This window comes from Dipteris shenzhenensis, chromosome 14, assembly GCF_047967505.1.
Source record: "Dipteris shenzhenensis isolate YYH24624 ecotype China chromosome 14, Dip_SZ_1.0, whole genome shotgun sequence".
NCBI lineage: Eukaryota > Viridiplantae > Streptophyta > Polypodiopsida > Gleicheniales > Dipteridaceae > Dipteris > Dipteris shenzhenensis.
This window is the reverse complement of record NC_141609.1, coordinates 1,927,619-2,071,797: the sequence shown is the minus strand read 5'-3', so window position 1 is coordinate 2,071,797 and position 144,179 is coordinate 1,927,619. Positions and strand designations below refer to the sequence as shown.

The window sequence follows — 144,179 nt, the reverse complement described above, 5'->3', positions numbered from 1 at the left end:
TGCCTTACCCATCGCAGCAATGGCTTTTCCGGTGGTGTAACAATAGGTTGGTGACTTATACCTTCATCATCTAATATTTCCTCCTTCTTTATAGCTCGTGGGATAGGTCCATAGTGAATTACCTCTTCACTTGACGATAAAGTGGAAGAGCTCTTCTCTGCCTCCACTGCATGTGGCTAGTCCCTGAACACCACATCGCGGCTCGCTGTGATCTTCTTTGCCTCTCGGTCTTACAACTTATAGGCTTTCTTCTCATCACAATAGCCTAAGAAGATACATTTAATGCTTTTTGGTTGTAGCTTGTTTCTCTCTTTGTCCGGTACATGCGCATAGCATTCACACCCAAACATTCTAAAATGGGAGACAGATGGCTTCTTACCATGCTGTAAGCCTCATGTGGTGTTTTACCTTTGAGTGCCTTTGTATAGCTGCGATTAAGGATGTAAACTACAGTATTGACAGCCTCAGCCCAAAAGTGGTTTGTTAGTCCAGCATCTTTCAACATACACCTCCCCATCTCCACGATGGTCCGCATTGAATGTTCTACAACTGAATTTTGCTGAGGCATATGTGGTGTCATCGTTTGTGGCTTGATCCCTTTGCTCTTGCAAAAATCTCCAAACTTTATAGAAACAAACTCACCACCACCATCCGATCTAATTTTCTTCACTTTTCTCCCTGTTTCATTTTCAACTCCCAAGAATGCTATAAAGAGAATTGGATTCTCCTTTGTGAATTTCTACTTTAAAAACTTTATTGAGTTGGATCTTTCAATGGAGTTCATCCTACAAAGTTTTAACCTTCATGCTAAAATAGCCCAACCTAAAACAAGGTGAATGATAATAAATCATTCATAAGGCCTACCCAAAATCTAAAATACCCAAAAAAAAAGACGAATTGGATTTGTAGCATGGAAAAGAGGGTGGAGAGATGATGAATTGAAAGCAAGAGAGATAGAGGGGGGGGCGGGAGGGAGAGAGCGAGTGGCTAAAAATATGGAGTCCTGATTTGTAGAGAAGAAAATAGCAAGTGGATCTTAAAATAAATCATGATTTTTTAAAAATTGAAAATGGCCATTTTTGCTTCTTCAAGAATTGCCTTCACTTAGACCTACCTCACAACAAGCCAAAAAACATTTTGCTTTCTCCTTTACATCCAAAAACACCGACTATACTAGGAGGTAGTGCCCATGCATACTTGTGTGCACTCTTGTTTATGTGACTTGATGTTTTCTAAGTTTATTTTTTGTTATGGAGGCCTAGACACTACCATATTATTGATCTATACGATATTACAATGTGAACTACGATCACATGAACGTTGGTGTTATTATCCTTCATCTCGTATACTTCCCTTACCATTAAGAGCATGCATCCTTAGGTTCTCCAAACATAAATTTACCTAATTACAATAGAACATTTTTAAAAGCCCCCCAAATCCATGCACATACATGTGTCTAAGAACACGCATGCACGTACATACACGCATGCGCCTGTGTGTGTGTGCACGTGCATGCACTTACATACACACATGCACCTCTGTGTGTGTGCACATGTGCGTGCACGTACATATGTGCATGGACTTGTGTGTGTGTGTGCGTGTTTGTGCACGTGCATGCACATACATACACACAAGTGCATGTGCTTTTGTGTGTGTGTAAATAATTCAATATCCCATCATATAAATGAGCCATATATTTATTTCCAAGTAATATTACCAATAATTGAAAAAGGAATTTATTAATGGGATGATTAGAAAAGATACATACAAACATTATATCGATCCTTGCTGAAGTACCAAAAAAAAAATATTGATTTTGAAAGTTATAGATAGATAGTCCTTTTTTATCCAGGGAAAAAATTAAAATTGAAATGAAGTAACATTAGATGTTAATAAGATGAAGGGGTATGAAACTAATTAGGTGTTATTCAAATGCAAATATTGAATTGTGTATATGAAACAAGAAAATAGTTAAAGTTAGAATTAAATTACATGGGTGACAAACAAGGAAGCATTGCCCCATGTTTATTATTGTTGTCAAGTGTACAATTGTTCAAAGGAAATATCATAGAGAAGAGCTAATAAGTGCAAATCCACTATTATTTTAAATGTGTCTTGGCATTTCTAGCAAGTTAAGGTCTAGTCCTAATAATTCCACCACATTTCTCGAATTCTTTTCGGGCCTCCTCCATTTTTTGGTTGATGAGGGCAATTTTGACAGGGTCCCAGTTAACTGACATTCTAGTGGTCTTCTTATATGTCGGGGTGTTCGGTCCCAACTTTGTATGTAAATAATCATCAAGGGTTATAGGAGTAATTTTTATTTAAAAAAGAAAATTAATCTATATCAAAACTTTCAAAAACTAAGTTATGACATCCTTTCTATTTGAATAAATACGCTCATAGCTTAGGAAATTACGACTAGTATTACAAGAGCAGCCTACAGGGGAATAAAATGAACTAAGAAGCATACTAGCATGAAGTATACTTAGCATTTTTATAAAAATATATATTTATCAGTATGTGTGGACAAGGACTCATACTCTCTTTTAACATAATAAAAAAATCAAAAAGAAATTATAAGGTTTACAAAAGAGCCACTAATAAGTGGGGTAAATGGAGGGTTAATAATGATGAAAATCGGTTAGCATATGGTTATGAAGCTTATAAAGTAGGGCTATATTAAAGCAACGTGAAGGCAGGACACGTGGCACAAGCAAACCAAGCAAAGGAACAAGGGAAAAAACGCAGACGCCAACCTACGATGGTTTCACAGAGCTTCTACAAGGCGACGTCGCCACGCAAAACAACGACACTCCACAATAAAATAAGCAAGCTCTACCATGCATACCCCAACTCGTAGCTACTACGACAGTACGCGGAGAAGGGAACTAAGCAGCAGACAATTGCAATGGTTATACACAAAGTTCTATCATACTACGAGGCAGCAGACGAATGCGGAGAAGGGAGCCAAGCAGCAGACTAATGTAAGAGCAGTCAGATGGTAAGCGACTAATGCCAATCCTTCCTAAGCAGCAAGAAGCGATCCACATTCCCATGAATAGTGGTTATGTACGTAAAAGGCGTAGGTAAGCCAACCCGTAAGGCTGTGTTACAAATACTACGGCACAAACAACAACACAACCGAGCACCCGAGGAAAAATCAAAGGCAATGTGTTCACACATAGTTCCTGTCAGTAATCACGACTACACAGACAAGCTTGCAAGGGACGAGCCGTATCAGTGTAGGAGAAAGAACAAAGCGATACTGACAGCGGCGACGGGAGAGAGAGAGAGAGCACATGCTATGCACCTAAGTAGTCATCATTCTTGTAGAGAGGAGATACGTAATCGTAAGGTTTCGAGGGGGGTAGAATAGAGGCAGAGCTTAGGAAGAGAGGGCATAGAGGCAGAACATAGAGGCAGTAGTCGTGGCAGATGTAGCTGGAGAAGATAATTGGAAGTAGTAGGAGGAAGCTTAGGTAGTGGGAGCTAGGTAGGGTATAGGGGAGTACTAAATAAGTAGGTACGCCACTAATTATTCCCTTATCCAAACGTAACACACACATTTTTTATAAAAAATAAACATGTTTAGCATTTTAAATAAGGTTAGTGATAATATGTAAAGTTTACACACATTAATAAAAATAGAAATAAAGAATTTATAGGAACAATATAAGATATCTGAAGAACCAATAGTTATACTAACAAGATGACTAATTCCGTGTCGCAAAGTAATATTTGCATTATTATCAAGGTATGCCTCAAGGTAAATGTGACAATAATAATAAATTGAGGAAAAAAGGGGGGGTCTTGGTTGCTACCACATAGCATCAATAAACCGTAACATCTTCCGGATAATAGAGGGTACCAATAAATTCAAGAGTCATTGGAAAAGTCGCCCATTACATCAATGTTTGCATAGAGACCATTGTCAATACGATGTATTCTAGGTGAGGCACTGCATCAAACAAGGCAATGTATTAGTTTTGCAAAACATGAAGGGTCCTAGTGTGTGAGTGTGTATGTTAGGAGCAATTAATAGGTGCATGTGTGTGTGTGTGTGTGGAAGATTTTACAACACCCCTTTGCATAGTGAAAAGACAAAAGAGCGAAGTCAGATAATGAAATAGGACTAATTGCATTAACAGAAAAGTTTGTACAAGTCGGTGAATCTTGTTTATAAAGGAGACTAGTAGTGGGCCCTTTTGTAGAAATGACTTTGTGGAAACTGTATAGAAGTTAAGCTTGGATAGGTACTGGCAAGCATCACTTTTATTGAAGAGGAGAGTCTCCCTACCCACCCCCATTCAAGAAAGAACTAGTTTTAGCTTTAGTTGGGAAGATAGGTGTCATAAACCCTCCTCCCTTGTTATTGGGGTCACAATAAAAATTAACGCTTAGCCTGAGACTAAATCCAGTTATTGAAATATGTCAATGTAAGTTTTAAATTATCACGAGGAAAAAACGAGAGACAATACATAGAGGAGATAAGTGTGACCATTTAATTATTTAAAAAAGAGCACCTAAGAGGTAAATGATTAGAACTATTTTGAACCTGAGAAATTTCAAAAGGAAATCGGGTTAAAAGATTCTTAACTTTGCGAGGAAAAAATTAGGGTTTGGGGGGTTGGGTAATGTTTCTGTAATTTACAAGAATTTGAAAGAAAAGAATTAGGGAGGATAGAAGGGAAAATTTGAGGAAAGGTTAAGGGAAAGATAAGTAGATTGGGGAAAGGGAAAAATAACAAGAGAAGAGGGAGGCGAATAAAAGAGGTGAAGGGAGACTAGAGACATAAGGGGAAGATTGTAAAACAAGGGAAAGATTATTAAAGCTTATACATAATTAGAGAGGGGGGCTAGGGAGGGGAAATTATATAAATATAAATAGAGGGGGGGAAAAGGGGGGGGGGGAAGAATCACTCTTTAGAGGGGAAGCATTATTAAAGAGTATATAAATTAGAGAGGGGCGGGGAGGGAATAATTTAATTAGAGAGAAAGGGGGGGGGGGTTTGAGAATACATAAACTTAAGAGAGGGGCTAGGAGGGAATAATTAAAATAATTAGAGAGGGGGGGAGAAGGCGTAAATTACAAAAAAGTGAAGGTAAGTTGTGGACTCAAACGTATGAGTCCATGTCTATTGTGCGGAGCGGTACCTGAACGGTGGGGCATGCTAAAAGGACTTAAAATCCATGGACGTGCGAGTAGCAAGAGGCGACTCAGGCAAGAAGTTGGGCAGCACAGATATCGACAGTCAGGGATTGGAGCAGCACATGGACTACATACCGGATCTCGGGAGTCGGGGTAGACAACCCAGTATAGAGGGTGAGAGGCTGAGTATAAGACATGGCGCATGAGGTAGAGTACACATAGAATGGCGAGCGTGTAGGTAGGGGGAGCTGAGCAGAGCGGAAGTGAGTACACAATAGAGCTAGGGAGTTGTGAAGGGTAGAGGGCTAGGTGACTAAGGTAATTTATAGGCAAGGGAGCCTTTAAGTCGGGGAAGGGAGAGGTCGGGCATATAGTGAGTTGGGAGAATGGAGAGAGAGTCACAGGGGCAAGGGGGTTGGGTTGGTTTAGGAGGAGTTTGGGGAGGCTAGTGTAGTTGTGAGAGGTCAGGTTAGGGGTAAAAAAAGGGAAATTTTAAATAAGAGGGAAACGATTAGGGCAAAAAAAATTTGTGAATAAATTGAGAAATTAGGTAGAAGGAGGGCGAACTAGGGGGAGAGAGTTTAATGAGGGATAAGGAAATAAAAAAGGGGGAGTAAGGAGAAAATTAAGAGAGTAAGAAAAAATAGAAATAAAAATTTAAGGAAAATAATGAAAAAATAAATAGAGTAAGACAATAAAGGGGAAATGAATGGAGAGTGGGTGAAAAGAGGGAAATACTAGGGAGAGAAATTCAAAGAGGGGTTTTGGGGGGGGGGGTAGGTTGTCGAGGGGAGATTTAATTAGCAAGTGACCAAACCAATGGAGGAAGGGAAAGTAAGTGTGTGTGTGTGTGTACCCACCTTTGCCCCAATAGGATACAATACACTAGGTGAGACAGTAGGTCATCACCTAGTGTGATGACCTACTGTCCTACCCAAAAAGGACTAGTAATGTTTTAGAAGTGTCAAATAAGCAGTGGAAAAAGAGTAAGAGAATTGCTTGAGTAAGACATGCGATTTTGGAGCAATGAGAGCTATTGGTTTTACAAGTAACCAGGGAAAAAAAGGGTTTATATGATAGCCATAACAAGGATGGAGTGGGCTAATCTGGGAATTGTTTGGGGTGGAAGACTTATTAGAAAGATGAAAAAACCAAAAGAAATAGAAAATTTCTTGGCGAGCAATGAAGTGAGTCAAAAGGCAATGCCATGATGACTTAAATGTAATAAATGCAACCATCCAAAGATGCTTGGGATGAGGGAGAAGGAGATAGAAGAGGGTTGTCGAGAGCTTATGATTGGAGCGAAACATCCCATGAAAATTTTTGAAAGAAAAACATGACACAAGTTAGAGAAAGGAGTCAAGAAGCCAAAAAAGGCCTTCATGACTTAAGTGTACCATGTGCAACCATCCAGAGTTGCACAAGAAAGGACGTGTGTGGAAGAGAAGACAATAACCCCTTTTGAAAAGTGAAAAGACAAAAGAGTCAGGGTGAAGGATAGAAAGAGATCATTATAGAATTAAGGAAGAGTTTGAGTACGTAGGTAAAGCACCTACAAAATTGCATAGAAAGTATATAAAAGCATTGATAAGAAATGACAATAATGTTTTTGCAAAAAAAAAAAAGGGCTTGGTGAAGTCCTGATAAGCATCTCTTTTATTGAAGAGGAGAGTTTGCATACCTACCACCATCCAACAAGAAAACATGTTAAGAACCAACATAACTTTAATTGGGAAGACAAGTATCATAAACACCCCTCCCTTGTTATCAGGGTCACAATAAAATAGTAGCTTACACACAAACTTAAAAAGCTTGATGTGGAAAAAAAAGGGCCTAGAGAGAATTTGAAAAAAAGGAAAAATGATTTAAAAAGTTAGTTTTAAAACATTAATAAAAATAATTGGGGGTGAAATTAGGGAAAATTATGGGGAAGGAAGAGGGAAAAATAGGAAAAAAATTAGGAGAAAATTGGTCAAAGATGCGAGAGAGAGAGAGAGAGAGAGAGAGAGAGCTTCAAGAAAGAAAATGAAAAAAATTTAGGAGGAATCATGAAAAATTAGGGAGTGTTTGTGAGATAGAAGGAAAAGGAATTAGAAAAAAATAGAAAAAGGGAAATTTAAAAAATTAAATGGATGCAAAAGAAAAAGGAGAATAGTAAGTGTGTGTGTGTGTCTCATCTACCTATATAATTATCCATCTACAAGTTTGTATATCTATCTTGCTATCTATCTATTTGTCTATCTATCTATCTATCCATCTATCTCTCTGTCTACCTATCTATCTACCTGTCCATCTATCTATCTATCTTTCTATCTATCCATCCCATCCATCTATCTATCCAACCATGTTGTGCATGGATCAAGTATGTGATGTCAAGACATCAATTGTTTAGTCATTTGTAACAATGATATCACTTCAAAACAAGCTAGAAAATTATATTGTATCAATTGGGTGAGAGTAGGTAATTTCACTTGTGTTGCATGCATAAGATGGAGGTACACCTAATGCTACGTAATGATGACATGCAACAATTTGAAGATTACCCTTGTAGCCACCATGATGCATGATGTCTAGCATGTTAATGGCTTCAAATTACATGTGGTTACCTTGAATTTGAGACAATCCACCTCCACAACTGTAGTGTGCATTGCAAGAGTAGCTATCCATCCAACACTTGGCATAGGCTTGACTTGAGGCATCATTCTTTGTTTTTCATGAAATTGACCTCTATTAAGTATGAAAGAAACAAGTGAGAGAAGAAATCCAAAATAGAAATGCATCATGTTGAGCATGAAAATCCAATGGTGAAAAACCACTCACAAAGTCTAAACAGATTAAATGTGAGCCATGATGATAGCTAGCAATACCATCTCATGGCTATGATAATTTCAAAGTAGACGTAAAGTAAGATTGAAAGCAACCCTATTGGGAGATATGCTTATCATAGAGCCATTTCTCCTGGGAGCGGGAAGGGCTAAGAAAACTTTGTAGCCTTGCAAAATTGAAAGCGGGAACTGGAGGGTGCAAGCATTGAGTTCAAGAAGCACAGTAAGGTTTTTTAAAGCATTCTCTATTTGCAATATGGCTATGATAAATCTTCCTATGTTAACTCTTATTTACGCATCCGATTTAAAGAAAAAAAATTGGAGTCCCAAAAGGAAAATGCTGATCCGAATGCTCTTCCTATAAAACAAATGAAAGGTATATTTTCAATTACTATTGCAAAAGGGATGATTGAGGAAAAGAAGTTTAAAACCATCAAACGCAATGTTGTGCAACAGTTCGTGGAAAGCAACAAAGTTGATGTAAACTTAATTCAGGAGGCTCTCGTCGATACTAGTGGAGTTAGCAAGAAAGGTTATTCTTCTATTTTCAAAGCAGTGTCATCAACTTTTAAAGATCAAAGGATCAAATGTGTGCTTCTTCCAAATCCTGCAGAAGTCTGCAATTTAAGAGCTTTACTCAATCAACAAGTAGATGGCTTTATTGGACAATGGTTGCATATTGAGGATGTATTTGAAGGTACTAAGGGGAACACTGTGTATAATCCCTAGAATAATATTTTTGTGGATCTTGAACAATTACAAAAAAGAATGGTTGAACTTTAGGGAATCACATTGGAAGAGTGTTTAGGGGCGGTGTATATTTATCCTAAAGTTGGATGAATGTGAAATTGTTAAAGAGAAAAAGATTGAAAGAGTGACCATCACACTCATGAATAGGGCACTTGATACATCAATAACAAAAGCAAACTCAAAGCATTTCAATGTACAATCAAAGAAGCATATTTGTTGGTTGGGAGCATTTGAGGTAAGTGTGAACTTTCACTTAAAATCATTTTTCCTTTTTCAAATATGTTGCCGTTTGATTTCATTTATTCTATTTTGATGCTTCAATAGAGTTTCATTTCCCAATGGCAAGTAAAGACAGAGGACCACCAAACCTTATTTTGGGTGTTTCACCATACAAAAATACCAGATGTCATCAAAAATCAAGTTCAAGGAGGGCAACTTCACATTGAAGGCAAGGGCGATTTTTAAGTAGATTGGCATATGGCAGAGGACCTGAAGACCCTCAAATGCATGTTCAACATAAGAAAAAGAGGTAATTCAAAATCTCCATGCCTTTTACTGTGCAAGGAGCCAGTCCATGTTATGGATCCTAAATGTTGGAAAAGAGCTCATAATAGGGATAAGATTGATCTCAAATTCAAAGCAGTTCTTGATATTCCTTTGTGCAATGTACATATATGCACATTGCATGCTTTATGTAGAATCATCAAAAAGTTGGTTTTTTAATATATTGGATTTGCTTGGAAGCTTTGACTAGAAAAGCATAGGAAAAAATCAATTGCTGTGTTAGAAAAAGTATTATTGGACATGGGTCTCCACAGAGATGTTTATATCATAACAGACATCAAGAAGTCCTCAAATGGAAAGGATATTCCTATCAAGCCATCAATTGGTGGAGTCAAAGCAAAAAGTTTTTTATTAGAACCACAAAGAGAAGGGAATCTTGGTAGATGATCAAGATATGTTTCGACAGTGAGATACGGCCTTTGGAAGCATGTGCATAATGTAGTTAAAGATGATATGGCAGACGGTGTTAAACTAGATATATAGAAATCCTTAGACAAGCTTTTCTAGCTTTGTGACAAAAATACATGGACCAAGAGCCATCATTGTGCTTTAGAAGAGGAGCTTAAAACTTTTGGAAAATCAATGAAACAAGCTTGGACAAGCTGTAACATAACACACTACATGGTAAGTTGAACTAATTTGTTTTGTATGCATAGTTTGTACTTTCAAACATGGCCTAAAAAGTAGTGACTTAATATTTTCTATGATTACAGCATATTCTATATAACCACCTTCCATATTTTGTTAAAAAGTATGGATGCCTTGGAATATGGTCCGCACAAGGAATGGAAAAGTCTCATTACATGGCTAAAAATGTTTTTTTTCAACATACACAACATTTTGGAGGAGCACATCAAGCAAATAGTCTCAAAGAAGTATTTCAGTGGTTCTTTAGTGGTATACTTCAAAGGTTACAAATTCAAAAAAATGTTGCATTATCAAAAGTTAAACTTGCGTACAATAGGCCACAAAAGAAAAGAAGAAGGCAGATCCTTGACAATTCAACAAGTGCACAGAAACATGCAGAGTGGAGGCAATCAAAGGTCTTTGTGAATCACAAGTGGATTGATAGAATTGGGAACCTTATGGAGATTTATAATGATGAAGCAGAGACTTTGTAATATTTTCCAAAAATTTTAGTACAAAGTCTGAGCTGACTATCTTTTCTTGTAGGACTTTGTGTCCTTTGTAACTTTTGACAATACAATATATTTGAGTTTACTCTTGTACTTCTTTTACATTGAGCTACTCTCCTTTGATCAGTTTAGCCTCAGAATCTAGTAGAAGTGGCTCTCTAAACCTAATCAAATTATGCTTTCCATAACCACCTATATAGGATCTTTGATTCCAAGTGCTAAAGCATAAGCAATGTATGTCAAAAAGTACCCTGCCCTTGAGCACCTATTCGCTTGGGCAATACCCAAAAATGTCCGAAGCAAATAACTTCTCAATTAATATAACCTTGTCATTCCGCCAATTTACCTGGTACCCACCAAGAAACTTTGACAAACATTTAATAAAGTAGATAGCCGTCTCTCCGCTGTCATTACTTAATTGTCCATGGTAAATCAAAATCTTGGTAGAGGACATCTTTTCCATGTAGTGTGCAAGGGAAGACAACTGTCTCAGTCCCCTTTCTCAGTTCCCAGTGGACCTTCTCAGAAAATTGTCATCTTCAATATAGAGCTACAGTATCAAAAAAGAAGTATTGAGAAATATGTACACAGGTCATGATAAAAAAGATCTAGAAGAGAAAATAGTGATAGTGCACATTCATATTCTCATCGTCCTCCAAAATTTTATTGGTCCAAAGATCAATGCTTCTTTCCAAGCTACTTTGTGTTTTCCTTTGCTCCTTCACCTTTGGTTGAATATTCTTATGCTCCTCCACCTTTTGCATTTTGACCTTATTATTGAAGGTCTGATCATCCATGTCCTCCTAATCGTTAGCTTTTTGAAAGCACATTGAGAGTGCCTCCTTGCTTGAGGTCAAATGTATCTTCTAGTACCATTAATTCATCGTCTTCAATTCCAATCTCCTTATCTATGCTACAGAGTTGAGCAATTAAGGCCAAGGAATAATCTTCTATGAGGTCAAAGATGACATGTATATCTGACAGAAGATAATACTCTCTAACTTGAATAGTGAAGGAAGGAAGGATAGGTATAGCTGGACTACATGTCTCAAAAGTCTAGTCCTTTAGTGGACATAGCTCCATTTACTGCTTGTGACTTCAAGGCTACAAGATCCAACAAGGGTGAAGCCTCCTTGCTCTCTTCCTCAAGATTAATATCTTCCTCTTCTAGTTCTTGAGCCTCTTCTATATTTTTGACTTTGTCTTCAATATCAGGTTCTTCTGCAGGATCTTTCTTAGCCTCCTCTGGCATAAATTTAGTACCTTCATATGACAAAGATTTAAAAACACTGCAAAAGCAAGACTTTTCTCTAAGAGCCTGCATCCTTCACTATGAATATTGCAAACTGCTTTCTATTTTTTTGGAAGGAGATTTTTTGTCTGTAATTAGATCCTCGACATGAACATACAACTTGCATGATATGATCACCTTATGTTTCTATGAAATCTTTTGAAATTTTGGTAGCTCCTCTCCTAAAAAAATCTTTGTGAGTCTCCAAAATGGCAGCATAATTGAGCTCCTTGTTCCACATCTCATAAAAGAGATGGTAATCCTATCGAGCATCACACTTCTCAAGAAAATAAAAAAGTAACAAATATGCAGGCTTCTGGTCTTCTTTAATGTCTTCCCCTTGAACGGGGATGTCTTTTTTACAAAAGACGTCTTTTTTACAAAAGACATGCCTTAAACACTTGCTAGCTTGATTTAATCTATTCTCTCCTTCTTGCTTGAACTTTCCTCTCCCTGATAAGGGAAAGCTTGTCCCTACAACCTCCTTTTCATCGATGAAAATGGTGTCTCTCTCTCTCTCTCTCTCTCTCTCTCTCTCTCTCTCTCTCCTCCTCTCTCTCTCTCTGTCTTTTTCTCTCTCAATAGCATTCTTTTGTACACTTTTGTGTAGACCCTCACTAGGAATAAGTATACAAAAGAATGCGATTTGCAGGGTTGGAAACTGCCCAACCCTCCAAATCGCCTTCCTTTGTACATCTTTTTGGCCTACCAATTTTTGCAATAATTGTGTTTGAAGCCATCTCTGCACATCAGAGAGTGTACAAAAGAAAGCAATATGGAGGGTTGTAAATTTCCCAACCCTCCATATCACTTTCTTTTGTACACCTATATCTTTGTGCTCTCTAGCTTATAATTTGACCTCTCTCTCTCTCTCTCTCTCTCTCTCTCTCTCTCTCTCTCTCTCTCTCTCTCTCTCTCTCTCTCTCTCTCTCTCTCTCTCGCTCTCTCCACACTAGAGAGTGTACAAAAGAAAGCAATATGGAGCGCTGGAAATTTCCCAACCCTCCATATCGCTTTCTTTTGTACACCTATTCCTCTGTGCTCTCTAGCTTATATTTTGACATCTCTCTCTCTCTCTCTCTCTCCCTCTTTGTACACCAGAGAGTGTACAAAAGAAAGAGATATGGACAGTTGGAAATTTCCCATCCCTCCGCATTGCTTTCTTTTGTACACCTGGGGAAGGAAGAAAAGAGGAGGAGGGGGGTGAGGGGGGATGGAAAAGGCAGGGGGGAGGAGGTGAAGAAAGGAGGTGGAAAAGGAAGCGGGAGGCAACGTGATGAGGCAAGGTAGAAAAATAGTGAGGGGGTCGAGAAAGGGGGTGCAAGAGGGCGAAAAGGAAGCATCGAACTAGGACGGGGAGGAGGCAAAAAGGGGTAGAGATGGAGGCAGGGGTAAAGGTGGAAAGGAGGCGAGAAGTCGGTGAAGTGGAGGCATGGGGGAGAAGGAGGTGGAGTCGGGGAGGGAGGGTGGGGTGAAGGCGGAGGTGGAGGCAAAGCAAAGGGCGGGAGGGCGAGGAGGAGATGGAGAGGGATGGAGAGGATGGTGGAAGGGAGGAGAGGAGGCGGAGCGAGGGATGGTGGAGGGGTAGAGAGGAGACGAGGAGTGGGGGCAAAGGTGGCAAGGGTGGAAGGTAGATTGGAGGCAGTAGTGAAGCAGGGGCAGAGAGGAAGCGAAGGTGAAGAGGAGGTGGAGAGGAGGCGGGAGTGGAGAGGTACAGGGAGAGGGTGGGCAACAGGAGTAGCAACCTCTTTCTATCGAGGACCTTTCTTACAACCTTGGCTGCCTTAGTTATGCGGAGGGGTACTCACTAAGGCACTATTTTCTCAGTAACCACTTTGTGATTTATGTGGATCATCAATCCTTGTTTTATCTTATCAATAAGATTGTCATTCAAGGATGGCTTGTTCATTGGATGCTTCTACTGCAAGCATGCAACTTCAAAATTATTCATAGGCCACGTAAGAGCCATGTGGGAGCTGACTATTTGTCCAAGTTACCAACACCCAAGGAAACACATGGAGTTGATATAGAATTGCAGATGCTGAATTGTTTTTGCAATTGAGGATTGTGAGAATGAATATGCCAAGGTGGTGGATTACTTGTCTAAAGGCACATTTCCCGAAACCATGCCTCAAGATAAATGTAGGCAACTAGCTTTAAAGGCTTGGAAATACACTTTGATTGGTGGACAGCTTTATCATCACTGTGAAGATGGGATTTTGTGCTGTTGGATTTTACCACATGAACAGGCTATTGTATTGCATGAGGCTCACTTGGGTCCATCAGGAGGAAATTTCCAAGGGGAGTTAAGTATTAGAAAAGAGTTACAAGTGGGATCATGGTGGGAAACCTTATTCAACTATGCCCAAATGAGGTGTATGCAATGTGATGTTTGCCAATGCACTGTGGCTAATCAATCTATGCCTTGCAGCCAACCAGACTATGGGAAGCCTTTCAACACTGGGGTTTGGATTTTTTTGGTCCTTTTAAACCGGCTAGGTTCAATCAAAATAAATGTATAATCATTGCCACTGATTATGCTAATAAGTGGGTAGAAGCTAAGGCACTTCGAGATAACTCAGGTCGGAGTACAGCTAAGTTCACCTATGAAAATACCATATGTAGGTATGGATGCCCTTTGCACCTTGTTAGTCATCAAGGAGCACATTTTCTCAATGAGGTGATGTAGTTACTCAAAAAGGAATTCAAAATCATGCATACAATGTCCACTACTTACTATGCTCGTGGTAATGGTCAAGTTGAGTCAACTAATAAGACACTAAAACTCATTCTCACTAAGATAGTACAGTCCGCTAAGGGTGGCTAGGATACCAAGCTACACTCTGCTTTATGGGCTTATCACACTATTTAGAAGGTAACTACAAATCTTACACCCTTTTGTATGGCCTTCAGATTAGAGGCACTTTTTCCCTTAGAATTTGTTGTCCCGAGCCTTTGAGTTGCTATCGAGCATCATTTATGTGAAATAGAGGCAATCAAGGGGCGATTGCATTAACTAAGCCACTTGGATAAGTTACACGTCCAAGTTGCCTAGTCATAGATGGTAATGTAGCGCGGAAGGAAAGCTTGGCCCGATCGACATATTGTGCCTAATAATTTGAAGAGGGGTATGCTTGTGTTACTCTATACTACTAAGTTGGGGCCTATCAAAACCAATTTTAAGTTGGGTTGCAATGGACCCTAGCAGCAGCTGATGGGAGCTTTTGATAATGGGATAGTGCAACTCACAAATTTGGAAGGTAATGTGTTTTTCGAGTTCTACAATGGAAGAAAAGTAAGGCCATACCAAGCAGTGAGTTCTTCAGAGAAATGAATTTCAGAAATAGATAACTTGGTTGATAATGCCTTGGTAAAATTTTCAGAAGGCAACATGCCAGCTTATGGTGGAACAAATGAAGTAAAATTTTCAAAAGGCAACATGCCAGCTTATGGTGGAACAAATGAATCCTATTTTGCCACATGGCATGATTAACATTGAAGGTTTATTAAAGCATCATCATCGTGCTAAAGCAAGGGAGGCTCATGCAACCATTGATTTGATAGGAACTCCAGTTACAGATTTGAATCGGCTACATTTGGTCAGGAACTCTACTGATCAACCTCATTCGGTAGATTCATTTTCATCTTCAGCAGCCCTCTCTATGCTTCCCCTTACTACAAATGTCATATTTCTATCATCCTCTTTCAGCTCTCTATCTCTCTTATGCCAATCTTTTGTCATCACCCAGCCTCTTCTCTAGCCATCTTTTTTCTCTGTTACTAACTATGTTATCTTCATCATCATTAAGGGAGAGTGCCTAGTTCGACAGAAGAGGAAACAAAGATCTTTCATGTCACCCCCACACCCGATTCAAGACTTCTCTAGAGATGTCCTTACGGGCATCCTAGAGGCAAATAGTCTTCTAAAGTTTGCACAACTGCCAAAGAAGGAGGTTTACAATGAGGGGCTAGCAGAGGAGACCCTTGAATCTTATGATGAGGATGGCCATAGCCTCATCATCAACTAAACACATGTTAGGATCACCTCAAAGCTACTAAAGGAGGCCTTCCGATTGAGGCAGCACATCACTTCTACAAAGTTTGCAAACACCAAACGGTATGATGCTTACTTTGAAGAAGGAAGCTACTCATCCTCATAGGGATATTTGATCAATAAGGCCAAGGATGAGGGCTTGAAGACCACTGCAAGTTTCTATCCATCGCACTAAAGAAAAGCATAGGGTATGTAACTTGGCAATATGTGGCTTGAGTCATTACGGCAATGGAGGATCAATTGAAGGTTGACTAGTTCACAACTTTTGAGAAGGCATTTGAGAACCAGTTGTTGCGAGTGGTGATTAGAGGCTAGACCCATTGCAATCTTGGCCCACATCTATACATGCTCTACCATTGGTTGATGTCGGGATGGGTGCCTTAGCTAGGTGGACTACCTTCTTCAAGTGGAGTTGGGCCATCGAGAACCCAACAGGGTGGCCAGGAACCCGACACTTAGGACCAACATCAGGATGAACAAGGGACAGGTGAGCAGAAGTAGGAAAATTACTAGGAATAGGAGAAGAATAGTAGGAATGAGAGAAAAAGTAGGAATAGGAGGAGGATGAGCAGCTCAATGAGTAGCAAGAGGGAGAAAAGAGGCCGGAGGGGTGGCAACAAGTAATGCCAAAATAGGATAACCATGACGGGAACGACGACAAGGGAACCTCCAAAAGGCAACAATAGGATAATTCCAAGGGGATCAATTAAGACACCTCCAAAGGCAAGGAAATGGAGGAGGGCAAGGAGATAAGAAAACATGAAGAAATGCCCAAGCAAGTGGTGCCAACAGGTGATGCAGGGCTGTCACACCAGACCGAGCAACAAAGTGGTGGCTCATCACTCACTTTGCTTACTCTGCCTCCACCTCCTTCAACTCTTCAGAGGCTCGCATCTATAGAACCATTTCCCCTGGACCTGCTTCTTACAAAGGATAATCATTAGGACCGGCTGCCACAAAGAGTCAATGGTAGGTACTCAAGGAGAATATGGTCCATGCGGCATAGGCCCTCAATTATTTGGCCAACCATTGGATCCCTCTCCACATACTCAAGCACTATTTGTTCTTACAAGCAAAGTATCAAGAGGAGGTTACCAGATTTTTAGAAAAGTAGACTGCCAACTTGCATCGAGAGCCGAGGAGGATTTAATGGTCAAGTGCAAGTCACTGTAGGAGTAGTTAGAGGGCAAGCAGGTAGCTTATGATGAGTTAATTTAGGCCCACGCACAATTGTAGTAGGCACACATTAAGTGCAAACAAACTATGGAAACTTGCAGTGTGAAGTGGCCTGCCTAATGGATATCATACATAAGGCCCACGAAAATGTTGTCGCTATTGCTAGGAAAAACGTAAAACTACAACATGCCCTATAGTGCTTTGGAAAAAAAGGTCTCAGAGGACCAGTAGTAGCAAGTATCTCGAGTCCAGCTCAAGGCTCTAGATAAAGGAAATGCATGCCTAAGGGAGGCAGCCATAGGAGGGCAAGCATTAATAGAGGAGAACATGAAATTGAGAGATCTCAACAATGGAAGCAGAATGGAAGAAGGTGAGAGAGAGGGAGAGTCAAAAGAGAGAGCCACACAAGTTTTGGTGGGTACAAAACACCCTAATCTTCTATGTCATCCATATATATGTGTGTGTTTGAGTATTGTATATAATTGGGGTTAAGGCACAATGGTGTTTAACCCCCACAACCTCCCACTTAAAGGACAATGTGCCTTTAAGAGAGAACAACCAGTGGACATACTATCCAATGCCCATCAATACACAACAATACTCAAACTGCTGACTAGGTAAACTCTTTGTTAGCATATCTATATGGTTATCATCTATATGAACCTTGACAAGCTCTATGTGCTTTTCCTCAAGTACCTCCCTAACGAAATGGTACCTGACCTCAATGTGTTTTATCTTTGCATGAAATACTAGATTTTGTGCTAGCTGAATAGCACTCATGGAATAACTATGCAATGTAAATACACCTATATTAATCCCCAAATCTTCCACTAGTTGATGAAGCCATATAGCCTCCTTGCAACCCTCTATGGCTGCAACATACTCAACCTCTATGGGAGACAAAGGAATGCACTCCTATGCACAAGACATCCATGACATTGCACCACCTGCAAGGTGAACACATAGCTAGAAGTGGATCTCCTGCTATCCACATGCCCTGCATAATCTGAATCTATGTACCCAAGTACACACATCTCTCCTCTGCCAAAATAGATGCACATAACCTTGGTACCCTTCATGTACCTCATGATGCACTAAACTGCCTCCCAATGCCTTGTGAAGAGAGTGGGAGAGAAGTAAGGAGTCTCACTGGCACCTTTCTCACATACACAATGGGGGAATACACACAAATGTGGAGGCTAAAAATAGTTCTCCTCTTCTTAGTTGTGAAAGCCAAAATAACTCTCTAAGTACAAAAGAAATAGGTGAACCCTATATGTGGGTCTCAAACCAAACTCAGCTAACCTAGGTGGCATACTAACTGAACCACTAACTAAAGTACATAAAGATAGCTATCATCCAGCTATTATTCATGGGTGGTGTACCAACTGCATCTACAGCTAACAAGTCGGTGACATCAATGGACAATGGTCACCCTGGCATATCACGAGTGGAGCTCGATATCTCAACACTCCCCCTCGAGCTCAATCCCAATTCCTGCACACCAAGCAGGTCTCTGAACTTGCGTAGCTTCTCTGCACCCAATGCCTTTGTGAATATGTCAGCTACCTGATCCTTTGTGTTGACATAAACTAGATCAATAAAACCTACTAGAACCTTCTCCGCACATAGTGATAATGCACGTCAATGTGCTTTGTTCTAGCATGATAGACTAGGTTATTTGCCAAGTGTATACCTCTCCTCTGGCGTCATGCCATGTATTGCTACAGTGGGAGTCCTGTTCATTATATAGACTACTGTAGCAATTGCTTCAGCCCAATAATAATATGGCAAGTCCTTTTCGTTGAGCATGGCACGAGATACCTCTCCAATATGCCTGTTTTCCTTTCTGCAAGTCCATTTTGCTATGGGGTATGACTGCATGAATATTGCTGCTTTATGCCATGCTCCTGTAGGAACCTTGCAAACTCATTTGAGAGGTACTCTCCCCCTCCATCTGACCTTAGGCATTTTAATTATAGGCTTGTTTCTTTTTCAACCATAGCTTTAAAAGCTTTCAAATGCCCAAACACTTTACTTTTTTTTTTCATAAAGTACACCCAAACTTTTCTGCTATAGTCATCAATAAAAGTGACAAAATAATGACAGTCTCCAATAGATGGAGTTTTAGTAGTCCACACATTAGAGTGGATTAATTCCAAATGGCCTCTTACTCTCTTGAACATGTCCAGGAAATGGTTTCCTTGCTTGTTTTCCAAATTGACAGGCTTCACATACCTTATGCATTTCTGCAACCTTGAACTTAGGCAATCCTGCAATAATAATTTGGGCTTGCATTAATTTAAGTCACTGTACATTAACATGACCAATGCGTTTATGCCAAATATCAATATCTGCAACTACACCGATCCCATGTGCAAACATTGCTACACTCAATTCAAGCATGTCCACATCCAACGTAAACATCCTGCCCTTCTTCTTCCCTTTTTCTATCAAGCGACCTTTATTTTTCATATCCTCAACAAAGCATCCATGAGGATTAAATTTGACCTGCAAGCACTGCTCAACCATTTGAACAACAGAAACCAAGTTCTTGGTGATATTCGAGACATGAAATACATCAGATAGGTATTTCTTTTTCCCATCCTGCATAGACAAAGGAATTTTAGCAATCTGCACAATAGGATGTGCAGTATCATCACCAATCTCCACAAATCTTGGTCTTTCCATTTTCCTTGCATCCTGCATCCATTCTGCATGTGGTTTGATGCACCTGAGTCAACATACCACACATCATTGCTTTCTTCTGCACTTGTCATAGAATTGGTCATGTGTTGCACCATAAACAAATGCTCATTTCTGTCATCACCCTGTCTACTAGAGGATGCATAATTGCCTTGCTACAATTTTCCAGTCATGATGTCATTTTGATTTTTATAGCAGTCTTTAACGATATGACCCATTTTACCATAGTAGTAGCATTCAACATTGCTGTTTGCATTTTGGCCTCTCTACCATCCACCATGACCTCTTTGGCTCCCCCTGCCTCTAAGGTTACCATGTCCTCCTCCATAGGACTGGTTTTCTTGAATTTGCTGCATATTTTGATTTCTGCCACGGTTTCCAGATCAGCTTGCTCTACCTCTGCCTCTACCTCTTCCAGCATTTGAGTAGAAGATAGTTTCTTTTGAAGTTCCTCCTAAAGAAGATGGGCCACCATTTCTCTACTCTTCAGAAATTAGAAGAGCAATCAACTCTCCAAAATGAGGAAAATTCTCACGGACGGCAATGGATGTCCGAAACTGTGCATAATCCTTTCCTAGACCATTCAAGGTCACAGAAACTAAATCATCATCTTCCACTGGCGACACAATGAAAGCAAGTGCATCTGCAATCTTCTTCACCTTCATGTGGTAGTCATTGATGATCATATTTTCTCTCTGCACATTATGCAACTCCTACTTGAGCTGCATTTTCTTGGCTTGCTTATTTGTGCTATACATTTTTGTCAAAGTATCCCACGCCTCCTTCGGCATGCTTGCATCCTGAATATGCACAATCATAGAATCTGAAATCCTGATAGATAGCTAGTACATAACTTTTCTGGCTCTCTCATGCCAACCCCTTGAATGCCTGCAACTCCTATTGATTGGGAACATTAGGAATAACTGGTTCTTGTTCAGCTTCAGTAATGAACTCCCAATAGCCTTTTCCCTTAAGGAAATTCATCATTCTAAACTTCCATGCTTGGAAGTTGTTCTTGTCTAGCTTTTTAGTGACTATTTGTGAAGAATCAGACGCCATTATAGAACACTGCAAAAATATTTTGTCACTGCAAAAATATTTTGTCACTACAAAAAACACAACTTCTGCCTCACAAGGGCAAATCTACAAAACTGAGAAAGTGGTATTTGACCACATAGTCACTTCCTAGTGACGATTTTGCATCATTAGGCAATAAGAAAGATTCTATCACTCCCAATATCTGTGTGCCTAGCATACGATGCAATTTCTGCATCAACTTTTCACCAACCTGCAGAACAGTGGTCGCACAGCAAAAATAGGGCACTTTTCTGAGTGCCTGCAAAAAACATCTACCAAATAATGCAACAAAATTCCCTCTAGTTTTTTATTTTATTTATGATGAAAAAGGGAAAAAAAATCTTTTTAGAGTCATGCAAACTTGGGGTAGAAAGAGAAGAGGTTAGGAAAAACATCAAGAAATGAGTGCTTTTGGTGCTTCTACTATTTGTTCTAAATGAGGAATAGGTGTAAAGAAATAGAGATTCCACTCCTACAGGCAAGAGGTGATAAAGAAAGGTAGCTATAATGGGCAATAGGAGGCCAGGAGGCAAGAGAGGTGCCAACAACTTTCAATAAAGGTTTTGTATGTTGAGCAAAGGAGGAGGGAAGTTAGACTTTTTGGTTAGATTAATTTAGTTTCAATTACATTTATGAATTGATAATGTCGCTATAATGGATGGTTTGCTCGTTTTTTGTTGCTCGGTTTAATTACTTTGCTTGATTCTTTTCGCTCACTTTTTGGTAATCCTCCAAGATAGGTAGGTTGTATTTATTTACCGGTACTGCTTACTCCTCTATTTCTTTGACAGGAGTAGATACAATTTTGTGGCATCATAGTCTTAGACACATGAGTAAGAAGGGGATGTAGATGGTTGTTGCTAGGTTCGAAGTAGGTCGATTTGGATTTTAATGACAACCGTGCATTAGATATGCTCAATGCCCCACCCTCTTGGTAACCACCAGTGGTCCAAGGCACTCAAGTTGTAAGGCCCCCATATGAGAAGCCATGTGTGAGCCTGGGACACTGGATGGATCCTGACTTGCATGTCAGATGAGGTCTATCAATGAGACCGTTGATGGTAGAAAGGTGATTGTGTGGGAGCCCCTTCTTAGCCCCTTATTCTTGCTGGGGCCTAGGGGCCAATTGGCCCCCAGCTGGGGGGTCCCAGGGGGGCCGCAAACCCCCGAGGTGATGGTATAGGAAATATTCCTTGAATATTCCATGGACGACTAGTCGGTTCCACCGACTAGGTTGATTTGTCTGCTTCACCATCTAGGTCGGTTCCACTGACTACCTTGATCCGACTACCGCCCTCATGGCTATAAAGAGGTGACCTTGCCAGTCCATTGCATCAGATCAGTTCAGATCAGATCTTCTAGCTAGTAGCTCTTCACCTAGTATCTGTCTAGATCACCATCTAAGCTCCACTGTGGGAGCGCACAGGTGGACGGAGCCATCATTTGTACTACATTAGTATTGAAGGAAAATTTTGTTCATCTCCAGTTTGATGTGTACTCTCTATTCTTTGTTCAATCTCTGTTCCACTGCGCCGTGTAATTTAACATGGTATCAGAGCCCAGGTGGCTTTAAGAATCGAAGAATAGAAGAGAGGCAAGGGCTTCAACAGCATATGGAGTGATGGCAACAGGAAGCGGCTCAACAGGAAGTGGCTCGACTCTCAGTAGCTACTGCTGCACCAACAATCCAAGCGTTGAGGATTTGCCCACTAGCCTTCACTGAAGGCAAGCTAGATGATACAAACTACACTTTGTGGAAGTTTAAAATTACTGCTATTCTGGATTCATATAAGCTTCTAGAGACAATATTGGGGACTGACCCAGAACCACAAGGAGCCCTCGACCCAGCAAATCCCGGGAGTATGATACCTCCTAATGCCAACCTTCTATGAGCTTGGAAATGTAGGAACGTAGATGCTCTATGTGCCCTGGTTACAAGTACTACTGATAGTGTTTTGACCTTGATTCAGCATACATCTAAGGCAACTGTGGCTTGGAACATATTGAAGAGTCAGTATGAGACACGGAATCAGAAAAGGATCCAGAACTTGGAGAATGAGCTCGCAATTGAGAAGTTTAATGAAGGAGAGACAGTGGAGACATTCATAACCCGAATCAAAAATCTGTGTGACCAGATGGCTGGTGCTGGGATACAAAAGACTAGCGAAGAGCTAGCTCAGCGGTGTCTCAGGATATGTCCACCAAGGTTTGATGGACTGGTAACAGCGCTTAACACTCACGTGAGACCCCAACCATTGTCATTTGAGGAGTTCTGTGCTTTACTTGTGGAGGAGGAATTGAGGCTTGAAGCTCGAGATGGAGGCAACAATAGGGATACTACGTTCTCTGCCACTACAAAAGGCAAAGGTGGTTCCTCCACCAAAGGTGAGTCCTCTACTAATGGTGATAGAAAGAAGAAGGGTGGCAAGAAGAAGTTTCAGGGAGAATGCTTCTACTGCAAGAAGAAGGGCCATGTGATTGTAGATTGCCGGGTCAAGAAAGTAGATGAAAAGAATGGTACCTTGAAGAAGACAGATAAGGGGAAAGAGACAGCTAACAGAGCGGAAGCAGAGTTGGATCTATTTCTGGCCACTGAGGAAGAGCGTTCCTCAGTTCAAGAAGCATCAATCACTGATTGATTGGTGTTGGATAGTGGTGCCTCCCGTCACATGACCTGCAAGAAGGGTGTATATTGTTCCATGCAGCCTCTACAGGAACCGATCACCATGACGGTTGGAAATAATGCAAAATGCCCTATTGAGGGAGGATTGAGGGTATAGGTATGGTTTCATTTATTTCTATAAATGGAGATGTTAAGAAACTATCTAATGTGCTGTATGTTCCACAAATCAAGGGAAATTTGCTATCAATTGCTTCCATAACTGACCTTGACCCCATGAGGTGAGGTTCAATAAGACAGGAGCAAAAATTTTGGATAGTGCTGGAAATCTTATTGGCACAGGAGTAAGGAGGAACAACTTGTATGAGCTAAGTGCTCTTACAGCCACCATAGGAGTGGGAACAAGCAGTCTTTGGCACGAAAGATTCAGTCACATCAGATTTGCAGTGCTGAAGGAGATGCAGAAGCAAGGTATGGTTGCTCACTTACCTATAGTAGCAGAAATCAAAGAGCCGTGTGAAGCTTGCATGATGGGCAAGAAATAGAGAAAGGCATTCCCACAAGAAAGCAAAAATAGAGCAAACGCTCCTCTAGAGTTGGTGCATGTTGACTTGTGCAGTAAGATGCCTACACAGTCCTTGGGGGGATCTTCCTATTTTTTATTGATTATCGATATTGCTAATAAATTCTCACTATAGAATTCTTAGCTAATATAAATGAACCCGATGATCCAACATTTATAACAAGAGAGCACATGCTGACTGCCCTATTGATAAAGGAGGAGGATGCTCATGAGTTGATTTGAGAGGGCTCGCCACAGGGGAGAGAGAGAGAGAGAGAGAGAGAGAGAGAGAGAGAGAGGGAGAGAGGGAGAGAGGGAGAGAGAGAGAGAGAGATCCAAAATTAGAATAGAAAGGCATAGGTAGGCAAAAAATTATTAGAGGGACACCTTTTAAAACAAGGTGGGGATCCTAGTAAGGCCCTGTCTTTCGAAGTGTCATTATAAGTCTAAGTGTAAAGTAGCTCCATAAATATTTCCAATAACTTGTAAATGGGAAATGATAGGTGTAAATTGGGAGGAAAGGAAAAGAGAAAAAGCAATTGAAGGTGAACGACTATGGGGGAAAGGTCGATGAGTGAAAGAAAGGAGTGTGTGGTGGATGGACCATTAAATAAAAGTGGGGATGTGCCTATTTTGGCAAGAGTAACATAAAGGTGGGGTCATACAAGAGACAAAGAAAGCCTCTATCTTTAGAGAGAAATACCTAACATAAGACAAAACCATTAGGATCTCCAGAACAAAAGAGAAGAACATTTAGAAAGATAGATAGATAGATGGACATGTAGATAGGTAGGAATCCAGAGAGATAGATGGATAGATAGATCGAGAGACAAATAGATAGATAGGAAGATAGATATACAAACATGTAGATGGATAATTATATAGGTAGAAGACACACACACTTTCTATTCTCCTTTTTCTTTTACATACATTTAATTTTTCAATTTTCCCTTTTACTATTTTTTCTAATTCCTTTTCCTTCTATCTCACAAACACTCTCTAATTTTTCCTGATTCCTTCTAATTTTTTTTCAATTTCTTTCTTAAAGCTCTCTCTCTCTCTCTCTCTCTCTCTCTCGCATCTTTACCAATTTTCTCCTATTTTCTTCCCTATTTTTTCCTCTTCCTTCCCCATAATTTTCCTTAATTTCACTTGATTTCCCCCCAATTATTTTTATTAATGTTTTAAAACTAGCTTTTTAATTACTTTTTCCTTTTTTTTCAAATTCTCTCTAGGCTCCTTTTTTTCCACATCGAGTTGTTTAAGTCTATGTTTAAGCTACTATACTATTATGACCCTGACAACAAGGGAGGGGTGTTTATGACACCTGTCTTCCCAATTAAAGTTAAGCTGGCTCTTACCATGTTTTCTTGTTGGATGGTGGCAAGTATGCAAACTCTCCTCTTCAATAAAAGAGATGCTTATTAGGACTTCACCAAGCTCTTATTTTTTTCTACAAAAATATTTTTTGCAAAAACATTATTGTCATTTCTTATCAAAGCTCTTATATACTTTTTATGCAAAAAGCATTTTTGTAGTATTGTCATTTCTTATCAAAGCTCTTATATACTTTTTATGCAATTTCGTAGGTGCTTTACCTACATACTCAAACTCTTCCTTAATTCTATAATGTTCTCTTTCTATCCTTCACCCTAACTCTTTTGTCTTTTCGCTATGCAAAAGGGGTTGTTGTCTTGTCTTCCATACACATGTCCTTTCCCCTGCAACTCTGGACAATTGCACATAGTACACTTACGTGATTAAGGCCTTTTTTGGCTTCTTGACTCCTTTCTCTAACTTGTGTCTTGTTTTTCATTCAGGATTTTTCATGGGATGTTTGACAACCCTCTTCTGGCTCTTCTCCCTCATCCCAAGCATCTTTGGATGGTTGCACTTATTACATTTAAGTCATCATGGTGTTGCCTTTTGACTCACTTCATTGCTCACCGAGCAATTTTCTCTTTCTTTTGGTTTTTCTTCTTTCTTAGAAGTCTTCCACCCCAAACAATTCCTAGATTAGCCCACTCCATCCTTGTTATGGCTATCATATAAACTCTTTTTTCCCCTAGTTACTTGCAAAACCAACAGCTCTCATTGCTCCAATATCGCATGTCTTACTCAAGCACTTCTCTTACTCTTTTTCCACTGCTTATTTGACACTTCTAAAACATTACTAGTCCTTTTCGGGTAGACAGTAGGTCATCACACTAGGTGATGACCTACTCTCACCTAGTGTGTTGTATCCTACTGGGGCATAGGTGGATACACACACACACTTACTATTCTCCTTATTCTTTTGCATCCATTTAATTTTTTAATTTTCCCTTTTCCTAATTTTTCTAATTCCTTTCCCTTCTATCTCACAAACACTCCCTAATTTTTCCTCATTCCTTCGATATTTTTTTTCAATTTCTTTCTTAAAGCTCTCTCTCTATCTCTCTCTCTCATCTTTAACCATTTTTCTCCTATTTTCTTCCCTATTTTTTCCTCTTCCTTCCCCCATAATTTTCCCTAATTTCACTTGATTTCCCCCCAATTATTTTTATTAATGTTTTAAAACTAACTTTTTAAATCCTTTTTCCTTTTCTTCAAATTCTCTTTAGGCCCTTTTTTTTCTACATTGAGCTGTTTAAGTCTATGTTTAAGCTACTATTTTATTGTGACCCTGATAACAAGGGAGGGGTGTTTATGACACGTGTCTTCCCAATTAAAGTTAAGCTAGCTCTTACCATGTTTTCTTGTTAGATGGTGGCACAACTCTCATTGCTTCAAAATCGCATGTTTTACTCAAGTATTTATTCTTTTTCTGCTACTTATTTGACGCTTCTAAAACATTACTAGTCCTTTTCGGGTAGACAGTAGGTCATCAAACTAGGTGATAACCTACTATCTCACCTAATGTGTTGTATCCTACTAGGGCAAAGGTGGGTACACACACACACACTTACTATTCTCCTTTTTATTTTGCATCCATTTAATTTTTTAATCCTCCCTTTTCCTAATTTTTCTAATTCCTTTTCCTTCTATCTCACAAACACCCCTAATTTTTCCTGATTCCTTCTATCTTATTTTTAATTTCTTTCTTAAAGCTCTAAATCTCTCTCTCTCTCTCTCTCTGTCTCTCTATCTCTCATCTTTAACCAATTTTCTCATATTTTCTTCCCTATTTTTCCTCTTCCTCCCCCATATGTTTCCGTAATTTCACTTGATTTCCCCCCAATAATTCCCTTTTTTTTCCACATCGAGGTGTTTAAGTATGTGTTTAAGCTACTATGTTATTGTGATCCTAATAATGAGGGAGGAGTGTTTATGACACCTGTCTTCCCAATTAAAGTTAAGCTGGTTCTTACCATGTTTTGTTATTGGATGGTGGCAGCAGGTATGCAGACTCTCCTCTTCAATAAAAGAGATGGACTTCACCAAGCTCTTTTTTTTTTGCAAAAACTTTAGTGTCATTTCTTATCAAAGCTCTTATATACTTTTTATGCAATTTCGTAGGTGCTTTACCTACATACTCAAACTCTTCCTTAATTCTAGAATGTTCTCTTTCTATCCTTCACCCTGACTCTTTTGTCTTTTCACTATGCAAAAGGGGTTGTTGTCTTGTCTTACACACACACACACACACACACAAGGACACGCGTGGACGTATGTACGTGCACATACACACAAAAGTGCATGCGCATATGTACGTGCATGCGCATGCGCACACACACAAAGGTGCATGCGTGTATGTACGTGCACGCACATGCGCACACACACACAGGCGCATGCGCATATGTACGTGCACACACACATGTATGTGCGTGAATTTGGGGGGCTTAAAAAATTATTCTATTGTAATTATGTAAATTTATGTTTTGAGAACCTAAGGATGCGTGTTCTTGATGGTAAGGGAGGTATACGAGATGAAGGATAATAACACCAATGCTCATGTGATCATAGTTCACATTGTAATATCAAATAGGTCAATAATATGGTAGAGTTTAGGCCTCCATGACAAAAGATAGACTTAGAAAACATTTGGGTCACATAAACAAGAGTGCACACAAGTACGCATGGGCACTACCTCCTAGTATAGTGGGTGTTTTTAGATGCAAAGGAGAAAGCAAAATGATTTTTGGCTTGTCGTGAGGTAGGTCTAAGTGAAGGCGATTCTTAAAGAAGTGAAAAAGGCCATTTTTTATTTTCAAAAAATCATGATTTATTTTAAGATCCACTTGCTATTTTCTTCTCTACAAACCTTCCATATTTTTATCCACTCTCTCTCACTCCCTCCCGCCCCCCCTCTATCTTTCTTGCTTTCAATTCATCATATCTCTGCCCTTACTTTAGCTGATTCAGTTGCCTTAATCTTGAGTTGAGCTTGTGTAAGCTCCTCTGCTATCCATACTTTGGTGCCCTTCAACTTGTAAGATTGTCAAAGAACCTTGAGCCGCATATCTTTTGACTTCAGAGTAAGGATTGCATGACCTCTATAGTGCAAAATAGAAGCTGGCCTGGAGTCATCATCATCATTCACCCATTCAATGTTGGGCAAGCTTGCTTTGATCTTTGTCAATATTTCACTATATGTGTCCTTCTTGTACCAATCTTTTGGGAGTCCCCCTATTCGAATCTTCAGCGCATTATCACATCTAGCTTCGTGTTCTTTAATCTCTGCTTGAATATTAGACTTACTTGCTTTGTTGTCCACTTCCACAATAACTTCCATCTTAGTAGTTTGTACTTTAGTGTGAACAAGATCTTGACTGTAGAGACTAGCTGTGTGGTAGGGGGGAGTCCTTACAAGATTTTACAGCCTCATTAATTACTGCCTGCTTACTAGGCCCTTCCAGAATGTGAGGTCGGGCTCTTACTTCTACAAGCTCCAATCGTAGCTCTCTCACTGCTTGCTATAGATAAAAAAATTAATCCTGTTGCCCGAGGATGGGTCGTTTTGAGCCTTCTTGTTGGTAATTCCGTGCATATGGAGAGGGTGTCATCTCGGTGTCATGGCTGCAACAACTATAGAGTATGGAGTCTTGATGGGTGTTGAAGGAGTTGAGGGAGTTGAGGGGGAGTTGGAGGAGAGGGTAGGCTAGTCCATAATTGGCTGTGTGTTGAACCCCCTAGCTTAACCTAACCCCTAGGTTGGGTTGGGGGTTTAGCCCAACTCGGGGTTAGGGAGGAGTAGGACTAGGTCTAGGGCTAGGGCTAGGTACAGACGGGAGGAATGGAGAGGTTTTGATGGGGGAGGTACGAAAGTATGACTCTGAGCTGTGGTACGGACGGAGGTACGTCAAAGGTACAGATGGACTGTATGGTATGGGCTGTACAGAGAGGCTAAGTGGTTGGTTTCACAAAGGTATGGAAGGAGAGGCTGAGCGACTGTAGAGAGGTTGAGAAAGAAAGAAAGAAAGAAAGAAATTTTATTAGAGTCTTCAGAAGACCGATGGGTCTATGAGACTGAAAGAAAACCTGATACAAATCACAGTAAGGGTGGAGCTATTGAAGCGAGCATCATCACCCATGCTGAATCCTAAGTTTGATCATACATAATCAAATACATCTGGATGTAACAATGAAAAGAAAAGGACTAGAGCGGAGCGGAATCCTCCATATGTCATGTCGCCCTGGCCACAATGCATAGTCGGTGATGGGACACTGGCACTCGTCGAGGGGTGTTGTGTGTCTTGGTCTCCTGGACGAGGCTCGATGCAAGACCAGAGCCACCGTGACTCTTGTGGGACGTATCCCGGGTCTAAACAATGATGGGAGGTCCCCCAAAGTGATTTGTGTGTCCCCTCTATGTCTCATGTGTCATGTTGCGATCGTCAAGTCAGGGTCTCTGTCATGTCTGTGGCTAGAGATTGGACAATCAATGTCACTCGATGGGAAGAACTCTGTGATCCTACTCTGAGAGGTGTCTGATGATGTGGCCAAGCCCCGTCGCCTGAGTAAGTGCTCTCTGTGTTGGACCCCCTCGTGAATGAAGGCCGCGAGGCATCTATAATCTAGGTAGGCAAGGAATTTGGAAAGGAGCTCGAAGCTGTCTCTGAAGAGGCAGTGGTAGCGACCGCGGATCTCGTAGTACACTAGGCACCTGAAAATAAAATGCTCCTCCGACTCAACCTCCTGACAATCGCACAATATGCATAAGCGATGCTCCCTAAGAATCCCCTCTACTATGCCCTCTCTATGAGGAGGCGGTGTGATGATACCCGAAACTGTCCGACGGAGATCCGTAGTGAGTGAGGCATATGAAGCTCAGTGTACCCCGGTGATGTGATGAGTCCCTCCTCCGAAATACAAAGACAGTAATCTCTGTAGAAACTCAACTTCACTTGAAGCTCCCTCGGCTCCAACCAGGTCCTAAAGGTGGGTAGCTGTAGGAGATCCTCTCAAATGACCTGGTTAGTGTGTGGCCCGATTGGGATGGTGGGTGGGAGTACCGGAGGGGCATCTAAACTGTATTGAAAAGGAGGTATCCTATCGATGTGGAACCCTAGTCTCACAAACCATCTGTGAGTCTGTGCATACCAGCATCGCTCGTCTCCCTCTACTGCCAACCTCATGGAGGAATCGAGAGCCAACCATGGCAACCTCTATCTCCGTGATGTGCAGTCCCCATATGATCTAACCCGGTGTAGGTATATAATGGTCTGAAAGGTTGCATCTAGCTGGAGTGGAGAAGCACCAAACTCGGCCTGAATGATGTGATGTGGTACAGATGGTTTCCCCTAGATCATCCGTAAGAGCATGAGGCTCTGCAGGCGCTCCACCCGTGTCCACTCTATCTCTGACATGTCAGGCCCCCAACAAGGGCTGCCATACATACCGGCTGGTCAGACCAAGGAGTTTAAGAGAAGAGCCTTGGTCCGAGGGTCCTGGAAGTGGGAGTGGAAGCATGGTCTCTCTAGCCGAGCCAATGAGGCGTATCCCCTGCTCAGTTTGGCTTGCATCGCTGGTCTCATCGTGAAGATCGGGCTGGAGAAGATGACCCCCAAGTAAGTGTATGAGGATATTATCTCAACTGGTGACCCATCGAAAGTAAAAGTAAACTGCTTCCGTTGCATGCTTGCTCGAGAGGTGTTAAAGATCATGACCTTGGTCAAGGTTGACCTCCAAGTCATGGGATAAACAAAAAGACTGTAGTGCATCTAGGTGTCGCTAGAGCCCCTCGGTTGTGGATGACAAGAGTGCCACATCATTTGCATAAAGAAGAATCCTGATGATGATCCTAGCAAGTGAGCAACTAGTCCCTCCGAACGCCCCCATGAAAGTCTCAAGCTCATCGATGTAGAGGCCAAACAGGGTCAGTGATAAGGGACAACCCTATTTGACCCCTATGGTACTCAAGATCTCATCTGTCCAACCTACGCCTGTCTGAACTTGGCCTCAGACTCTCTCATACAGTGCCATGACTGCCCAGAGGATCTCCTGATCAAATCCCAGTGTCTGTAGGCATGTGATGAGACGAGCTCGAGGTACTGTGTCAAAGGCTTTGTGAAAATCCATAAAGCAGCAATATACCCTCTCCTTTCGTGATCTGGCCTCCTCAATGACACTCCTGAGTGTGGGTATGTGATCCATAGTCCCATGGTCTCGCTTGAAATCGGCCTGACCCTCTACTCTGAGCCCTCTCATCTCTGCGAACACGTTGATCAATGCATCCACTACAGCTGCATAGATCTTGGACATCACATGTCCAATCATGATAGTCCTGTAGTTACTCGGGTCCATGGGATCCCCTGCCTTGTGGATGGGGGTGATGGTGTTGAGTGTCCAGGTGTGTGGGAAGCTAAGGCAAACATCGTCATTGAATAGCTTTGCTAGGATCGGGGCTAACGTGTCGATCCCATATGCGATAAACTTAGTGCATAGCCCCTCGTGATCCTAGCTCAGCCATTGTGTAGTTTCAATGTCGCATCCTTGACTCCCCCTCTGGTGAACAACGTGCAAGTGGTGGGGTGAGGTGTGTGTATGAGATCTAGAGTGGGCTGGTGTGGGACATCATAAAGATGGTGTGCATACGTGTGCCAGACTCTCGTGTCAGTGAGGGGTGATGGAGGCCTACACTCAAGAAATCTCCGCCAAAAATCCTTAGAGTTGCTGCTGTACAAGATGTGCAGCAGCTCCTCCTCATTTCGACGATGAAATGCATGCTTCTTTCGACGTACGAGATGTCGGTACTTGCGTACCGTGTCTCGTGTGTTCGAGAGGTGACATTTGGTTTCAAGTCGGAGCTGTTGGCGATAAGCCTTGCACTCCGCATCGTACTAATTGTTGCACGGTACATAACCAAGAGGTGGTGGTCTAGTGGACGGTGTGGTGTGGGGAACGATTTGGAGGGCAACCTTGTGCAGTGTGGGACTAATCAGGGCAGTACGGTCCTCTATGAGTGGTATGTGATCGATGTAGGTTAGGAGTCTGTTTAGGCATCTAGAGTAGGCTGGTGAGAGGCTGTGATCAAAGTGTATGTCGTGCTTCCTATGTGGTGTGTGTGGTGTGGCTAAGCATGGGGTGGCAATAGTGAAGAATAGGTATGTGTGATCAGCTCCTGGAGGAAGTGGTGCTACGGTGAAGTCGGTGATACATGAAGTGAAGGTAGGGGATCCCATGATGTAATCTACTACACTAGTGCCCCCCGCCCCCCCCGTGTGGGAAGCAAGTAAAACCACCTGAGGAGGGCCATAGGTCAAGCTCGTTGTAGATGATGAGATCATGCATCCTGCCCAGATCAAGGAGCGCGTGTCCATATGGTGTAACAGGCCCGTGTCGATTCAATGAGGTCTTGGTCATACCTGCTCCGTCTAGGTCCATGTCTGGTAGCATGATAGAGTCATCTTGGAAGTCCACGAGTGGTGCCTAATGCGTGCTCATGTTGGCATTGAAGTCCCCAACAAGGAGAACTTCCCTGCGGGCTGAAAGGTCTGGGATATCCTGATGTAAGGGTGCATATGGCGATGTCTCACCCTCCTCTCATGCCACTCTGGCGAAGTGGGATGTGTCTGGCGGGAAGTAGCATATTGCTATGAAAAGGTCACAGGTGTCTGTGCGTCGGATCCAGATCCACATGAATCGGGAGTGTGCATCCTGTATAAGACTCCGAGAAGTTCCGTGGGTCTGACCATAAGGTATTACAGTTCCAAATGGTGCAATCTAGGGTCTCGAAAACCTGAGTCTCATAGGCCTCGTCCCCCTAGGGGGTACGGGTGGGGGCCCGATGGGTGCTGGTCAACAACCTACCATCTCGGACCATGGCCCATTTTCCCTCCTTGTGGGCAACATCCTGCTGCTGCAGAAGAACTTGTTGCTCCTCAATTTGTAGTGGTGTCATACGAGAGAGAGAGAGAGAGAGAGAGAGAGAGAGAGAGAGAGAGAGCTCTCCAAAATTAGAATAGAAAGGCATGGGATGCCACTAAGGCCCTGTCTTTCGGAATGTCATTATAAGTCTAATTGTAAAGTAGCTCCATAAATATTTCCAATAACTTGTAAAAGGGAAACGATAGGTGTAAATGGGAAGGAAAGGAAAAGAGAAAAAGCAATTGAAGGTGAAGGACTAGGGGGGAAAGGTCGATGAGTGAAAGAAAAGAGGTGTGTGGTGGATGGACCATTAAATAAAAGTGGGGACGTGCCTATTTTGGCAAGAGTTATATAAAGGTGGTGTCATACACGAGACAAAGAGAGCCTCTATCTTTAGAGAGAAATACCTAACATAAGACAAAACCATTAGGATCTCCAGAACAAAAGACAAGAACATTTAGGACCTCCACAAGCAAATAGAAACTTAAACTCTAAACATATTAAAACCTCTTGAACTACTACTAACGCACACTTAAAAGCTCATACTAACCACAATTTGCATGGTCAAATTGACCAAATGAACTAACTTCAAAACTATGGACCTAATTAGCAACTCAATAACCAAGACATCCCTTAGGACCCTTGCAGGGCCCAAAAAGTGTAAGGAGAGAGCACTGCTAAAGTGTGAGGAGAGCAGTGCTGGTGCAGTGCTAATAAATGAACTCAATCACATGCAAATCTATAAGAGATGCAAACTAGGAGACATTCTAATAGAGACCTAGGTGCAAAGTTGAATACCATAACCATCGTACTCAAAAATACTGGCTCGTCCGTCCTTCACATTGACACAAACTGTCGAATTTGTGACTGCTTCATAGCCACAAGGCCTGCCTCCAGCCTCTTGTTCCACGAGAAGAAATGCCTAAGCGTACAACTCATACTTACTCAAGCGAAGATGCTGCACCAGATGGCCCCGAGTCTGATCTCTACGTTTATTACTGCAAACACTGCGGCTCACATGTGCTCATCACGGGTGTGTTATCACAATTACTGCTCATCTCATATTTGGACTTAAAGAAGAGAAAGTATGGGTGTGATTTCGACGTAGAAAAAGTCGGAGGAACTTAGAGAAATTCGGCGAAAGGCTTGTGAATGTTTGGGGTTCCTATATGTTGGCTTGATATGCACTATGGGAATGTGCTATGTATGAAAACCAAGGTCGACCATTTTTGTAGCGAGTTTGCAAACCCAAGTGACAATCAAACATTATGGGTGAATTCTCAGCCATTTCCCGAGCTGGATGTATCTATAGCGCGGCTTACTATAGCCTTTTCGGGGTTTTAACACAGTTTACTATAAACTTCAGTAAACGTCTTAAACGTTTCCAATTTTGTGCACTTGCTTAGGTGCAGGGGCCTGTTTCCACTGCCAGTTAAGGAGGACCTCTTACGCTGTGAAAATGAAATTTTGTACGGTTCAGTTATGTTAAATGTCATAACTACTTCTTAAGAACTATTTGACATTTTGAAAAGCATCGACGCGGTCAAAAGTGAACGTGGATTGAGTGAGATGCAAGAAGCAGAGCGGATCAACATGATAGTCCTGAACAAGGCTCAACGTACTAAGGAGACTTGAAAGGACAACCTATGTGGAGTGTGAATCCCTTCATGAAACTTAATAAACACAGGAAAATGGAAGGGTACAGTAATTCCCAAGTGTGGAATACCAAAGGCTAAGGATGTTTACACATAAACCTCCTCATAGGGTGATGAAACGACCCCGGCTGTCATGGAAGTTGAAAGACCACAGATCTGGGCAAGTCCCTCTACCCTGTCCTAGATAGGAGGGTGTAAAACTCTGGAATACATCTTGGTGTACCAGCTTGTGCTCCATATTAGTCACTCTATCTTCCTCATGCTTAAGCTGCAATACATCCATTTTTGCAGTCTAAGTGCTGTTCATCCTCTTTCATCTTTGCATGTGGGTGAGAATTGTGGTGAAAACTCTGAATTTCGATATTCTTATCTTTGAAGTTGATGCAAGTACTTGGATCCTCCATTTGGCTGTCAGAAAATAAGACTGCAACCTAATGCTGGTCCCCGCAGAGGAATATGAATGCAAAGGGATCTCATAACTCTCTCTGATCACGCTACCAAACATTTGAACAAGAGAAAACACTCAGAACTGGAATGTACAGCAGATAATTTCGCAAACAGGAAATGCTATTAAGCTCCACAAAGTGGTGGCCAGCAAGTGCAAAACTCAGTTACAACCTGACCAGTGAGATAATGCAGGGAAGTGCTGAACAGACTGCAGAACTGTGGCTGCTATAATTCTCTTCGCTGCATTTTCAGCTCGCTCAAACGAGCCTCATCAGTAATTTACACGTGAAGTGTGTAAGCCTCCCAATTTTGTCCACTCCTTTGGTCACCACATGGAAGTTGTCATTTGTGTCCTTTATGGGCCATACACCATCCAAAGTTCCACATTTCCTTTCTGTTCTAGAAATTTTACAATGTTGGCACATATATGACATTGAAGATGACTTTGACATTTCCCAAGGCACATCAATGAGACCAAAATGGTGTTCATGGATTTTTCTGCCGTACATTAGAATAGAAGCACCATCCATGCATTCACATGGCAAGGTCAAGATTCAGCTCTAGGAAAGTTTGGGATCTAGCTGTCGGAAGGAGTTGTAATGAGTCACACAAAGAAACACAAACATGGTATATGTTTAGGGGTTAGTGCTCAAAAGCAAGAAATCGAATGGGATAAATTATACCTTCTGGAGAGATTTATAACTTTCTCATAGAAGAAAGGCTGTGGATGAAGGCAAGGACAAGAAGCCAGAAGTGATAGAAAAGTCAACAGTAGCAGACTTGCAGTGGGAGCAGGGGGGTGGAGATGGCATGCAACCGTTGACCTGTCTTTGAAAAATAATATGACCGTGTACATTCAAACTCTGCTATTCATGCCTGGGAGATGTTGCAGAGAAAGTGTGAGGTGACAAATGATGCCACTGCTGTGCCTGAGAAACCGGCTTTATGGTTTAAGAATGAGTAAAGGAGATTCTTTAAATCTTAAGGATGTGATTGAGCAGCTTGCATCGATCGAGGAAGAAATGGAAGACAAAGACTTGATTATATAACTTTTTCCCTTAAGAATGTTCATTACTTAGGGAGGAACAGCTTCTTTCACAGAGCTGAATGACTTTTGCTACAGGATGGAGAATGCCAAAGAAATCTGGTTATGTCCGACTAGCTGGCTTCTGAATGTAAGGTATCATAGTTAATATATCACTATTAGCTGTAATGAAAGAGTCTTAAAAGCAGAAGGAAGTAAATGAACAACAGAGTTACAATATTTACTATAAGGGATTCTATGCTTTTGTTCATGAATGACCTTTCTTTATATAGAGAGTGAAGAGGTACAATTGAAAGGACGTGTGTACCAAACGGTGGTGCATGTGCCATGAAGAGATGTGTACCCCTAGTGAAGGTGGTGACCAAAGGGCATACATGAATCTTATTGAGATGTGTACATTATGATGGTTGGTGGAGGATGTTGATCTACAGCAACATGATTGGAGGATGAGGATCTAGTGTATGATTTGGACGTCTATGTGGAGACTTCGTAGCCTATAAAATAGGTGGTACGTATTTGGTTTGAGTGGATCATATTGTAGCCTTCCTTCGTAAGGCTAATAGCTAATACCAAGTTATGTGTTGGCTTATCTTTTGCTCTGTGGTTAACCAGTCTTCTCTCCTTCCCACTTTGTGAGCTTCTTCCACCTTGAGCACTTTTTATCTACTGCCCAACATGGTATCAGAGCACTAGGTTCTTCTCCCCCCTTCCTATAGCACTCCCCTTCTTCAGCCTCTATTTTCTGATCCTGCTTCCGACACTGTTTTTTAACACTGCTTTGTCTATTTCGTCAAAGCTCTCCCTTCTATGTGGTGCTGTCGTGTTTTCTCAGAGACGGTTGTTGAAAGAGACCTTTTTTATATGCTGTGGGTCTGGGTTTATTCTCAGAAGTATTTGTCACAGGCCATTTCTTCAAGACGCCCCCGTTTTTCTCCAGCAAGGCTTGTAAAGGCTATGTGGTTGTAAAGTTGGCAGTTTCCTTGACGTTGCAGATCCTTCATTCTTCTCTGAGTGTCTTTCTGATTTCTCAGAAGAGACTACTGCTGAGCGTATTCTCTCTCCTTCCTCCTTTGTGAGCTTCTTCAACCTTGAACACTCTCTCATCTACTTTCCAACAAATGTGTCTCTAAAAAGTGTCTCTTATGAAAGAGTATGCCTCTTCCATACAGTTATAGGTCTCTTGGGAAGGGGTATTCCTCATGGGAAGTGTCTCTGAAAAGGCATACCCTTAAACGTGTGTCTATCCACAAATTCATCCATAGGTAAAGCCAGAAAAGGAAACTAAGTCGCTCATAATGACATCCCTCCTACTCAAAAGAAGAGCTGCGTGGAAAGTGGAGTCTCTTGTAAAGGTCCGCAGATCGGGTACCACTGAAAATATTTTTTAGAGAAGCTCTGGGTACTGTTGCATCTCCTCATCCATCTTCCAAGTAGCATTGGAGTCATCAAGATCTCTCCACTAGGCAAGGAACTTTGTGAGAACTTGTTGGTGGGTTTCTTGTTGATCTTGATGAAGTATCTTTTTTCGGACAAGTAACATGTAAATATATTCACACACACGCGCGCGCACACACACACATACACACATAATATTACAAAAAATAGTCCCAAAGAAAGTGACATTCAGCTACAAGCATCAGAAGATATCATTATATAACAAGAAGGCATGATAATCTAAATGATAATGCATGTGGAAGAGAGAGAGAGAGAGGAGTGCACACAAGATAGACTAATTGTACACTAACTTGTATTCCAAGGAAAATAGGAAGATATACATGGACCCTTTAGGGTTAGGGTTAGGATTTGTCATATAATCCTATGGTGCAATTCACACCATTCTCAACACCCCCTCTTAAATAAGAAGAGGGTGCTTTACAAAACACAAAATTTGGATTTTCTGAAAGATGCATGATGGCAACAGAAACAAGTGAGTACAAGTACTCGTGAGCACTGCCTTCAAATAGGTTCCGTCAAAGGAAAACAATTGTCAAGATGATTGGATGATTAATTTGCAATACTTGTGATGGAAGCCCGCATAGGAAAGTCCGAATGATTTGCAAACTCTGTGTGTGTGTGTGAGAGAGAGAGAGAGAGAGAGAGAGAGAGAGAGAGATCAAACCAAAATGGAAGGGGGCCACTTGGCAAGAAACTGTGTGGGACACTTTTTTACAAAAGTGTAACTATAGCGCTGCTGCCTGGAAGGCAGTGCTAATAAAGATAAGAAAAGATGCACAAGAGTGCAAAAAGAGCACATCAGAAAAAAGTATGTACAAAGGTGTACAACTTAACCTTCACTTCCCCCTCTTAAGTTGCAATTGGCGAAGGCCAAGCTGATGTCGAAAGTGGGCGAAATTGTCAAGGGAAAGTGGCTTGGTGAAGATATCTACGACTTGTTCTTGGGTCAGACGATGTACCAAGTCGATCTCTTCGCGGAGAGCTTTCTCATGGATGAAGTGATACTGCACTTCAATGTACTTTGTTTTGGCATGAAACACTGGGTTCTTTGCCAGTTGGATGTTGCTTATATTATCTGAATAGAGCACAGTAGGGTCTCTAGAAAGTATCTTAGTCTTTGAAAGAAGCCTTATGAACCAAATTGCTTCACATGCTGCATTGGTGGATCCTCTATACTTTGCTTCGGTAGAAAACAATGCCATTGTTGGTTGCTTCTTGCGTCGCCATGACTAGGCTGTGGAGCCAAGACAGAAGCAGTATCCAGTGGTGGATCTTCTGTCAATTACACTTCTTGCCCAATCAGCATCTGTGTATCCATGGAAGTGTATGTCGGATGACCTGGCATAGTGTAGTTTATGATCCCATGTACGGTGAAGTATCTTAGTACTATCTTTGTTGCAAGGAGGCGAGTCTTCTTGGGATTCTACATGAACTGCCCGAGTACACCAACCGAATAAGAAATGCCTGGCCTGGTGATAGTCAAGTAGATCAAGCTGCCAATGAGTTGTGTGTACTGTAGAGGATCTGAAGCTGGAGAAGTGTCAAGTGGTGACAACTTAATATTGCATTCCATAGAAGTAGGGAGTGGCTTACAGTCATGTAGATACAACAGCTCAAGTATTCTCTATGTGTACTTGCCCTGTGAAAGTGTGATGCGAGTGTCATGTCTCCATATTTCTATCCCAAGGAAATCATGGAGTTCTCCCATATCCTTCATGTCAAACTGTGAGGTGAGCTGACTCTTTGCTTCTGAGATGAGATGTCCATTGGGGCTGGTGATGATCAAGTCATCAACATAAAGCACTACAAGAAGGATGTCTTCTGTAGTCTTTTTGATGTAAAGGGATGGGTATGAATTTGATGGTTGAAAACCAGATGCCAGAAATTGATGATGAATCCTTGCATTTCATGCACGAGGAGCATGTTTCAAACCATAGAGTGATTTCTACAACTTCTAGACCGTATTCCATCCCTCTAGTTGCATATCCTGGAGGCTGTATCATGTAGATTTCGTCATCAAGAAAAGTATTGAGGAGGGCATTCTTCATATCCATCTGGTGGATGGGCCAATCAATGTAGGCTGCAAGAGCTATGGCTATCCTGACGGTGGTCATCTTTGCAACTGGTGCAAAGGTCTCCTCATATTCTGTGCCATACTGTTGGGCATATGCCTTGGCTACCAACCTGCCTAGCCTTGTGTCTGTCAACCTCTCCATCTGAATTTGACTTTGTCCCATTTGCATCCTATGGGCTTCTTCTGTGCAGGAAGATCTATCAAGGTCCAAGTTTGGTTCTTGAGAAGAGCATTGTACTCTTCATCCATTGCACGTTGCCACTCAGGGACTTCTACTGTATCTTGGAAGGTGGTTGGCTCATCAAATTCCATCACTTTAGCCATAAATGCATAATTGCTCTTGTAGGTCCTCCTCTGAGGTGCCTTTCAATCACGAGCAGATCTTCTGAGATTGGAAGTAAAACTCTCAGGGATCACAGTAATGACTGTGGTAGCGGCTGTATCCACTATGTCAAGGACCCTCTCTTTGCCTTTACTCTGAGTGGTCACTGTGGACTGTATACTATCTGACCCTGTAGGCAAAGAAATCTGATGTATCTGTAGGTCATCTCATGGGCTATCCATAGATGCCACTTATACCTTGGTATGAGCCTTGTAGGCCTAGTTATAGTCAGTTCGGATACAGTTAGTTTATGTACCATCTAGGTCAGTTAGGACACTTAGTCCAGTTAGGGCAGTTACCGCGTAACATGGATGCCTATCTCACTAATGTGAAGGATTGAAAGAGCAGTCGGCCAACCTTGATGAGATTATGCCTGATTCTCAGCTGGTTTCTAATACCCTTGATGGGTTGCCTGATTCATATCAAGGCTTTGCTACTACATTGAGGGTGGTTGCAGGGGGTGATGCCAATCATTTCTCATTTGACCAGCTTGTTGCTCTTCTTCTTTAGGAGGAGCAAAGTCGTGTGAATCGCAATGCTACTATGGCTAGTGTTCAAGCATTTGCTGCCCATCACAAACAAAAAGGTAAAGGGAAGGTTTTAGCTGAAAAACCCTTATTCCTATGCTGATCATTCACATGGTGCCTCTTCTTCAGGGGATACCAAAAGAAGAAGAGATGTAATTATTGCAGGAAACCTGGGCATGATATGTAGGAAGCGCATAGCATCTGAAAAGAAAAAGAAAGAGTCATTGATTTTACCATGGCAGATACTCATTTGTGGCGTGAGAGGTTTGGACACCTCAATTTTGGAGCCCTGGTGAAGGTATATAAGGAAGATGTGGTTGTGGATCTTCCCAAAATGCATATGCCTACCAAACATGTTTGTGAACCATGCTTGCTTGGTAAGATGCACCGTGCTGTGTTTCCCAAGGATGGGAGAGTTGGTGCTTCACGCAAGCTTTATCTAGTTCATAGTGATGTTTGTGGACCCCTGGGAGTCCTTTCTCTCCTGCAAGTTGCTTCAACCCCCTTCCATCATCCACTTCCCTTTAGCCCTCCTTCATAGCTCAACCTCCACTCCATCCCTGTCTTTCAGCCCTCTCAGCCCCCCGCTCTCAGCCCCCTGCGCTCTCAGCCCCCCGCTCTCAGCCCTCGCTCAGCCCCCCGCTCTCAGCCCCCTCCTCTCAACCTCCCGCTCTCAGCCTCCCGCTCAGCCCCCTGCTCTCAGCCCCCCTCTCCGCCCCCCGCTCTCAGCCCCCCCCCCCCCCTCGCTCAGCCCCCTGCTCTCAGCCCCCCCGCTCAGCCCTCGCTCAGCCCTCCCGCTCAGCCCTCCGCTCTCAGCCCCCCGCTCAGCCCTCCCGCTCTCAGCCCCCCGCTCAGCCCTCGCTCAGCCCCCCCGCTCAGCCCTCCGCTACCCCCCCCCCCCCCCGCTACCCCCCGCTTGGGCGCTGCTGCCGCTGCAGCTAACCGCACCCCGCTGTAGCTAACCGCACCCCCCCCCCTTTCGCTCCCCGCTACCTTTTTTTTTGTTGTTGTTGTTGTTGTTTGGGGTCTCTTTTCCGTAAGGGGCAAAAAAAAAAAAAAAAAAAAACTAGCCTCTCCTCCTTCTCCACCTCTTGGCTGCCTCTCCACTTCAGGCTTCAGCACTACCTCTCCACCACCTCGCACTGGACGTGCCTCCCATTATGGGGGGGGAACTGCTGCTCCCGCTCCCGGTTGAACATTGAACATTAACACTACGATCTGCACCCGCACCCCAAGAGAATGGGGGACAAAGCCAAGAAAGACGAAAATAACAACAACAAAAAAAAGCAAACGACACAACTGAATTTGGAGGATGTGAACACACGTTACAACCGAAGTGGACTCGGGGTAAACAGCAAGGCAAAGTTAGGACCCGCCTCAGCTTCTTCAGCATCTATCTCTACCTCAACCTCAACCTCAACTCCCGCTACAGTGTCAGTTTCGTTTTCAGCTCCAACCTCAGCTCCCTCTATCTCTATCTCTACTTCGACTTCAGTCCCCGCTTCAGGCCCAGCTCTAGTTCCAGTCTCAGCTCCATCTACATCTACGATCAGTGACATACTCATGCCCATGGTGCCGGTTGTTGTTCCCTTTCCCTCTTCTCCTGTTACAGCTCTCACACAGCTTTTGACACCTACTTCCGAGGTGTCATACACTGTGCCGCATTATGCTTCACTCTCCCCTCTCCCTCTCAGTTAGCCCATCCTCCCACACCCCGTTGGGACTGCCTCACCCATTCCACTGTCATCTCCGTTCCTCACTCAGCCACTCACTCAGCCACCGTCCAGTTTTCGGACTCAGTCCCACTCTTTCATGCCATAGGCACCACAGTTTCAGCATGGACATGGGTGGACTAACACACCAGAGGCCCGTGAGACCCTACCACGGAGATACATAATTTTCGTGAGCATGAGATGGAGCTGGCTCGCTTCGCACAGGAGCAGGTCCGCTTCAACCAGGAGCAGAGCCGTATCATACAGGAGCAGGCTAGGGCCATTCGGGAGCAGGCGGATCTTATTCAGGGACTCAGACAGGATATCATGCAGCTCCGACAGGAGGTCACAGCCATACACACTGTCCCAGGGAGTACCCCGGTGGTCGAGGCAGAGATTGTGAGCATGCAATTTGCTATTGAGGAGACTTCCAGATGGGTTGACGTGGCCAAACGGGAACCCGCAAGGGTCACCGTTTCGGCTACCCTCATGGAGCAGCAGCAGAGAGCTAGTAAGGCTCTCAACATCAGAGTACGCGGGATCCCACGCACTGAGGCTACACCGATGGTAGATGCGACTGCGTTCGTGACCGCTACCTTGGGTGTGGCTGAGCACAGGATAGAGAGGGCATGGCGGGTGGGGAGAGATCCTAACCGAGAGCAACCCCTGATCATACGATTTCATGACACTCAGGCGCGACTTTCAGCTCTACGACGCAGGTCAGTCCTTCGAGATCAGCCAACGATCTCTATGGATGAGGATATCACACCTCTACAGGTTGAGGAGAGGCGCTCTTTGCTGCAGCAGCGGGATCAGGCCCGAAAGGAGGGGAAGTGGGCAGTGGTACGAGAGGGACGACTTCTTACAGGCCCCCGTAGGACACCTGCCCCCTCCCCTACATAGGGAAGCGGGGCCTATGAGACTTAGATATCCGAGACCCTCTCCTGCACCATTTGGAACTGTAATGGTACCTTATGGTCAGAACCAGGGAACTTCTCGGAATCCTATACAGGCCACGACATAGTCTTCTATACAGAGACACATCAGAGTCCAGAGCGCCCTCTCCCAATAGTCAGCGGATACATGGGAGTCTGCCTACAGAGATGAGACGAGGGGTACAGGAGGAGTTCGAGGTTCAGGTGGAGTTGCAGTCCTTTTCAGATCCACACTTCGGGGGATCATTTCAGTAGAGCAGAGAGATACACATTCCAGATTTCTTTGGATCCGGATACGACACATGGATAGCCAGGATCTGTTTGTCGCAGTTTGCTACTTCCCCCCAGAGACCTCCCACTTTGCCAGAGATATTCGAGGTGATGATGAGACATCCCCATTTGCTGCCCTTTATCAGTCCATTGTTGACTTTTCTAGCCGCAGAGAAGTCCTTCTAGTGGGGGACTTCAACGCGAGGATAAGGACCCGTCAGGTACCACTTCTTGATTTCAGAGATGATTCCACTCTACTGGCAGATGTTGACCTTGAGGAGGCAGGTATGCTACGGGTTTCGGCTGACAGGCGAGGTCCACTTTCATCCTATGGGCAGGTCCTATTAGACCTGGGCAGAATACATGATCTCATTATCTATAATGGTCTTGACAGATGGCCCGCTTCAGGTGGTTTCACATGCTTTCCACATGGAGGGGGCTCCAGTGTTGTTGATTACATCATGGGATCCCCTGTCTTCACATCTCGCATTACTGACTTCACTGTAGCACACCTCCCCCCAGGGGCTGATCACACATACCTTTTCTTTCGCATCTCCATCTCCCTTCGCACAGCACCTTCCACCCCACTCAGGGCTAACTCCACCTACCACGATATACGCTTTGATCGGGATCACTCACCTTCTTACTCTGGCCGTCTGTACATACTTCTCGCTTATATTGACTTCATACCCCTTTTAGAGGATCGTGCTGCCCTTGTCACCCGCTCACTACACGAGGCTGCCATTCATGCCTTTTTCCACACCACCCGCTCCACCTGCCCACCACCCCCTGGAACCGTACCCTGGAATAGTTGGTACGATGATGAGTGTAAGGCCTTACGCGGTCAACTCAGATTCGAAACCAAAAACAATCTTCCGAGCGCACAAGATACGCTACGTGAATACCGTAGACTGGTACGAAGGAAGAAACTAGACTTCGTTCGTCGAAACGAGGAGGAGCTACTGAACATTTTGTTTAGTAACAACTCTAAGGACTTCTGGCGGAGATTTCTAGAAGGACGGTCCCCTCCGCCACTCACTAACACCCAGATCTGGTTTGATTATGCACGCATACTTTATGACATCCCAAATCAGCCAGTCCCTAGTCTCTCACACATGCCTCGTCCCACATCCTGCACCCTCTTCACTAGAGGAGGGGTAAAGGATGCTGTCACTAGAGGAGGGGTAAAGGATGCTGTAATGAAACTTCATAATGGCCGAGCGAAGGATCATGAGGGACTATGTACTGAGTTCATTGCATATGGGATTAACCTCCTAGCCTCGATCTTAGCAAAGCTTTTTAATGAAGCGGTTTGTTTGGGATTTCCACACACTTGGACCATTAACACTATCTCACCCATCCACAAGGCAGGGGATCCCATGAGCCCGGAGAACTACAGGACCATTATGATTGGACATGTCATGTCTAAGATTTATGCATCAGTACTTGACTCCGAGGTTAGCAGACTTGCAGAGTGTCGAGGACTCAGAGCAGCAGGACAGGCCGGATTCCGGCGTGATCATGGAACCATGGACCACATTCTGACGCTCAGATGTATCATCGAGGAGGCGAGATCACGGAAGCAGAGGGTTTATTGTTGCTTTGTGGATTTTCGCAAGGCATTTGGCACAATCCCGAGAGCCCGCCTCATACGGCGCCTACAGGACTTGGGTTATGACCAGGAGATCATTTGGGCTGTCATGGCACTTTACGAGAGAGTTTCTGGCAGAGTTCGGGTAGGATCCGGGTGGACAGACGAGATCATGAGTACCATCGGGGTCAAACAAGGGTGTCCTTTGTCGCCTACCTTGTTTGGCCTCTACATTGACGAGCTTGAGACAGTCATGCAGACACAGGGGGGTGTAGGTTGCTCTCTTGCAGGCACACTGAGCAATATTTTGCTCTATGCAGATGACGTGGCTCTCTTGTCTTCCTCAGCAGAGGGGCTTCAGAGACACCTAGACGCACTACAGTCCTTTTGTGAGTCTCATGATTTGAAGGTCAACCTGCGTAAAACCAAGGTCATGATCTTCAATACATCTCGAGCCATCATGCGTCAGGAGCAGTTCACATTTGCGGGGTCATCTGTTGAGATAGTTTCATCATACACTTATCTTGGGGTTATCTTCTCCGGACCGAGCTTCACTATGAGACCCGCGATGCAGGCACGCTTGAGTAGAGGGTATGCCTCATTGGCCAGGCTAGAGAGGCAGTGCTTCCGCTCACACTTTCAGGATCCACGCAGCAAGGGGTTGCTTTTTGACTCCTTGGCTCGCCCAGCGGGGATGTACGGCAGTCCTTGTTGGGGGCCAGACTTGTCGGATACAGAGTGGGCCCGTGTGGAGCGGCTATAGGTTCTCATGCTATCACGGATGATTCATGGTAAGTCATCCGTTCCTCACCAGATCATTCAGGCTGAGTTTGGGTCACCCCCTTTACAGCTAGATGCTGCATTTCAGGTCATCACATATCTGTACCGAGTTAGGGAATATGGGGATTATACCTCGGGGCGTAGCAGGGTACCATGGATAGCTTTATCCTCTTCTATGGCACTTGCAGTAGGAGGAGATCAGAGGTGCTGGTATGCACGTAGAGAGAGATGGTTTGAGCGACTGGGGCTCCACATGGATAGACTACCTCCCTTCCAGTATAGCATGGATGCTCCGTTCTCTCCCCTCTTATCACATGAGGTCAACCAGGTTATCCGTGAGGATCTACTACAGCTACACACTTTTCGGACCTGGTTGGAACCGAGTGAACTCCCAGTGAAGCTTAGCTTCTACAGAGATCACTTCTTACATATCACAGCGGAGGGTTTCATTGACCCACTAGGATACACACAGATTCACCTACCCCACTCGATGAGGATCTCTCTTGGGCAGTTTCGGGTCTCTTCACACAGACTTCGCATCGAGAGCGGCAGAGCAGAGCGACTACCCAGGGAGCGGCACATATGTACACTATGTGACATACAGGAGGTTGAGACAGAGGAGCATTTCATCTTCAGGTGTCCTGGGTACTATGAGATCCGAGGACGTTTCCACTGCCTCTTTAGAGATAGTTATGGGATTTTAGCCCATTTCCTCTCCTACCCAGACCAGCGGTGTTTGGCAAGTTTCATTCATGAGGCACTTAGACACCGCGAGAGGATACTCCGAGCACGGAGACAGGAGCAGACTTCTTCGTCGGTTGATCCCTCTCAGAGCTCTATCACGGAGTTCTTTCAGCTAGATCACATGGATCCCAACGAGACGAGGCCTCGACATGACCGTGACCCGGAACCCGTGACCTGACAGCTCAGACAGAGGGTCGACACACAGATCACACTTGGAGACATCCCCTCCTTATTTAGAGTTGGAGCCCGACCGACGGGGGTCACAGTAGCTCTGGTTAGACGTAGAGCTACGACCAAGAGACGTGCCAGGACCACACCTCTAAGTGGCCGACAACACTCTATTGCCGACTTCATGCCTCCATTGCCTCATCCATCCTGATATCTTGCTGTTGTTGGGGATGATGATGATATTGATGATGATGCTGAGGTTGATATATAGTCGACCACCGACATCACTATGTTGTACTTAGGACTTAGTACTGCCATTTTGCATTTTTGGCATTTTGCATTTTGCATTGGTATGGACGCTCGTTTAGTAGCTCCACTATCACAGCTCGTTGTATCAGGATTTTCACAGTCTCATAGACCCATCGGTCTTCCGAAGACTTTAATAAACTTTCTTTCTTTCTTGGGGGGTTCTACTATTTTGTCACTTTTATTGATGATTTCACTAAGTATACTTGGATTTTCGCATTGAAATCCAAATCTGAAGTTTCTTCATGCTTCAAGCACTTTATTGCCTTGGTTGAGAATGAGAGTGGGCTGCACATTGCTCACCTTAATACAGACAGGGGGGGTGAATATATGTCGAAGGAGTTTGCTGTTTTTTTGGCTTCCTGTGGCATCAATCATCGATGCACAGTGCCTTATACTCCTCAATAGAATCCCATGGCTGAGCAGAAGAATAGATCAGTGATGGAAATGGCCAGATGCATGTTGAAAGGCAAACTCTTGCCTAATAAGTTGTGGTTGGATGCGGTCATGTGTGCAAATTACGTCTTGAATAGATGTCCTACTAAGGCATCGTAGACTATCACGCCTTATGAGACTTGGACGGGTCGTAAGCCTCGCATTTCCCACATGAGGACTTTTGGATGCCTCATTACTCAGCTGAATTCTAATAAGGATTGATTCCTTCTGTCCTTGTGCAGCCCCTCACAAGTCTCTGTTGTAGGTCCAGCCCATGACCTTCCACTCCTACCTTTTTTCTAAACATAAGGTATTTCACTACTTTAACTTTCCAGCATATTCTACCAATTTATTGTCGGTTAGGAGCAGTCCTGTTGCATAATGCATTGGTATGAGAGCACTTTTCGTGGGAATTTGTGGGAAATTCTTTGTCCAATTACTTTGAAATTTGGAGCATCTACTCTTGAGTCTAGGGCCTACCTCTGTGCGAAAATTCAGCGCCAGAAGTGCTCTCTGAGCTGTAATGTGGCAGGCTTTGAGAAACCTTGATTTTCGAAGTGTTCAGAATTTGGGGCTTCTTGCATCAGTGGAAAGCCCTTGCTTCCCTGATCATTTCTATGTATGAAAATCATCAGTGGAAAGCCCTTGCTTCCCTGATCATTTCTATGTATGAAAATCAGATATTGGTGTAGGATAGGTCGACATTGCAGGAGTTTCCTAATTTTGGCGCAAGAAATTGACGATCTACTGCTTCTCTGCACCAAATTTTGTAAGTCATGGCTTGAACCGTTCGCCCTAAGCTCCAGTGTCTGCACTCAACGTTTGGTGGAGATCCGAGCTTGGATGGAGGAGTTATGAAGAAATTCGACTGACTGGCTAAGAAGGTCTGCGACGATCTAGGAGCTGACAATTCCGACTTCTGATTTGCCTTCCTCCAAGGAGTCGCCTATGCTAGGAACATTATGACGCAAATTGGCCAGTCCTTAAATTAGAAGCTCCAAAAATGCATGCGCGTGTCCTTTGATTGGTAGCTTTGTCATCGTGAGTCCCGATTGATTCTCAACGATGTAGGGGCGAAACGTTCCAAATTGTTTTCAAATATAGCAAACTACTTTGAGAATTTGGCTGATCCTGTTGTACGTTATCAGACGTTTAGACGCCGTTATCAGATGTTTAGTTACCCAGTGATTATTGCATTGGATCATATGATGGTTAACGCATAGTAATCACTCTAGTGGAGTCACAACTCATATGGATAAGGATTCAACACATGGTAAGACTCCTAATAGTAACAGTTCAGCAGCTGAAGAGTTGTGTCGAAAATTCCACGAATATAAGTTGCTACCAGCAGACCTTAGGGCAGCAATGACATTCCAGCAATATATACAAACAGTTAAATCTATTGAACCAAAAGGATATTTTCATCAAGATAAGGATATGAAAGACAAGATTATACTTCCTAAGTTCAAAGGTGATTCTATAGCAAGTTGGATGACTACTTCCTTCTATAACCAAAGGGTGATCAAGGTAAAATCAGATTTGCTGTTCTTCATCTTGAAGATTATGCCCACTCTTGGTGGAGTCATCTACAGCAAGAAGGGTCAACTTTTAATGCTTGGGATGAGTTTAAGGCTGAAATGTTTAAAACTTTTATATCTCCTTTTACTAGAGATCAATATATTTGTAAGTGGTATGATCTTACTCAGCAAGGATTAGTGAAAAATTATATCAAACAGTTTTGGAAATTGGCTCTATCTGTTCATGGTATTGATGAAAGAGTTAGAATGCTCAAATTCATCCATGGTCTACACCCTAGTATTGCTTCAGATGTTGTAGCTCAAAAGCCCAATTCTCTTAAAGAGGCCATGCAGTTGGCAGAGCTTTATGAACCCAAATACAATTGGAAGGAGAAGACTTTGGGTATTGGTCACTTTGGAAATAAGCCTATGGTCAAAGGTGTTTCCAATGATGAAAACAAACTTCATGCACCTGCTACAACTTCTTCTATTTCTAGGTTCCCCATAGTGTATGGTAGTGCCATGGGACAGCCTAAGGCTTACAAGGCTATAGATGTAAAGCCATCCTTTAAACCTACTCCAAAGGATGATCTGGGTGATAAAAGAGACAAGTTGGTTAAGCAGTTATCTCAAGCAATTATTGATGACAGGAACAAGAAGAATTTGTGCTACCTTTGTGGTGAGAATTGGACCCCTGAACATAGGAATGTGTGCAAAGCTATAACAAGAGCAAAGTTGAGCTTGATTCTAGAGATTGATGATGATTTATCTCCTAACACTCCTACAGTAGAATCTGAATTCCACGAATATCAGGACTGTGTGAATGAAGGCCTTGATGATGAGGAGGATCATAGTTCCAAAAAGGGGACTACCTTTCCCTTTGATCCAGGTGGTTTTTCCATGTGTGACACCATGCTTATGGGTGATAGTTTGCCAAAGTGCCCAAATAGTTCAAGACAATGGAACATTGAAGTTGCTGATGGTTATGAGGATGAGATCAGAAATTCTGATGGAAATGATGCTGTTGATGATGATGAAGTGTATTGGGATACACAATCAGTTATGTACAGCGTATCTCCTGATGTTTTTATGGGCTGCAAGGGCTCTCAAACCCTTAGGTTAAAAGGAACAATCAATAACAGACCAGTCCACATTTTGGTTGACAGTGGGAGCACTCATAAGTTCATTAATGCAAAGACACTTCAAACAGTGAGGTTATGCCCATCCACTTTGGATCATGGGATTAAAGTTGAGGTGGCTAATGGTCAGCATTCCCACAGTAAGCAATATTGTTAGGCTGCTCAAGTGCAACTTTCTCAAGACTATACTTTTCATGGAGATCTAATTGTCTTGGAAATGGGACCTATTGACATTGTCCTTGGTTGTGAATGGTTGAGAACCTTGGGAGAATTCTCTATGGACCTTAACAGGCTGTATATGAAGTTTATGCATGATGGTAAGCACATCACCTTGATGGGTCACCAATCTCCTAAGTTGTCCTTAATTTCTGCAAGAAGAATGGCCAGAGACCTCAAAAGTGTTTGTGGAGTCTATGCTATTCAGTTGACCAAGTCTCAAGAGGGTAATGGGTTGTTGGTGGAGGATAAAGACATGCAGTCCCTATTACAGCAATACTCTGATGTATTTGCTGATCTTCCCAACCATCTTCCTCCCATAAGAGACGTGGATCATGCAATTGTGTTGGAGCCAGAATCTAAGCCCATCAACAAAGCTCCATACAGGCTTTCTAGAGCTGAAAGAGAAGAGGTGGCAAGGCAAATAAAGGAACTCCTTGACAAAAAATTTATTACACACAGTCAGTCACCCTTTGCCTCTCCTGTGTTATTGGTTAAGAAGGATGGCTCATTTAGAATGTGTATTGATTATAGGGATTTGAACAAAATGACAATTAAGAATAGGTTTCCTATCCCTAGAATTGATGATCTACTAGATGAGCTTAGAGGGGCAAAGTACTTCACAAAGATTGACTTAAGGTCAGGCTATCATCAAATAAGGATGAACGAGGGAGATGAACATAAAACTGCCTTCAAGATAGAACGTGGGCTTTATCAATTCAAAGTGATGGCATTTGGTCTAACCAATGCACTTGCAACTTTCCAGGCCCTAATGAACAAGCTTTATAAATTTGTGTTGGCATTCTTTGATGATATATTGATCTACAGCAAAACAAAAGAAGAGCATTCATTGCATGTCCAGAAGTAAATGCACTTTTATGGCTGAAGAAGTGGAATATCTGGGCCATATTGTTAGCAGTAGTGGCATTAAGGTGGATCCCAGCAAGGTAAAGTGTGTAAAGGATTGGCCTATACCTCAGAATATCACCCAACTGAGAGGTTTCCTTGGCATTATTCTATAGAAGATTTATAAGGCATTTTGCCAAATTGGCAGCTCCTCTCACTGATCTTCTAAAAAAGAATGCTTTCCAATGGTCTGACAGTGCCAATAAGAGCTTTCAAGCATTAAAGGAGGCATTAACTTGAGCACCTATCTTGGTATGTCCTGATTTCTCTCAACCTTTTATAATTGAGGCTGATGCTAGTGGAAGGGGTATTGGAGCTGTTCTAAAGCAGAGTCATGGAGTTATTGCCTTTGAAAGTCGGAAATTGGATGACAAGAAGTTAAGTTTCCACATTTATGACCAAGAGATGTTGGCAATACTTCATGAATCAAAAAGTGGCACCACTATATCTATGGCAGCCATTTCAAGGTCTAGACTGATCATAAGACTCTAAGATATTTTCTATCTCAGTCTTCTCTATCACCCAAGGAAAGGAGATGGCTATCCATTGTGCAAAACTATGACTTTGACATAGATTACAAGATGGGCAAAGAAAATATTGTGGCAGATTCTCTTTCTTGTACTTTGTCATCTATTACTGAGGTTTATAAAGATTGGATCCATGGCATTCAAGAAGAGTATCTCAATGATCCTCAAGCAACTGCTATGTTCCAAGACTTGCAAGATCCTGACTGTCAGCAATATCCCAGTTTCAAGTTGCACAATGGGCTCTTGTGGTATAATGATAGAATATTTCTTACTGAAAATTCCTCCTATAAGCTGATAATCTTGCAGGAATTTCACTCATCTCCTATGGCTGGGCATATAGGCCTCAACAAGACGTACGATAAGGTAAAACAGAGTTTTTACTGGAAGGGGCTTTGGAAGGATGTTCTTGCTTATGTACAAAGTTGTAAGCCCTGTCAACAAAACAGGGAGTTAAATTTGAGGCCAGCTGGTCTACCTATACCTCAAGGTAAATGGACACATATCAGCATGGACTTTATTACAGGTCTACCAGTGACCTCTAAGGGTTGGAACAGCATCTTTGTGGTTGTTGATAGACTTACTAAAGCTGCCCACTTCATTCCTACTAAGACCCAATTTACAGCTTCCAAGGTGGCTAAGCAATTCATGGAGAATGTGTTTAAATTACATGGACTTCCTCATGAGATTGTGAGTGATCGTGATGCTAAGTTCATGGGGCATTTTTGGCAAGAGCTTTTCAGTTCTATGGGAACACTTCTTACCCCAAGTACAGTAGATCACCCTCAAACTGATGGGCAGACAGAGAGGGTTAACCGCTGGTTGGAAGAGTATTTAAGGCATTTTTGCTTTGAGACCCAAGCATCGTGGGATCAATGGTTGCATCTAGCTGAATTTTGTTATAATACCACCAGGCACACTTCAATTGGTATGAGCCCTTTTGAAGCCATGTTTGGCTGTAAAGCTCATGTCCCATCAACCATTATTGATCAAGCATTGACCAGCCAGCAAGCCAAGGATGATTTGGCTCACATGACTGCTCTATTACAGCAATGTAAATATAATATGGTAAGGGCCCAAGCAAGGATGAAGGATTATGCTGATGAGCATAGGAGAGATCTTCATTTTGAAGAAGGGGATTATGTGTTTCTCAGATTACATAAGTTCAGGCATGCTTCTTTGAAAGGTAATACCAATGTTAAACTTGCTTATAGGTATTATGGACCTTACAAGGTTTTGAGGAAAGTTGGGGAAGTGGCTTATGAGTTGGAGCTTCCATCATCCTCTAGAATACACAAAGTATTCCATGTGTGACTTCTCAAGAAATATTTGGGACCTAAGGAGCAAGTTATGGAAGAGCTACCTCCTATGGATGAAGAGGGCTAGATTGAGTATATACCTGAGAAGATCCTTGGATTTAGAGATCATGTGTTGAGGAACAAGTCTTACATGGAATATTTTATCAAATGGAGAGGTCTACCTGATGAGGAGTCTTCTTGGCAGCCATCTACAATTGTGGAGCAGTACCCTCATTTGCTTAGCTGATTTCTATGGCCAAAATTGCATCTTTATGGACAGATCTGATTTTCTTTTGCTATATGGCATATATGCATATGTTGCGGCCAGCATTCACTATTTTTTCAGATCAGCATGTCTCTCACTGGATTATATGATCAGATCTGTTATATTGGACAGCATAGCTCTTCCACCCTGTTGCTTGGTCTCCATTTACAGATCAGCATGCCTACAGTGTCACCACAATGTAAATATCCTAAGTCAAAGTACAGTTGACTATTTATTTGATCATAATTAAAGAGTTTTATATGTGTTAATTATGGTCAAAGAATTCTTTTAATGGTCAAAGGATTGACTACGGTCAAAGATACTTGACTCTAGTCAAGTAAACTTGACTTCGGTCGGGGAGACTTGGTTTATTACCAAGAGGGTTAACTGCGGTTAACCAGAGAACCACAGAGTTGACTATGGTCAGAGAGTGTTGACTTCGGTTAACAAGACTTGGCATGCGCCAAGAGGGTTAACACCGGTTAACCAAGATGTGCCAACTTCGGTTGGAGAGTTGTGCCAACTTCGGTTGGAGAGACTTGGCTATAATTAAGGCGCCTCGACCCTTGGTCAAAGCTCCTTAATCATAATCAAGAGTGTTGACTCCGGTCAACCAGAGAATAAATATATATTTTTATATTTGTTTAGGTGTGCACATGTATTCAGTGGGGACGCCCACCGTGACTAGAATTAGTCCACAGTGTGTTATTTTGCATGCAAAGCGCTAACAATTAATGGGTGCCATGGTGGTGCGCTTTAATTAATTGTTGCAGGTAGGAAGAGTTATTTTTCCTAAGCGCTACGGGAGCCTAACAAGCATCTAGGAGGCGGTTCGTGTGACCAAGTGCTTTGAAGACTCCAGAGTGGCCCTTACTGGCATGTAATAAGACTTAGCCCTTAGTGGCATGTAATAAGACTTAGTCTAGATTTTAGACAAGTGGCATGTTGCCAATTTGAAAATGAGCTTGAAGCTCTTGTAATGGATGATTCACGTTTCGGATTTTTGGGAATATATCAGACGGCTCTACGCTGAACTCTTGTAACATATTCTCTTCAAGAAATAAAATACCTTTGGGGGGGTCCAGCCCGACATGTTGTCCTGGGCCCTAGTGTCTCTGTTGAGAGAGGGAGAGAGGGAGAGCAAATGAGAGTGTCTCTGCTGTCTTTTACGAGAGCTAGTATTGCATTGGTATCAGAGCAAGGTCTGCTCTTTTTCTCAAAGGAGCACGGTTCGAGATTGCAAGAGTGGATTGGTGTACTTTGACAGCCCATGGAGGCCACAAAGCGCTTGACGGAGATAATATCTGGGTCGCATAATTTATGTGTGTACGCGGTGCACGTGTGACGCAGAACAGGCTGAGAGTATCGTGAAGGTTGACGTAAATCATGAGGTAGTGCAAGGATTAACCTTGTTGGCGAGTGACAAAATTTTCTGCCAAGGTCGGTATACCCGTGAAATTGTGTGCGATTCCTCAAACATGGCGATAAGGCATGTGCATACAACGGACGGCTGAACGAATGCCTTTCCATGACAAGTGATGCCCTGAAGAAGTCATGCGCTAGGCGGCCTGACCAAATCCTGCAAATTGTTTGACGGGAAACAGCGTCGACGACATCTTCACGCGGGTACATTCCGTTGTCAAACGGAAGAATTTCCAACGGGATTTGTGTGTATCTCAAAGAGGTGGTCTCGACTCTCCAGAAGGCTGGCTGACGTACCTTCACGCAGAGACGCAAAAGCCCGCGACGCATGATCCTCTCGACGGAAATCTTTGCCAAAGTTTGCAGAGGTGACGTGGCACAGGCGTACACGTGGCGCTGACGTGGCAGGCTTGACAGACAGCTGATGTGTCAGCCAGCAGGTCCAGCTGACGTGGCATCCACATGTGCAGTAGATGATGTGGCACTGACACGTGGCAGCCAGCCTGGTTGACCCGTGGTTAAGTTAACCTTGGTACACTTAAATTCCTGGTTGGTTGACCCGTGGTTAGTGAAAACGTGGTTAAGTTGACTACAGCTAGTTAACTTTGGTTAGCTGAACCAGTATCTAATTAGTTCAACTTTGGTCCAGTTAATCTGGTCTAACCAGACCAGTTTGGTTGGTGTGACCAGTCTAGTTAGTCTAGTTGCAGACTAATCAGACCAGAACCAGTCAGTCTGGTTAGAGTAACTAGCCAGTTACTCCATCTGGTTACTGTTCTTTCCAAAAAAAAAAAAAAAAAAGGGACAGTTGCAGACACTGTTTCTGCTAGCAGATTTCACCTGCCTGTCAGACTTTTACTGTCAGAAAAGCAGCAGAAACACAGTAAAATCAGAGATTTGCAGAAAAAGAAAATGCATGCCTTTGTACACTAGGAAGATGAATCAGATGCTTCTGAGTGCTTTTTGTAGTAGCCAGAAAAGGGGCAATACAATTGTTGATGCTTTAGCAATTTTGTGGGTTTATGCTTTGAACTGATAGCCCAATTACTGGCACAAGTTGTGAATGCAAGACACCTCTTGTTGAGGTATTTTTCTGTCGGAAAAGCAAAGGTAGTTGTGCATCAGTTACCTACACGGTGTGTGAAAAATTTGCAGATCTCAGAATATGGATCAATCACCTATCCAGTGGGATTCACAAGATAGGGATGTACATCCAAGACAGAGAAGTGTGCAACAAACTCAACAAGAATTTGAACAGATGGTACGTGCTCGTATGCAAGAGATGGAAAATCTCAGAAAAGATCCAAGGGCTCAGCATTTGTTTCAAGTAGAAGCTATGCCTAATATAGCATATGACGTGCCAATGCCAGAGGCACACTCTCGCGTACAATCAAAGAGAGAGAGATCTCATAGGGGACGGTCCCATAGCAGGAAGAGATCGAGGCATCATCACCGATCTCCTAGTCCATCACCGTCTACCTCGAGTTCGACTTCTGTATCTTCTTCTTCCTTATCAGATAAACCATCCAGGAAAAGAAGGAAACACAAGAAGTCTAGGAAGAGAAAGTCTTCCAGAGAGACCAAGGAATTCAAAGAGGGAGGTAAATCTGTCAAGTTTATGACCTACAATGGACAGTATGGTCATACAGACAAAGCACTGCAGTTCATCAGGCAGTTTGATGCTGCATTCGGCACAGAAAAGTTTTCAGAATCCTCCAAGTTAAGAATGGTCAGTTTGCACTTGACAGCGACAGCTAGGCAGTTTATGCCTAAACAGTGTAGAGACCATGTTCTTCAAGATTGGGACAGTTTGCATATGGATGAAGGAGATACAGTGGATGTGTATAACCAAAAGTTTTGGGATGCTTATTTGCAGGTTGCACCTTTCAAAAAGATCTCCAAAGGAACCCAAATGAGAAAATATAGAGCAGGTCTCACTCCAAGAATCCAGGCAGTAGTGAATGCTTTGGGGGCAAAGAACATTCAAGACCTTATGCATTCAGCTTCATTAGCTAGTCTTGTGCCGTTACAAGATCCATCCACGGTTATTAGTTTTCTTTTTCGGATAATAGATATATCCGGGTAAGATTCTTATTTTGATACTATTGGGTATCTTTTCTATGCGAATCAGTTGAATAACACAAACAATCTACCCAGATGGATTTCTCTTGTCACCAATTTCTCACCAAACTATCCTTGCATGCAAGACGTGCCGAAAGAAAGAAAACTGATTTTTCAAAATCAGAAAAGAAAGAGTACCCCAAGGTTGAAAAGAAAGGGTTTCAGCCTCTTAAGCCGAGGGGTACTCAGTTTTCAAAGGCTTATAAAGGCAAATCTCCATTCACCCCTGAACAGATAGTTGAATTCCGTAGAGATGGGAAATGCTTCAAGTGCGGTAAAGAGGAGCATGTGGCTGCCCAGTGCCCAGAAAAGCCTTCAACTTCGAAGGGAAAAGAGGCAGAGAAGCCACGAGGACCGCAAAAGCCAATGGCAGGAGGAATTCCTGACATACTGGGTCATGTTTCAAACCCATAAGAACAAGAATTGCTGCTATCATGGGGCAAAGTCAGAGACCAGCAAGCGCTAATTTTATTTGATCCAGGGGCTACTGATAATTTCATATCAGAGGACCTAGCCCTGAGGCTGGGAATAAAGACGGCGGAGTTGGGCAGGGCTTTGGATGCCGATCAGATGTTCTGTGGGAATCCTGTGCCAGTCACTCCCTTGATAGGAAAGCTCCGTCTTCATGTTCAGAGTTATGTGGATCAGGAAGACTTCTTCATTTCTCCACTGAAACATCATGATGTAGTCTTGGGAATGCCTTGGTTTCATCGCAAGGCAGTGAAGTTGACTCTTCCTGAAAGAGTGCTGGAGTTTGTGCATAGGGGGAAAAATCAGCGTTTAGTTGCCAGGAATAAAGGGGACACTATCCCCATTGTATCTGATGTTACATGTGGTAAAGCAATAAAGTCTGCAATTTCTGCGTACATGGTTTTTGTAAAAGAAAAAGAGAATGATATGCATGCTGAAATGAATGATGCAGACAAAGATAAGTTGCAGTTTCTTGTAAACTTTAAAGATTGCTTTTCCGATGCTTTGCCAGGGGAGTTACCCCCAGAGAGACCAGAAGATCATCAGATAGAGCTAATGCCTGGTAGTGAGCCACCAAACAGACCACCTTATAGAGTCAGTGCGACTCAGAGAGAGGAGATTATGGCTCAGGTACAGGACTTGCTGTCCAAAGGGTTGATTCAGCCCAGCTCGCCTCCTTTTTGTTCCCCTGTACTGCTAGTACAGAAGAAAGATGGTTCATTTCGTATGTGCGTCGATTACCACGCACTGAACAAAATGACCATCAAGAATAGATTCCCTATTCCACGCATTGATGATGTGCTGGATCAGTTAAATGGAGCTTCAGTTTTCAGCAGGATAGACTTAAAGAGTGGCTATCACCAAGTGAGGATACAGCCTCAGGATGTGCACAAGACAGCATTTCGCACTACATTCGGGTTGTATTAATACTTAGTGATGCCTTTTGGGTTAACAAATGCTCCAGCCACATTCAATAGAATGATGGATCGCATCTTCCGAAAGTACAGGCATTTCACGGGTACTTTCTTTGATGATATCCTAGTCTTTTCAAAGACAGAGGAAGAGTACAGGGAACATCTTGCTATAGTGTTTCAAGAGCTGAGAAATTATCAGCTCTATGCAAACAGCAAGAAAAGTGAATTCTTCTTGGAAGAAATCCATTATTTGGGGCATATAATATCCAAGAATGGGATACAGATGGATCCAGCAAAGATTCGTGCCATTCAGGAATGGCCAGAGCTGAAAACTGTGCATGAAGTTCGAAGTTTCCTAGGCCTGTGTTCTTACTACAGAAGGTTTATCAGGCATTTTGCTGATATCGCAGCTCCATTACATGACCTTACTAAGAAAAATGCAGCCTTCACATGGGGAATATCACAGAAGAAAGCATTCAATACACTCAAGGAGAAGTTGACTACAGAGCCTATTCTTGTAGTCAATCTTTTGATGTTGATTGCGATGCTTGTGGAGAATGTGTTGGGGCTGCATTGCATCAGAATGGTCATGTAGTGGCCTATGAAAGCAGGAGACTTCGGGATGCAGAGAGATATCTAGGAATCTATGAGAAAGAGTTATTGGCTGTAATTCATGCCATCCATACATGGAAGCACTATCTTTTGGGTGCAGATTTTACTGTTAAGACAGATCACCAAAGTCTGAGATACTTTTTGACTCAGACCAAGCTTTCCGAGAAGCATATGAAATGGGCAAACATGCTGTCAATGTATCATTTTCAGATTGTCCATACCCCAGGAATTCGGAACAGAGTGGCAGACGCCTTGTCCCGAAGACCCCAGGTCAATAATGTGACTATTGCTTATCATCAGGACCTAGAAGGCATGAGGGAGCAATATGCTCGTGATGCAGATTTTGGTGAAATTTTACAGCAAATGCAAGAGGGGCAATCCACTAGTCACTATTCCCTGAAAGATGGGTATCTAATGAAAGATGATTGCCTATGCATCACCTAGGAGATGAGGAAAAAGATTTTGGAGGAATGCCATGCACCTCCCTACGCTGGACACAGAGGAATTACAGCAACCACTTTAGCACTAGAGAGGTATTTCTTTTGGCTAGGGATGCGAAAAGATATACATCAGTTTGTTACTGAATGCCTTACGTGTCAGAAAGTGAAATATGATAGACGGAAAACACCTGGCCTACTTATGCCTCTTCCCGTGCCTCAGGCACCATGGGAAAGTATTACAATGGACTTTATTTTTGATTTGCCAAGATCAAAGTCAGGGAATGATGGGATTTGGACTATCATTGATAGATTCAGCAAGCAAGCTCATTTCATTCCGGTTCGCAAAACCATAATGGCAGATCATATGGCTAAGCTTTTCATGGCACAGATCTTTAAGCATCATGGTATGCCTAAGTCCATTGTTAGTGATCGAGATCCCAGAATGACCAGTCTATTCTGGAGAGCTTTATTTGATAACATGGGGACGAATCTGAATTTCTCTTCTTCTTTCCATCCCCAGACAGATGGTCAAAGTGAAGTAGCAAATTCTACAGTTTTGGATATGCTGAAATGCTACGTGGGTGACCAAAGTTCAGACTGGGAAAAGTACCTACCATTGGTAGAGTTTGCTTACAATAATACAGTACATAGCTCTACAGGGAAAGCCCCTTTTGAGGTCATATATGGGAAGGTGATTTTGCCACCTATATTGAGGACCAAAGATGAAATATTTGCAGCTGATCAGTTTGTGAGAGACCTCCAGACAGCTTACAGCCAAGTCCGGACAGCAATCGAAAGGTCTCAAGAGAAACATAAAAGAGCTGCAGATAAGCATAGGAGACAGTTAGATTTCAAGGAAGGGGACTGGGTACTTTTGAAGTTTAAAAAAGCTAGGCTCCGCAAGTTTAAAGGCAAACAGAAAGTGTATGCAAAGTTATCTCCTAGATACTATGGCCCTTTCAGGGTTACAGAAAGAATAAACGAGGTTGCATACAGGTTAGCATTGCCAGAGCATTGGAGGATTCACAATGCATTCCATGTGAGTCTTCTAAAGAAATTCCAGGGACCAGAGCCTACAGAACCAGTATCAGAGGATCCACCAGAAGTGGATGAGCTGGAGGAGGTCCTTTAGCCAGAGCAAATTGTGTACCATACTGTACGCAAAGGCCCTCAGGGTAAGGAGTTTTACAGGTATCTTGTAAAATTCAAGAACTATACGGCATTAGATGCCAAGTGGATGGAGGAAGACATGTTATCCGATCATCCACAGCTTTTGGATGTTTACAAGGAAGCTTTTCAGTTGAGGTCAACTGAATAGAAGCCAAGGGGATGTCACCGCAATGTAAATATCCTAAGTCAAAGTACAGTTGACCATTTATTTGATCATAATTAAAGAGTTTTATATGTGTTAATTATGGTAAAAGAATTCTTTTAATGGTCAAAGGATTGACTACGGTCAAAGATACTTGACTCTAGTCAAGTAAACCTGACTTCGGTCGGGGAGACTTGGTTTATTACCAAGAGGGTTAACTGCGGCTAACCAGAGAACCACAGAGCTGACTATGGTCAGAGAGTGTTGACTTTGGTCAACAAAACTTGTCATGCGCCGAGAGGGTTAACACCGGTTAACCAAGATGTGCCAACTTCGGTTGGAGAGTTGCGCCAACTTCGGTTGGAGAGACTTGGCTATAATTAAGGCGCCTCGACCCTTGGTCAAAAAATAACACACTGTGGACTAATTCTAGTCACGGTGGGTGTTCCCACTGAATACATGTGCACACACCTAAACAAATATAAAAATATATATTTATTCTCTGGTTGACCGGAGTAAACACTCTTAATTATAATTAAGGCGCCTTGACCCTTGAATACATGTGCACACACCTAAACAAATATAAAAATATATATTTATTCTCTGGTTGACCGGAGTAAACACTCTTAATTATAATTAAGGCGCCTTGACCAAGGCAGAGAATAAATATATATTTTTATATTTGTTTAGGTGTGTGCACATGTATTCAGTGGGAACACCCACCGTGACTAGAATTAGTCCACAGTGTGTTATTTTGCATGCAAAGCGCTAACAATTAATGGGTGCCATGGTAGTGCGCTTTAATTAATTGTTGCAGGTACTAGGAAGAGTTATTTTTCCTAAGCGCTACGGGAGCCTAACAAGCATCTAGGAGGCGGTTCGTGTGACCAAGTGCTTTGAAGACTCCAGAGTGGCCCTTAGTGGCATGTAATAAGACTTGGTCTAGATTTTAGACAAGTGGCATGTTGCCAATTTGAAAATGAGCTTGAAGCTCTTGTAATGGATGATTCACGTTTTGGATTTTTGGGAATGTATCAGACAGCTCTACGCTGAACTCTTGTAACAGATTCTCTTCAAGAAATAAAATACCTTCGGGGGGGTCCAGCCCGACATGTTGTCCTGGGCCCTAGTGTCTCTGTTGAGAGAGGGAGAGAGGGGGAGCAAATGAGAGTGTCTCTGCTGTCTTTTACGAGAGCTAGTATTGCATACAGGGAGGTATTTGACTAAGAAACTTCATTGTTCAGCTGATATGACCAGAATTGAGCTATTCAAGTTTACAAGGAGAATTGTGTATCCAGGTTACAGCCTTTTCAAATTTGAGGACAAATTTCTATTTGAGGAGCGAGAATTGTAACAGAGGGTGACTTTTACTTGGGCTAAAAGTTAGTGGAAAGGCCTTCATTGGCTTGTAAGTGTTTGTCCTTTCTTTAGGGGATACCATAAGTTGCCACGTGGCATCCTAGGAGGTAATCCAATATGCAATACTGCTTTGTACTCACCTGGGCCATACCTATATAAGGGCTCTAGTTGTACTTGGAATTAATTCATGATTTGTACTTCATTACTGAAATTGAATACACAGCAAGAGTTCCATTACTCAGCTGAATTCTAATAAGGATTGATTCCTCCTGTCCTTGTGCAGCCCCTCACAAGTCTCTGTTGTAGGTCCATGACCTTCCACTCCTACCTTTTTCCTAAACATAAGGTATTTCACTACTTTAACTTTCCTGCATATTCTACCAATTTAATGGTGTTTACTGTCGGTTAGAAGCAGTCCTGTTGCACTATGGATTGAAGCAAGCACCTCGGGCTTGGTATTCGAGAATTCATTCTCATTTGCTCATGGCTTTTAGAACAGCCCTACAGAGGCTACCCTTTACATCCGTAAGCGTGGGACCGATTTGCTGATTTTAGTGTTAGAAAGGAGAGAGTGAGAGCAAGAGAGCTGAACGTAGTGCTTGCAATAGAAGAAGTGACTAATACAAGAAGTGGGATGGGTTTTGTCTAAGTGACAAAACCTTATCCTTCACTAATCGCAGTTAGTGAACTAACTGTGGTTAGGGGGAAAAACCTCTAAATGAGGGAAAAGTGCCCCTAACCTACTTATTACATTACATTGGTCACTGCTGAATTATAATAATAATTCTAACACCCCCCTGTAGTGCCAATGTCATGTACAAGGAAATAATCAATCACCAAAAGGAGATAAGTTCAGGGCACTGCGAAATGCCTCAAACTTTTCACGTGGAAGTGCTTTGGTGAAGATGTCTGCAACATTGTCATGTATTGACACATAGATCATACTGATCTCTCCTGCATGCAACTTCTCTCTGACATAGTGATAGTGAACCTCAATGTGCTTCGTGCGAGCATGAAACACAGGATTCTTTGCCACTGCTATAGCACTCTGACTATCAGTGAGAATCGGAGAAGGACCCTCCAATGAAAGATGAAAATCAGCAAATAAACGACGCAGCCAAACACATTCAACTGTCGCTGTGAAAGCTGCCATGTACTCAGCTTCACATGAGGAGGTAGCCACTGTAGAGTGTTTCTTGCTCAACCAAGAAATGCACGCATGTCCTAGAAAAAACAAATTCCCATTGGTGGACTGCCTAGTATCATAGTCTCCAACCCAATCTGAGTCACTGTAAGCATGCATCTACAAGTCAACCCCCCCGGGAAACATCAAGCCAAAAGACTTTGTACCTTGCAAGTAACGGAAGATGCGTTTTACAGCCTGCCAATGCATAATCTTTGGGCTGTGCATATACCTGCTCACCTGAGAAACTGAAAACTGAATATCAGGTTGTGTATTGCAGAGATAAATGAGGCATCCAACAGCCTGACTATAGAGTGTGACATCAATTTATTCACCCGCATCATGCATTGTAAGCTTCAGCCCCGGCTCCATGGGAGTGGACATAGGCTTGCAATCATGCATGTTGAATCTGTCCAAGAGCTTTTGAACATACTTGGACTGAGACATAACAATGCCACGTTTCTCTTGAATAAACTGGATCCCCAAAAAGAAATGTAACAAGCCCAAGTCTGACATATCAAATGTAGCGTTCAATTGGGCCTTGAAATCTGCAATTACTTCCTCATTTGATCCGGTGAGCAGCATGTCATCTACATAAAGAATGATGACCAGAATATCCCCCTCATCCTTCTTGATATAGAGGGTACTCTCAGTTGGACTATTGTGCAGCCCCTTGTTGGTCAGAAAGGCATCAATTTTGGCATGCCATGCACGTGGGGCTTGTTTCAGCCCATACAAAGCTTTATTCAGCTTGCATACCTGAAGTGCATTTCCTGAAATTTCGAAGCCCGGAGGTTGTTTGACATAAACCTCTTCCAACAAGTCTCCATTAAGGAAAGCTGTTTTAATGTCCAACTGATGAACATTCCATTCAAAATTTGCAGCCATGGCTATAACTGACTTGATGGTTGTCATACTGGATGTAAGAGCAAAAGTCTCCTCATAATCTATGCCCTTTTTCTGAGCATATCCTTTTGCAACCAGCCTTGCCTTGTACCGATCGATGGACCCATTTGACTTTCTTTTGACTTTGAAAACCCACCGTGTACCTATGGCATTTTTACATGGTGGCAAATCCACGACATTCCAAGTCTGATTTTTATGAATGGACTGCAACTCATCGTGCATGGCATTCATCCAATGCACATTATCTTTTGCTTCTTCAAATGTCTCAGGCTCCTCCTCATCAAGAAGAGTACGTGCATAAGCTGATTCAATTGAATGAGCTCCCTCCAAGTGCCTTGCTGCACTACGAGTTCTGCCAGGCAATGGAGCTTCAAGCCTACTCTCCCTGAGAGTCTGAAGCAACCAATGCGGGACTGTTTTGGCTGCATGTATCTCTTGAATTTCTTGCCTGACAACTTCATCCACACCCTGAGGTTATACCAATTCAGCTGGGGGCTGAATGTGTACTTGTGGAGCTGGCGGAGGTTGCTGTAAATTCTGATTTTTAGCGGGGGAACCAAATGCTATAGGAAGCATCCCCTCAAACACATCATCTGAAGAGGCCGGAATCTGAAATTCAGCATTTGTATGTGCAGAATTTTCAGAGAATATGACATCTCTACTGACAAAAATCTTGCGTGTAGCAGGATTATTGTAGAGACGATAGCCTTTGCTTTGTGAACTATATCCCACAAAAAAGCATTTTAGTGCCTTATCTGACAACTTGTGTCTGAACTCCACAGGCACGTGGGCATATGCAACACAACCAAAAACTCTGAAGTGGTCCACCGAAGGCTTTCTCCCATGCCATGCCTCATAGGAAGTGATTGTCTTCAAAGCCTTTGTAGGAGCCCGATTTAAAATATAGTTGGCACACATGAGGCCTTCCAGCCAAAACCTGTGAGGCAGCCTCTTACTTGTGAGCATGCATCTATCCATTTCCATGGCGGTGCGATTCTTCCGCTCAGCTTTGCCATTCTGTTGAGGTGTAAGCCTCACTGTAAGCTGATGCATAATGCCTTTTTCTTTCAGAAATGTCTCAAATTCATGAGACATATACTCCCCCCCTCGATCTGTGCGAAGTGTCTGCACCTTGAGTCCTGTCTCATTTTCAACCATAGCCACAAAGTGTTTGAAATGCATAAACACTTCTGATTTTGCCTTGAGACCATAGACCCAAGTGTAGTTGGTAAAGTCATCTATGAATGTAACAAAATAGAGATAACCCCTAAAAGCAGGTGTCCTCATGGGACCGCAGACATCACTGTGAATAAGCTGCAATTTTCTTGTAGCTTTCACTGCACCATCCTTCTTGAAGGGAAGTCTATGCATTTTGCCAAGAATGCAACCTTCACATGCATGAGGAGGAGGCGACTCCAAAGGAGGTAATGCATCAACCATATCATGCCTTTGAAGTGTCATTAAGCTGCCATAGCTCATGTCCCATACCTGGCATGCCATAACTCCGCATTGTGCATTGCAGCAGTGGGAGTGCTAACTGATAATGCAAGATGGGATCTTTTTTCATATAAATCAAGCTGAAAAAGACCCCGATACAAAGTGCCAGACAACCTCAAAGCATATTCATTTTCTTTGTGTCTGACTACACACTTGTCATCATAAAAAACAACCTGAAATCCTCCTCTATTAAGTGAGGACACTGAAAGCAAATTCTTATGTAGCACATAGAGTACATCTGAAATTCTGAAATCTATGCCATCAGTGGATGTGAGAATAATGTCTCCCACTCCACACACTGAATAAGAATAATTATTTGCACAAGTTACCTTCTTCTTGGTGGGTGAAGAATGCGGAGTTACAAACAGATTTTTCTTGGAAGTGATGTGCTTTGAAGCACCACTATCAAAATACCAAGTATGTAGTGTCTCATCAACACTGAAAGAGCATTCATCCTTTGAAGGATCGTAACTGCAAGTCAAAAAAGCATATGGGTCATCATCATTACTGGCTGTAGTATCTGAACTACCCACTAAAAAATCTGAAGTGCAAGTCAAAAAGGCGTAGTGCTATTCAACCAAGTTGGCTGCAACATCTCCTCCATCATGGCAATGTGGACCTGATGCATCTGATACAGCCATACCGGAATCCCTTTTCTTTTCTTTGGCTATGCACTTCTTGCACTCTCCAATATAATGACCTGGCTTCTTGCAATAATGACAGATGCCCTTCTTTTTCTGCTTGTTTGTATCACCCTGTGCCTTATAAGAAGGTTGTCCAGAATCAGCTTTATGCTGATGTGTGGGCTGATTGGCATGTGGCTTATGCTGCCCTTTACCCTTGGGCTTGAACTTGGAGAGCATAGCATGCTCGCCAGCCCGGGTTGCCATATTTCTGCGTGTTTGTTCCTCTTGCAACAAAAGTCCTACCAACTCGTGAAAGGAGAGAGGATTGCTGCCCCCCCTCAATGACAAATTCAGCGAGGTGTGGAAACTGAGATAGGACTCAGGAAGAGAGTTCAGAGTGGTGGAGATCATCTCTGAATCCGGAATGATTTCATCAATGTTAAGCAATCGTTCCCTGAGATCCTGAAGCTGTGAGGTGAGAATTCATGGAATCTCCCTCCTCCATATGTGTATGGGAAAGTTCTCGCTTTAGAAAGGAAACCCTAGCATCGTTCCTTGCTGCAAACATACTCTCAAGTATTACCCAAGCTGCCATAGATGTCTTGCATGACCGAATATGAGGTATAATGAACCTCTTGACAGAAAGAGAAATTACTGAAAGAGCTTGTGCATCTGTAGAGTCCCATCTTTTCTGCTCTGCTGTGGGAGCTCCTGGAGCGGCTGCTCCAATCACCTGTGCTATATTTGTACCTCTACCCCTGCCTCCAACTGTAGGAGTGACATGTATAGGAGTTGTATCTTGTCTTTCTTCATCTCCATTGACATAATACCAAAGATCTCTGCCAACCAAGATATTGCGAACCATGAAACTCCACAAGGAGTAGTTGGTGCCATCCAACTTATCCTCCTGTGTGAGAACCCCGAACACCTCATTTGAGTTGTTCTGAGCCATTTTCACCAAATAATCTTAGAAAAAATACAACAGACAGACCAAGTGAAATCCCTTCTTGGGATATAAAATGTACAAGTAAAGTCTGCAAAGAATAATATGCCCACAGTGACAAATACTGTCACAGCCTGTCAAAGGCTCAAAATGCACTTCAATTTGTCTTGCAAATGCTCTCAAAAACTTCCAAAAAACACTGCAGAATTTGCCAATGTCTGCAATGTCACTCAAAATGAGTCCAAAATTGCCTGCAACAGTCCCAAAATACTTGTACACTGCCAAATTGCATCAGAATGCTAAAAGCCCCAATTTCTTCAGGGAAATTGCATCCAAAAGAGGGCAAATTGCTTGAAAGCCCCAAAAATGCAAGAAATTGCTATGTAAAGCAAAAAGCCCCAAATTTTTGCAAGAAATTGCAACTCAAAAAGGGGCAAATTGACTGAAAGCCCCAATTTGCAATTTATCTGCAAAAAGAACCAAATTCTACTGCCTATGTGCGCAAATGAGCACACCCTCAATCCCAAAATGCACCTGCTTGAATCCACAGCCAAACAATGGCTCACTGCACAAATGCCTGACGAAGATAAAAACACCTGCAAGATTCACCTGCAATGAAAACTCTCCAAATGACCAAGGCACCCTTTTGCAGAAGGACTAGAACAGCCCGTACAATACGGACTGTACGGCTATACTGACAGCTAACGAGGGTTGTACGGCCCAATGTACGTACGGTTGATCAGAACAGTACGGATGACCGTACTGTTGTACGGCCTAATACACGTTGATGGAGAAGCTTTTACAGGTACGTACGGAAGAACTGTCAGGAGCAGTACGGACAGCGCAAGAAAGCATGTGTACGGACTGATGCAGGTGTGCGGTCACGGTACGACAGTCGTACAACAAAGGTACATCGCAGGTATCTGTACCAAACAGCCCTGCTCAAAAAAGAACCAGCGTACACAGCGCTTGTACGACAGTGTACGGACTGCTCACAGGAGCAGTGTACGGACGGGCATGTACGGACGGGCACTTGTACGTACGAACTACAAGCAGAAGGTACGGACTGTACGGCTGTACGGAACAGTCCGTGCGACTTGTACGGACATCAGCGCAGGAGCAGCGTACGGACGACGAGCTGATGGAGATTGTACGGACGATGTAGCGGAAGGCTGTACGGTCCAGGAGCGCAGGTTGTACGACATAGTGTACGACACCTAGAGGCTGGTGCGCAGGTTGAGTTACGTGAGCTTGGGAGCTGGAGTAGAAGATGTGGGAGCTAGTCCAGAAAGTAGGAGCTCAGGATCTAAGAGCACTCTCACACACGGACAATGGCAGAAGTCCGGGGAGAGAAGCATATTCTCTGATACCAATTGTTAGAAAGGAGAGAGTGAGAGCAAGAGAGCTGAACGTAGTGCTTGCAATAGAAGAAGTGACTAATACAAGAAGTGGGATGGGTTTTGTCTAAGTGACAAAACCTTATCCTTCACTAACTGTGGTTAGGGGGAAAAACCTCTAAATGAGGGAAAAGTGTCCCTAACCTACTTATTACATTACATTGGTCATTGCTGAATTATAATAATAATTCTAACATTTAGTCCTTTATGTGGATGACATGCTTGTGACTAGGACACATGCTCAGCAAATTGCAGATTTTAAAATTGATTTGCAGCAGACATTTGCTATGTTTGATCTTGGTCTTCTGCACTACTATCTGGGCATCCAATTTGCTAGCAGTGAGGGGGGCATTTTGATGTCACAATCCAAGTACATTGGACAGCTTTTGTAGCATTTTCAGTATGAGGATTGCAAGCCAGTATCCACACCATTAGAGACTGGTTTTGTAGCATTTTCATATGAGGATGGCAGTGGTACATGTGACGTCACTCTCTATCAGCAGGCAGTTGGTTGTTTGATTTACCTATGCCATACGAGACCTGATCTACAGTATGCTGTGTCATAATTGAGCAGATATATGCACAGCCCATCTATACACCATTGGCATGCCGTGAAGCGTGCTTTCAGATATCTTAAAGGCACTCAGTATTTAGGCCTTCTTTATGGGGCTGATACTTCACTTGTCATGCATGGATTCACTAATAGTGATTGGGCTGGTTGTTTTGACCCTCGTGTGTCACATAGTGGCAACTGTTTTATGCTTGGTACTTCATGTGTTTCTTGGTTCAGCAAGAAGCAGAGTACAGTTGCTACTTCTAGCTGTGAAGCTGAGTACAGAGCATTGTTTACAGCTACAGTGGAGTGTGTTTGGCTTCGGAAGCTACTTGCAGATGTTTGTGCATGTCAGACTGCTTCTACCGTCATCTTCACTGATAGCCAGAGTGCTTTGGCTGTTGCATGGAATCCAGTTTTCCATGCTTGCACAAAGCACATTGAGGTTCACTATTACTATGTTAGAGAGTGATTATTAGCAGGTGATATTGAGTTGTCTTATGTTCCCACTGAAGACAACTTGGCAGATCTTTTTACGAAGCTTCTACCTCGACCTAAGTTTGAGGCTTTTTCGCAAGCTTTAAACTTAGTGCCTTTTGTAACTTGATGTGTTGTACTCTGTACAATCATAGGTTGCTATATCCCTACGGGACGAACATGTGCAACCATGACACTAGATATTTAGGTATCTTGAGCCATGTCCAAGATACTTCAGTCCATACCATGGAGAGGGGTTTGTAGGCCATCTCATGGGCTATCCATAGATGCCACTTATACCTTGGTATGAGCCTTGTAGGCCTAGTTATAGTCAGTTAGGACTATTGGTACAGTTAGTTTATGTACCATCTAGGTCAGTTAGGACACTTAGTCTAGTTAGGGCAGTTAGCCGTAGGGTTTTGTTATGTTGGCTCTCCCTTGAGCCTCCACACTTCAGTTTTGCAACAATCTATTACAGCATCTCGTTTTTCTTCTTTGTGCTTCCATTGCTTCCAACACCCAACAGTATCATTGGCATTGCTGGCGGAGGCCGAGTAGAAAGTGTAGTCGGACTGTCAAAGTATGATGAAGCCTCGTCAATGATAACATCCTTGGATATAATCAATTTCTGCTTGACTGGATCATAGAGCCGGTATGCCTTTGACTTTGTAGCATATCCAAGCAAAAATGCACTTGATTGACTTGACATCAAGTTTAGTCCTAAGTGCATCGGGAACATGAGCATAAGAAAGTGAGCCAAATACTCTCCAGTGATCAATAGAGGGCTTAGTTCTTGTGAATGCCTCTTCTAGTGTCTGTTAGAAACATGGTGGAGAAAAGAAAGAAAGAAAGTCTATTAACGTCCACGAGAGACCAAGAGGTCTATGGGACAACATGAAAACCATCTAGTACATCAGCTTAGGGGGAGCATAGGGTAGCTCCCCGGGAGTGCAGAGGCAGCTCCATTTTATTAAGTAGATAATGTCATTGTCAAGGCTAGTGGTCAGAAGTTAAATCAAGTTGCGCACTAATTGCCTATACAAAGTTGCGTCCACATGTGGCGCATCCACATCACCTACCAATTTCAATTTTGTCTCCATGGGAATGGCAATTGGTTTTGTTATCCTGTATGTGGAAGTTTTCAAGCAAGCATTGAGCATACTCTGTTTCCATATTTCTATTCCCAAAATGTAATGCAGCTGTCAAATCTGTGGCCTCGAACTCTCTGTACAATGCCTGTAAATTGCTTGACATTAGCTTCCATATCTTTTGCAATCTCAGATAGGATTTGCCAAGGGTATGTGACAATTTGTTATAGACCTAGTGATATGTTGTCCTCGAGTAGCAGATCAGTATCGAGATTATGCCACCTGTTAACATTGTTATCAGCAAATGTGTTATGCATGTTCTCTATGGCAGAATGTTTGTGGATTCTTATGGTAGTTGTATCAAGCGTTCCATGTTGACTGTGATGATAAATAATTGTATTGTAATGGTATGCATGAGACTAACACTTTCGAAGATATGCCTTTTCTTTTCGTGTTATGTGGTTCAAATAAGACTAATCTTGCAACAATGATTGTGACAGATACTCAACTGCAGAAAATGCCAAAACGGAAGACTGATAAAGCATATGTGTTGGACAGGAAGAAGCATCTTGCTAGATTAAACGTTTTGGAGGGTGGCAAACAACTACTTAAAAGGTTTGTTGAGTGACATCTTCTGTACTCTTGAGTCTTAGTAAGTGCCCTAATATTGCTGTGTGAGCAAGTGCGGGGGTAGGTAGAGGCAAGGAGGTAGAGGGGAAGGGTATACGTGAAGGAAGGAGGAGGAAGAGCAACGGGCTTGGGGAGCTTAGAACCTCTAGCTCCAATCACTCACCATCTTGACCTATGCGTACATCTAGACGAAATACCCTATGTGCAAACTGTGGGTACATTTAGTTTGCCATCTTATCTTTTTATCTTGCAAATTGGAAGAACCCAATTTCCCCCACAGCAAGGAATGTCTGTAAAGTCGATAGGATTGGAATGCCACTAAACAATCTATGTGCATAGTTGTTGGTTAGCTTCCTCAATAAGGGTGGCATTTGAACTCACCCACCACCACCAAGAGCTGACCACACTTGTCTTTTCTTTGATATATCCATCCCCAACCACACGACACATACCACAACACCGTCCACACACACTACATATCATGACATCCACTTCGGTCGTAGCCTCTCCCTCAAGTACTCCACATGTCTTTCCACCCTACTCCCACATCTCGAGGACAGCCTGCTCCTGGAAGGTTCAGCTGCTCTGATCACCCGCTCTCTTCATGAGGCCGCTCTGCATACTTTCGCACACACCACCCATTCCACTTGCCTGCTGCCCCTGGGCTCAGTACTACTATCTTGCAATAGGTGGGAAGTCATGGAACTTTATGAGAGGTTCTCAAGCAGGGTTCAGATGGCTACAGAGTGAACAAAGGAGATCAAAAGCACTATCACGGTCAAACAGGGTTGTCCATTATCACCAACTCTTTTTGGCCCCTATATTGACCAGCTTGAAACCTTCATTGGGAGGCAGGCTCCTCTCTCGAGGGATCCTTGATTCAGATTCTCGTTTATGTATACGATGTGGTCTTACTCTCCTCTTCAGCCGAGGGCATCTAGCGTCCACCTTTGATGAGGGCGATCAAAGGTCTAGTCTGCTCGTACATGCTGATGTTTAAGAGCTTGGGACTCCACATGGACAGATTGCCTCCCTTTCAGTATAGCCTTGAGGCTTCCTCTATTCCGCTCACGTATCATGAGGCTAACTAGTGTTAACTCTTAGCTCTGGTATGGCCTTGTAGCCTAGTTAGGACATTTGGTCCTAGTCCTAGTCAACCAGTTGACTTTGGGCCATATAGTGGTCACTCTTGTACTTTCTTCATTATCCATTTGCAAGTGCTCTCAGTTCCTTCAACTGTTGTTTGCTCTCCTGCATTGCACTTCAGTTCCATTGCTCAGAAAAAGGCATTTGGCAGCTTTGCAAGCATTTTTTAAACTCTTTGCTATTTTTAGCAGTTTGATTTGACAGATTTCGGGGCTTTTTGAGGCCAGTGAGAGTTATTGTAGTGATTACATGTTGGTACAGTGACATTGAGCAGAAATTTTAATTTGACCTCTCTTCTAGCATATTTTTCTTTATGGAAAATTGGGGCTTGTGCAAAATTCACACTTGCAGTCATCCCCTTTGCCTTGGGGTTCAATTTCAGGTCACTTTTGAGCAGATTTGAGGGCTGGTTTATTCTTTTGATGCATGAAATTTGCAGATTATTGCAGTCATATACTGCAGAACTGCCTTTGCATTTTGCTCAATGTTTGAGCACTTCATTGGGCATTCACATTTACAGAGCGTTTACTGTTTTTTGTATTGACATTTGCAGATATTGTGTCAGCTTTTGAGCAGCCTGCTCATTGCAGTGATAGCCTTGAGGCTTTGACATTTGCAGGGCACTTTCTTTTTGGGTATTTTCATTTCAATGGCCAACATGGATCTGTTTGGCATGATTTCAGCTGAAGGTAAACTTGATGGTACCAATTATCCCATGTGGTCCTACTTGGTGCGCCCATATTCAAGAATCTTTAGGGCATTGTATCTGGATCAGAGACTAGACCTGTCTCTTAACCACATGCACCTGCTGCCACCTCTGGCTCTACCACTACTACAACCACTTCTGGCTCTACCACCATTGCTGCACCAGATCCTCCCACACTGGAGCAGACCCGGATGCCTAGGCCCATGCTGTTATTGCGTTTGCATGCAAGGGATTCGTTATTCCTCTCACATCACATCTTCCAGGACAACCGAGGATGCATTGGGTACTTTGGCCTGTTTGTATCAGAGGTTCGTAATGAGGCCAGAGTTGCTTTTTTGAGAGACAATGTGATGGCTACACATGCAGGAAGGGGACAGCATAAATGTTTATCTCACCAAAGTCGAGCACTTTTGTGAGCAGCTTATCAATGTGGGTGAGATTGTCCCAGATGCATAGGTCATTTCCACGACACTTGAGGGCTCCCCTGACTCATACCGGGGATTTGCTACGACATTTAGGTTAGTGGCCATGGGTAGCCCCAACCGCTATTCCTTCTACCATCTTGTTTCCCTACTACTGTAGGAGGAGCAAGTCCTCAAAACCAGGCTGCTTGTATTCCTGCGGATAAGGCCTTTGCCACTGATTCTAGGGGCAAAGGCAAAGGGGGGAAAAATTACAGCATGCCCAAACCTTCATCTGGCACCTCATCATCTTCTTCTCCTACTGATGGGAAGAAGAAGCACTATAATTATTGTAGGAAACCCAGGCATGACGTATCTGAGTGCCTGAAGCGCATTGCTTCCGATAAGAAGAAGCAACAACAGGGACTTGCAACCACAAATGTACCAGCTGCCCATGAGCACAGCAATGCGGCACAATACATTTTGCTCATGATGAGGGGCATTTGTTGTGACATGCCATTATAATCTCTCATTGGATGCTTCAGCTTTATCACTTTCAGATTCTAACTCAGATTGGTATTTTGATAGTGGTGCTTCCAAGCACATTACGTCCTGCAGAGATTTATTTCAGACATTACGTGATGCTCCCAAGGGGGGCATTCACTTGTGCAATAGTGCCTCTTATCTTGTCAACGGAATTGGATGGGATACAATCACTCTTCTAGAAGTTCTATTTGTAACAGGAATCAGGAAAAATCGGATTTCCATTTCAGCCATTTCTACCAATGGCTTTAGGGTTGTCTTTGATGGTTATCATTATGCCGTTTATGGCAATCGGCATGATAACTGCATTGTGCCTATCAGGACAGTTTCTAGAGGGCTGTATCAATCTCGGTGCATATGGAAAACAACAAAGCTAATGCACTTGCCTATGGTGCAGAATCTGGAATTTCAGACACACTATGGATTGAGATTGGGGCACTTAAATTACAAAAGTATGGTCAAAATGCATTCACAAGACATGGTTTTGGATCTTCCAAAGATGCATGCACTAAACAGCACATTTGTGAGGGCTGCTTGTTAGGAAAAATGCATAGATTCTTTTTCCAAAAGATGGGACCCTTGGTGCACCCTAGAACTTGCACTTAGTGCACAGTGATGTTTGTACAGTGATGTCTGTGGTCCGATGCAGACAGCTTCTCCTGGGGGTTTCTACTACTTTGTCACTTTTTGTGGATGACATACACCAAACACACATGGGTCTATCCTTTCAAGGCCAAGTCTGATGTTTTTACGTGCTTCAAGAAATTTTTAGCCATGGCTGAAAATAAGAGTGGATGTAAACTCCTGAACCTCCATACAGATAGGGGGGGAGAGTATATGTCTCGAGAGTTTGCTGATTTTTTGGCAATGTGGGGCATCATTCAGCAATGCACTCCTCCTAATAGAATGGTGGTGCAGAATGGAGGAACCGTTCCTTAATGCACCTCATCAACTCTCGTTCCGGCGAACAAAGTCTAGTTTCTTTCAGCGTACCAGTCGACGGTACTTGCGGAGCATCTTTGGTTCGCCCGGAAGACTGTTTTTGGTTTCGAATCTAAGCTGACGGCGTAAAGCAACTGTAGTCTGCTTCTTGTTGAACCAAGAGATGCATGAAGTACCAAGCATGAAACAGTTGCCACTATGTGACACATGGGTGTTTGAACAGCCAGCCCAATCTCTATCAGTGAATCCATGCATAACAAGTAAAGAATTGGCCTTATAGAGAAGTCCCAAATGTTGAGTGCCTTTGAGGTACCCGAAGACACGCTTTATGGCCTGCCAATGGTGTGTAGAGGGGCTGTGCATATATCTTCTCAACTATGAGACATCATATTGAAGATCGGGTCTGGTATGGCATACATAAATAAAACAACCAACTGCCTGCTGATAGAGAGTGACATCACATGCACCACTACCATCCTCAGATGAGAAGTGAAAACTAGGCTCTAATGGTGTGGATACTGGTTTGCAATCCTCAATCTGAAAACGTTGCAAAAGCTGTCCAATATACTTGGATTGTGGCATCAAAATACCCCCTTCACTGCTAGCAAATTGAATACCCAAATAATAATGCAAAAGAGCAAGATCAGACCGGAGCTTGATTATTGAGTTTTTCTAGTTGGATAGCACGGACTAGTAGCCCCTAGGGAGAGACGGCATAGCCGAGGCATGGAGACGACAGACACGATAGAACCGTTAGTGTTTTGATGCACAAATGAGGCTTGGGGATCTTCCCTCCATGTTTGCTAGACTAGGGACATAGCTGATTGGTGCGATAGTGGCACTTGTCCGATAGAGAGCCACGGCTAGGAGACCACAATGAACCACACAGACTGACAGACGTCAGTGCTCTATCATGGGTTTCATGCCGCCTCGTAGGACTGACCACCAGTGGAGCCTCGCTCTATTGAGAGGGTCTTATCTATTCTCAGGCACCTGGTGGACTTGGCTCATCAGATAACATATAGAGGACAACCATAGTGATACCATACTTGCAGTTCCCATTCCTCCGTGGGCTTATATAATTTGTAATAGTGTTTGTGTTTGTATTTGTCTCGGGTGTAGATGCCTGCTTAGAGGCTCCACCCTTTCAGCTCATTGTATCTGGTTTTTTCAGTCTCATGGACCATTCGGTCTTTCGAGGACTTTAATGCTCTCTAAGAGAGATACTAACTAAGCTTCCCCCTTGATGGTACTCTCTAAATAAATTTCTCAGCACAGGTCCAGCCCTTTGCGCAGGCAGTATTTGGACATGTACCTATTGACGCTGCAACGAAATGTTGGTTCATGTGTTGACATCAAGCAAGCACACATCATGGCCATGGCATTAAAGCAATGATATATTTTCTGAGTACGAAAATTGTGAAGGGCTGTGGTACCTTGTGATGCCATGATGTATTCTACATCCAATATGTTGTTTGTGTGTCTTTGTTTTATATGTATTTCACCTCCATTTTGAGGACATGAATGTGTCAATGCACACATACACATCCTGCCTCTTGAGCACTTAATATACCAATAAATAAACAAACAAACAAACAAATAAATATCCATGTATGTATATATGCACGCACGCACACACGTGCGCGCGCGCACACACACACACACACACACACACACTCATGCCTGCTGGAGCACGTGTCACCTACTGCCTTATCATTGTATTCTCTATACCTTTGATATTATGGAATCATTTTTAACAGCCTCTTCTAGGAGAACCGGAATATTATTTGTTTCTTTAAAAACCTTGTAAAAGAAAACTTCTATGATGCTCTTATTCTTACTGGCTGATTAGATGCGGTAATGATACAGGGGCGAAGGGAGAGTAGAAAGGCAGTTCCGAATGAAATGTACAGGCTGTGAACTCTTTGTTTGTTATCGTTGTGAGGAAGATTTGGAATCAGCACTTTTTCTATATATTGCAGATGGTGCATTGAGTTCAGTGGCTGCAGAGACCAATCCTCAGGTTGTTACTTTAATCCCTCAAGACTGTGTGAGTTGTAGTATCATCATGGGTTCTTTCTTCACTATCTAGGCAAGTGGATAATACTGCATTAAGTCCCAATTCTCAGATAAGTAGGGTCCCCATATCATGTTTTCTTATGTTAGTGTGCAAACATATCGGGTTTTCTTATGTTAGTGTGCAAACTCGATGGAATGGGGAATACTTAATTATTCTATCATGCTACGCAAGTAGACAAATTGTATCTAATCTTGTAATTCTTAAAAATAAGCAAGCTGATCACTAAACTTGGTAATTCAGGATGCTCCTGTTCCGCCATGCATATCGCAGCTGGAGGGAGGCCTGGTCCAAGTTGCAATTGAAGTGGAGGATCGTGCACAACGTTCTGCAATTACAAGTAAGGTGTTCAATCTTTCATGTTTCTGTTTCAATAGGCAAGGAAAAAACTATTTGCTTTTATGTGAAGACTTAAAGAGGTGCATGCTCTCCATCAGTTCAAGGTGTGTCGTAAGTCTGCCATTGATTCTCTGAATGTCATCATATGGCATGTCACACATGATGGTTTAAGAAATCAAAATCAAAATCTACTTTATAATAATCTCATTAAAGACTCTTGAGTTGGTTCTCACATTTTCACTTTGTAGCTCCCCTTATGTTGGTGTCTAGTTAATTCTTTAGAAGGTTAAAGATATGCCTCCAATATTGGCCGCTGATACAAAACAGTCACGAAGGCTTGGTTGAGATGGAAATGAAACAAACTAAAACTTTATGTGTTACATAATTAGCTAACCAAGTTGGCTAGTGACTCATCCATGGGTTTGGGAATACCCTAGCAGATAGAGTTAATGGTTTAGGATTTACTTAGTGACAAGATTTGAAAAGCAAACTACCCAGTTTTTATTTGGTGATGATATTTGAAAAGCAAGCCACTTACATAGAACGAATTCCAGGAGCTCTTTGGAGAGGAATTTATATATAGAAAGGGGATGACTAATGATTTCAATAAACTCGCAAGCTCAATGGAATTTTCTCAAAATTCATTCCTCATGTAAAGTGTTTATGGGTGATTGTATGCTAGCATGTGTTCCACCAATGCACTCCTGGATATGCACAAGGTGTGATAGTCGATATACCCAAATCTTGGATGTTAGGATGTATTGATTGTCATTGGGCTAGTTGCCTAGATGACAACAGAGCAACTTTTGGATATTTTTTCAACATTAGATCAGGTTTGTCATTTTGGAACAACAAGAAACAAAACATTGTTGCTCTCTCCTCTACGGAATCTGAATAGAGAGGAGTAATAAATACAACTTTGAAGCTATTTGGTAATGAAGAAATTTGGAACGTGTTGAACTTGAGTAAAGGACCAACTCCTTTATATACAAATACATAGAGTTCTATTAAACTAGCCGAGGATCGAATATTCATGGTGAGACTAAGCCTATAGAAGTTCAAGATCACTTCATATGTGAGAAGTGTCCTCTAGAATATAAAATGGTAGATATTCTATCCAAACCTCTTGCAAGAGTTAAACAAGAGACATTAAGCCAATCCATTCTTCATCAAGGGGGAGTATTGCAAAGTGAGCGAGAGGGAGTATTGGAGACGATCGCCCACTGCCTGTGGGGCTGCAGGGCTGTGCAGAGAATTTGGCTCGCGACTTAAACCAAGGAGTTCGTTCATTAATTCATCCTTGGGTTGATCGATGGTGATTTTTATGTCCGTACTGGAGTAATAGGGCCTAACCAAGATAGGAATCTCTAGAGCTAGTGTGGATGAGGTTATACTGCATGGAATGGGCTAGTCTAAGAAAGGCATGGCTATCCCAACATTAGAAGAGGCCTTTAATGTGAGCAATGCCTAAAGGTGCAACAGTGGGTTGAACTATTGTACCTGCATATGACCAATGTGAAACGGGTATGGCATGGTCAGTAGACCATTACCTCATCCATAGACTTTCTTGTCACAGTCCTTCCAGTCTTAGCTCGGACACGGACGGGCTGACCCACCAGAGGCCTGGGAGACCTTGCTTACGGTGGTACACAGTATCCGTGAGTGCGAGATGGAGCTGACATGCTTCGTACAGGAGCAGATCTGCTTCACTCAGGAGCAGGGCTGTGTCATATATTGGAGCAGCCTCGGGCCATTCGGGAGCAGGCTGATCTCATTTAAGGACTCAGACAGGATATCTCGCAGCTTTGGCAGGAGGTCACCGCCATACACAATCCTAGGGAGCACTCCAGCTATTGAGGCACATATTGCGAGCATGCAATTTGTAATTGAGGAGACTTCTAGATGGGTCGACGTGGCCAAACGGGAACTTGCAAGGGCAACCGTTTCGGCTACTCTCATGGAGCAGCAGCAGAGAGCCAATAGGGCTCTCAACATCAGAGTACGTGGGATCCCACGCACTAAGGCTACACCAATGATAGATGCGACGGCCTTCATGGCCACTACGCTGGGTGTAGCTGAGCACAAGATCGAGAGGGCGTGGCGGGTGGGGAGAGACCCCAACCGAGAGCAGCCCATCATATGGTTCCACGACGCTCAGGCATGACTTTCATCTTTACGACGCAGGTCAGTTTTGCGAGATCAGCCAGTGATCTCCATGGATGAGGACCTCACCCCCCTACAGGTTGAGGAGAGGCGCTCCCTGTTGTAGCAGCGGGATTAGGTCCACAAGGATGGGAAGTGGGCAGTGGTATGAGATGGACGACTTCTTACAGGCCCTCGTCGGGCATGGACAGCCGGGATCTGTTTGTTGCAGTATGCTACTTCCCTCCCGAGACCTCCCACTTTGCTAGAGATATCCGACATAGTTGCCAAAAATGGCCGTTTCTTGGCAGGAAACAGAAACGGTGAAATGGCCGTTTCGTAAAACCTGCTTTTGACCTAAAGCCCCAAAAACACGATTTTCGCTGCCTGGCTTCATTTTTTGCCACCTCTCGCCCGTTGCACTCCTTCTGTTCATCCTTGTTGCTCTCTCCACCTTCTCTGAGCTCTCTCCATCCCTCCATCCTTCGCTCTCGGACTCTCCATCCCGATTCCCTCGGACCTCCATCCTTCTCTCTCCATCCTCTTCATCCTTGTCTCCATCTTCTCCATCCTACAAGCTGCAGCTTGGCAGCCTGCTCTCCATCCCTCCATCCTCCTTCTCTCCATTCTCTCTTACCTCTCCATCCTCCTCTACATCTTCTCTTACCTCTCCATCCTCCTTCACTTTTACCTCTGATCCTCCAGGCTCCTTCCACCTTTCCATCCTCTTTTACCTCTGAGCTCTCCATCCTCCTTCTACCTCTCCATCGTTTCTCACCTCTCCATCCTCCTTCTCACCTCTCCATCCTCCCAATGCCGGGAGATCCTTATTGGGTCCATGTCTCCCTCCTGGATAGTTATAAAGGAGGCGGTGGCTCCAAGAACACCCTTGCCACATGGATCAATTAGTGTGGATGCTAGTGCGGGAAAAAGAGGATCACTGCAAAGGTCTAGCATTCAAGCACGCTTGCAAGTAGTCAAGGAGGCCACTAGTGAGCTCACAAAGCTCTTCATACAGCGTGCAATACCCTTTCATGTGGCGAGGACTACACAATGGAGGAAGGCCATGAGAGCCGTGAGCCGCATTGGGATGAATGGGAAGGGCCTACATATGAGGCCTTGCGGACAAGAGAGCTAAGAAGAGAGAGGGAATGTGTGGAAGACCAAATGAAGCCCTTGAAAGAGACTTGGAAAAAATATGGATGCACACTCTTATGCGATGGATGGTCAGATACACGCAGGAGTGTGTACAATATTTTAGTGTCTTCTTGTAAGGGGACCATGCTCTTGAGAGCCACAGACGCTTCCACTGCAGGTACAGTGATTACAGGGTTGCATATTTGGGAGCATATACGGGCAGCCATTATGGAGATAGGTGCTGAGAATGTGGTGCAGGTGGTGACATATAATGGCAGCAATTGTGTGTCAATGGGTGCCATGTTAGAAGATGAGTTTTCTAAGATTGTGTGGACACCTTGTGCCTCACATTGCCTCGATTTTTTGATCGAGGACCTAGGGAAGATACCTTGGATTGATGCCATCTTCTCCACAGCCCGCAGTATCGTGAAGTTTGTCACGAAGAGACCCAAATTCCTCAGCATCTATTGGCTTATAGTGACCTTGAGCTACTGAAAGCTCCAGCCACAAGGTTTGCTTACATGTTCATAGTGGTGGAGAGGCTTGTGCAAGTGCGCTAGGGCTTGTTGCGCACGGTTGTGTTTCAGGAGTGGGGAGATTGGGATGATAGAGGCGAAGCAAAGTCTATCAAATTTGTCCGCATGATCATGGATGAGTCTTGGTGGAATCAGGCGGAGGCATTAATCAAATCGATTAATTCTATCTTAATTCTATCTACATGGTGCTTTGCATCACGGACATGGAGGGAAGCACATTAGGGATCTTGTACAAGTTTATGGACAAGATTGGAGAGGCCCCCAACAGAAACACTTTCCTATCGCCTGATAAGTAAGACTTTTTTTTTGGCAAGAAAAGTACTTCATTAAGTATGAATAAAAACTGCAGAGCAAGCTCAAGTGCGGGAGTACATCATGTCAAGCATGAGAAAAAACAGCTTAGAATGAGCAAACAAAATTCCCAGGTGGCGGCTGAAAATGCCACTTCATCCCTGAAGGAGAGTCAGAGAAGAAAGGCGAACCCCTCCAGACTTGAGAAAAGTAACCCTCCTAGCAGTAGCAGTTTTGGAGGTTCCCTGTATGTTCGCCCAAATGGCCATCAAAGTGTGTATAGTATCTCCCCAGATACTGGCCATAGTCTGAGAAGGGTGAACCTGGGAGTCCTCCAAAGCCTCTGTACATCTGGCTCTCCAAATATGCCATGCTGTAATACTAGCCAGAATCTCCCAAGATGTGTCTACAGAAACGTGGGGAGCTCTGAATGGAGTAAACGGAACATCCCGGAGGGAGCATGACTCCACAAGGTGTCGTCGAACAAAGAAAGCTGTGTCTGTGTCATGTCCCTCGAAGAAAGCCTGTGGACCAGTGAGTGACAACCAAGCAACTGATCCCCAGGTCAAGACGAAGGGTGCTCTATGAAAAATGCAAAGTATCCTAGCAACACCCTTCCAAATCGTCCTCGCCTGAGTACACTCCCAAAGGCAGTGCTGCATTGACTCAACCGTTGAGTGGCATCGAGGACATGTAGGGTCAGCCCCGAACCTGGATCTCCACAGGTTCACTGCAATCCCTCCATGAATAGTAAGCCAAATGAATAACCTGATTTTCCTATTCCTGAGGGATTTCCAAAGTCTCCTCCAAAAGATTTTCTGCATCTCTGTAGAAATCTGAAAAGTATCCCAATGAGGAGCTCTAGAGGGTCTCCAGCCTCTACAACTAAGCTGGAATCTCCTGGCATTCCTGACCGTGTAACGGAAGAAGGGGATGCTCTTCTCTCGATGCCCTTCATCTATCCACTCCCATTCCCCTAGATCCCACTGCAAGGATCTAATAGGGGAACCTCCATACAACCAAAGCCTCCAAGATCCAAGAGCCAGGAGAACGGGGTCTGGATCAAGATACCACTGTGAGTCTCTCTATGTATCGTGCAATCCTGATAGGCTGAAAGGGTGCCTCCAAGAGAATCTTCTCTGAAGATCTGTGAAGTCTACCTCCTGCATGAACCTGAAAGACAAGGGTATCCTCATGTGTATCCCGCAAGGCTATAACCTGCAGAGGGACACGTGTCCTCGTAAAAGCCCCCAACTAGGTGGACTCCGAGATAGGCAAGTGGTCTGTATCCATCCACTCCACTGGTATGGCTGCATCTTGGCTGCACTTCCTCTGAGGTGACTAATTGAACGAGCTCTTTGATCCTCTGGAAGCATCCTGAAAGCTTTCCAAGCACCCACAGTGGAGGTAGGGCCCAACTCTCATCTAGAACACTGCATGTAGTGTGACATGCCCAGTGATCTGCCATGCTTATCTAGTATGCAATCATTCCACATGACGGGCTGCCTATCAATTTCTTCACGAGAGGAGGGTGGAACTCTCCGAAGAGTACTTCTGAAGCTGTCCCAAGCTTTCAGAATGGCAGCCATGAGAGGGGAGGTAGGAGATCTGAGATGGGCTGACGTAAAGATCCATCTAGGGCTGTCCATCAATCTCCTCCTCGAGAAGGTATGCATGTCTGCATACTGCGTAAGAAAAAATCCTTCCATGGCTCCTGACCAGGCATCAAACCTTTGACCACCATCTTGTAGAGCAAGGCTCTACACTGCAAGTCTGGATCAATAATATTGAGCCCCCCTTCCTCAGTGGGTAGAATAAGAGTCTCCCAAGCCACCCTGGCTATCACATCTGAAGTGCCGTCTAATCCACTCCACAAAAAATTCCTGATAGGTCTCTTGAGCTGAGTGATACTGCTTGTAGATCGGCACGAGCAAGAGCAAACAAACCAGGCTGTAGCCAACAGTACCTGGTTCACAACCACCATTCTGGATGCAAGGTCAAGTCTGGCCGAACTCTAAAATAGGAGTTTCCTCCTGATGCTCTCCAACACGGGAGCGAACTACTACGCTAGAGAAATGCCCACCCCAACCTGGTATCCAAGATAACTGACGGAGACACCCCTTTGAATCCAAATAAAGCCAATATCAGCACCCCAATCTGGAGTGTCCTCATCACTAATCCAGAAACCATTGGATTTGTTCTAGTTAATGTGAGCCCTTGCTGCAATGCAAAACAAATCCAAGGCTGTTCTGAAAGAGGTGAGTGTCTGTGGAGTGGCATCCAAAAAAATAGCCGTGTCATCTGCCAGCTCACTGTCCAGCAACTCCTCTTCCTGTCTCAATGAAGTCTCAGCCCAAAGATATCAGCTTGAGCTCTAATATAGAGGCTCATAGCTTCAGCCACAAATAAGAATAGAAAAAGGGGCTAGAGGGCATCCCTGGCGGACTGATATGGAAATCTGAAATCTGTCTCCCTTGACTCCACCAATGAGTACCTGGCTATGGGCTGACCTGTAAAGAGAAGAAACCCCTCTAATCCACAAATCTGAAAATCCAAAGCGAAGAAGGGTTCCCTCTAGAAAACCCCAATCTACCCTGTCATATACTTTTTCGAAGTCCAGGAGTAGAATTGCCAGTCTACGGCCCTCATGCATAGCCCACTCAAAAGCCTCCCAAAATGAGAATATGTTATCAAAAAAGCTTCTGCCATGGACAAAGCCTATTTGCGTGTCATGTATGAGATATGGCAGGATGGGCTGCAATCGCAGGCTGATGGCTTTCGCCAAGATCTTATACAAAGTGCCCAGTAAGGTGATCGGTCTCCACTGAGACACTAAATTTCTGCAACCTCCTTTTGGGATAAGATGAATGAGACCCTCCCAGAAAGAAAGAAAGAAAGAAATAAATTTTATTAGAGTCTTCGGAAGACTGATGGTTCTATGAGACTCAAAGAAAACCTGATACAAATCACAGTAAGGGTGGAGCTACTGAAACGAGCATCATCACCCATGCTGAATCCTAAGTCTGATCATACATAATCAAAACAAATACATCTGGATGTAACAATGAAAAGAAAAGGACTGGAGCAGAGCGGAATCCTCCGTATGTCATGTCGCCCTAGCTGGCGCATAGCCAATGATGGGACGGTGCCCATCAAGGGGTGCTGTACGTCTCGGTCTCTTGGACGAGGCTCGATGCAAGACCAGAGCCACCGTGACTCCTGCGGGACGTATTCCGGGTCTAAACAATGACGGGAGGTCCCCTAGAGTGATTTGTGTGTCCCCTCGATGTCTCGTGTGTCGTGCTGCGATCGTCGGGTCCGGGTCTCTGTCACGTTTGCGGCTAGAGACTGGATGATCAATGTCACTCGATGGGAAGAACTCTGTGATCCTGCTCTGAGAGGTGTCTGATGGTACCCAAGATCTCATCTGTCCAACCTGTGCCTGTCCGAACTCGGCCTGAGACTCTCTCATACAGTGCCATGACTGCCTAGATGATCTCTTGATCAAATCCTAGTGTCTGTAGGCGTGTGATGAGACGAGCTTGAGGTACTGTGTCAAAGGCTTTGCAAAAATCCACAAAGCAGCAATATACCCTCTCCTTCCGTGATCTGGCCTCCTCAATGACACTCCTGAGTGTGAGTATGTGATCCATAGTCCCATGGTCTCGCCTGAAACCGGCCTGACCCTCTGCTCTGAGCCCTCTCATTTCTGCGAACAGGCTGACCGACGCATCCAGTACAGCTGCATAGATCTTGGACATCAACATGTCCAATCATGATAGTCCTGTAGTTACTTGGGTCCATGGGATCCCCTGCCTTGTGGATGGGGGTGATGGTGTTGAGTGTCCAGGTGCGAGGGAAGCCAAGGCAAACAGCGTCATTGAATAGCTTTGCTAGGATTGGGGCTAACGTTTCGATCCCATATGTGATAAAATCAGTCCATAGCCCCTCGTGATCCTTAGCTCGGCCATTGTGCAGTTTCAATGTCGCGTCCTTGACTCCCCCTCTGGTGAACAACGTGCAAGTGGTGGGGCGACGTGTGTATGAGATCTGGAGTGGGCTGGTGTGGGACATCATAAAGATGGTGTGCATACGTGTGTTAGACTCTTGTGTCGGTGAGGGTGATGGAGACCTACGCTCAAGGGATCTCCACCAAAAATCCTTAAGAGTTGTTGATGTATCGTGTCTGGTGTGTTCGGGAGGTGACATTTGGTTTCAAGTCGGAGCTGTCGGCGATAAGCCTTGCACTCCGCATCGTACCAATTGTTGTAGGGTACAGAACCAAGAGGTGGTGGTCTAGTGGACCGTGTGGTGTGGGGAAATATTTGGAGGGCAGCCTCGTGGAGTGTGTGACTAATCAGGGCAGCACGGTCCTCTATGAGTGGTATGTGATCGATGTAGGTTAGGAGTCTGTTTAGGTGTCCAGAGTAGGCCGGTGAGAGGCTGCGATCGAAGTGTATGTCGTGGTAGGTGTCATGCTTCCTATGTGGTGTGTGTGGTGTGGCTAAGCGTGGGGTGGCGATAGTGAAGAATAGGTATGTGTGATCAGCTCATGGAGGGAGTGGTGCTACAGTGAAGTTGGTGATACATGAAGTGAAGGTAGGGGATCCCATGATGTAATCTACTACACTAGTGCCCCTCCCGTGTGGGAAGCAAGTAAAGCCACCTGAGGAGGGCCATAGGTCAAGCCCGTTGTAGATGATGAGATCATGCATCTTGTCCAGATCAAGGAGCGCGTGTCCATATGGTGTAATAGGCCCGTGTCGGTCCGATGAGGTCCTGGTCATACCTGCTCGGTCTAGGTCCATGTCTGGTAGCATGATAGAGTCGTTTGGCAGTCCAGGAGTGGTGCCTGGCGCGTGCTCGTTCTGGCGTTGAAGTCCCCAACAAGGAGAACTTCCCCACGGGCTGAAATGTCTGGGATATACTGATGTAAGGGTGCATATGGCGATGTCTCACCCTCCTCTCATGCCACTTTGGCGAAGTGGGATGTGTCTGGCGGGAAGTAGCATATTGCTATGAAAAGGTCACGGGTGTCTAAGCGTCGGATCCGGATCCACATGAATCGGGAGTGTGCGTCCTTCCTCTCAATGGATATGGCTCCAGCAAGGGAAGACCTGTACAATACTACGACCCTGCCTGATCCTCAGACTCCTCCTGTATCCCTCGTCTAATCCCTGAAGGCTGACTCCCATGTGTAGCCACTAACTATCGGTAGTGGACGCTCTGGGCTCTAGTGTGTCTCCGTGTAAAAGACTATGTCTCGTCTTGTATAAGACTCTGAGAAGTTTCTTGGGTGTGACCATAAGGTACCATTACAGTTCCAAATGGTGCAATCTAGGGTCTCGAAAACCTGAGTCTCATAGGCCCCGTCCCCCTAGGGGGTACAGGTGGGAGCCCGACGTGTGCCGGTCAACAACCTACCATCTCGGACCACAATCCATTTTCCCTCCTTGCGGGCAACATCCCGCTGCTGCAGAAGAACTCTTCGCTTCTCAATCTATAGTGGTGTCAAATCCTCGTCCATGGACAGGGTGGGATGCTCTCATAGAGCGGCTCGGCGTCGGAGTGTCACTAGTCGAGCATGTGAATCTCTGAAGCGAATGACTAGGGGTTGCTCTCGGTTGGGATCTCTCCCAACACGCCATGCTCCCTCTATGCCATGGTCGGGGACCCCCATGGTAGTGGTCACAAAGGTGATCGCCTCCTCCATGGGCGTCGTAGTGGTGCTGGTGCTGTCTCGCGTGATCCCTCGTATGTGGATGTTGAGGGCCTTTGAAGCCCTCTGCTGCTGCTCCTATATGGCGGCTGAAACGGTTGCCTTTGCGGGCTTCCGTTTCGCCACGTCCACCCATCTAGTCGTCTCTGCTATAGCCAACTATATCGTGGCTATCTGTGCCTCCATCTTTGTGACTGGGGTCCCTCCAGGCGTTGCTCTGAGGGTCCCGAGCTCCTCTCGAAGCTGTGTGATGTCGTGCCTGAGTCCCTGGATAAGGGTGCCCTGCTCGTGTATAATGCGGGCCTGCTCCTGGGTCTATGAGACTTAAAGAAAGAAAGAAAGAAATTTTAGTCTTTGGAAGACCGATGGGTCTATGAGATTGAAAGAAAACCTGATACAAATCACAGTAAGGATGGTATAGCAACAACTCTAAGGATTTTTGGTGGAGATTTCTTGAGCGTAGGTCTCCATCACCCCTCACCGACACGAGAGTTTGGCACACGTATGCACACCATCTTTATCTCTCTACTATGTCTAGGGCCAAGAGTAGAGAAGAACTGCTTGTTGACTCTACCTCCGATTTGCATCCAGAAAGACTCTCTGGTGTGAAAGGCATACTCTGCTTTCTGATCTAAAAGTGTCTGCTGATGAGCCCTTGTTGCAGCAAGGCGTTCCTGAATCCAAGCATGTGTAGGCCGTTTGTGCTCTTCTCTCTCGAGAGCTGGTAGCTGCTGGCGAATGGCAATCTCTCACCTGCGAATCTCATCTCTCCTGATACCAGCAACATAATGATAAAAGCTGCTAATGTCAGTGAGGGCTGCAGCCACACTTGACGGAGACGACTGCCTACCCTGTTGTTGAAGAAGTGAAAGGAAAGCATGAAGCTGAACACGAAATGAGAATGCTTGCTTGCTTATGGAATGAAGAAAGGTGAGGTCCATATGTAGGCATCTCTACATGAGCCACCAAGCTCCACAATCATCTCCTCAATCAGCTCCTAGAATCTCTCAATCATCCTATGTGGCATCTACCACCACCTAATAGTGCTTATGGGCACCTAACTGTGCCTCTAGCACACACACATAGAACCCAAGGTGTGCCTGGGGCATACACCTTGAGATATCCCATCAAACCCCCCCTCAAGGGAATGCCTCAAGCTATGTCAAAGATACATCTAGTCACATAGTTTCTCATGCCATCTCATGGTGGTCAAGGATAAATCTATGGCTAGGATCTCATGCTAGCAAGGGGTTCCCAAGGGTGTGAAGTCGAACAAAGGGATACATAAGACTCTTCAATGGTTATCTCCCCTGCATGTACATGCACATAATGTCTGCAGGAGGTACCATGGAGCAAAACACATACACATGGCCTACATCATATGGTGACCAGAGGTGTTTACAAAGCACACAATAGTTTATTACATTCATTTTGGAGGACTATCCAGGCAGAGTACCTTGACTCAACATAAAAGAGAGATCTGGAGCATATATGGAGATGGTTCAAAAAGCATAATCTTCATAGGAGGCCTCATCTTGTGGAGGCACATCAACTGAAAGTAAATTGGCAGTTTCTGGTTTTGTAGTTGCTTCCTTTTTTGCCTTACAAAACTTTTCATGGTGATTGTTTTTGCCACAATATTTGCAAGGATTGATCTTGAAGCAATCTTTTGAGAGGTGATTAGTCTTCCCATAATGTTTGCAAGGTGAAAACTTGCCCATTTGAGTTTTTATGGCATAGGCTGTGTCATTGCCTCTCGGAAGTTCCTTGTGCCTTTCTTCTTCTTGAAGGGCAGTAATAAGACCTTCAAGAGTAGGATTAGGAAGAATTTTCAATGTGGTAACAACATGATCATAATCTTCAGGCATACTTTTGAGCAATACTGCCATTGCATCATCTGTAGTAATTGGAGAGTTGATAGAAGTAAGTTGAGTCATGAGACTCCGCATGTGATTGACATGGGCAGCCAAGGGAGTGCCACTAGCCATCTTCAATTCAAAGAAAGCAATCTTAAGTGACAATTTTGAGATGTGAGAGCTAGCACAAAAAAGAATATCAAGCTTCTGCCAAGCTTCAAAAGGAAACTCCAAATCAGAAATGTGATGAATATAGTCATCTCCTAAGCCAAGAGCAATAATGCCATAGGCTTTCTCCTCTCTAGCAGGATCGCGTGCCGGGTGTGTAGGAGCTGAGGATTCTCCAGCATTAGAGGCTGTTGAAGAAGAAGTTGAAGCAGGTTTGACAAGCCCCTAGAGATTTTCCCTCATTAATGCAAACTTAACTTTCATCTGCCATGTGTGAAAGCCTTTACCATTAAGCTTATCCATATTCAAGAAGGTAGCCATGAGAGGGTCTAACCCAAAATGGGCAGTGTCTACTCTCTTACAAGGCTAGAAAGAGTTGAAAAGCTTTCAAAGTACAAGCATTTAGTGTAGCAAAGACTTGTAACCAAATTCCATACTAAAAATCATAATGGAAATGATACTTCAACTTGCATGCTTCATAGAGGTGGCTAAATGAAAGTATTCCAAGTAAATCCAGGTATAGCAACCTAAAGGAAAGTTGTAGCCACAATTGTACTGATGCTATTCAACACCTTAAAACATCAGAAATGCTAAAGTAGCATCTAATGTAGCACCAAACTCACAACATTGTCAAAACTGTTCAAAACAGAGGCCTGATCTTGGAGGGCTTGTATCTCACTCTTCAAAGCAAAGAAAAGAGGGCTTTCTAGGTAGAAATAAAGCTGGTATACCAGAGAAGAGCCACTGAAGAAGAGAGGCGAAATGCCGTGTCGTCACCATAGCCCCAGCAGCTTGAATGTCGACTGGTTTTTCGTCTTTTTCTCCCTCCCTGGTGGACCATTTCACTTCAAATCTGGACAGGGGCTAGCTCATGCTGTTGTGCAAGCGTGGCTCAGAGGAATTTCGGAATGGCTGCTCCAGCAAGTCATATTGCACGAAATGGCGTCAGGAAGAAGGCAACTGTTGCACGGTTTTGTGGGCACCATTGTCTAATTTCTCTGACGTGGAAGGTCGCCCATATGAAGGGTCTCTCCAACCAGAAGGACCCTGGGAATGGTTGCTTGTAGGTAGAGAACTCAGCCCTCGAAGTGGTTGGGCAGAAAGGGGAAAATTGGAGAGGAAGGTGAAGAAGAAGAAGAAGAAGATGACATGACATGGCATAAATGGGCTCAAGGAGGATCATAGTGCTCTGATACCATGTTGAAGAAGTGAAAGGAAAGCATGAAGCTGAACATGAAATGAGAATGCTTGCTTGCTTATGGAATGAAGAAAGGTGAGGTCCATATGTAGGCACTTCTACATGAGCCACCAAGCTCCACAATCATCTCCTCAATCATCTCCTCAATCAGCTCCTAGAATCTCTCAATCATCCTATGTGGCATCTACCACCACCTAATAGTGCTTATGGGCACCTAACTGTGCCTCTAGCACACACACATAGAACCCAAGGTGTGCCTGGGGCATACACCTTGAGATATCCCATCACCTACAGGTGAGAAACCGAAATCCATAGCACTACCTCTGTGAGGCCCTCCTCTACATAGAAGGCATTTGGAATCTTGATACTGGCAGAGCGGCCTCTCGCCCGAGGCTCTGAAACCACCAAAACAACCGAAAAATGATCTGAAGTAGACACCCCAGCGCTGATGCATACTGTCCCACCTCTGTCCAGCACCCAATCATCCACATAAAATCTGTCAATCCGTGCGTGGATAGGCATCCGTACTCTCCTTTCGACCAAGAAAACAGAAGAGACTGTGGCTGAGTGTGAAAAGCATCCATCTCTGCCACTGAACTGAAAAAGGAAGGCATCCCATGCTGCTCTCTCAAGGGAGTGAATGCCACTTTCCCTACCCCCTCTTTTGTCTGAAGGCGTCTCAACCATGTTGAAATCGCTCCCAATAATCCAAGAGTCTGCAATATGGGACCAAGCGAGCAACTCCTTCCAAAGGAGCACCCGATGCCCTCTCAAGTTGGGTGCATAAAGGTTAAGAATGCCACCTTACGCCCACCAATCAGCAAAATAACCCACTGTGCTCTGGAGGGGACTGACTCCGTGTCCAATGACCAAGGGGAGCATCGAAGAAGAGATAGAAATGCAAATGCCTCCCCTGGTGCCCAAGGCAGGTGACCAAAAAGTATGGCCAGAAAGAAGCTTACCTGACTTGGCACAATCTGGCAGCAAGGGTAGGGAGGGAGGGGCGGGTAGGGGGAGTGGAGGGTAGGGAGGGAGGGGCAGCGGGGGGTGGGCAGGGAGGGTAGGGGTCGAGGAAGGGAGGGAGGGAGGCATGAGGGGAGGGGAGGGGAGGGGAGGGGGAGGGGGAGAGGGCAGCGGGAGAGGGAGGGAGGGGAGCGGGAGAGGGCAGCGGAGGATGGAGCAGCAGCCCGGGAGGAGGGGCTGGTAGGGAGAGGAGGGGGGAGGGGAAGGGAAGGGAGGGGAGGGCAGGGAGGGGAGAGGGGTGCAGGACGGAGGGGCAGCAGGGAGCAGCTCGGATCGGGAGCTCAGCCACTCTCTGAATCTTCACAGCAAGGATGTGTAATGATTTTCTGTCACTAATGCTCTAAGTAAGACTTTTTACTTTTGTAATATGTATAATTATTGCAGTTACTAAATTGCAATTTGCTATCAAAGCTTAAGGTTGGAGCCTGGAATTTTCAGATTTGTATTATGTATGTACTATGAATTTTGCATGCATAATGCATTCTAATTTCTTGTGGCATGATTTAGGTTCAGTCCATCCGTGCTATATGGAATAAGCAGTGGAATTGGTTCCACCGCCCAATTCATGCGGTGGCACATGTATTGCATCCCCTTTGACGTAGTCAAGAGCAATATGAGAATGACGAGTTGGAGGAGGGGATGCAACAGTATCTACAAAATTGGACGGGTGGTGACTTGGAGATGCAACGAAGAATGGAGGATGAACTTCTATTGTTCCGCAATCACAACCTTTCCTTTGGTCGACCTATGGCTAGGCTCCGAGAGACACAGTAGCAGCCTGTCTCCTGGTGGGAGAAATATGGCAATTGTACTCCTACTTTGGTAAGAGACAAGTTACAACGTCACTATTTAGAACTTAGTAGTTAAGCAATTTGAAGTTTTGTCTACTACAAATATGTTTAAAGTTGTTAAGTTCCTGATACTTATCTCTGCTTAAATGGCTTATGGTAGAAGTGCCTTGCTATACGTGTTCTCTCACATGAGTGCAATTCTAGTCCTTGTAAGAGGAACTGGAGCACTTGGGCCCTCTTTCACACAAACTAGAGGAACAGATTGAGCACGGCTCAATTGGAGCGGTTGGTGTTTTGTCATTGCAACCTCTGTCTCCTTGAGTTCGCTGCTGGCTGCCCTGAACCTCGCCAAGTGAATGTAGACAAGGTGGACGTGGAGAAGATGAACGCCATACCAGATACTCTCTTCCTGAGTCCTATCTCGGTTTCCTCACCTCGCTGAATATGTCATTGAGGGGGGGCAGCAATCCTCGTGATGTACCTTGGTCCTTGACTACGACTGTACAGACTACAGTGCTAGCCTACTCCTATTCATGACACTTCAGATGCGTCATGCATGTAGCATGATGCATCCTAGACTATGTTATTTCTTTTTTTATGATAGTAGATACAATACTGAGTATACTTTGGACCTTGGTGTCAGGTGGCAGCTGCCTTTTTTTATATCATCCATTGGTGCTTTTATTTTGAGTCTTGCATGACTCATGACTCATGATCATGGGATTTGTGGATTATGAATCATGATCATCTATGGACATTGGATGCTTTCAAGTTTCAAGTTTCAAGTTTAAACTTGTGTGCTAAGTTTAAAGTACTTCAAACTTCTAAATTTCAGATTCTTGTAACGTCAAACTTGTTAGTCATGACACATGTTGATTGTTGAAGCATCATTTAGGACTTTAGAATCATAGAAGCATGCATGATGCATTGTTGCTTCAAGTATAGATAATTGTATTATGTATGATTTGCACTCTATTGATAATTATATTATGTATAAAAAATAATTTTTTATACATAAATTGTATCATATTTTCGTTTCTTCTGTTTCCGTTTCGGGCAGGGGAGCGAAACTCCGTTTCTTCCGTTTCCGTTTCGGTTGGCAACTATGATATCCGAGATGAGGCTAAGACATCTCCATTTGCAGCCCTCTATTAGTCCATTGTTGACTTTTTGAGCCGCGGAGAAGTCCTCCTAGTCAATGCGAGGACATGCGCCTGTCAGGTACCACTTCTCGATTTCAGGGACAATTTTATTCTATTGCCAGACATTGACCTTGAGGGTGCAGGTATGCTACGGGTTTCGGCTGACAGACGAGGTCCGGTCACAGCTTATGGGCAGGCCCTTTTGGATCTCGGTAGAATGCATGATCTCATTATCTATAATGGTCTTGATAGATGGCCCGGCTCAGGTGGTCTGACATGCTTTCCACATGGGGGAGGCTCTAGCGTTATTGATTACATCATGGGTCCTTCTGCGTTCATCTCGCATCAATGATTTTACTGTAGCACCTCTCCCCCCATAAGCTGATCATACCTACTTATTATTTACGATTTCCACTCCCCGTTGCACATCACCTTCCATTTCACTGATTTTGTACTCCACCTATCATGACATACGCTTTGACCGCGATCAATCACCTATTTACTTGGGCCATCTGTACATACTTCTCGCTTATATTAACTTCATACTCCTATTAGAGGATCGCGTAGCTCTGATCACCCGCTTACTACACGAGGCTGCACTTCACGCTTTCCCTCCCACCACTCGCTCCACCCGTCCACCACCACCCGAGACCAAACCTTGTAATAGTTGGTACGATGATGAGTGTAAGGCTTTACAGATTCGCAGCAAAAAACAATCTTCTGAGCGAACCAAAGACGCTACGCGAGTATCGTCGACTGGTATGTAGAAAGAAACTAGATTTCCTTCGCCGGAATGAGGAGGAACTACTGAACATTTTGTTTAATAACAACTTTTGGTAGAGAGATCTAGAGGGACGGTCTCCCTCACCTCTCACTGACACTCAGGTCTGGCATAACTATGCACACACACTATATGACATTCTAAATAAGCCAATCCCTGACCTCTCACATATACCACGCTCCACTTCTGGCACCCTCTTCACTAAGGGTGGAGTGAAGGATGCCGCAATGAAACTTCATAATGGCCGAGCGAAGGGTCATGAGGGGCTATGCACTGAGTTCATTGCATACGGGATTAATCTCCTAGCTCTTTAATGAAGCGGTTTGCTTGGGGTTTCCACGCACCTGGACCGTTAACACTATTTCACCCATCCACAAGCAGGGGATCTCATGAGTCCGGAGAACTACAAGGCCATTATGATTGAACATGTCATGTCCAAGATTTATGCATCAATGCTTGATTCCGAGGTCAGTCGATTTGCAGAGTGTTGAGGACTTAGAGCAGCAAGATAGACTGGATTGCGGCATGGATCATGGAACCGTGGATCACATTCTCACGCTCAGGTATAACATGGAGGAGACGAGGGCACGGAAGCAGAGGGTTTACTATTGCTTTGTGGACTTCCGCAAAGCATTCGAGAGCCTGTCTCCTCCGGTGCCTACATGATTTGAGTTATGACCAGGAGATCAATTGGGCTATCATGACTCTTTACAAGAGAGTCTCAAGCAGAGTCTGGGCAGGGTCGGGGTGGACAGACAAGATCATGAGCACTATTGGGGTCAAACAAGGGTGTCCTTTATCACCTACCCTGTTCGGCCTCTACATTGACGAGCTTGAGACAGTGATGCAGATACAGGGGGGGATGGATGCTCTCTTGTTGGCACTTTGATCCAGATATTGTTGTATGCAGATGACATGGCACTTTTGTCCCCCTCAGCAGAGAGGCTCCAGAGACACCTTGATGCACTACAGTCTTTTTGTGAGTCTCATGATTTGAAGATCAACCTTGGTAAAAACAATGTTATGGTCTTCAATATATCTCAAGCCGTCATGCACCAGGAGCAGTTCACGTTTGATGGGTCACCTGTTGAGATAGTTTCGCCATACAGGTATCTAGGGGTTGTCTTCTCTAGACCCACCATCTTCACTATGAGACCCGCAATGCAGGTCTGCCTGGGCATGGGATACGCTTCATTGGCTAGACTAGAGAGGCAGTGCTTCTGCTCGCACTTTCAGGATCCATGGACCAAGGGGCTGCTTTTTGACTCCTTGGTCTGCCTAGTAGGGATGTATGGCATCCCTTGTTGGGGGCCAGACTTGTTGGATACAGAGCGGGCTCGTGTGAAGCGGCTACAGGTTCTCATGCTATCGCGGATGATTCACGGTAAGCCGTCCATTCCTCACCATATCATGTAGGCTGAGTTTGGGTCATCCCCATTACAGCTAGATGCTGCATTTCAGGTCATCACGTATTTGGACCGAGTCAGGGAGTACGGGGATTACACTTCTGGGCGCAGGTTTGGCCTTTGTTCCTGCAACAATATCCTTGACAGCCAACCAACAAGTGGCGTACCATGTACGACTACATGGGATAGTTGGTCCCATCAAGCTTGTCCTCACTTGAAAGCATTCCAAGCAAATCATTGCTTGCCATTGCAAAAAAATTGACTGCAAATCTGCAGATGTGAGGCCAAAGAATGACAGCAAAGTCTCAACAAATGTGAATGCTCAACTGGCTGCTCAACAGTGAGCCAAATGTACAAATCTGCCTGCAAGACTGACTGCAAAATCTTGTAATTGTCTGTCAAACAAAATTGTCCTGCCAAAATCTGCTAAAAAACTGCTTAAATGTATCTGAAAAGGAGAATCCCCACAACACAGAAGCCAATGCAAGGCAATGGGAGAAAAAGCCCCAAATTTTGCGACATGCCAATGTGAAGAAAAGTGGAGAATAAGGCCTTACCAAGCACTCCTAGCAATTCTGATAGCAAATTTGGCAAAAGCAAAATTTGTGGAGGGAAATTGAACCGAAAAGAGGGCAAATTTAAGAAAAGACCCAAATATTACTACAAATCTTCAATCTAACTGCAATGTGCTGTCAATGCACCCGAAAGCCCCAAAATGTGGTAAGTCTGGCAATCCTGAATTCAATTGTGTTGACCAACTTGAAAATCTGCTGATTGCAAACTGCAAATGTGAACCCAAAATCAAGTTGAAACGAAACTGTGTAGCTTCTTTAGAACGAGGTGCAGGAACTGCCAAAAAAATCAGTACTGTGCGGATGGTATTCCAGAAGTTATACGAACTATGAGGCGCCTTTTGTAAGGACAGCGAATGTGTCAGAGAATGTATGTCTATACAGTTGTACGGACACGGACCAGAATAGGTTGTGAGCTGGTGCAGATGTTTGACAGTGCTTGCACGGATAGGTACAACAGTTGGTTCAGGAAATTGGCAGCATGGAGCAGGAAATGGCATAAAAGCAGCACTTAACAGTCACGGCTGTTTGTCGCGGATCTTTTAGCAGCAGGAGCAGCTCAAATGAAGCTCCAATGACTTCAAGCAAGTTGTGGGTGGCACAATGCAGCTGATAGCTGCTTGGAATAGGTCGTGGCTGCTGCAAACTGCTTGGAGCTGACGTTGAAGTTGTGGTGGCACCAATGTGCAGTCCTGCAAATCGCAACAGGCTAGGCTGATTAGGGTGAACTGAAAGTGCGAATGGAGATGCACGGAAGGGGAGAGGAGTACGCAGGAGAAAGCACCTGCTCTAATACCATTGTTGGATGCGGGGAGCAATGGAAAAAGGCTGAGATGCAAGGGAGCAGACAACAAGCTGAAAGCAATGGAGTGTACGTCCAAATGGATACTAAAAAAGTATAAGATAGGGGCCTATATGGCTCAAGTGCAGTGTAGTATCCTAGGTCGACCAAGTGTCCTTGCTAGATGTGCTAGGTGTCCCAAGTGGACTAAAAGTCCTAACTGGCGTACAAGGCCATACTATAGCAAAGATGCTTGAGAGAAGCAGGATTGAATGGGAAAAATGGTTTCCGACGACTTTTTGGGCGTATCGTATTAGTCGTAAGGTGGCCATGGATTTCACCCCGTTCCGTCTAGTAGTGTATGTGAGAGAAGCAATCAGGCGAGATGAGTAAAGACAAGATGCCTTGGTCTCAAACCAAAAACAGCAAAAAATTGAAGGCTAGGTTGGACGATAGAGTTCTTATAGAAAGTCATAATGAGAGGGTGTTGGTTTAGAAATATATCAGCTGGCTAGCTGGACAAAATGTTTTTAGGGAGGTGGGAATGACCGTATGTCATCTTGAAAGCTTCGACGAATGGGACACATGAATTGCAGGAACTTAATACCTGGGGAGTGGGTGAATAAAATCCTCCTTAAGAGATTTAAGGCGAGATGTGGCATGTGAATAAAAAGTTCAGAAATATGTACAGCTAGATGGAGATGTGATTAATTGGTGTGATGAAATAATTGATGATTTCAGCTCCATCTGCCAAGCATGCTCTGGTATTTGGCAGCTGGGGGGAATATGTTGCACTAAACTTTAGTTTATGCTAAAGGGCGTTTTAGTGTGGGAAGCTGTAACCCCTCTTCGCTAAGGAGTACAGAGGAAGATGGGGAACCTCATGTGCTTTGGGATATAGTTAAGATCTAAATTGTATGAGTTGGGGGGCTGTTGTGTAATTAAATGAGTGCAAGTGTGTTTGTGTTCTCATAGGGGGGGTAGACTGGTTAGGAGTTAAAAAAGTAAGGTGCAATGTAAATGGAAAAAAAAAAGTCCAGGAGGATGAGGTGTCAAGGAAAATTCTAGAGAGAGAAGGGATGTAAGGGAAATAAGGGAGACGCTGAAGGATTTGAGTTGGATAAGAAAGGAGAAATGTACAGAGGAAGGGACTGGTTTGACTGAATAAGAATGAATAGCTTTTGATGGGAGCCTCTTCTCCTTCATTCCTGCTTATTATAGTTTATGAACACAATTCTGCATTGCCAAAAAAAATCTTCAAACAGTGACATCCTGCAAAATCAGCACTCCATTTGCCCATTTTTGTACCGCTCCCACCTGATGCAGCCATGGACTTTATCTGGCTTAGTTGGGAGCACATGTAAAGTATATAGGGCTGCGACATCACACATTTATTCTAACTGCAGTGATTGCCCCTGTGGACTTTGCCATAGAGTTGTTTGCTAGCTTTATTTTGTACATAGAGGGTGCATCACTTGGCAGACCTACTTGAGCATTCCCAAAAACGTAAAGTTCAGTCCTGACTGCCCTTTGGATGCAAAGAGAAGATGAAGGTAGACTCAACATCTGTTTTAGAAGGATACTGTTAGCTTAGTACATTTCATTAGGTCAATGCATGCCTTTGTTGCATTTATGAAGAATATTTGTTTCTGAGCATTCCAAGAAACTGAAAAGTTCAGTTCTGAAGTTTCAAGTAATATGAATTTAGTACTGAATTAGGTGCTCATGGGATTTGTGGTGTCATGTATGGTTCAGGAGTAAATGCAGATGATGTTCGAGTGACAGTGGCAGCACCAGCAGCTCGGGGTGAAGCCAACAATGAGCTTCTTGAATACATGGGCAAGGTCTGATGGACATTTCTATTCAATCAATTTGAACCAGTTAAGGAGGGAGTTTTTTCAAGAACTAGACATAAATATATTCCCCATGTGATCCTGATTTGGTCGTAGGTGCTGGGTTTGAGGTTGACTCAAATGACTCTCCAAAGGGGATGGAACAACAAATCAAAACTTCTTGTGGTGAGTTTCTCAATAGCTGAATTTCACTTGCCTTGATTTAATTGCTGCCATTTAAGTGGTACATGGTCTTCCCCATCTGCAATTAGTGTCTCAACTCAAACTGCCTCTCCTTTTTGCCTACATGCTCCTCTCTTAAGCTGTGCAGGTTTCTTTTCACCTGACTCGAGTAACCTGCACTTTCGTTGATTTGTGAACAGAAGCCATTACCTCTAATTTTCAGCTCAGCAGCCTTATGATAGTTGGTTCCCGCTCTTTTTTTCTTGTGAAGAGCTAATCTACTAGCGTTCTTCCTCCATGTGTCTTGATAGGCTGTACTCAAGACATAGTTGAGACAAGTTGCTCTAAGCAAGCCAATGGCAGGGATATAGATATTTACATTTTCCCTTGTCTTGATTGCTGATAGGAGGAAGTCAAGGTGGAGTTCGAGACAAGAAGACCCAAGCAATCCACTTGGAGGGATCATTTCTTACATGTACTATTGCTTTTCTTGCATATAAGAGGCTTCCTGTTGATGCTGATGTCTCAACAGCTTTGCAATACCTCAAATTTTGAGAAGACTGAACCACCATTCAAGGCTCAGGGTGGAGCTGCTTGACCATTATGAGGGACATGTCCATATTCTTGTTTAAACGTTTTCTCCATGAAAGTGAGCTTTGCTTTTTGGGAGAAATGTTTTATCTTCTCGCTTCATTAAACACACACGTACATTTGTGTGTGGGGACAAACATAGTATTTTCTATCATGATACTGTAGAGATCTAGGGATCAGGCACCCATATATTACCTACCACACGGAACCCACACTCTTGACCTAGCTTAATAGTGGTTCCTTTTTGAGAAGGCTTCCTGACAGCTACAGATGTATTTCTTGTGAACGCGTTTAGTTGACAATGCTTTGAACGTGATGGTGGTTGGTCTTGGTATAAGCTCCATGCTGTCGATGTTTGGAGTTGTGCTATCGGGGTGATTTATAATCTTTATGCTTTTTTCTTTTGTTTCTAACTTTTCTTTGTTGGCTCTTTTTTTGGGAAGAAGATCCACAATTAAGTAAAGTTAGCACCGTGATTGTACAAACATCAAGTGTTGGAAATGGAAGCAAGAGTTCAAGAGAACATGAAGCTGAAATGAATTGCAAGAAGAAGAATGAAATAGTACACTAGGGTAGCCATAGAGACAAAAACCTAAGATGGACCCTAAATAGGGTCGAAATATGTGATGACTAACTCACCCACAAACTCAACCTCTGATTGAGGTTAGTGAGAAAAAACCTTAGTAAAGGGAAAAAGTGTCCTAGCCCCTTACATTGGCCACTGCCTTAGAGACCAATATTTCCAACACCCCCTTGTTCATAATGTTCAAGATATAATATCAATCACCAAATGGATTTCAAAGCTTTGCAGAAAGCTTCAAACTTGGGCGAGGTGATGCTTTGGTGAAAAGATCCGCCACATTTTGTTGTGTACTGCAGGAGACCAACCTGATCTCCATCTCCCTTGCATGTAGCCGCTCCCTGACATAGTGATAATGTATCTCTATGTGTTTCATATGTGGATGAAAGACATGATTTTGCACCATCGCAATGGCACTTTAATGCATGTAGATCTGCCAACAAACTCCTCAACTGAACCACTAAGGCAGCGATCGTCGATTGTTTCCGCTCAACCCAAATCAGACATTTCAAGTGTCTTCTGCAATTCAGCCTTAAAATCTCTAATTTTTGCAGCATTGGTACCCGTGAGCAGATGTCATCGACATATTAAACAATAATGAGCAAATCACCTCCTTTTTTGACATTGATGGTTCTCTCATTTGGGAGGTGATAAAATTTCTATACACTATGCTTGTGCAAATAGTGATCCTCTATGGATGTCCAGCCTGGGCACCTTGGCGCTCTAGTGCATATTGGAAAAGAATAGAAACAGTGCATAAACTCTTTATCGTAGGAGAGCTAGCGTCGAGGCACAAACATCCTATCTCATCTCACTGGCTGAGACTGGTATGATACCACTGGAGGGAGAAGCATTATGCCAATAACTGGGGTACCTCAACAAGGTTGGGAAGATGGATGCAAATTGGATGTCATAGAGGCTACAAAGCCCACGGGCTGGTACAGAGAAAGATGGGGAGAAATAGACGGAGATATGGGGCATAAAGACTGCTGATATACCAGAAGATTCAAGTGCATACAGAGATCTTGTAATGTAGAAAATGCCACAGAAATTATGGCTAGACCTTGGCTAGACCCAAGAACAAAAATGCAGTTTTACAAGCAGGAAATTAACTCAATGGACAGGTGTGCAATGCAGAAATATCTGGGGGAAGATATCCCAATGTTGAAAAGGCATTTAATCTGCAAAATAAGAACCAGCTCACAGGATCTAGAGGTGGAGAATGGCAGGTGGGCGTGACCGCCTCTTCCTTCTCCTCTCCCGCCGGCCCATCCCTTCAGTCCCCACCCTCCTCCGTCTGCCTCCCCTCCTTCCCTTTCCTTCCGCCTTCTTGTGTCTCCTGGGCTTCATCCTCTTGCAACATTTTCTAGAGCAGACGGATTTTATTGCGTTCGAGTCGGCCCACCTCGATTGACGATAGCTCAGCCTTCAACCAATCCTCATCCACTTCCACTGGCCATGAAAACCGTTACGTTCTCAAAAGACGAGCTGCAGCAGCTCAGAAAATATACAGAGGAGGAAAGTTCAACTTCACTCTTTGCTTGCATCCATGGGTCCCACCCTTCGAGGTTACAGGGCAGGGGTCTCCGCTTTACTTGGAGACCTCGCAGGGCACCTCACAGATGTTCGTCTGCTTGGTCGAGGTTTCTTCCAGGTCGTTTTTGACTCCTCGGATGCAGCAGGTACAGTGCTTTAGGCCAGTCCCTTAGCACTGAGCTCTAGGAGGATTTTCTTGACGCACTTCTCTTTGGGTTTTGACCCTATGGAGGAGGATAGCGGGACGATTTCACTCTTTCTCAGATTTCCCGGCCTCCCTCAGGTGTACCATCGACTCTTATCTTCCATTGGAGCCGCTTTTGGGATGGTCACCAAGACCCCCTCCCCCCCCCCCCCCCCCCGCACTGGGATGCCTTCTTCAGCAACAGAGACAATCAGGTTGGACGGGATAGCGCGTGTTAGGGTCATTGTCTCTCACCCTAACATCACGGATGACCACATCATCCTCCAGCGTCCAGATGGCGCATTCTTCAGGTAGAGAGTCCAGATCGTTGGGAGACAGGATCATTGTATGATTTGTAGGACCCCTGGGCACTTTGCTAGAGATTGCCCAAGGAAGAGGAAAAAGGAAAGGCCTAAAAGGTCCACGGGTGTAGTGCCTCATAGCACCACCTCGGCTGGACCTACTTCACAATCTACTGCACATCCTACCACTTCGCGCTGCTGGACCTTCCACCTCCCGCCCAAGACTGTCGGCTACAACCTCTCGTCTTGGACCTTCTTCTACAGCACGACCATGACTGTCAGCACGTCCTGTTCTAGGCGTCCCCCGTTGGGTGCCAGCTAGAGTTGTTGAGCCAGTTTCACCTCAGGGGGCTATTGATGGTGCCACAGACCCTTCCTTGCAGGTAGGAGATATTCCTATCCTAGTTCCTGGTGCTGATGAGGTTGCTCCTGTCCCTTCAGACGTTCATGTAGAGGAGCTTCCACCTATGGAGCAACTCGTTGCGGAAACCCATGCCTTACTCCGTGCTAATGCTACTTATATGGCCTCGCTCCATCAGCAGCCCCTTCACCTCTTGACAGAGGCAAGGGGATTATTGCTTCCACTCCATCATCCGCAGGGATCCTCTACACACCTGCGCCAGAAGCATCGCGCAGGAATTCTTTTGTAGTTATGGCAGACATGGTAGAGTTTGAGTTAGAGGAGTTTGTACCCTCTACCTTTGGGGAGGAGGTTGTTCAGATCACCGTTGACAGAGCTTCCCCTTTTGCAGGTGTGAGAGTGCTTTTCCTAGTTGACTTCCCTCTTCTTGATAGGAGGAATTTTTCCTAGGAGAGGGATGTTCGATTCAAGAACACAAACTAGATGTCAGGGATTGTGCTAAGTCAGGTAAGCTTCTTTCAGGCCATACTTTTTGGTCATCCGCCTTGGGCACCAGGGGAGGTACTTGCATTCCTGTTTCTTCTTCGATGCTCCCCTTGGTTATTGGGATGTCTTTCTTTTCAATACAGTGGCAGAGATGCTTGGCATGATGATGCTTTCCACACTCAGTCCTAGTCACTCCTGTTTTCTTGGTCGAACAGGAGATCACAGATGCCTATCCATGCACGAATTGACATATTTTATGTGGATGATTGGGCTCTGGATAGAGGTGGGATAGTATGCATTACACCTGGGGTGTCCATTTCAGATCATTTTTCAGTTGTTTTGTGGGTTTCAGATTCTCAGGTGAGGAGCCGCTCTGCTAGTATCAGAATTCCAGATGCCTTCTATGCAGAGGAGGGCCTCACAGAGGCAGTGTTGCGGACTTGGGTATCTCACATGCACGATGGGCAGCTTTTCCCATCAGATGTAGCTGCAGCTCTCTCAGATATTAGCGACTTGTATCATTCAATTGCTCGTATCAGGAGAGGTGAGATCCTTAGGCGAGAGATAGGTATCCGTCAGCAGTTGGCTGCTCTTCAGAGGGAAGAGCAGAAGAGGCTTACAGATGCTTGGGTTCAGGAGCGCCTTGCTGCAACAAGGGCTCAGCAACAGTCACTGTTAAATTAGAGAGCAGAGTATGCCTTTCATGCCAGAGAGTCATTTTGGACTCAGACGGGAGGTAGGGTCAACAAGCAGTTCTTCTCTACTCTTGGCCCCAGACATAGTAAGGAAAGCGTTTCGCAGTTTGTTGATTCAGACAGTTTTACAGACACATCCAGATGCTGTCTTGCAGGTAGCCACATATTTCTATGCCTCCCTTCTTACAGCAGATCCTGACACACAGGACAGAGATGATGCTCGAGTTGTTATTTGGCTACCTATGTTGGTGACGGGAACTCTGGAGGGCCTCCAACCTCTACTGCTAAGGTGAAATCTCATGGCATTTCTGACTGTGTAATGAAGGAAGGAGATGGTCTTCTCTCCGTGCCCTTCATCAATCCATTCCCAATCCCCTGGGTCCTGCTGCAAGAACCTAATGGGGGAACCACATCCAACCAAAATCTCCAAGACCCAAGTGCCAGGAGAACAAGGTCACGATCAAGATACCACTGTGAGTCCCTGCCGCACTCCTCGACTGAACATCAAAGACAAGGGTCTCCTCATGTGCATCCCACAAGGCAATAACCTGTAAAGGAATACCGTCCTCGCGAAAGCTCCCAACCAAGTGGACTCTGTGATCGGAATGTCATCTGTATCTATCCACTCTGCTGGTATTGCTGCCTCTATCTGCTGCATCCTGACTACACTCCCTTTGAGGTGGCCAACTGATAAGAGTCTCTGATCCTCTGGAAGCTTCCTAAAAGCCTTCCACGCACCTACTGTGGAAGCAGGTCTCCTCTCCCATCTAGACCACTGCATGTAATGTGACACTCCTAGTGATCTGCCATGCTCATCCAATATAGAGTCATTCCACATGACTGGCTGCTTGTCTATTTCTTCGCGAGAGGAGGGTGGAACTCTTAGAAGAGTGCCTCTGAAGCTGCCCCAAGATTTCAGAATGGCAGCCATGAGAGGGGAAGAGGGAGATCTAAGATGGGCTGAAGTAAAGATCCATCTCGAGCTGTCCATCCAATCTCTCCCATGAGAAGGTGTACAAGACTGAATGCTGTGTAAAAAAATATTTCCAAGGATCTTGTCCAAGCATCAATCCTCTCACTACAAACTTGCAAAGCAATGCCATACACTGCAAGTTCGGATCAATAATATTGAGACCTCCTTGTGGGGAGAATGAGGGTCTCTCAAGCCACACTGGCTACAATATCTGAGGTGCCATCTAACCACTCCATAGGAAGTTCCTGATAGGTCTCATGAGCTGAGAGATACAACCTCTAGATCTACACCAACATGAGCTAACGAACGAGGCAATAGCCAATAATACCTGGCTCACAACCACTACTCTGGATGCAAGGCCAAGCCTGGCAGAACTCCAAAAAATGAGTTTCCTCTTAATGCTCTCCACACGGGAGCAAACTGCTGTGTTGAAGAGATGCCCATCCCAGCCTGGCATCCTAGGTACCTGATGGAAATACCCCTCTGAATCCAAGTGAATCCTATGTCTTTCCCCGAGTCTAGAGTGTCCTCATCACTAATCCAAAAGCCATTGGATTTGTTTCAATTAATATGAGCCCCTGCTACAGTGCAAAATAAATCCAAGGCTATCTTGAACGAGGTGAGTGTCTGTGGTGTGGCATCCAAAAAAACAGCCGTGTCATCTGCCAACTCATTATCCAAGAGCTCATCCTCCTGTCTCAATAGAAGGCTCAGCCCTATAATGTCCGCTTGAGTCCGCTTGAGCTCTAAGGTAATAGCTCATAGCTTCGGCCACAAATAAAAAGAGAAAGGGGCATCCCTGACGGACTGATTTGGTAATCTGAAAACTGTCTCCCCTAACTCCACCAATAAGAACCTGGCTATGGGCTGATCTGTAGAGAGCTGACACCCCTCTAATCCATGCATCTGTGAATCCAAAGCGAACGAGGGTACCCTCTAGAAAGCCCCTGTCTACTCTGTCATAAGCTTTCTCAAAGTCCAAGAGTAGAATGGCAAGCCTATGGCGATTATGCATGGCCCAATCAGAAGCCTCCCAGAATGAGAAGATGTTATTGAAAATGCTCATGCCATGCACAAAGACCGTCTGCGTATCATGTATAAGATCTAGAAGAAAGGGCTGCAAACGTAGGCTGATTGCTTTTGCTAAGATTTTGTATAAAATACCTAACAGAGTGATTGGTCTCCACTGAGACACTAAGATGAATGAGGCTCTCTGTAGATGAGTCTGGCATCTCACCCGAGTCCCAAACACCCTGCAAGGCTGAGGTAATGTGATCCCCAATGTGATCCCAAAAAGAAATAAAAAAAGAAGGGTAAGTCCATTTGAGTCAGGACACTTGCCCTTGTGAAGGGCACAGAGAGCAGTCCTGAACTCTATGTTGGTGAAGGGTGCATCAAGCGGAAAAACTTTTGGAGGAGGCTCTGGAAATCTCTAAGGAATAGAAAGATCACTCTCTTCTTTTGGCTTTCTATTCATGGACGGATTGCAGTGAACGTGTGGAGATCCAGGTTCGGAGCTGACCTTACTTGTCCTCGATGCCACGCAGCAGTTGAGTAAGTTCAGCACTGCCTCTGGGAGTGCAGACAGGCGAGGACGATCTGGAAGGGTGTTGCTAGGATATTTAGCATATTTCATAGAGCACCCTTCTTCATGACTTGGGAATTAGTGGCATGGTTATCTCTTACTGGCCCTCAGGTGTTTTTCGAGGGATATGACTTAGACTCAGCCTTCATTGTACGACGACACTCTGTGGTGTCATGTTCTCTCCAGGATGTTCCCTTCACTTCTTTCAGAGCTGCTCATGCCTTGGTAGACACATTATGGGAGATTCTGGTTAGCATTGCAGCTTGGCATATTTGGAGGGCCAGATGTATGGAGGCGATGGAGGGTTCTCAGGTTCACCCTTCCCAGTCTATGGCCAGTATATGGACTGATGCTATACACACATTGATATCCATCTAGACGAGCATGCAGGGATCCTCCAGAGCAGCTACTGCCAGGAGAGATACTTTTTTCAGAGTTTGGAGAGGATCTGCTTTTTTCTCTGAGTCTCCTTCAAGGTTGAGGTGGCGTTTTCAGCCTCCACCTTGGATTTTTGTTAGCTCTTTTCGAGCTGTTTTTTTTTCTCTCATGCATGATGTACTCCCGCATTAGAGCTCATTCTTGCGGTTTTCATTCATACTTAATGAAGTAATCTTTAAAAAAATAAAAATAAAATCCTTGGGTTCACACACAAACCAGCTCAGCAAATACAACATAGAAAGCTTTGTAGAGATTTCTCTTAGTGGATGTAGTTGACCACTATTTAGTCTAGAAGTGGTCACCAGTCCCATAGATCATTAAGGGTCTCAAGAGGACTTGAACACATATGTAGAAAGAAGAATCCTAGGGGGTTTGAGAGCTTTGTACAGCTTCCAAAATAAATGTAGGAAAGCACATTTGTAGAATTAGGAAATAAGAAATTTTTTATAAACTAGCTTGTACAAACAATGATCCTTTACGAGTGTCGAGCATGGACTCTCGGGCTCTCCAAGACCTACTGGAAAAGAATAGAAACTTTACATATAGGATTTCTCATAGGGGAATTGGGGTCAAGGCTCAGATACCATATCCCATCCTACTGGCCGAGACGGGTATGGTACCTCTTGAAGGGGAGGCATTAGGCCAACTCATGGCTTACCTCAACAAAGTTGAAAAGATGGATGCCAATAGGATATCTCACAAGGCATTGGAAGCTACACAAACCATTGGATGGCATCGAGACGGGATGAGGATGCATGTCTGTTCAGGGAGTTAGTCACACAGAAGATGCTGCAAACACTATGGCAAGGTTTAGGGGCAAAAATGCAGTTCTACAAACATGAAATTAATCCAATGGACAGCTTAATACCTTGGGGAAGATATATCAATGTTTAAAAGGCATCTGAGGGTGTTTATACATGTCACATGCACCCTTGCACTTGGGTGCAAGGTGACACACTGGCTACATCGACAAGTGTATTATAATTCCCAGATAGGAGATTTTGTCGTATGCTGTGACCCCTTTGTGAGCCCTTGTCCAGGGACAGTCAGGCACAAGCTACGTAGGTCAGTCTCTTAGCATTAGGTCAAGTCAGTAGTCAGTTCTTGTTCACTAGTACCCACTGGAGAATAGTAGGTTAAGTGTTTCCATCTTATAGTTTAGGTCTTGACCTAGGTTAGGAGTCCCTTTAGGGTCCCCAAAGGTTGGACAGGTAAGCAGGGAAGGCAGCCTGCAAAGGCTGCCCAAAAACTCTGTCACGAGGACGTGAAAAGTGATGTAAAGTATCTTCGTAACTCAACCTACGCTTAACCCGGGGTTAACCATGGTTAAGTGTTGTAATGGTTTGGCCGTGAGGGACTGGCTAGAGGAAGTGCACACTTCCTAGAAGTTCCTAAGGGCAAAATCTAGGTGCACCACTAGGTCCTAGGGGCAAAGCAAAGGCTTTAAAAGAGGGGTCTAAAAGTTGGGCCCAAGGACAACCAACGTTGTCCTTGGTATGGGGGTTAGGACTTTAATGAAGGGGAAAATGGCAAGGAGGAGGTGCCATTTGTCAAGCATGTGTATGCATGCCCTTCCCCCACCTTCCATCTCTCTCCCCTCACTCTCCCAGAGGTGTAGGACGTTTTCAGTTGTTCTTGTGCAGTTTTTGAGCTGTTTGAGCTGTTTCGAGCCTGTTTTCAGTCCTTTTAACACTGTTTTGACTGTTCCAAGGCTAGTACACACTTCTAGGAAGTGCCAGGACTCATTTTTGAACTTTTGGAAAATTTTCGTACGGACTGCACGGACGTTTGTACGCCTGTATGGAATCCGTACGGACGTGTTCAGCTGCCTCCAGCAGGTGCCTGGGGTTGTCTTTTGATGTGATGGACCTTTGTGCACATGTTTTTGGCTACGTGGTGGCTTCTGGAGCTGTTCTGGAGCTGTTTTGGACCAGTGCAGGCTGCAGGAGGAACTTTCCCTGTTGCTTTTGGCACCTTTTCTTAGGAGGACTCAGGCACAGATCTCGAGGCAATCATTTCGAGGCAGATCTGTGAACCATCTTTCCTCTACAGCTCTTTCTTGTTCACCCTCCACTCTCTACCTTCATTTCTCTCTTCTCCTAATTGCTGGAGGACACCTGCACCCTGCGAGGAGCTTGGACAGAGGATAGGTGCGAGGAAGGAGCTCGCCCCTCTGCCACAGACAGCGGGAGTTGGTTCCAAGTTCGGTTTTTCCTTGTTCTTTCTTGCTTTGCAGGTTTTTGCGGTGCATGCGTGTTGTGTGTAGTCCTTTCAGGACTCCAACAGGTTCTAGTAAGCACCCAAAGGCCAGGGTGATCCTGTGGAAGGCCTAAGGACAGTGTGGATGCATGTGATAGCCTTGAGGCCGCCTTGAGCTCAGTTTTCCAGTGGTTTGGATGCCTGAATGCCTCTAAGTTGTGTCAGATCAGAAGTGAATGCCTGAGTATGCCTTGCCAGTGGGGATTCTAGTGGTGCATTGGGATTAGATGCCTTGAAGACAAGTATAGGATTTGCAGAGAGGAACAGTGCAAGGTTGAACCCTTGTTGTATGTACCAATTTCATTCCTAAAGAAATAAATAAATACCGGAAGGGGCGCCAAGTGTTTGGGGCCGGTGAGGTGTCTTGTACTTGGTTTCATTGAGCAAGGGCACTCTAGCCTCCATCAAGTTATTTCTGAAGTGGTATTGTTTAAAGTTAAGTGGTTGGAAATGATGCAATGTGGCTGTGAATAATGAAAGTGCAATGCAAGTTCTAGTCTACTGCCCTTTAGGAAACTGAAGGCCGGTTTCAGTGGTTCCATTGCCAGGATATCACCTTCTTCCTACAGAGGTGAGCCCTGGAAGTGTTGGGTGAAGAAAGCCCCATTGCATTTTTTTTGTTACAGCCATACCATCAACAATCATGTCGCACCGCGAGAGATCACTGACTATCTCCGAGCAGGAAACAGACAGCTTTGATGAGGAGCACAATACGAGTGAGGGGGAAGAAGAGCAAAATGATGAGGGATAGCATGTTTCTCTCGAGCATGCCACTGAGGATTCGCAGGACGAGGAGGATGAGACAGAGGAGCTTGATCCCAATGCCCTTTTTCAGTTACAAATGCAAAGTGCAGTGGGAGCCCTGTCACAGCTGCAACAGACTTTCTTGGAGATTATCCAAGCTAATCCTGGTGGTAATGCTCCCCCTGCAAGCAAAAAGACAGCTGAGAAGAAGCAGACAAAGCATAAGAAGACGCAGAGGCATGTATCTTTCAATTGACAGCCACCTGAGATGCCCACAATTACCCGTGTAGTGCGTAATGTCGATACTTTTCATTCAGTTAATCAAGGACAGCAAGTCCTTCCTCAGCCCCATGAAGCATCCAGGATATTTTGGTGGAGGATCAGTTTTTCAGTCAATGGTGGGACAGCCCACCGCAGGGCTTAGTATGCCTGGTACATACTTGGGTAGTTTCCAGCCAGAAATGCAGAATTTGCAGCAACATATGGAGGGTGGACTGCCCCCTGCAAATGCCAATATGATGTATGCAAACATAGGGTGCAGCCCGGTATGCAGACAGGGATGCCAGGAATGATAAGCAACACTTGGAGTGTGCCACAGATGCAAGGAATGGGATCCGGAATGGTCAACCCCACCATGGGCATAGGCGATATGATACAGAATATGGGATCCACGATGCCTCCACCATATTTACAGCCCCCAGTTTATGATAATCTTACTCCCAAAGGTAAGCTGAAAGATTATAAGGAGGGAGGGGCAGCTGTGAAGTTTGAAACCTTCAATGGAATGCAAGATAGATTGAAGGCTCTGACATTTGTGCAACAGTTTGATGCTGCCTATTCCGGTGGTCATTTCACATAGTCTTCCAAGGTACGAAAGGCGGCCACCTTTTTGAAGGGTAACGCGCTGCAATGGTGGACCAATTTGCTTTTGCAGGGTAAAGCCCCTAACACTTGGATTGAGTTCAAGCAAGTTTTCTCATCTGCTTGGCTTACCACCACTTTTGAAGTGGATATAATGACAGCATGGCATAAGCTGGATGCCGCAAACTGTAATAATCTTGAAGAGTATAACAAAAAGTTATGGGAGGCCTTATTGCCAGCCAGCTCGTATAGGACCGTATCATTGTCTGAGCAGGTGGAAAAGTATTGTTGTGGGCTGCCAAAGGAGCTTCGTGACTATTGCACCAAGAAAGGTCTCCAACATATCTCAACTGATTGAGAATGCTACTACAGCCTATGCTCTCATACAAGGGATGACTCCAGGATTCAAAGGTACGCAGCAGGATGACTCTTTCACGAAAAGGAAATTTGCCAAGACAACCAAAGTCAAGTTTGATGTGGACCAGCGACCTAATAGTAAGCCCAGTACCAAAGAGAGATTGTCTCCTGAGGAACGGCAAGCCCTATTTGAAGCTGGAAAGTGTTTCCTTTGCAAAGAAGAGGGCCATCAGGCCAAAGATTGCCCCAATCGTAAACGGAAACAACCTATGGGAGCACATGAAGTGAAAGAGGACAGCCACACGCGCTAGGAGATTTGTTTTCCTTTGGTCGAAAGCAGTAATTTTGGTATGAATAATTGTAACAGCCAGAAATTGGAGAGTCTCCTCTTTCTAGGCTGCTTTGTTATTTGCAGGATGTTTATTTCCTGCTAGCTTTGCATGGTAATTTGTAGGATGGTTCTTCCCTGCTAGTTTTGTTGATTTTTGTATCAGTCAGAAGATGGAGAGTCTCCTCGTCTAGGCTGAATGGTAAATTGGAGAATAAGTAGTCCTTGTTACTGTTAAATTGCTCTTGGCATGGCTAGAGCAGCACATCCATGTATCACATGCTTGTTTTGGATGCTCTTGTTGCCCGGCATGGCTCGAGCAGTAAATCCATTTAGTACATGCTAGTTGGTTTTTGATTTGAACCATGAGGTAAGGGTCCAAGTCTAGCATAGATGGGCTGAACCGATTCAGCTTGCGGTGATGCAAGTCTGCAAGGATATCGAGTACCGGCATCTATGTTCCTAGGATCCATTATTGTGATGTGTGTGTGGTTCAAATCATTGGAGGCGAGTGAACTAGCAGATTTCACTCAGAGTGGTGTAGTCCACTCAGTTGTTGTGCTTTGAGCTGACTTCGGTTGTAGCTTCTTCAGGCTCAGCAGAGCATAGGTCTGGAGCATTGCCTGATGCTCAAGAGGGGGGTAGTTCCTCCACCCCCGTGTCAACAGACAGGCTCACGGTATCTAGAAGTCGCTTGGTGACACTATATGTTTCACTCGAGGTATTGTTTGCTGACAATACATCTGCTACGGGACTTCTATGATGAGTGTACTAGTCACTCCACACGGATGATGCATTGATATATAGATGGATACGCGCGCTCTCCTAGACCATATCATCATTGCTGGTGGCTTATGTTTATAGCAGCAAACTTGATAGTTTGCTGTTTCAAGAGGAGGGTATGTCACGAGGACGTGAAAAGAGGACGTGAAAAGTGATGTAAAGTATCTTCGTAACTCAACCTACGCTTAACCCGGTATGTCACGAGGACGTGAAAAGTGATGTAAAGTATCTTCGTAACTCAACCTACGCTTAACGCGGGGTTAACCATGGTTCAGTGTTTGATTTGGCCGTGAGGGACTGGCTAGAGGAAGTGCACACTTCCTAGAAGTTCCTAAGGGCAAAATCTAGGTGCACCACTAGGTCCTAGGGGCAAAGCAAAGGCTTTAAAAGAGGGGTCTAAAAGTTGGGCCCAAGGACAACCAACGTTGTCCTTGGTATGGGGGTTATGACTCTAATGAAGGGGCAAATGGCAAGGCGGAGGTGCCATTTGTCAAGCATGTGTGTGCATGCCCTTCCCCCACCTTCCATCTCTCTCCACTCACTCTCCCAGAGGTGTAGGACGTTTTCAGTTGTTCTTGTGCAGTTTTTGAGCTGTTTGAGCTGTTTCGAGCCTGTTTTCAGTCCTTTTAACAGTGTTTTGACTGTTCCAAGGCTAGTACACACTTCTAGGAAGTGCCAGGACTCATTTTTGAACTTTTGGAAAATTTTCGTACAGACTGCACGGACGTCCGTACGCGTGTACGGAATCAGTACGGACGTGTTCAGTTGCCTCCAGCAGGTGCCTGGGGTTGTCTTTTGCTGTGCTGGACCTTTGTGCACATGTTTTTGGCTGCGTGGTGGCTTCTGGAGCTGTTCTGGACCAGTGCAGGCTGCAGGAGGAACTTTCCCTGTTGCTTTTGGCACCTTTTCTTAGGAGGACTCAGACACAGATCTCGAGGCAATCATTTCGAGGCAGATCTGTGAACCATCTGTCCTCTACAGCTCTTTCTTGTTCACCCTCCACTCTCTACCTTCATTTCTCTCTTCTCCTCATTGCTAGAAGACACCTGCACCCTGCGAGGAGCTTGGACAGAGGATAGGTGCGAGGAAGGAGCTCGCCCCTCTGCCACAGACAGCGGGAGTTGGTTCCAGGTTCGGTTTTGCCTTGTTCTTTCTTGCTTTGCAGCTTTTTGCGGTACATGCGTGTTGTGTGCAGTCCTTTCAGGACTCCAACAGGTTCTAGTAAGCACCCAAAGGCCAGGGTGATCCTGTGGAAGGCCTAAGGACAGCGTGGATGCATGTGATAGTCTTGAGGCTGCCTTGAGCTCAGTTTGCCAGTGGTTTGGATGCGTGAATGCCTCTAAGTTGTGTCAGATCAGAAGTGAATGCCTGAGTATGCCTTGCCAGTGGGAACTCTAGTGGTGCACTCGGATTAGATGCCTTGAAGACAAGTAGAGGATTTGCAGAGAGGAACAGTGCAAGGTTGAACCCTTGTTGTATGTACCAATTTCATTCCTAAAGAAATAAATAAATACCGGAAGGGGCGCCAAGTGTTTGGGGCCGGTGAGGTGTCTTGTACTTGGTTTCATTGAGCAGGGGCACTCTAGCCTCCATCCAGTTATTTCTGAAATTGTTTCTAAGTTGTATTGTTTAAAGTTAAGTGGTTGGAAATGATGCAATGTGGCTGTGAATAATGAAAGTGCAATGCAAGTTCTAGTCTACTGCCCTTTAGGAATTTGAAGGCCGGTTTCAAACTCCCCTGGCAAATGAGCCAGGGAGGGCTTTTTATAGGCTGGTTGTAGGCCAGCCAGTCTGTAAAACAGACTGAGTCTGTCTGTTTAGAGACTGGGTTGGCTCAGTCCAGCGCTATAAAAGGGCCCCTTGGCTGCCCTGTTTTCTCGTTCAGTTTGCTCCTGCCTTCAGTCCTCCTACAGCTCCACTTCAGCCTCCTGTGCAGCCCCTGAGATCCTCAGATCTGGCCGTACTCTAGCCTCAGTCCCTTGGCCATCAGTTCAGCCTGATCTGAAGGTGACCACGCAGCACAACAGTCGGAGGTTTGGACCAGCAAACGGAGAGAGGTTTGGACACTGTTTCCTCAGCTATCTCAGCTCTCTTTTACAGTTTACACAGCTCACTCTCAGCTCTATATTTCCGTCATCTCTCAGTTCTCTCATAGGATCTATCACTTCTAGCTTTTCACTCTCTCACTCACGCAGTAACCCTGCATTCCGCTAGACAGCACAAGCCTCTTCCTTGCCTCGCAGAAGCGTCCTACATCGTCAGTGTGGACAGCATCAAGGTCTCGGTATTGGTCGGCGTTGCCTCTCAGGTCTTTGGGTCTGCTATACATGTGTAGAGTGAGCTCTTCAGAAGCGTGTTCCGTGCTGTCTTGAAGAGTGTTCTTTGTATTTCTCAGTTCTCCAAGTATGAAGCAAATTCTCCCCTGATTGGGGGAGGGGGCCCTCAGTGGGTATAGGGACCCAATCGGTTGTCGACTCTACTCTCTCTCTACCCTCATCTCCTTCCTCTCTCTATGGTAAACAACGCTCATTCCTCGCTAAAGGTTAAAGAAGGTCTTGCTGTGAATTACACGATCAGATAACCGTTGCATGTTACATTGGTATCAGAGCTTCGCTCTGTATCCAGCTTGACTACCGCGAGTGTATTGTTGTGCTGAGATCCGGAAAGGACACACAATCAAGCACCATGGAAGGGTTAGGAAAAGATTTCAACCATGAAGACTTTGAAGAGGAGAAAGACTACCAACAAGATACGCTTCCGCCAAATGCTCAAGAAGTGATGGCAAATCTTCTAGAGCAGAATGGGGTCCTGCTGCAGCAACTCGAAGAACATTCATCCCAGCTGGAAGAAAGCAGAAGACAGCTGGACCAGACAAAACAACGTCTGGAGGAAAAAGAAGCAGAAAAGCTGCTGGAACAAAGAAGAACCACAGATTTTGAAAAACTGCTCTCGTTGATGCGTGAGGAACGCAAAAATGAGGAGGCACTGCGACGCGCAGAGCTCGCCCAGGCAGAGAGGCAACAAAAGCTAGACCGAGAGGCGATGCTTCTCCAACACAAACAGATGTTAGCCGCTATGCAGGCAAGTTTGAGCGCAGCGGCCGTCTGTGCCACAGCTTCGCCATCGACAAAGGCAACACCACTCACTCAGTCCACTCCAAATTTTGTTAAGTATGATGGTAAGTGTGATCATTCAGCAATTTTACAATTTATTCATCAGTTTGTAGCTCATTTTCTGTTAGCGCGGATTCAAGATGAGCAAGATAAAGTCCACCTTGTAGCCCCTCATCTTACAGGTGAGGCGGTGACTTGGTGGCAGCATTGGGCTAGTAAGTGTAAAGAATAAGGGAGAGAGATAGGAGACTCAAGTTCAGCTTTCTTCACAACACACAAAAGAGAGAGGACACAAGGTTGGAGGGTGAAGCCTTTCTTCACTTTTGCACACAACAACAATACAATAGAAGAGGGAAATACCCTATATGTCAAACCCTAGAATACGTGGTTCATATGTGAACCCAAACCAAAAACATACGTGGTAGTCTAACTACACCACGAGTACAACTAACATAGGCGGTGACATAAATGATAGTCATCCAGGAGATATATCGGGGGTAGAGCTTGATATCTCAACATTCCCCCTCAAGCTCAAATCCATCTCACGTACACCAAGCAAGCTCCTAAATCTGCGAAGCTTCTCGGTACCCAATGCCTTCGTAAAAATATCAGCCACCTGCTCCTCAGTGCTGACATAGACAAGATCAATCTCACCAGCTAGAACCTTCTCTCTCACAAAGTGATAATGCACCTCAATGTGCTTCGTTCTAGCATGATAAACTGGGTTATTAGCAAGCATGATGCTGCTAATGTTGTCACAATGAATGACAACTGCTGCATGAATTGACTGTCCCATATCTACAAGTAGCTTCCGTAACCAAGCTACCTCACATGCAGCCATTGCTGCACCCCTGTACTCAGCCTCTGTGCTCGACAAGGCAACTGTTGGCTGCTTCTTGCTGCTCCAACTGATGGCACCACTTCCAAGGGAAAACATAAAACCACTAGTAGATCTCCTGTCTGAGACACTACCAGCCCAGTCAGCATCTGTGTATCCATGTACCTGTAATGCACACCCAGCTTCATAAAACAGTCCATAATGCAATGTGGACTTCACATACCGCAGTATGCGCCTAGCCGCATCCAAATGTGGCTTCCTCGGTGCCTGCATAAACTGACTCACCAGCCCCACAGCATAGCTCAAATCTGGTCTGGTTATAGTCATGTAAATCAAGCTACCTACTATGCGCCTGTACATAGTAATATCTTCAAGAAGCTCACCTGTATCTGCATTGAGCTTCACATTCTGCTCCAATGGAACAGAGATAGGCTTACAGCCTGTCATCCCATATTTGGATAGCATGTCCAAACCGTATTGCCTTTGCAACAGCCATATCCCACTCAGGGATCTAATAACCTCAATGCCCAAGAAGTAACGCAGCTCTCCCAAATCCTTCATCTCAAATTTTTGCTTCAACAGCAGCTTCACTTCATTAATGTCTGCGTCACTATCACCTGTAATAATCAAGTCATCAACATAGATGACTATAAGCACAATCCCTCTGTTTGTCCTTTTCACATAAAGTGAAAAATCTGAATTGGAAATCTGAAATCCAATAGTGACAAGATATTGCCCTATCTTGTCTGACCATGCCCTCGGCGCGCCTGTTTTAAGCCATACAAGGCTTTGCGCAACCTGCATACAAAATCGGGGTGTGAATTATTCTCATAACCTTCTGGCTGCATCATATAAACCTCTTCCTGCAAATCACCATGCAAGAAGGCATTTTTCACATCCATCTGATGCAACGACCATCCCTTTGCAGCAGCCATAGCAATTACTGCTCTCACGGTTGCCATCCTTGCAACTGGGCTGAAAGTTTCCTCATAGTCAATTCCATATGTCTGTGCAAAACCTTTGGCAACCAATCTTGCCTTGTACCTGCTAACAGACCCATCACCACTGTGCTTTACTTTGTAAACCCACTTGCAGCCAATAGCCTTCTTATCATGAGGCAAAGGCATCAAATCCCAAGTGTGGTTTGCATCCAAGGCAGCCATCTCTTCATCCATAGCTGCTTCCCAATTTTTATGCCCTGCTGCATCCTCAAAACATGTGGGCTCTGGCTCCTCTAGAACCTTGACCATATAAGCATAGTGATGTGTTGTATACCCATCATATCTCAGCCTGTCAACTGGATACTTAATACGAGTGGACCTCCGTACAACTGGATCAGTTGCAGGAGTCTTTAAATCATGCCTGCTTTTCCTTGCACCAGGTGTAACAACAGAAGGAATCCCAAGTTCCTCATCAAGGCTCATTTCAGAGCCACTTGACTCTCCATCAACATGAGAGCTACCAGCAGACACATCAAACACTGGAGCATGGTCTACTTTTTCTTTTCCCTTATGTGATACCTGCACAACACTATCAGGGCTGCCATGTGACGATTCACTAGATCCCAATCTCCCTGTCCATGCATTAGATCCACTAGTAGAGGACTCTCTGGGTCCACTCAAGGCTTGAGATTGCTGCTCTGCATTTATTGCAGCATTCCCATTTCCTGCATCTGCATCTCCTACCATAACAGTTGGTGCATACCAGCTGCTCATTTCATCAAAAACAACATCTCTGCTCACTTGCATTTTGCGGGTGGAAGGGTTATAACAGCGATACCCTTTCTGGTGCAGAGCATATCCAATAAAGATGCATTTTTCTGCCTTTGGATCCAGCTTTGTTCTCTTCTCATCAGGAACATGAACATAAGCTATGCAACCAAATACCTTCAAGTGAGAAATATCTGGTTTTTGGCCTGTATACATTTCTTCAGGCGTCATGCCATGGACAGCTGCAGTGGGGGTTCTGTTCATAATATAAACAGCAGTTGCTACTGCTTCAGCCCAAAAATAATCAGGCATGTTTTTCTCATTTAGGATCGCCCGTCCTACTTCTGCAATATGCCTGTTCTTCCTTTCTGCAACCCCATTCTGCTGAGGGGTAGACCTGCATGAGTACTTCCTTTGAATTCCCTGTTCTTTCAGATATTCACAAAATTCTTCTGAAAAGTACTCTCCCCCTCCATCAGATCTTAGCACTTTAATATGCACACCTTTCTCTTTTTCAACCATGGCCTTAAAAGCCTTGAAATGGCTGAACACTTCACTTTTGTGCTTCATAAAATAAATCCACACCTTCCTAGTGTAGTCATCAATAAACGTCACATAATAATGGCATCCACCAATAGAAGCAGCTTTGGTTGTCCAAACATCTGAATGGATCACTTCCAAAGGTCTTCTGCTCACCTTAGCATTTTTGGGAAATGCATGTCTAGCCTGCTTACCCATTTGGCATGCTTCACATACCTTTTGCATTCCCTCAACTTTGAATTTAGGCAAACCTGCAACAATGTTTTTCGTTTGCATAGATTTCAGCCTTTGTATATTCACGTGCCCAATGCGCTTGTGCCATATCTCAATATCTGCAATGACACCTCTCCCATGCGCAAACATAGCAGCTTTCACCTCAGGCATATCAACATCCAAGGTGAACATTCTGCCATTTTTGTTGCCTTTCGCAACCAAGCGGCACTTATTTTTCAAGTCCTCAACAAAGCATCCATCAGGATTAAATCTAACTTGCAGACCTTGCTTAACCATCTGGCCAACTGAAACCAGGTTCTTAGTGATTTTTGGAACATGAAGTACATCTGCCAAGTACTTCGTTTTGCCATCCTGCATAGCCAATGGCACTTTACCAACCTGCGTAATTGGGTGCGCAGTATCATCACCTGTTTCAACATAACCTGGCTTATCCAAATTTCTAACATCATGAAACCACTCACCATGACTGGTCATGTGGTTAGAGGCACCTGAATCAACATACCAAACATCATTGCAAGCTGCAGCATCTCCTGACATGGAGTTAACCATATGCTGCATCACAAAAAGGTGCTCATTTCGGTCGTCACCATGCCCACTTGATGATGCATAGTTGCTTTGCTGCAACTTCCCACTTTTGATGTCATTCTGCTTTTTATAGCATGTATTCTCCTTGTGTCCAGGCTTTCCACAATAATAGCATTCTGTGCTGCTATTTACTTGCTGGTTCCTTTGCCATGAACCACGGCCTCTTTGGCTCCCCCTGCCTCTAGAATTACCACGTCCTCCTCCATAGGACTGGTTTTCCTGTTGTTGCTGTTGGTTCTGATTTCCTGCACGGCCACCAAAACGGCCTCTTCCTCTACCCCTGCCTCTACCTGTATTCGAGTAGAAAGCAGTCTCTTGAGAAGTTGAGGTGGCTGAACCACCATTCCTTTGCTCTTCACTCAGCAAGAGAGCAATAAGTTCCTGAAAATCAGGAAATGTTTCACGGACTCCAATGGATGTCCGAAACTGTGCATAATCTTTCCCAAGACCATTCAAGGTCACGGACACTAAGTCCTCATCATCAACAGGTGCTCCAATGGAGGCAAGAGAATCTGCAAGGCCTTTCACCTTCAAGGAATACTCATTTATATTCAGATTTTTCCTTTGCACATTGTGCAACTCCTGCTTTAGCTGCATCTTTCGTGCTTTGGTATTTGTGCTATACAGCTTCACCAATGTATCCCATGCCTCCTTAGGCGTCTCTACATCCTGTATATGCACAATCATAGAATCTGAAATGCTAACAGACAGCCAATACAGGCATTTTCTGGCTTTTTCATGCCATTCTTTAAAGGCCTTCAATTCAGCAGGAGTGGGAGCAGCACCCAAAATTGGTTCTGCAGTTTCACCACTGATGTACTCCCAAACTCCCTTTCCCATAAGGAAGTTTGTCATCCTGAACTTCCATGCTTGGAAGTTGTTCTTGTCAAGCTTCTCACTGACAATGGTAGACAGATTCTCAGACATTTTACAAATCACGAATTGCAACAGCAACCTGTAAACACAGCAAATGCCTCACAAGGGCAAATAGCAAAACTTCTGCAAAAAGCCTCACAGGGGCAGATCTGCAACACTGGCGAAAGTGGTATTTCACCACACAGTCACTTCCTAGTGACGATTTTGCATCAACAGGCAACAGGCATGAATCTGCAACTCCCAATATCTCTGCACACAGGCATACGATGCAATTTCTGTGGCACCTTTCCACCGACTAGCCGTGCAGTGGTCGCACAGCGAAAAACAGGGCCTTTTTCTGAGTGCTTGCGAAGAACTTGCGCCTTCAAAACGGGCCCCGAAACGGCCTCAAATCAAAAAAATAACGTCACCGCGAAGGGCCTCTCAATTTGAAACAGTGCACTCCTGCACTTCTGGCTGTGCTACCTGCAGAGATTTGCTCCCAAACTCGAAATAGGAAAGCAACACTGGTCCTCTTACCAGGACACCACAAACTTGGCTTGCTTTCTTGAGCTCCTTACCACGAACAAGGCTCTGATACCATGTAAAGAATAAGGGAGAGAGATAGGAGACTCAAGTTCAGCTTTCTTCACAACACACAAAAGAGAGAGGACACAAGGTTGGAGGGTGAAGCCTTTCTTCACTTTTGCACACAACAACAATACAATAGAAGAGGGAAATACCCTATATGTCAAACCCTAGAATATGTGGTTCATATGTGAACCCAAACCAAAAACATACGTGGTAGTCTAACTACACCACGAGTACAACTAACATAGGCGGTGACATAAATGATAGTCATCCAGGAGATATATCGGGGGTAGAGCTTGATATCTCAACAGTAAGCATACTGACCCAAAAACATTTAAGACGAATTTCGTTTGGGCAACGTTTGTGGCCGACCTCAAAGCCCGTTTTCTCCCACCCCAATATATGCTTATCCTGGAGGATGAGTTCTATCGTCTCTCCCAAAATGGTTTGCTTGTGTTGACATACAGTAATAAGGTCATCACACTGGTGCAACAGTTGGGCGTGATGGAGAGCGCCAAGATGAAGCAATTCATTCGAGGTTTGGACACGAACATACGTTTTACCATTCAGAACTTCGACCCGCCGGATTACGAGCGGGCGCTGACTCTCGCACAGAATCAGGAGATGATGCTGAATGGGGGAAAGCCCAAGCAGGTCCAAAAAGATTCCAAAGCCCCGCAGCAGTCAAACAACACAGCGGGTAAGGATCAGAAGAAGGACAACCAGTTGCAAAAGAAAGACGGCCAGGCATCTGGTCAAAAGAGAGAATCCAAGCCAAAGATGACTCCGGATGAGAAGGCTAAAGCGGGTATTACAGGAGGCTATCTATAGCCCGACGAGCAGAAGCGATACCACCAAGAACATTGCTGCTTTCATTGTCACCACATCGCTGGGCATGGCAAGAAGGATTGTCCGATGCTTGCCGAAAAGACTGCGAAAGCACCTACTTCGTCCGTCGCTATGTATTGGCTCTTCCAGCTCCGCCTCCATCCTTAGCTACGAATGCCATCTTCCCTGCTTTGAACGCAGTTCCCACGGTGGTCTTTCAAGGTAAGAAGGAGGGCGACTTCTCAGATCAAAAGAAGGCGCTTATTCGAGCGTATGGCACAGCTAACGGGCATCAGTTTATTGTCATGTTCGATATGGGGAGTTCAGAAGATCCCATCTCCCCTCAGCTTGCCAAGACAGTGGGGTGCACCTTGGTGTCTCACGAGCTTGCAGTGGACGGGTTCACGCCCGGTTTGCGCACATACATCACGCATAAGGCCATCCAGTTCACTTTTTCAGTTCAGAAGGCCATGTTTACGTGGGATTTTATATTGACTCCTTTGATGGGGTGCGACATGATCCTCGAGATTCAGTAGTTCCGTGAGCATGTTCCGACGCCTGATTGGCGGCATGACACCTTCACGATTGTGGAAGGTTTACTTGAGCCCGCCGTAATATGCGGTGATAGGAGCATACCAGGGATTCCATTAATCTCTCATATTCAAGCAGGTTGCGCCGTCCGCAAGGGTGCCATGTGTGCACTTGTCTATGTCCAGTGCCAGATCACTCCAGTTCAAGCCGCTCCTCCGCCGATGGGGCAAGCAATGGAAAAGTATAATGGTATGGCATTTGATATTTTGAAATCATATTGTCATGATGCTCAGGGAAAGTGGGAGCAGTTTCTTCCGCTTGTGTAGGCCATTTTGAATGATACCTATTCTTTGAGTATTGGTCGCACACCTTATGAAGCGGCGTTTGGACGGCGATTTACCTCACTCCTCACCCGGATGGTGTCTCCATCTCTTGAAGCCAACAAAACCACCGAATCCATGGCAGAGATTACGGAGCCCGTGAAAAGCCGCATCGCCAAAGCTAATAAATCCAGACGAGATGTCCAGTATAAAGAGGGTCAATGGGTGTATTTACACATTATCAAGCAACGATTGAAGCAGGTGGGCAAGCGATGCCCTAAGTTGTCCTTCAGGAGCTTCGGACCATTCCCTATTATTCAAAAGATCAACGATGTCTCAATGAAGTTACGCCTACCAGACAGTTGGGCTATGCACAACGTGTTCCATGTAGCTTGGTTGAAGCCATATTTTGGGCCTCCTCTTTCAGAGATTTCCGACGAGCAACAACTTGAAGTTCTTGAGGAAGCCGAAGTTTTGCAGCGAGAATAGATCCTCCTTCATAAATTCAAGCATGGGTCAGGACGCAGGATCCGGGAGTTTTACACCAAGTTCCGGGATCGAGGTACCCATGAAGCAGTGTGGTTGGACGAAGATTTTTTCCAGGAGTTTCCCCAGATATTGGCGGACTACTTGGAAGCAATGAACCTACCGCTAAGTTAAGAAGGAGGGAATGTCACATGCACCCCTGCACTTGGGTGCAAGGTGACACACTGGCTACATCGACAAGTGTATTATAATTCCCAGATAGGAGATTTTGTCGTATGCTGTGACCCTTTGTGAGCCCTTGTCCACGGACAGTCAGGCACAAGCTACGTAGGTCAGTCTCTCAGCCTTAGGTCAAGTCATTAGTCAGTTCTTGTTCACTAGTATCCACTGGAGAATAGTAGGTTAAGTGTTTCCATCTTATAGTTTAGGTCTTAGCCTAGGTTAAGAGTCCCTTTAGGGTCCCCAAAGGCTGGACAGGTAAGCAGGGAAGGCAGCCTGCAAAGGCTGCCCAAAAACTCCCCTGGCAAATGAGCCAGGGAGGGATTTTTATAGGCTGGTTGTAGGCCAGCCAGTCTGTAAAACAGACTGAGTCAGTCTGTTTACAGACTGGGTTGGCTCAGTCCAGCGCTATAAAAGGGCCCCTTGGCTGCCCTGTTTCAGTTTGCTTCTGCCTTCAGTCCTCCTATAGCTTCACTTCAGCCTCCTGTGCAGCCCCTGAGATCCTCAGATTTGGCCCTGCTCTAGCCTCAGTCCCTTGGCCATTAGTTCAGCCTGATCTGAAGGTGACCACGCAGCACAACAGTCGGAGGTTTGGACCAGCAAACGGAGAGAGGTTTGGACACTGTTTCCTCAGCTTTCTCAGCTCTCTTTTACAGTTTACACAGCTCATTCTCAGCTCTATATTTCCGTCATCTCTCAGTTCTCTCATAGGATCTATCACTTCTAGCTTTTCACTCTCTCACTCACGCAGTAACCCTGCATTCCGCTAGACAGCACAAGCCTCTTCCTTGCCTTGCAGAAGCGTCCTACATCGTCAGTGTGGACAGCATCAAGGTCTCGGTATTGGTTGGCATTGCCTCTCAGGTCTTTGGGTCTGCTATACGTGTGCACAGTGAGCTCTTTGGAAGCGTGTTCCGTGCTCTCTTGAAGAGTGTTCTTTGTATTTCTCAGTTCTCCAAGTATAAAGCAAATTCTCCCCTGATTGGGGGAGGGGGCCCTCAGTGGGTACAGGGACCCAATCGGTTGTTGACTCTACGCTCTCTCTACCCTCATCTCCTTCCTCTCTCTATTGTAAACAACGCTCATTCCTCGCTAAAGGTTTAAAGAAGGTCTTGCTGTGAATTACACGATCAGATAACCGTTGCATGTTACAATACACTATGGCCGCTGCCCAGGCAATAAATGAATCCGCATCGTGGGTGGGCAATCTTACCCGTTCATCAGCCTTGGGTATGCCCATGGGCGGGCTCGTGTGTGAGCCCCCTAACATGCAAAATGAGAACCAGCTCACATGATCTAGAAGTGGAGAAGGGAAGGTTGGCAAAACCTAAAGTCCCAAGGGAGAAAGGATATGCGAAATCTGCCCCACACGGGAGGTGGAAAATGAACAGGATGTACACCTAAGATGTCGGGCCTATTCGCACATCAGAGAAAGATATGATGACAATAGATGCAATCTGAAAAATCTGTCAGATCAGCCAGCTACAAAGCTAGGAAGTTATTTAAAATAAGTTTTGGAACACTGCAACAAGGTACTTGGGCTAGCACACAAGCTAGCTAAAGTACTAGCTATTTTGCAAGTCTATAGTACTTTCTTTCACCGGATGTAAAAGAATGCTATTCGTTGATGACTGATCACCAGTCCCATAGATTCTGAAGGGGCTCCCACGGACTTTACTACAATCATATCATATCTGGTAGAGCATGCTCGTAAGCCATTCGGAGATCTTTTCTTGTTTTTGAAATTCTATTTGTGCGCTGCACTGATCACATGCATGAGGTACTGCTTTTTGTATTGTTTTAGGTCCCATAAGCTGTCTAAGGACAGTAACTCTCTCTCTCTCTCTCTCTCTCTCTCTCTCTCTCTCTCTCTCTCATTTTTGGCCCCCCGAGGACGTTAATAGACTCTACTTCTACTTCTCTCTCTCCATCCCGCGCTGCTCTGCTCCTCCACCCTGATCTGCTCCTCCGCCCCGCTCTGCTCCTCCAGCCTGCTCAGCTCCATCATGCCTTGCACCTCTACCCCGATTTGCTCCACCCATGCTGCTCCACCTTGCACTGTTCTTCCATCCCCCACTGCTCCTCCCTGCTAGGCTCCTACACCCCGCTCAGCTTCATCCTGCCACCTGTGGGCAGCCCCTTAGCCATTGTTGGACCCTCACTGCTGTGTGAGCTGCTGCGAGCAGCATTGGGGCACTGCATTTCCCCCTGCCTGCTGTACAGGCTTCATTGGGGCCTTGCATTGCCCCCCGCCTGCTGTACAGGCTGTTGCAAGCAGCACCTGAGCCCTTGCTGCTGTACGAACTGCTGTGACCAACATTCGGGTCTCACATTGACCCCCCCAGCAAGCTGACTGTATGGGCTGCTGCAAGCAGCACATTTGGGCCTCACATTGTAAGGGGTGCTTCTGTGAACAACACTCAGGACTCAGCATTGTACGGGCTGCTCATGGATGCTGCTGTGAACAATGCCAGGACTTATCACACTCAACACACCCGCTCCAGTCCAGCATGTGGGGTTTATTGTGCTTTGGGGCCACTTCTTAACAGATCACGGGAGCCCTCTTCCCACCTCCATAAATTCAGCAAGAAACCATCTTTTGTCAAGAGAAAGAAAAGCAGATAGTAGAAAGAGGCAATGGTGAAAGGGGATAAAAGTGATAAGGAGAAAGAGAAACTTAGGAAGGAGGATAAGCAAGCAGGTCATAATCGAAGATGTGAACAAGTGCAGCAACAGTAGTGGCTTACAGGTTGACAGCACTGCCACACAGAGGGCAGCCAATAAAATCTGTTCCCAAATAGTTTCTAACTCTAGATCGGCCTCCACATCAGCTACTACATCGAACTCAGAGGGGAAAGCACCACCACCTTCGGGGATGGTAGCTTCAGTGACCACCTTGATCACTTACCCCTTCTTGGCATCCCTCTCTAATGCTAGGCCACTACTATCAAAATACCAAGACTGTGCATCATTAGAAGTAAAGAGTGTGCATCAACGTTGGAGGGATCAAATGAGCAATGGACAGCCCATGCCCAATCATCCTGGAGTGCATGTGCATGTGAAGCATCTGCTGGCTCGTGGGATTCAATTGCACGTGAGGCATTAACTATCAATCCTGCTTTCTTTTTCTCTGAAGCAATGCGCTTTTTGCATTCTGAAATATCATGTCCAGGCTTGCGACAATAGTTGCATCTTTTCTTCTTTGACTTATCTGCTGTATTTTTTGATGCATGGGAGGAATTGCAGCTGCTATGCGCAGATTTAGGCTTGCCCATAGGCTTGGAAGCCTTGCCTCTTCCTGTCTGCTGTGAAGCAAATGCATGATCAGGAAGACTTTACTCTTCCTGCAAAAGCAAAGTGACAAGCTGATCAAAAGAGTAGTGGTCTGGATTACCCATGGCCACTAACCGAAGGGTTGTAGCAAAGCCTTGATATGTATTTGGCAATCCATTCAATGTGGTACTGACAAGCTGAGAATTTGGCACCACCTCATCAATATTGGCAAGTTGTTCCATGAGATCCTTTACCTTTGTCAGATATGCATCCATAGAATCACCTTCATTCATACTGACTTCTTGCAACTGTCTTCTAAAAAATGCAACACGTGCCTCATTGCGAATCTGATAAAGAGAAGCCAATTTGTCCCAAGCATCCTTTGCTGTCCTCCAAGACCGGATGTGTGGAATAATGATTCTCTTGCATGATAAAGCAATACAGGAATGTGCATTCGCATCTCTTGCATCCCATCTTGATTGTTCCTGTGTACGGACGTCTGTTGCAGATTGTACGGAAGCCTGTTGCATATTGTATGACGCAAGTACATCACAAGTACGTACGGAAGCAGCTGGTAGAAGACGTACAGATTCTGACGCGGGATCTGTACGGACGTCCGTACAGTCGTACGGACTGTACAGATGGGGGCACAAGGAGGAGATGCCAATCCAGGGACAGGAGACGAGTCGAACGTGGCTTTGATACCACTGTAGGATCGTTAGATGAAAGAGCAAGTGCAAGGTGCAAAGAGTCGATAGATTCAGCCGTCACGTCAACAAGTGTAATGTGTAAAAACTAAGTACATAGTACTTGTACCTAGACCTAGGACTAAGTGTCCTAGGTGTCACATAGGACTAAGTGTCCTATGTGGCATAAAAGGCACACAATAAACTAAGTGTCTATACCAATGCCTACAAGGCACATACCAGGGCCTATAGGGCATCACTAGAACTGGGAGAAGATGGCCTACACTCTTGTCTTGAATAAACTACTCTATTCTCTCCATAGCTGATCCTTCCTTGCTGTTCCATCATGTCGTATCAGAGCCACGTCCACCCTCCTTGAGCCCTCTTTGAGTGCCATGCCATCATCTTCCCCAAATGGAGCTTTTCTTCATTCTCTTCCCACAGATTTTGCTTAGGCTTGTTCTCTCCATTCTCTGAGCCATTTTCCATGTCCTTTGAGCTGAAGTATCCTTGTGTTGGGGTGAGTCCTTGGATGGGAGGAATCAGACAATGGTCGTGTCTTTTGCCCGTGCCGACATGCTTTCCAGCCGCTGAAGATTCGTGCAATTCTCCCTGTAGGAGCCACCATTCATAAAATGGTTCTAGCTGCTGTTGGGTGACGCTACAAGGAGCATGCTGATGAAGTCTGAGCAACAATGGTCCAGTATATGAGGAGAAAAGGCAGAAAAACCAGTTGGAAATGGCGCTATTCTCATTGATGTTCTGACACGGCATTGCACAATTCTTCTCTAGGGGCTCCTCTCTGGTAAAAGAGCTTTCATTCCATTGCAAAAGCCCCTTCAATGCTTGCTTGTATAGCTTGAATTTCAGCCTCTAATCTCTGTTCCTTCCTCTCTTGTTCCTTGCTCTCCTCAGCCCCTCGCTCCCCTCAGCCACCCCTCGCTCCCCGCTACCCCCTCACTCAGCCACCTCCCCTTCTCGCTACCCCTGCCTCTCCCCCCCGCCTCTACCTCCCGCTCCTCCGCTCCGCTCCACTCAGCCTCCCTTCGCTCAGCCTACCTACCCACCCTGCTCTGCCCCTCCGTTGGCGCTGCTCCTCCCGCTCCAGCTCCTCCCTGGGCGCTGCTGCAGCTACCCGCACCCCCCTTCTCGCTCCTCGCTCCCGCTCCCGCTCAGCCCCCCGCTCAGCCCCCTCAGCCACCCCTCGCTCCCCTCAGCCCGCTCAGCCCCCCGCCCCTCGCTCCCGCTCAGCCCCCCTTCTCACTACCCGCACCCCCCCTTCTCGCTCCTCGCTCCCGCTCAGCCCCTCGCTCCTTGCTCCCGCTCAGCCCCCCTTCTCGCTACCCGCACCCCCCCTTCTCGCTACCCGCACCCCCGCTCAGCCCCTCGCTCCTCGCTCCCCTCAAACACCCCTCACACCCCTCAACCACCCCTCGCTCCCCGCTACCCCCCGCTCAGCCCCTCGCTCCCCTCAGCCACCCCTTGCTCCCCGCTACCCCCTCACTCAGCCACCTCCCTCCCTCCTTTTCCGCTCATCCACCGCCCCCCCCCCCCCCCCCCGCCCCCCTCTTCTCTGCTCCCCTCGCCACTTTTTGTTTTTTTTTGGGGGGGGAAAAGAAAAAAAGGAAACCACAACCACCTTTATAATTACAAAAATAAAAATAAAAATCCTCGCCATCTTAGCCTCTCCTCCTTCTCCACCTCTTGGCTGTCTCTCCACTTCAATCTTCCGCACTACCTCTCCACCACCTCGCAGTGGACGTGCCTCCCATTATGGGGGGGGAACCGGTGCTCCCGCTCCCGGCTGAACATTAACACTAAGATTTGCACCCGCACCCCAAGAGAATGGGGGACAAAGCCAAGAAAGACGAAAATAACAACAACAAAAAAAAGCAAACGACACAACTGAATTTGGAGGATGTGAACACACGTTACAACCGAAGTGGACTCGGGGTAAATAGCAAGGCAAAGGTAGGACCTGCCTCAGCTTCTTCAGCATCTATCTCTACTTCAACCTCAACCTCAACTCCCGCTACAGTGTCAGTTTCGTTTTCAGCTCCAACCTCAGCTCCCTCTATCTCTATCTCTATCTCTACTTCGACTTCACTCCCCGCTTCAGGCCCAGCTCTAGTTCCAGTCTCAGCTCCATCTACATCTCCGATCAGTGACATACTCATGCCCATGGCGCCGGTTGTTGTTCCCTTTCCCTCTTCTCCTGTTACAGCTCTCGCACAGCTTATGACCCCTACTTCGGAGGTGTCATACACTGTGCCGCATTACGCTTCACTCTCACCTCTCCCTCTCAGTCAGCCCACCCTCCCACATCCCATTGGGACTGCCTCATCCATTCCACTGTCATCTCCGTTCCTCACTCAGCCACCGTCCAGTTTTCGGACTCAGTCCCACTCTTTCATGCCACAGTCACCACAGTTTCAGCATGGACATGGGTGGACTGACACACCAGAGGCTCGTGAGACCCTACTCACGGAGATACATAGTTTTCGTGAGCGTGAGATGGAGCTGGCTCGCTTCGCACAGGAGCAGGTCCGCTTCAACCAGGAGCAGAGCCGCATCATACAGGAGCAGGCTAGGGCCATTCAGGAGCAGGCGGGTCTTATTCAGGGACTCAGACAGGATATCATGCAGCTTCGACAGAAGGTCACAGCCATACACATTGCCCCATGTGCCGCATTACGCTTCACTCTCCTCTCTCCCTCTCAATCAGCCCACCCTCCCACACCCCGTTGGGACTGCCTCATCCATTCCACTGTCATCTCCGTTCCTCACTCAGCCACCGTCCAGTTTTCGGACTCAGTCCCACTCTTTCATGCCACAGTCACCACAGTTTCAGCATGGACATGGGTGGACTGACACACCAGAGGCCCGTGAGACCACCCTACTCACGGAGATACATAGTTTTCGTGAGTGTGAGATGGAGCTGGCTCGCTTCGCACGGGAGCAGGTCCGCTTCAACCAGAGCCGCATCATACAGGAGCAGGCTAGGGCCGTTTGGGAGCAGGCGGGTCTTATTCAGGGACTCAGACATGATATCATGCAGCTCCGACAGGAGGTCACAGCCATACACACTGCCCCAAGGAGTACCCCGGTGGTCGAGGCATAGATTGCGAGCATGCAATTTGCTATTGAGGAGACTTCTAGATGGGTTGACGTGGCCAAACAGGAACCCGCAAGGGTCACCGTTTCAGCTACCCTCATGGAGCAGCAGCAGAGAGCCAGTAAGGCTCTCAACATTAGAGTACGTGGGATTCCACGCAGTGAGGCTACACCAATGGTAGATGCGACTGCGTTCGTGACCGCTACCCTGGGTGTGGCTGAGCACAGGATAGAGAGGGCATGGCGGGTGGGGAGAGATCCCAACCGAGAGCAACCCCTGATCATACGATTTCATGACACTCAGGCACGACTTTCAGCTCTACGACGCATGTCAGTCCTTCGAGATCAGCCAGCGATCTCTATGGATGAGGACCTCACACCTCTACAGGTCGAGGAGAGACGCTCTTTGCTGCAGTAGCGAGATCAGGCCTGAAAGGAGGGGAAGTGGGCAGTGGTACGAGAGGGACGACTTCTTACAGGCCCCCATAGGACACCTGTCCCCTCCCCTACATAGGAAAGCGGGGCCTATGAGACTCAGATATCCGAGACCGTGTTCTGCACCATTTGGAACTGTAATGGTACCTTATGGTCAGAACCAGGGAACTTCTCGGAATCCTATACAGGCCATGACATAGTCTTTTATACAGAGACACATAAGAGTCCAGAGCGCCCTCTCCCAATAGTCAGCGGATATACACGGGAGTCTGCCTACAGAGATGAGACGAGGGGTACAGGAGGAGTTTGAGGTTCAGGTGGAGTTGCAGTCCTTTTCAGATCCACACTTCGGGGGATCATTTCAGTAGAGCAGAGAGATACACATTCTAGATTCCTTTGGATCCGGATACGACACATGGACAGCCAGGATTTGTTTGTCGCAGTTTGCTACTTCCCCCCGGAGACCTCCCACTTTGCCAGAGACATTCGAGGTGATGATGAGACATCCCCATTTGCTGCCCTTTATCAGTCCATTGTTGACTTTTCTAGCCGCGGAGAAGTCCTTCTAGTGGGGGACTTCAACGCAAGGACAAGGGCCCGGTACCACTTCTTGATTTCAGAGATGATTTCACTCTACTGGCAGATGTTGACCTTGAGGAGGTAGGTATGCTACGGGTTTTGGCTGACAGGCGAGGTCCACTCTCATCCTATGGGCAGGCCCTATTAGACCTAGGCAGAATACATGATCTCATTATCTATAATGGTCTTGACAGATGGCCCGCTTCAGGTGGTTTCACATGCTTTCCACATGGAGGGGGCTCCAGTGTTGTTGATTACATCATGGGATCCCCTGTCTTCACATCTCGTATTACTGACTTCACTGTAGCACCTCTCCCCCCAGGGGCTGATCATACATACCTTTTCTTTCGCATCTCCACCTCCCTTCGCACAGCACCTTCCAGCCCACTCAGTGCTTACTCCACCTACCATGATATACGCTTTGATCGGGATCACTCACCTTTTTACTCTGGCCGTCTGTACATACTTCTCGCTTATATTGACTTCATACCCCTTTTAGAGGATCGTGCTGCCCTTGTCACCCGCTCACTACACGAGGTTGCCATTCACGCTTTTCCCCACAACACCCGCTCCACCCGCCCACCATCCCTTGGAACCGTACCTTGTAATAGTTGGTACGATGATGAGTGTAAGGCCTTACGACGTCAACTCAGATTCGAAACCAAAAACAGTCTTCCGAGCGCACCAGATACGCTACGTGAATACCGTAGACTGGTACGGAGGAAGAAACTAGACTTCGTTTGTCAAAACGAGGAGGAGCTACTGAACATTTTGTTTAGTAACAACTCTAAGGACTTCTGGTGGAGATTTCTAAAAGGACGGTCTCCTTCGCCACTCACTGACACCCAGATCTGGTTTGATTATGCACGCACACTTTATGACATCCCAAATCAGCCAGTCCCTAGCCTCTCACACATGCCTCGTCCCACATCCTGCACCCTCTTCACTAGAGGAGGGGTAAAGGATGCTGTAATGAAACTTCATGATGGCCAAGCGAAGGATCATGAGGGACTATGCACTGAGTTCATTGCATATGGGATTAACCTCCTAGCCCCAATCTTAGCAAAGCTTTTTAATGAAGCGGTTTGTTTGGGATTTCCACACACTTGGACCATTAACACTATCTCACCCATCCACAAGGCAGGGGATCCCATGAGCCCGGAGAACTACAGGACCATTATGATTAGACATGTCATGTCCAAGATTTATGCATCAGTACTTGACTCCGAGGTTAGCAGACTTGCAGAGTGTCGAGGAATCAGAGCAGCAGGACAGGCCGGATTCCGACGTGATCATGGAACGAGGGACCACATTCTGACGCTCAGATGTATCATCGAGGAGGCGAGGTCACGGAAGCAGAGGGTTTATTGTTGCTTTGTGGATTTTCACAAGGCATTTGACACGGTCACGAGAGCCCGCCTCATACGGCGCCTACAAGACTTGGGTTATGACCAGGAGATCATTTGGGCTGTCATGGCACTTTACGAGAGAGTTTCTGGCAGAGTTAGGGTAGGATCCGAGTGAACAAACGAGATCATGAGTACCATCGGGGTCAAACAAGGGTGTCCTTTGTCGCCTACCTTGTTTGGCCTCTACATTGACGAGCTTGAGACAGTGATGCAGACAGAGGGGGGTGTAGGTTGCTCTCTTGCGGGCACGTTGATCCAGATTTTGCTCTATGCAGATGACGTGGCTCTCTTGTCTTCCTCAGCAGAGGGGCTTCAGAGACACCTAGACGCACTACAGTCCTTTTGTGAGTCTCATGATTTGAAGGCCAACCTGGGTAAAACCAAGGTCATGATCTTCAATACATCTCGGGCCATCATGCGCCAGGAGCAGTTCACATTTGCGGGGTCATCTGTTGAGATAGTTTCATCATACACTTATCTTGGGGTTATCTTCTCTGCACTGAGCTTCACTATGAGACCTGCGATGCAGACACTCTTGAGTAGAGGGTATGCCTCATTAGCTAGGCTAGAGAGGCAGTGCTTCCGCTCACACTTTCAGGATCCACGCACCAAGGGGTTGCTTTTTGACTCCTTGGCTCGCCCAGCGGGGATGTACGGCAGTCCTTGCTGGGGGCCAGACTTGTCGGATACAGAGTGGGCCCGTGTGGAGCGGCTACAGGTTCTCATGCTATCAGGGATGATTCGTGGTAAGTCATCCGTTCCTCACTAGATCATTCAGGCTGAGTTTGGGTCACCCCCTTTACAGGTAGATGCTGCATTTCAGGTCATCACATATCTGTACCGAGTTAGGAAATATGGGGATTATACCTCGGGGCGTAGCAGGCTACCATGGATAGCTCTATCCTCTTCTATGGCACTTGCAGCAGCAGGAGATCAGAGGTGCTGTTATGCACGTACAAAGAGATGGTTTGAGCGACTGGGGCTCCATATGGATAGACTACCTCCCTTCCAGTATAGCATGGATGCTCCGTTCTCTCCCCTCTTATCACACGAGGTCAACCAGGTTATCCTTGAGGATCTACTACAGCTACACACTTTTCGGACCTGGTTGGAACCAAGTGAACTCCCAGTGAAGCTTAGCTTCTACAGAGATCACTTCTTACATATCACAGCGGAGGGTTTCATTGACCCACCGGGATACACACAGATTCACCTACCTCACTCGATGAGGATCTCTCTTGGGAGTTCCGGGTCTCTTCACACAGACTTCGCATCGAGAGCGGCAGAGCAGAGCGACTACCCAGGGAGCGGCGCATATGCACACTATGTGACATACAGGAGGTTGAGACAGAGGAGCATTCCATCTTCAGGTGTCCTGTGTACTATGAGATCCGAGGACGTTTCCACTGCCTCTTCAAAGATAGTTATGGGATTTAAGCCCATTTCCTCTCCTACCCAGACCAGCGGTGTTTGGTAGGGTTCATTCATGAGGCACTTAGACACCGCGAGAGGATACTCCGAGCTCGGAGACACGAGCAGACTTCTTCCTCGGTTGATCCCTCTCAGACTTCTTCCACGGTTGATCCCTCTCAGAGCTCTATCACGGAGTCCTTTCAGCTAGATCACATGGACCCCAACGAGACGAGGCCTCGACATGACCGTGACCTGGAGCCCGTGACCCGACAGCTCAGACAGAGGGTCGACACACAGATCACACTTGGAGACATCCCCTCCTTGTTTAGAGTTGGAGCCCGACCGACGGGGGTCACAGTAGCCCTGGTTAGACGCAGAGCTACGACGAGGAGACGTGCCAGGACCGCACCTCTGAGTGGCCGACAACACTCTATTGCCGACTTCGTGCCTCCACTGCCTCATCCATCCTGATATCTTGCTGTTGCTGGGGATGATGATGATATTGATGATGATGCTGAGATGGATATATAGTCGACCATTGACATGACTATGTTGTACTTAGGACTTAGTGCTGCCATTCTGCATTTTTTGCATTTTGCATTTTGCATTGGTATGGATGCTCGTTTAGTAGCTCCACTACCACAGCTCGTTGTATCAGGATTTTCACAGTCTAATAGACCCATCGGTCTTCCGAAGACTTTAATAAACTTTCTTTCTTTCTTTCTTTCTGCTCATTTCTGAGTTCACATTTTGATATTTTGTGAATTGGAGGGTTGACCAAGTGAACAGTCTTGGTAAGACCTTCCCTATGGCCACCAAAACCAAGATAGATAAGTTTGAGGGAGAGGGTTTTCATACTTGGCAGACTAAACTTAAATTTATTCTTATGAAGAAGGGGATCTGGAATGTGGCTAGTAGAAAGGAAAAGAAAGCATACTTGGTCAAAGAAACTTTAAGAGATCCACCAGTAAGAGCGATATGAAGTGCAACTTTTGTGGAAAGCGTGGACATTTTGAGAAAGAGTGCTATACAAAGAAGAAATTTTCAGCAAACCTTGTGGAAGAAGCAGAAAGAAAGAAAGAAAGAAAGAGAGAAATTTTATTAGAGTCTTCGGAAGACCGATGGGTCTATGAGACTGAAAGAAAGCCTGATAGAAATCACAATAAGGGTGGAGCTAATAGAAATCACAATAAGGGTGGAGCTACTGAAATGAGCATCATCACCCATGCTAAATCCTAAGTCTGATCATACATAATCAAATCAATTACATTTGGATGTAACAATGAAAAGAAAAGGACTAGAGCGGAGCGGAATCCTTCGTATGTCATGTCACCCTAGCTGGTGCATAGTCGGTGATGGGACGCTGGTGCTCGTCAAGGGGTGCTGTACGTCTCGGTCTCCTAGATGAGGCTCGACGCAAAACCAGAGCCACCGTGACTCCCGTGGGACGTATCCCGGGTCTAAATAATGACAGGAGGTCTCCCAGAGTAATCTCTGTGTCTCCTCGATGTCTCGTGTGTCGTGCTAGGGTCATCGGGTCGGGGTCTCTGTCACGTTTGCGGCTAGAGACTGAACGATCAATGTCACTCGATGGGAAGAACTCTGTGATCCTACTCTGAGAGGTGTCTGATGATGTGGCCAAGCCCCGTCGCCTGAGTAAGTACTCTCTGTGTCGGGGACCCCCTTGTGAATGAAGGCCACGAGGCATCTCTGATCTGGGTAGGCGAGGAATCTGGAAAGGAGCCCGGAGCTGTCTCTAAAGAGGCAATGGTAGCGACCTCGGATCTCGTAGTACACTGGGCACCTGAAAATAAAATGCCCTCCGACTCGACCTCCTGACAGTCGCACAATATGCATAAGCGATGCTCCCTAGGAATCCCCTCTGCTTTGCCGCTTTCTATGCGGAGGCGTTGTGATGATACCCGAAACTGTCCGATGGAGATCCGTAGTGAGTGAGGCATATGAAGCTCAGTGTACCCCGGTGGTGTGATGAATCCCTCTTCCGAAATACGAAGACAGTAATCTCTGTAGAAATTCAGCTTCACTGGAAGCTCCCTCGGCTCCAACCAGGTCCTAAAGGTGTGTAGTTGTAGGAGATCCTCACGAATGACCTGGTTGGTGTGTGGCCTGATCGGGATGGTGGGTGGGAGTATCGGAGGGACATCTAAATTGTACTGAAAAGGAGGTATCCTATCGATGTGGAACCCCTGTCGCACAAACCATCTGTGAGTTCGTGCATACTAGCATCGCTCGTCTCCCTCTGCTGCCAACCTCATGGAGGAATCGAGAGCCAACCATGGCAACCTCTGTCTCCCTGATGTGCAGTCCCCATATGATCTAACTCGGTGTAGATATATAATGGTCTGAAAGGCTGCATCTAGCTGGAGTGGAGAAGCACCAAACTCGGCATGAATGATGTGATGTGATACACACGGTTTTCCCCGGATCATCTGTGAGAGCATGAGGATCTGCAGGCGCTCCACCCGTGTCCACTCTATCTCTGACATGTTAGGCTCCCAACAAGGGCTACCATACATACCGGCTAGTCGGACCAAGGAGTTGAAGAGAAGAGCCTTGGTCCGAGGGTCCTGGAAGTGGGAGTGGAAGCATTCTCTCTCTAGCCGAGCCAGTGAGGCGTATCCCCTGCTCAGTCTGGCCTGCATCGCTGGTCTCATTGTGAAGATCGGGTCGGAGAAGATGACCCCCAAGTAAGTGTATGAGGATATGATCTCAACTGGTGACCCACTGAAAGTAAAAGTAAACTGCTTCTGTTGCATGTTTGCTCGAGAGGTGTTAAAGATCATAACCTTGGTGTTGCTAAGGTTGACCTCCAAATCATGGGATAAACAAAAATCCTGCAGTGCATCCAAGTGTCGCTGGAGCCCCTCGGGTGTGGACGACAAGAGTGCCACGTCATTTGCATAAAGAAGAATCCTGATGATGATCCTGGCAAGTGAGCAACCGGTCCCTCCGAACGCCCCCATGAAAGTCTCAAGCTCATCGATGTAGAGGCCAAACAGGGTCGTTGATAAGGGACAACCCTGTTTGACTCCTATGGTACTGAAGATCTCATCTGTCAAACCTGTGCCTGTCCGAACTCGGCCTAAGACTCTCTTACAGTGCCATGACTGCCCAGATGATATCCCCATCAAATCCGAGTGTCTATAGGCATGTGATGAGACGAGCTCGAGGTACTGTGCAAAGGCTTTGCGAAAATCCACAAAGCAGCAATATACCCTCTCCTTCCGTGATCTGGCCTCGTGAATGGCACTCCTGAGTGTGAGTATGTGATTCATAGTCCCATGGTCTCGCCTGAAACCGGCTTGACCCTTTGCTCTGAGCCCTCTCATCTCTACGAACAGACTGACCGACGCATCCAATACAGCTGCATAGATCTTGGATATCACATGTCCAATCATGATAGTCCTGTAGTTACTCGGGTCCATGGGATCCCCTGCCTTGTGGATGGGGGTGATGGTGTTGAGTGTCCAGGTGCGGGGGAAGCCAAGGCAAACAGCGTCATTGAATAGCTTTGCTAGGATCAGGGCTAACATGTCGATCCCATATGCGATAAACTCAGTGCATAGCCCCTCGTGATCCTTAGCTCGGCCATTGTGCAATTTCAATGTCGCGTCCTTGACTCCCCCTTTGGTGAACAACGTGCAAGTGGTGGGACGAGGTGTGTGTATGAGATCTAGAGTGGGCTGGTGTGGGACATCATAAAGATGGTGTGCATACGTGTGCCAGACTCTCGTGTTGGTGAGGGGTGATGGAGACCTACGCTCAAGGAATCTTCGCAAAAAATCCTTAGAGTTGTTGCTGTACAAGATGTGCAGCAGCTGCTCCTCATTTCGACGAAGAAATGCCTGCTTCTTCCGACGTACGAGACGTCGATACTTGCATACCGTGTCTGGTGTGTTCAGGAGGTGACATTTGGTTTCAAGTCGGAGCTGTCGGCGATAAGCCTTACACTCCGTATCGTACCAATTGTTGCAGGGTACAGAACCAAGAGGTGGTGGTCTAGTGGACCGTGTGGTGTGGGGAAAGATTTGGAGGGCAGCCTCGTGGATTGTGCGACTAATCAGGGCAGCACGGTCCTCTATGAGTGGTATGTGATCGATGTAGGTTAGGAGTCTATTTAGGCATCCAGAGTAGGCTGGTGAGAGGTTGTGATCAAAGTGTATGTTGTGGTAGGTGTCGTGCTTCCTATGTGGTGTGGCTAAGCGTGGGGTGGCAATAGTGAAGAATAGGTATGTGCGATCAGCTCCTGGAGGGAGTGGTGCTACGGTGAAGTTGGTGATACATGAAGGAAGAAGAAGAAGAACCAGAGGATGTTAAAGCTCTCACTGCTTTTACCACCCAACTCAATCTTGACAAGGGTGATGACCCATATATTTTCTATGTTGTTTGTGTGTGTGGTCAACAAGGGTTCTCTGCCCTGGGATATCCCTCTTAAATGATTGTTAGTCTTGTGTTTGAGGTTTTACCTTGTTAGACCCATGGGGATTTCCATACATAGTCATTGTGCAATCTCCCAGTTGTAAACCAATAGCCATAACCAAAGTGAGTCACAGGTTGGGGTCATGAGAGTTGTTACTAGGTGTGAACAAACCATGAAGCTTTCCATGTACTACTACTGGGGTGAGGTTATCAATTTGTGGGGGGCGTGAAGGAAAAATTAATGTAATGGGGTGTACCAAGGGGTACAAGGGTTGTGTGTTGGTTAGTGTGACCAGGTTTGGTGGTAGAAGGTTCTATTAGGTGTGATTGAGAGATTCATGGGCTTGATTGAGAGATCAGTGGAGTGATTTGTGGATCTGGAGATGCTCTCCTTTGGGGCACATGCATTGTATTAGTTGCCTTTATAAGGGCCTCTCCTCTCTTGAATAAACTACTCTGTTCTCTTCATTGCTGATCCTTCCTTGTTGTTCCATCAACCTCCACCATTTGTTACCAATGTACAAGGATGAGGGCTCTTTGGATACAAAGAACTACGCCACTATTATGATTGGCCACACATTTGGCCAAGATTTTGGGTCCCTACTGAAGAGGGAAATTACTACATTTGCAGATATTCAGGGGTAGAGGGTATTGGAACAAGCAGGATTTTGGAGGCAGCATTCTACTTTGGACCACATTTTCACGGTGAGAGCTGTCATTCAGGAGGTGATCGAGATCTCAGAAAGTCTATGCTTGCTTCATAGACTTTCGAAAGGAATTTGAGAGCACGCATGATTAGGAGGCTAGAGTCAATTGGCTGATAAGGCCATGCCAACACGTAGACATGTGTTCAATATGCCATGTCGATAGTGCGTTGTTGAGTGGCCTCACTAACAATGCAGAGTTGAGGAACATGGAAATCACAATCTAATAAGAACGTTCGACCAATTATTGGACAAGGTGGAGAAGTTTGGTGCTCCACGTGCAAAGTTGACAGATATACCAGCACTGAATACTGGTTGGGATGATACGGCAATATATGAATTCATTTGTGGCACATAAACGAAGACTCATAGTTCAAAAAAGCAGAAGAACTGTAGGGGTCAACCAAATAGAGAGGGAGGAAAGAAGAGCCTATCAAATATATCGACCAAAGAATTTCATCACTATATGTTTCTTGTATGGGGAGGAAGGTCACTGGAAGAAGTATGGAAGATTGTGGAAAGATATGCTTTATAAAGTTTGAGACAATGATGACTCCTTACTTATTGTGCACATAAGTCAATACAAATAGATGCAGACGGTTAATGAACCATGCACATGAGAGGAGAAAAATAAATTTGTATTGCTCCAAAAATGGACAAAACCTTGTACAAAGGTGTGCATAGTGTGCCACCATCTGCTAGATATGGACCCCTGGCACCACAAAATTGTTCTCCTACCTCCTCCTCCCACCTTCAAAACTCTGACAGCCTGCATGATCTCCAAGAGCTTCAGTGGGCTGAGTAGATGATCTCCCTACAGACCTCCTTGTTGCTCCGGTGGACTACGAAAGGTTAGGTACTGTTTGTGCCTGATCCTTGACCTCCTTGCTGCTTCTGTCTACAGCCAATGGTGGGGCACAAGGCTCATGTGTGAGGCTCTGCAAGTACCTGTGGACCTCCCTGCTGCTGGAACTACATCCTAGAATCGAGGCACCAAAGGACAATGGACTGGCCCTACCCAGGGCCCTTTTATAGGGCTGGAATGATCCAGCAGCAAACTGACCAAGAAATGCAGATTGGACGACCAGTCTGCAGGCTCGCCCGATGACAAACCTGAGTCAAGGATGCTACTTACATGGTATTATGAAACCATAAATGAAGGTCAAGTTATTGATGAATCAAGGAAAGATCTACTAGGGGTTTGAAGAGTACTTGATAGGCTCAATGTGAGTTATTCTTTAATAAATGCAAGCCAATCAGCACAGCTATGAGTTTAGGGGAGAAATTATGGAAGGAACAAGATAATCTTGTGTCCTAGAGCAGATGGTACCTTATACAACCAACTAGTTGGTAATGATATATTTGGTCACCACCAGACTGTGCAGTGTTCTAATATATGGTTGACATTGGAAAGGCAGCTACGATATGTCAAGTCAACCGTGACTTATGGAATTGGATATACAAGAAGCAATGATCTAAAACTCTTAGGGTTTACTGATAGTGATTGGGCAGGGCGCTCAGATGACAGAAGATCTACTCTCGGATATTGCTTTAGTAATGGATCTGGCTTAATATCGTGGGGCAGTAAGAAGCAAAGTACTATTGCTTTATCCTTCACATAAGCTGAATATAGAGCATCCACAAATGTATCATGTAAGGTTAAGAAGGACCTGTTGGAAAACATAGGGTAGTTGCTTGCTGTAGACCAACTCCCTCGCTTTATCCTTCACATAAGCTGAATATAGAGCATCCACAAATGTAGCATGTAAGGTTAAGAAGGACCTGTTAGAAAACATAGGGTAGTTGCTTGCTATAGATCAACTCCCTTGCAGTGGAAAATTTACCCTGAGATCAAGAGACACTTAAATAAGACATAACTCAATTATGTCTGCTTACTCAGGCGTAAAGATAACAACACTGAAAGAGAACTCACGTCCAGCCAAAGTGGAGTATAATACTCGTAGAAACTAAGTATAAAAACTGCCAACACTTGTACCTGCACCTCAGTAAACAGCCATTGAGTAGGGTACCAAATCTGGCTCTGATTGCTGCACCTCTAAAGTAGACTCCCAATCTTCGTGTGCCTTTGTGTAGGCTTCAGTAGTGGCTCAAAGGTAGAGCACTCCTGCAAAGTTATGCACCTCCACCCATTGAATGACTCTTCTACCTTGATGTAGATCTGCCCCAACAGTGAGCACCTAGAATACTTATGCTCATGAATAGGGCTCTCTTTGCTCTTCAGATAATCTGCAAGCTGAATCCTTGGATAATGGCACCCCAAATGGGGGCTTCTTATAGGTGCTAGCAACCCAACCGCAACAACCCCCTCCCCGTCCCCCGCGCAAAGTTATGCACCTCCAACCATTTAGTGACTCTTCTGCCTTGATGTAGATCTGCCCCAACAGTGGCACCTAGAAGACTTATGCTCATGAACAGCACTCTCTTTGCTCTTCAGATAATCTGCAAGCTGAATCCTTGGATAATGGCACCCCAAATGAGGGCTTCTTATATAGGCGATAGCAACAACGCCCCCCCCCCCCCCCCCCCGCACAAAGTTATGCACCTCCACCCATTGAATGACTCTTCTACCTTGATGTAGATCTGCCCCAACAGTGAGCACCTAGAAGACTTATATCATGAATGCCCTAGGGCTCTCTTTGCTCTTCAGATAATCTGCAAGCTGAATCCTTGGATAATGGCACCCCAAATGGGGCCTTCTTATATAGGCGATAGCACCCCCTCCCCCCTCTTCCCTTTTCAATTACCAAAAAGACTGACCTGAGATCTATGTGCTGCCCATGTGGCAGCCAACCTGCCACCCACATGGCAGGCCTACCTATGCTGTATATCATTCTTCCCCATGTGTTCTTAGAGAAGGGTTCAAAGAGTAGAGGAGGGGAGATGGAACTCTTTCTGCACATTTGTTTCGGTATGCACAATGCTTGATAAGCTCATTGCTAAATCCTATGACTTGCCTATGTCAAGCAATGCAAGCTGCTTAATGGCGTGTGTTCACAGGGCCTAACCAAAGAAAATGATATCTCTACCTTCTGTACAACAGGAGCGTTTGCCAAATGTGTCCTCATCCTGACATGTCTGAACTGGGATGAGTTGGAAATCTGCACCTTGTTGCCCTCAAGAAACGCTCAAGGAAAAAATAAATGGAGTAAATGAAGGAAATGCCTTGCATTAGCATTAGTTGAGAGGGTTTTGCAATGGTTAGCTGTTCTGGAAGAAATATATGCTTATTGTTGTTCCATGTCTTTGATTCCCTGCTGTTATAGATTCTATGATTTTTTGTCTCCACTTTGTGTCTTATGGGCGTGAGCTATGAAATTATCCAGGTCGAAGATTTAATGGTGCGTGAGGTTTACGAGAAGCTTTTGGCAGCAGTGCAACCATAGGTGTATCATAATTATGGGCAACGGATATCATTACAACAACAAACTTGTAAAACCTGCTCATTTTGATATTGAATACCTTAGCAAACATTTTTTGTTATTAGAGCCTGATGGAAAAGCTATTTATAGAGTTTTAAAAAAAAAAAGCTCTTTATAGATAGATGTCATGTGCGGCCATAAGGACATGTCTTTCTTTGTGGTCAAAATTTGTGATGAATAAAACTGCTCAAAATGCAACTCAGGGCTATTCTACCCTTTAAAAATTAAATGTTATTCATGATTTTGGTAGTGTTGAATGTGTTCGGTGGTCATTGTGTTGAATTAGGGTTTAAGAACTTGGATGTTGATTATGAATTGGCAGGTTTGTTGTGATCTTAGCAAAAGCTGATGTTTAGTCTTAGGGTTTGCATAGTGGTACTTATTGCTGATACATTTTGCAGTTACTATCTCATTGCTTTAAACAATGAGTTTGATTTGCCGAACTCGGATTGGGTGGTAGCATTGAGCCTTCTATGATAACAGAGTAAAGGTAATGCGATGAGTGAATTGAAGGTAGACGACCAATTTTTTTAGCTATCCACCAAGGTGTCTGAACTTGTGTGTGTTGTTTGGGGCCAAACCTGGTGGTGGCTGAGGATAGAAGAGATGATCTCGTCTCACAATGGCTCCCATGAAGGTTGGTGTAGTTGAGAGGAAGTTAGGGAAAGGACGTTGTTGATGCCCAACATGGGCAGCCTGCCTAGGCATCTGTCTCCTCCTCTGTAGTCTTCAAGAGGTAGCTCTGTAGGATCAAATGAAAGAGAGAGTGCAGGTAACAAAGAGTCGCATGAGTCTTAGCCATCAAGTCAACAAGGATTATGAAAATAGAGAGTACAAGGTACTTGTACCTAGACCTAGGACTAAGTGTCCTAGGTGTCACATAGGACTAAGTGTCCTATGTGGCCTAAAAGGCACTAACACTACAAGTGCCTATATTTATGCCTACGAGGCACATACCATGGCCTATAGGGCATCACTAGAACCACCAGGAGATGGCCTACAAACCCCCCTCCATGGGATGGGCTGAAGTACTCTGGAAACGTCTCAGAATACTTGGTAGTTTCTGGTCATGGTGGCACATGTTCATCCAAAAGGGTATAGCCACCTATGAATGTACAAGGGATGTCAGATCATGTAACAAAGGGAACCAAGTGTAAAGCCTGTCGGAAGACTTCGAACTTGGGACGAGGAAGTGCCTTTGTAAACATATCTGCTATGTTGTCCTCTGTGGGAAGATAGGACAACTCCATGTCTCTTGCTGACAACCACTCCCGAACATAATGATAGTGAACTTCAATATGCTTGGTACGTGCATGAAACACTTGGTTACGCGCAATGGCCAAAGCACTCTGGCTGTCAGTGTAGACAATAGTGGAGGATGTCTGGCGAATACCAAGATCTGTAAGTAACTGTCGAAGCCAAACACACTCTATTGTGAAAGCTGCCCTGTACTCAGCCTCATAGCTAGATGTGGCAACTGCTGGTTGCTTCTTGCTGACCCAAGAGATACATGAATTGC

At 44.9% G+C, this 144,179-nt stretch overlaps 1 protein-coding gene across 1 annotated transcript; it reads left to right on the top strand.

The window, feature by feature from the left end:
• The first annotated feature begins 33,902 nt into the window (after window positions 1-33,902).
• Window positions 33,903-142,859, top strand: LOC147894054 (UPF0235 protein At5g63440). Its single transcript, XM_087385090.1, has 7 exons — window positions 33,903-34,234; window positions 71,414-71,528; window positions 77,151-77,304; window positions 77,602-77,698; window positions 98,996-99,084; window positions 99,190-99,258; window positions 142,565-142,859. The coding sequence occupies exons 1-7, from the start codon at window positions 34,120-34,122 to the stop codon at window positions 142,622-142,624; spliced, it is 699 nt and encodes a 232-aa protein (XP_087241216.1). The 5' UTR covers window positions 33,903-34,119; the 3' UTR covers window positions 142,625-142,859.
• The last annotated feature ends 1,320 nt before the right edge of the window (window positions 142,860-144,179 follow it).

Excerpts from the sequence above, each read along its gene's own strand:
- LOC147894054 (XM_087385090.1), top strand. The coding sequence starts at position 34,120 with ATGCCTAAGCGTACAACTCATACTTACTCAAGCGAAGATGCTGCACCA. Across the intron at positions 71,529-77,150 it reads GGCAAACAACTACTTAAAAG|GGGCGAAGGGAGAGTAGAAA; the intron begins GTTTGTTGAGTG and ends GTAATGATACAG. Across the intron at positions 99,259-142,564 it reads ACAAATCAAAACTTCTTGTG|GTCGAAGATTTAATGGTGCG; the intron begins GTGAGTTTCTCA and ends GAAATTATCCAG.